Genomic DNA, 144,179 nt, shown 5'->3' with positions numbered 1-144,179 from the left:
CATAGAAAATGGTACCGATGATTTGATGTCCTTAGGGTTTAGGGCCCATATTTTACTCAAAGCCATATGTTGGGGTATTAACATGAGAAAATTAATTGTGGCCAACTTTGATAATATTTTATACCAAAATGATCAATTGAGTAGAAAACCCCCATCTCTCCTTATTTAGATATCCCTTATTATGTATGAGTATGCATTCATGATCTAAAACATTTTCAATCCAAATATAAAGAATTTAAAGCAATGAAGAGAAATTGTATTCAAAATTTGAAAACAAACATCCAAGATCAAAATCTCAAAGTCTCCAAGTCTCCAATTCTTCAAGATAGTTCAAGTCAAAGGAAATATTCTCCAGTTAAAGTAAGCTTATCTCCCATAATGGTAAAGTAGAGGAATTATCAATCAAGCAAAAATATCCATCCTTCCATCCACATTATATCCCATTCTTTGCAAGTGATTATCAATCATATCTATATTCAAGATCTAGGAATGATTTGTGTAGATTTTTGCATTAGTAAGGGCATCCTTGATTGTACACTACATTTCAAGTTCAAATATTTGCACTTCATGTACAATCAAGCATCTTCATAGGTGTGAGAGATTTATGCATTCATCCATGAGGGTTTATGCAAGGTGAATCCATTATTTTACCTTTTACATTCTTTCCTTTGTGTAATTTCATTTTATTTTCAAGGTTGATTCCTAAATATGGGTATGACTAAGTAAAACCCCTTCATAATTAAAATTCCCTATTATTTCTTGTAAAAATAGTTTATATAGTTGTCAAAACTTTTATCAAAAAATTGCGAACAATGGAATGATTTGTGTAAAACTCAGTAAAAAACATTAGGGACAAGTCATGATTGTCATCATGTCACTAATATATGTCAATATTTTCATCATGTCTCCTTTTATTTTTGAGCTCAAATTTTAGTGATAGGTTAGATCTTCTTGTTGCTCTTCATTTTTGTTCATTTAAACTCATTATTTGTCTATAATAGCTTGTTATTAACAAATAGTAAATAATTTTCCTAACTAGTCATTTGTATTACCTCATTTTATTATTTCCATTTTCGCAATCACATATTGTAGAGAAGGATCATTGTCACACTTAGTGATTGAGTCTTCTCTTTATCCTTGTGGGGTACCATTTTGAAATGTGTAATTAATGAAGTGATTTACCCCAACTATACATTACTTCCCTTTTCTTTATGTAAAACTGTAAGAGAATGTTAAAAATATTAATGTTTTAAAGGCTCTTCAAACTATTTTGTAAATGGAAGATGTGAATAAATATTATGCGGTGAATTGTGAATGAAATATATTCTCTAGAAACATCAAGGTAAAAGAAAATTCTTCATGTAAATACCTTTGACATAAAATGAAGAAATATGTAATAAGGTACAAAAATAATGAGTGAATATGGCAAAATCTTTGGTGAAAATATTAAGGGGAATTTCAAGTAAAAGTATAGCTGGTAATTTTATTTTCACATAGGTGAAAATAATTAATTAAGGTAAAATAAATTAAATAAACCATGACAACATTATTGTATTACTCAAAAGGAATTATGGATTGAGTTCATTTATGAAATTTAGTGAAACATTGCTTTAGAGTGATTCAAAATTTAAAATGGTGGAATATTTTGAAGAAGGTTACTTTTGAAATCTAGGCAACTTCGTGTTGCATATACTATGCATTGTCAAATGAAAGATATAACATAGGAAAGTTGAAGAAGAGTAATTATTATTTACAAATTGAAATAAAAGGTTAAATGATTAATTATATTTATCTTTTCAGGCACCAAATGAATAGTTCATGCTTAAAGGATGTAATGGTATGAAGCATTCTCTAAATTATATAAAGGGAAAATCATGATTGAGGGAGGATAAAGAATATGTGGTGTTATATTTTATTGATCATTGTCTTGTATTTCTAGGGTTTTAACTAAAAGCGTACATAAATTATTGTGTTTTAACATGTTAATTGTTCATTAATTATAATATAAAAATACCATTTAATCTACTTGCACACTTATATTTTCCTAATATAAACTAATATATCAAGGATACAATTGATTAATTGTGGAATTTTAATACTTATCTATATCTCATTTGGATGGTCTCTTCAAGTAGGAGTTAAATTATGTTAAACAAGTATAGTGATTTGGGACAATAAGCTAGATTAGTGATAAGGGTTTTATGATTGGCATACCTACACATTTATGAAAGGCATAAACAACATTATTCTAGTTTTTGCAAGGCATAAGTAAAAGCAATGTTAAATAGTTTGAGTTTTAAACAATTAGATATGAAAATAATTATTGTGACTTTTTTAGTCCAAGATAAGGCACTGATCAATACTTCATTCAAGAACATACACAATCAATTTATACATTTTATTTTAAGTTTCAATTATAAGCATAGGAGAAATACTAATTTAGTATTCAATTGTCTATTTTAAATACTCATACCTACTTTAGATAGATTGAAAGGAAATTAATTTGAAAAGGTGTAATTTTCTTAAGGCATCAAAATTTACACTTGCCTTGGTCTAGCAAAACCAAAAGTATAGGAGAAATCAACCCATTTAAATGCTTAATAGTGTTTATTGGCCAAGATCCATTGTTAAAACTAAGCATAAGACTTAGTATACCTTTAGAGTTAACAACGTGCAAATTTCAAAACCAACATGAGACACCATAAATTTGGCATCCAACACCTACTAAAAGCTTTTTAGATAGTAGTTTTCACTAAATTAGATTATTATATTGACATTGACTCGTGGAAGCTCACTTATATGATTTTCCCTAGTTATAGTCTACTTGCACAGTCTTGCAAGAATCAATATATGATTGAATTAATACAAAATAAGATTAAGTATCAAGGAACAACACTTGCTAGCAAGTAGGTTCTATGATTGACAAATTATGATAAAAATTGTCTACCACTTGATCATACTGCATTCTTTGTGTGTGATAACCAAAGTACAATTCACAATTCTTACAACCTACTGGTGCATAAGATAATGAATAAAATCAATATGCACATTCCTTGAAATTAATATATTATCCATAATGGTGATTTCTCCTAGGAATATTTGTATGCTTAGGAGCAGGTTATATACACCTTTAATTTTTTCCTTTAGGGTTCTCTATCTTTGTTTGTGCTGGAATTTTACTGTACAAGAATGATCAATCATCCTTGTCAATAGGACTAATTTTCAATAATTTATCTTAATCTATACATATCATTCAAGGGGGAAGTGCTAGTGTGAAAAGAAGGTTTACCTAGAGAAAAGAAGGTTTGCCTATCTAGTTCACTATTACGTAGTAGGCCTATTAAAATTATAATAAAACTCACTTAGAAGTTTTTTTTAATCTTTGTATACCTCATAGGGACTTTACACGTCTCAATTTTTTGGAGGGTTAGTTATCTAATCCCAGGTAAAAGCACAAACCTGTGTCACCCTTTTGTAAAGGAAAAGGCTAACAAAATTATAACTACTCACCTTTAATGACATAAAACTAGTATTATTACTTAGAATTTGAAAATGAAGCAAACTAATGAAATGTGTAGAAATGGATGAAGTTGAGGATTATAATTTTGAATAATTATTTGGAATAAGAAATTATATATTTTCCTAATTTTTATCGACAATCTTTTTGTTGGTGAAAAAATGTTGAAAATTAGGGGTTTAGTTCTCACCACAAAACTATATGGAAATAAACATATTTCCATTTGGACTCTGACTATGTTATAGATTATATATATAGCTAGAACAATCCAAAAAAAAAAAAACTTTAGACCTGTATTTTCTCTTTTATAATGATTCAAATTTCAACTCACCTGAAATCAATTGTTTTCATCTCCCACCACATTTTAAAAAAATATATATATTCTAACCAGAAGATAAATTATACATTCTAGAATAGGACTCTCTCCTCTAGAATGTCATATAATTTCTTAATTTTTTTGATATGATTTAATATTTTTTTCTTGCTCAAAATCAACATCTTTTCGAGTGTTAAAATGTGTGTTTGTAGAACTTTTGAATTAAAACATACTATATATAATTAAAACACTATAAACTCTATATGACAATATTCTTGACTTTGAGCTCTTTAAAATGGTTTTTATATGATACTAAAATAATATCATAAAAAATAGTACAAGTTATTGAAACATCAATTTTTTGAAATAATTTTATTTCTTTAGTAATTGGATACAAACTAGCATAAAACATGCATTTAATAGACATTTTCAATTGCAAAAGTGTGAGACCATATATAACTTAGCTATAATGAATTTACCTAGATCATTTGTTTGAACAAAATTGATTTTTAGATAGAAATACCCAAATTTAGTTGTTTTGATAATTTAGCCTGATAGGTGACACAACTTTGTACTTTTACCCAGACTACCTTCCCTTTTCTTTCCTTGTCTTAATATACAATAAGATCATTGCATTATATTGATTCACTTCTATGATTATTTTTCACACTGTCACACGTGCAAATTTATTTATTAAATATTTGAGTTTTTGCATTTATTTTATTACTAGTCTAACAATTAGAACATAATATTTGGATAAGGAATATGTAATGCCCCACTCAAGAACCCAAGAGAAATAAACCTAACATTTTACAATGTTTACTAAACTATTTTTTTTAAAAAAGTTTTCAAAATAACAATGCGAAAGCAATATACACATACATATAAAGTACACATAAGCAATTACAAATATAGTTTTTATTCCTCAAAGGTTCCTTCACTTTGTGTCACGTTTAAGAAGTTTATAATAATTCATTTTTGTCTCCAATACAGGTTCATGAATCATAAGGAAATAACATATACATTATCTTATAAGAAAAAGCATAAGTACAATCAATACATGAAAATATATCCAATGAATAACATCCACTGCATATGTCACAAGGTATGTGAGAATAAATACAAGTACATCAGAATACAAGATACATGATAACATACATACATCAAATGTGCTTAGCAAAAGAAGCTAAAAGGAGTCTCCAAGATAAGAATAAAAATGATATTGCTACAACTACATCCATGAACATCCAACATCTGTCAAATTGAGAGGGACCCAAATGGTAAGAAGACACTACCTCCTGACCGTGTGATCACCTAGTCAGGCTCTCAATCCCATCGTGCAAGGAAGACAATCAACGATCCACAAATGGATATCAAACCATAAAATCAATCCTAAGTAAGGAATCCTAATGGCCAATTCTACCTCAAAGGTAACACAAACTACTCAAGAAGAAGAGATAATTAAAATCGAAAGGACACACAATCCAATACCAACACCACATACCAAGTCAACATACAAATACCAAGTATAAATAAAGTATCAAAAATCAAGAGGTAACATCAATGAAAGATATCCACTCTAAGTCAAAAGTCACATGTCAAAAGTACAACAACCAACAGATCACCAATTTTCATCAATGAAAGTAAATCATCAACAATAAATACGTCCAACCATAAAACACCACCAAAGGCAAATATAAAGAAAATATTAAGGAGACTCGAGCTACATACTAGGGAGTGTCATCACATGGTCAAACTACTTGAGTTACCCTAGACTGGTCACTCTGAACCCCAGACCCCCAACATGACATATGCATTACCAAAATGCCCTCTCATGAAGATGAGGAAAAATGGTCATACCTCTCACTAGGTATCATCCCATTCCCATCCTTAGCCTATACAAGCACTCAAGACATGGGCAAGGCAATTTCTCTAACTTATCTTTTTAATGTGTGTCTAAATATTTTAAATTACTATGTTATCACTTGTAACACAACTTCCAATGAGTTACCTTGGCAACCACTTTGGGCCTCGACCCCTATTGCAAGCCACTCCTATAGACATGCACCTACACTACCTTCCTAAAACTCACAAACCACAATTGTGTTTCATACCACAAAAGTAATACTAATCAAATTTGGTTCCTTAATAGCCAACCCAAAAATAGCATTGGTTCTCAAAACCCAAGTTCTCATAAATGCTCATCAAAAGATATCTCATAAAATAAATCTCAATTTGAATCATAAAATACATCATTAAATCCATTCAAATAATCATGAAAGAAATCTCAAAAACACCTCTAGTGCACATTGTAACTTGGCCAGCTAAATAACCCACAAAGAAAACCATCACGAAAAATAAACATTATAATACTATAAATAGAATATTTAAGAAAATACATAGTTTTCAACCATATGATTTAATTTCATCAATTTCTCTTGTTTAGTTTGGGTCATAAGGATGTGTTTAAAATAAAGTAAGAATATATATGTTAACATAAATTATTATGCTAATATACTTATTTAAATCAATAAGTATGTAAATGTCAAATATCTTTGTGCATATAAAATATCATGTAACATTATCATGTTATAAATTTAAATAATCTTAAATCATAAATGATTTAATTAGTAACATAAATATATATTATTAGATTAAATCTTAATATCAATTTCATTTATAAAATATTAATTTTACTTCTATTTAAGTTTGATATTAATTCTACTTTGCCTTTAATTCATAATGCAATTAGAGATAACTCAAACTTGAAATTATAATTTTAATTAAGCTATGTACAATTTCTCTCATAATATTAAATATTCACAATTAGATGATTATATAGTGAACTCCACTATAACTTTTCTTAAAATATAACTAAATCACAATTATATATTCATTAATTTGTAACTCCATTTGCATTAATAAATATATAATAAGTTATATCCCGCTAAAAGTTTTAAAAGTAATTGATATTAAAAACTCACTTGTAAGAAAATAAATAAATGTAATTTTCAATTTATATATATAATTTTTTTAATTCAAAATTAATAATTAATCATATATTTTTGAAAAAATCTGAAAAATTGAATTATATTTTTATAAAATAAAAATAAACATGCAATTAGTATTTTCACATTCCTTTGATCTCTCAAATCATGCAACCATAATATACTTAGTTTTTTATCTTTAGTATATTTGTTTTCGCATGCATGTATAAGTTCAGTTACAACATGTTTTCCTCTCAATTATTCATTCATGTTTCCAATAAATTTTGTGACCAAATTATTTTAGATATAAGAATAATATTTATCTTTATTTATAAAATTCATGATAATTACATGGTTCTAATGAAAATTTTAAAGTTTTTCAATTTTCTATAATTAATTTTTTCCTATATTAGAAAGGGTTTTTAAAAGAATACAGTCATAATAATTTTCTAAATTTTTATACAATTTTCCTTAGCCAAGTTTTCTTCATCAATAAGTTTTCCTTTTCAAAATACACATCATGATTCTTTATTGAAAAATTAATACAATAAATTAATAAGCATTATGCAAACACTCTAGAAGACACAAAGGTGACACATCTTTCAATAAAATTTTACAATGAGTTTCCAAACCCTACCTCAAAGCCATAGATAAAATCTAAGACAATCTATTAACACATGATAATTCCAAACTCTCCAAAACTTTTAACAACTCTTTTGCTTTAATCCTAAATTTTGCTCCCCAAAACCCGTGTGTCCCTCAAATGAACTACATACCCTCTAATAAAGAACCATAACCCCAACTAGCTTTTCTATTCCACAATTACTAAAAGTCACTAACTTTATTAAAAATATTAATTTTTTAATCATTGCACACTTTAATAAAATTTTAATTAAAATATTTCTTTTCTTTTCTTTTCCTCGACTTTTATAATGCAACTTATTAAATTAGACTTTTAAATCAAATCTCTTAAATAGAAGCACATATTTAATTAATTTGTAATTAATTAAATATCATCATATTTAATTTCTCTTTAACCAAATTTTCAAATTAGACTTTAAAATTAAGTGTTGCACATATTTAATTAGTTTTCAATTAATTAAATATTCTCATATTTTAATATTTTTTTTTTTAATCAAATAATATTTAATAACTCTCAATATTATATTATTAACCCAAATATTATAATCAAATCATTTACCAAATAAATTACATAGTCAAATCCACATAAAAGCAACATTATCAAAATTAACCAAAACTCAAAATTAACTCATGGGTTTAAAAAGGGTGGAAAGTCAAATACATGCCCTCCTTCCCATGACAAGTAATTAGGCTATGTCTGGGATTGAACCTGAACATTATCTCCCCATTCTTACCATTGAGTTATTGTGATATGACATGCTCATCCTAGCAATTCAGGGAAGTCAATGCCCAATATCTGTAAATCTATATAAAAGATGAGCATGTACATGTGCATATATATCTAAGCTAAACAAGCAATAGCAAGGAGTGGTACATCGCATGTAGATCCCGACTAGTAGGTAACTATGACTCCCTCCCTCAACCATATCAAGCACGTCAAACATAAATGTAAAACACGCACACACACACACACACCATACACATGCAAGTATGAGGTGAGTATAACAATAAATCATAAATATAAATAACACCACATTCTAACATGAATATCTCATCATCGTGAGGACATTATAAACATATATCTAAGACACACCATATGACATCATCATAAAAATAATTTCAGTTCCTAACTAAAAGCAATTAGAGTCTCATTACTGCAAGTAGGAAATTGTTACAACCTGACATAATCAATTACTCAAGATATCAAAGTATTGCATTTCAAATAACAAAAAAGGGCTAATAAATCTATAGAAGAGTCATACAGATCTTTAACAACGAAGTCTACAATGATAGTAAAGTAGGGGTATTATAAAATATCATCACACAATCTTTGATGCAATAAAGTTTTTTCAATTTATGTCTCTTATTCTTCATAAAGAATTAGTTGAAAATATTACAATTATATCTCATTAAGAATGCTACCCATATTTTCTATTAGTTGTTCAATAAGAGAATTGAATTCCTCATCATCATAACACACCTTATCATAAAACCTAGGGATAATAAAGGATAAGTTAAGATTTCCAATGAAATATTCATTAAAACCCATATCTTTTCTTCCCTCCTTGTGATGTTTGTTTTCTTTTACCTTTCTATATTTGTTAAATTTGAGCTAAACTAGTAGTATAGAAATCTTGAGATTTTTTTTTTAAAATTCATCACTTAACATTGTTGGACTCTTTTGTATTTATCACTTTGTTCTTATTATTGATTTTCCTTTTTTTTAAAACTCGACGTCCAAAACCTCTCTAGGGCCTAAGGAATTAGAAACAGGAGATCATAACTCACTTTTCTCCCCACACTCATGTGGACCCTAGAAAATTCTCCCACACAACCATCTAAATGAATTTCTAATTAATTAGAGAAAACTTCTTAAGTCAACATAGTTTTGTTGTTGTTATAATATACATCTAGTTTTTTTCTTCAATGCCTTGGTCACCTTTATGTAATACATGTTTGCATTATACGATAAACATTACAATTATAGATGACTATGAATTGAAAATAAATATATTTATTATTTTGAAATTACTTTAATACTTATATAAAATATATTTCTAAAATTTGGTTAAAAAATATTGAAACATTTAGGAGTTTTTGTTACTTCACATCATTACAAATACTTATTGATATTGGTAAAATACATTGAAAATTACTTATTCTATATATTTTTCTGAATATATTAAATGATTGTCACCTATAAGATTATTTTCTATTTAGTAGTCTAATAAGGGGGTTGGCCCTTATAACAACACAATTAAGAGGTTTCCAAGAAAAAAAACACATCAATAAAGGTATTGCTAGTAACAAATCAAGGCCATAAGCGGCACACTTTGAACAAAGTGACAATAGTATCAGTAGGAGAATAATATGCCACAATTGACCACTAATAATGCAACTGTTAAAATAAGCCATTGAAAACACACTGCCAACAACCTATAGAGAGAGACATAAAGGATACAAAATCCATGTCAAAACTATCCTAATGAAAAAAATAACATCTCTGACACTAAAAAACCATCTCCCAACTACAAAAATCTTATACCTTAATATAGCAGAAGCCTAGCTCAATAGTAGTGGGAAAGGAAGAGACAGACTAAAAGGAGAGAACACAACAATTCCTTCCCACACCCAAACCTACACAAAGACGTGAAGCCCAAATTATGTTGCTAGCCTCCTTAATCATGAAGCATGTCTCCACCTCATAGAAGACACTTCCACCTTTATAGAAATTGTGAAAGAGGAAAAAAAAATGTGCCAAGCCCCCATAAAAACCAATAGAACTACACCAAAACTAGTTGTCAACTTTAACCAAACACCACATACTAGATCAAACCCTTAATAACTTTTTTAAAACTACTAACTATAAGAGAAAATAAAACCTTCTTTTTATCAACTAAAATGGGCAGTCTCATCGAGAATATAGAGGAACCCCCTTCACAAGAAATAACTTTGATAGATGGTCTTAACTTGTAGCTTCACCATACAAAATAACCAAGGCATAGCCAATGACACCCAACACAAAGAGAAAAGATTCCATTGCATTAGGATCCCAATACTGAGAACCTCATTCATAAACCATAATCACCACAATCTTGGAGAATGAATGAAACCAAACCCTGGGTTTTTTCCACCATACAAAATCCTTCTTACAACCTCATCATCCATGGCTATAAAAAATAGGGTAATAAATCCCTAGCCATAAACCCCACTAAACTAGAGGCTTCATCGACTCTCCAAAAGACTACTATAACAAGAAGGAGCCACTTAGAAAGGGGAAACCCCATTTTCATACAATGGTGATAGAGTGATGCAAGAACATCCTAGGTGTAAGGGCAATCTTGCATCACCCAAAAATATTTTATTTTCAATCTTTTCTATTTTAATAAGGACTTGTAAACAAGGTGGTTACTATTTATGGAAACTTGCTATTTTTAGTAAGTTTTTCATATGAGCTCAGAATGTTCTCATTTTCTATAAGAAGGTTCATTTTAGAGATATAAACCTACCATAAAAATCTCATTGCTCTAGCTTAAGTAGCAGAGAAGTTATTGTGGGTTTTCAATGGAAAAAATTGTAGGAAAATCTTCAGGCTCACTGTTGGAGACCTTAGAGTGCCTTGGATGAGGTCTGAAAACTCAATGGAAAGGTGTTGGCATTATTCTGAGCCTGTAGATTAGAAGCTAGCATTTTCAAAAAGTGGTTATAATAGCCAATCAGAGCAACGGTCCATGAGTTTGGCCTTCCGAAGTTGGGCTAACCAAAATTTCTAAAATAATTATCAAAGATGTATTTGGCCAATTTCATACGTTTTGTTAGGGTTTTTCGGCCCTAGGTATTAAGTTTGAGCATCTAGAACCTTCCCGGGCAGCATAAAACTACATATTTAAGAAAGGCCCGAACATTGTCTAGGACAACTCTAGGTGATAGTTTGCAACCTGTCTTGCAAATTATTGTACTAAAGCACCCATGTGGGTTAGCATATTGTACTTATGAATTCTGTAATTCCACATTTGCAGCGCAAATAAGAAGTTCATATTTTGTTCTTGCATTTATTGTTGTTTCTTTGTTTCTGTTAAGAGTTTATGGTATTAAGGGGAGCATCCTGCATCAAGTGGTATCAAAGCTAGAGTTCTTGAGAGTGTGTATAGATCACCAACTGTGAAGTAGTTCACACCAGGACTATGGTTTGGGCTGAACATGTAGTCAGATCACCAATTGTGAGGTAGTTTGCACTAGGGTTTCAATGGAAGCGCGAAAATGCCTCCACGAAGAGAGCGTGGTGGAAGAGCTGGAGGTGTTACACCTGAGGGTTTTTGTACCGTCCAAAGGAAAATGCAAGCATTGGAAGAACAAATACGAAGAGGAATAAATCTTCCTATAAGAGATGAAAGCGAGGATGAGGACTAAGTAGAATAAAATGCTGAAGAAGAGGCAATTCTAAACCTAGAAGAAGAGAAGCTTTTTAGGGCCATCTCCAAGATTGGAATAAGACCTAAGTTTGAAGTTCCCACATTTTTGGAAAATCTTAACCCTAGAGGAGCTGATCGATTGGATCAATGAACTAGAGGAGTACTTTGAGTATGAAGATATTGATGATCCTGATAGGGTCAAATTTGCAAAGGAAAAACTAAAGGGACATGTGAAGATCTAGTGGCAGGAGGTTCAATTGGAGCAAAATAGAAAGGGAAAGGACAAAATCACCATATGGGATCGGATGAAGGATAAAATGAAGCGACAATTCATTCTTGTGGATTATGAGCTTGATCTATTAAAGAAGATGCAAGGGTTGAAGCAAGTGAGAAAATATGTTCAAGAGTATACTGAAGAGTTCTACCGAGTTCTTATTAGAACCAGCCATGCTGAAGTTGATAAGGAGAAAGTCACCTGTTATCTTAATGGGTTAAGACCTAGCATTCAGGGTGAGCTAAGTTTAGTTCGAATGAGTAGTATTGAGGAGGCATACCAGTTTGCCCTAAGAGTCAAGAAGGCATTGTTCACTTTTTGTTGATTGGAAGCCTGACATTATAGTCTATCATTATTTTTGAGGATTTTATTTTTGAAAGTGAACCATGTATGTATGCCATATTTGGTCTACATTGTAATCAGTAATCTCAAATTAAATGAGGAAAATCCATATTTCAATATTGTTCACTCACGTTCACTAGGATGTTTATACTTTGTATGCAGTTAGGATGGTTTTAAATGTAAAAATCGTTAATTATTTTTGTTTTGTTCTTTAATGTTTTTTGCATTTTTTTGTTTCCTTATATTTTCCCAATGATAACTTGAGAGATTAAGAATATTGTTATCTTTTGGTTTGCTAAGATAGTCCTGAGATAGATATTTGTTTCTATTGTTAAAGAAGTTGGATAATATTTATGTTCCTAAATCAAAATTTATTGCTTGATTTCAATTGTTTATTCTTTGTTGATGCTAAAATTGTCTCATTTGCTAATTTGCATTTTGTTCCTTATATCATATTAGTCAGAGGTTTTGTTAAAGGTATGAAATACTCTTTGGTTATGCAAAATCTAAATGTGTGTACAAGCAACATAGGAAGGCCATCATCAGATTAGAACAAACAGCCAATGCAACCATGCAAAGAACACTTGTTTCCAATGGAGCATATGCAATGTTCTATGGGTGCTATTTATGATATTTTATGGTGGAAGATCTGGTGGACGATCTTATGGTGGTCATAATGATGATCAAAGGAACAAGGATGAGGCTAGAAGTAGCAGTCATAACCAAAGGGGAAACGATTCCAATTGTTTCCATGATCAGAACAATAGAGATCAAAGAGGAAGAGGTAGAGGACAAGGATCTGGAAGAGGAGGCTTCCATGGGAAATGTTTTCATTGTGGAGAAGAAGGGCATAGAGCATTTGAATGTACCCAAATCCAAGGAAGGACAGATCAAAGAATAGAACGCCAAGCCAGAGTTGCACATGTTGATAAAGATGCCAGATCCTCACATTCTAAAGATGCTAAAAGAGGAGAAGTCCTAGTTAACCGAAGAGTTGTGCTAAGTGGTGAGAATGAACCTAAACAAAGGAGCTTGTTTTGCACAAGGTGTAGATGTGAGGATAAGTGTTGTGATGTGATCATTGATGGTAGAAGTACTGACAATATGGTGTTAGAAATGATGATCACCAAGTCAAAGCTGAAGAGGCAGAAACACCCATGTCCATATCGTATTGCTTGGGTGCAAGATGACCACAAGGTCATGGTTAATGAGCAGTGCTCAGTAAAGTTCAAGATTGGCAGCTACCAAGATGAGGTACTATGTGATATCATACCTATGGACACATGTCATATGTTTTTGGGTAGGCCATGGTAGTTTGATAGACACGTTGTACATGATGGGTGAGCAAATACCTACACTCTAACTAAGGATGGAGTGAAACATAAGATGAAGATGTTGAAGGATAAAGAAGAAAAGGTATGTAGTGTTGCCAGAATATATTTTGTTGATGGAAAATAATTTCTTAAAGGCATGAAACATGAGCATATATGTTTTGCTATAATTCCTAAAGATAGTAAAGAAGAAGCAAAGGAGGTACATGCAGAAGTTGTAGATATGTTGGGAGTGTTTTCTAATATTGTATCAGATAATGTACCTGATGGGTTGCCCCTAGTGAGGAAGATCAATCACTAGATGGATTTGGTTCCAAGAACCAGTTTTCCAAACAAGGTAGCACACAGAATGACAACAGTAGAAAGTAAAGAGTTGAATAGGCAAGTTCATGAGTTGTTGTAGAAGGGGTTGATTCGAGAGAGTCTAAGTCCATGTGATGTACTGGTAATATTAACACCAAAGAAGAATGGAGAATGGAGGATGTGCACAAATTCTTGTGCTATCAACAAGATCACCATCAAGTATAGATTTCCTTTGCCAAGGATGGATGATATTATGGACTATTTGAGCGGAGCTAAGTATTTCACAAAGATGGATATGAAGAGTGAGTACCATCAGATTAGTATTAGAGAAGGTGATGAGTGGAAGACTACTTTCAAGACAAGGGAAGGACTGTATGAGTGGTTAGTCATGCCTTTTGGGCTAACCAATGCACCAAGCACTTTCATGAGGCTCATGAATGAGGTATTGAAGGAGTTTCTAGGTAAGTTTATCATTGTTTACCTAGATGATATATTGATCTTTAGTAAGACATTGGAGGAGCATTTGATTCATATTTCTAAGGTGTTTGGTACGTTGAGGGAAGAGAAGTTGTTGATAAACCCAAAGAAGTGTAGTTTTGTAAAGAAGGAGTTGGTGTACCTAAGATTTGTAGTCTCAAGAGAAGGTCTAAAATTGGACCTAGAGAAAATGAAGGCTATCCTTGAATGGCCTACTCCAAGGAGTGTGACTGAGGTAAGATCTTTTCATGGACTGACTACATTTTATAGAAAGTTCATAAGAAGTTTTAGTAGTATTTGTGGACCCTTGACTGAAACAATGAGAGGGATAGGAAAGAGTTTAAGTGGACTACGAGAGCAGATAAGAGTTTTAATCTGTTGAAACATAAAGTTACTGAGCAGCCTGTTTTAGCATTTCTTGATTTTAACAAGGTGTTTCAAGTAGACTGTGATGCCAGTGGTACTACAATAGGAGATGTTTTGAGCTAAGAAGGTAGACCTATTACTTATTTTAGTGAGAAGTTGAATAATGCAAAAAGAAAATATTCTATTTATGATCAAGAATTTTATGCTACAATTCAAGCATTAAAGAAGTGGAGACACTATCTTCTTCCTAAGGAGTTTGTTTTGTATACCGATCATCAAGCTTTGCAATATTTGAATAGTCAAGCAAAATTTAACCAAAGGCATTTAAAGTGGGTTGAGTTTTTGTAGAGTTATACATTTGTTTTGAAACACAAGAGTGGGAAGTCTAATGAAGTTGCAGATGCTCTTAGTAGAAGACAAATTTTGCTGTTAGAAATGCAGATATAGGTGGTTGGGTTCAAGGAACTTAGTACTTTTTATCCAAATGATCTTGATTTTGGTGACGCATGGAAGGCTTGTACAGAACTTGTTACACATGATAGGACAAAGTGGTTGGATTTAATGATCTAAGATAATATGTTGTTCAAAGGAAGCCAATTGTGCATTCTTAGAAGTTCAATGAGAGAGGATCTCATCAAGGAGAAGCATAGTGGAGGATTGGCTGGACATTTTGGCAGAGATAAAACCATAGCTTTGGTTGCTGAGAATTATTACTGGCCACAGTTGTAGCAAGATGTGAAGAAGTTTGTACAGAGTTGTAGAGTATGTTAGATGGTGAAAGGAGTGAAGTAAAATACGGGGTTGTATCAGCCATTACCTGTACCAAAGAAGCCATGGGAGGATGTTAGCATAGACTTTATTCTGGGGTTATCGAGGACACAACGTGGGTGTGATTCTATTTTTGTGATGCTTGATAGGTTTTCAAAAATGGCACATTTTATTCCTTGCAAGAAGACTAGTGATGCTATTCATGTGGTAGAATTGTTTTTTTTGGGGAGGTGGTGAGACTACATGGTCTACCAAAGAGTATAGTTTCAGATTGAGATACCAAATTTGTTGGGTATTTTTGGTGTACATTGTGAAAGAAGTTGAAGATAGATTTGAAGTTCAGCTCATCACATTATCCACAGACTGATGGACAAACAGAAGCTATGAATTGCAGTTTGGGAAACTTGCTGAGATGCTTGGTTGGAGATAAACCAAAAGGATGTGATATGATTTTACCACAGGTGGAATTTGCATATAATAATTCTGTCAATAGGAGTATTGGCAAATCATCATTCCAACTTGTATATGTGAGTAGTCCCAGAAATGCTTTTGAATTGAGGCAGTTGGATAAAGGAGAGATAAGTAGTGCTGAAGCAGAAGATTTTGCTGAACATTTGAAGAGCATCCATGAGGAGGTAAGGAAGCACATCATAAAGATGAATACATAGTATAAGCCTAAGGCAGATGTGAAAAGGAGATATAAGGAATTTCAGATTGGAGATGAAGTCATGGTTCATTTGAGAAAGGAGCATTTTCCAATAGATACATATAATAAGATGAAGATGAAGAAGTTTGGACCATGCAAGATAGTCAAGAGGCATGATACTGGAAATGTGTATGAAGTGGAGTTGCTTGTTGAATTGAATATTTCACCAATATTTAATATTTTAGATTTGACAAAGTATTATGAAGGAGGTGAAGGAGATGAAGTTGCAGAAGCATAGTGGAGCATTCCAGTAGCTAGTTCGGCTACGTAGAAGATTGAGGAGATATTGGATAGTCGTGTTGGCAAAAGTACTAGAAACAAAACTTATGAGGAATATTTGGTCAAATGGAAAGGGATACCAGTAGAGGATTTACCATGGCTAGCAAGGGAGGAGGTTAATTGTCTTGGTTTTCCTCTGAACACCTGAGACGTGATGGGGTCACTTCTCAAATTACCCTGGGTGCCTAATGCAGGAGCATCCTGGGTGTAAGGGCAATCTTGCATCACCCAAAAATATTTTAGTTTCAATCTTTTCTATTTTAATAAGGACTAGTAAATAGGGTGGTTACTATTTGGGAACTTGCTATTTTTAGTAAGTTTTTCATATGAGCTCAGAATGTTCTCATTTTCTATAGGAAGGTTCATTTTAGAGATATAAAGCTACATAAAAAGCTCATTGCTCCAGCTTATGTATCAAAGAAGTTATTGTAGATTTTCGATGGAAAAATTTGTAGAAAAATCTTCAGGCTTACCATTGGAGGCCTTAGAGTGCCCGGATGAGGTCCAAAAACTCAACGGAAGGGCGCTAGCATTGTTCCAAGCCTGTAGATCAAGAGTTGGCATTTTCAAAAAAGTGGTTATAATAGCCAATCGAAGCATCGGTTCGTGAGTTATGGCCTTCCGAAGTTGGGCTACCCAAAATTTCTAAAATAATTGTCAAAGATATATTTGGCTGACTCTATATGTTTTGTTAGGGTCTATTGGCCCTAAGTATTACGTTTGAGCATCTAGAACCTTCCTGAGTGGCATAAAATTGCCTATTTAAGAAAGGGCCAAACATTGTCTAGGATAGCTCTGGGTGATAGTTTGCAACTTGTCTTGCAAATTATTGTACTAAGGTGCCCATGTGGGTTAGCATATTGTACTTATGAATTCTATAATTCCGCATTTGAGGTGTAAATAAGAAGTCCATAATTTGTTCTTGCTTTTGTTGTTGTTTCTTTGTTTCTGTTAAGAGTTTATGGTATTAAGAGGAGCACCTTGCATCATAGAGCCATAGATATGAAAAAATAACAAAGGCCAACTTAAGATATGGTTCCAAATCTTCCCACACAAAAGGGATGTTATCAATAAGAACCTTTAGTAACAAAGAGCACTCCCTATTATCAACACCAATGAGCAAACTAGGCCAATGCATTTAACACAATATATCATAAGCAATCAAGACAAGCTCCACAAGAATCCAGTGTGGAGGGCCTAAGTCTTCCACAAATAATGCTTAGAGAGGGCTTAGAGCACACGACTAAGGGATGTTTGGGTATAAATTCCTAGAATATAAACATTATCACCATAGAGAGCAACATTGAACACAAGAACATTCATGAAGAAGGCCCCCAAAATCTAGGGAAAACTTTGTTGAGCAAGATAGTTACTTTGACATACTCCTAGATCCCATTCACCAAGGAAAAGCCTCTACTCAAGCGGAAAATACCTTGATGCTAGATGAATAAAACATCTCTAGTCATCATGACACATAAGGGTTCTAATTTTCATTAAACATAAATACATAGGAACATGCACTAAGCTATGCCAACAACAAAGGATATTTTTTAGTGACCTCCAATCACGAGAGATAAAAGTAATAAAATGGCTCTAAATCAATAAACCCAACCCCACAATCACAAGTAGATGCTACCACTACAAAAACACCACCCAAGTTCTCTTTGATCCAGTCAAATCATCCTGTACAACTCTAGAAACTGTAAGACCTCTATTCTTGCCTAAATACTCCATTATTTTGTTCACCTATATGATTGTTATAAACTACTAAAAGTACCTAGAAATCTTATTAAAAGATATTTGTATATATTAAATTCTATTATTAGATAAATAAAATTTGACAGTTATTCAATAATCCTTTTAAATACTTTTACTAACCAAATAGAAATCAAAATTTACAATTTTTTTTATATGTTGGATAAACTGATATACCTATATTTTACTAAATCTATTAAAGAAATCCAAGAAGTATCAAATTTGAAAATATGACGTGGAGTTTTCAATGAGCCCTTGGTCTATTGGTGAAGTTGAATGGTTGTCTTAACCTTCAACAAAATAAATAAATAATGTGGAGTTGTAAAAATAGAGGCAAACTAATTTGAATGTAAGTCTATTTGAATTTGCTTTAATGTTATAGTTTTATTTGTTAAAAAAACAAATTTATATCCCCTTTAAGAAGCTTCTGAGCTAAATTATTTAATTAAATGCAATTGATTCGATATGTTATTAAATGCAATCCCATGTGCATCACTGTAGGGTACACATTCTTACAACTTTATTTGGTATGAAAGGTAGCTTCGTAGACACTGGAGAATCTAGATGCAACCAAGAGAAGCGTACAAAAGGTAAGCGTAGTCCTTATAACTCGCACTCATTCTATCTTGCAAAGACCAAATAACCTAATGAAAAGATAACTGATATTTGATGAACCTGGTTTTAAACATACAAATCTCCCCTTTGACAATAAAATGTTAGGTAGCCTAATTTCCTCATTTCTTCAATATGCAAATTATTTTCAAACTCCATTTATTGTAAAGGACTTTCTCTACCTCAAATCTAGAATCCTCATCTTCAAATGCATACCAAGTTTTCATCCTACAAATCTGCTAACCTCCACAATAAACTTGAAGCTCTATTCATAATTATAGTGCATAATTTAAGTGTGAGAAGACCTAATAAATTGCAAGTTTCCTTAGTTCATACCATCTTGCTTGCTCTTGAATGTGTGTGTACTCAAGCACCCAATTGCAATATGTAGCTTTCAATTTATGATGCATAGAGTATATTTATGATCACTATTCTAATGTAGCGAGTATGCAATGTAGTACAAATATACAAGAAAAATCACATATTAGAAGAGAAGAAAAAATATCAACCAGTGCAAACATTTTTTTAATTCCAATTAAATATGACACAACTATCATTCCAAATGTAATTTAAATTTCCCATAACCTTAACAAGATTTGTAAACAATGATGATTATTATTAGTTCCTACCTTGGGCAGGTAACTATTGGAATCGTAAGATTCAATACATTTTTAGATAATCAATCACATTTCTAGATTTCCAAATTAAGTTGTACAATTTTAACATATTTTTCAGATTTTAATAATACGATTTATTAAGAATTCTATTCGCTATGTCTTAATAAGCAATGAAAAAATTAAAATTTTATTTGAAAAAATCAATAAAATTGAGTAATCATTTATGTGAGCAAATTAAAATATCATTAATATCATTATTAATTTAAAACAGCTATACTCCCATCTCATTCTTTATTCTTTGTTCCATGCATTTAGTATTAGTATATAAAAAGGACAAATTGCTTGCAAATTAAGCAAGCACCATAATAGTTTAAGTTCCACCAAACAATGTAAAGGACAAACAGACAAACCAATGAGTCAAACAATGTAAAGGACAAACAGACAAACCAACGAGTCATACTTGTAACTGCAGCAAAAGCGCACGAGACTGTATTATGTGCTTGTTTTCAATGGAATTTTTTTAGAACTAAATTATTTTTACAGCTTGGATAGGTGACAAGAAACATTATTTTTTTTCTATTCACCTCTGTATATTTATAGTATATTTAGTTTGGACTTTTTTTGAGTTTTTAGTTCTCTTAAATATATGGTTAATACATTAACATAGTTAATTATTGCTTTTGTTTTAAGTGTTTAGTTTTCAAATATATATACACATGTTCAAAATGATTTTGTAAATTAATGTTTGCACATAAATCAATGTGAGATTTTTTGATTTTATATTTTAATTAGATGATTTGATTTCAATCATAGGTGTCATCTTTAAGCTTCAAGATTAATTCATACATAATTATATTGCAATATTTCCTAATCTTTTCAAAAAAATTAATTTATGTATTTGTATCATATCTATAATGGAAGCATTTCCTATATCTCAATCTATAGTATGTTAATAGTATTAATGATGTCATGCTTGAATGAAGCAAAATTAAAGGGCTAAAATATTTTGTGTTAGATATGCCATATTGTTTTTTATTACAATTAGAAAATAAATGAACATCATTAACATCAACAACAACATTTTAATAAAAAAAATTTAATATGAAATTATATTTTTCAATTGATTTTAATAGTGTCTAATATCAATTACATTTACAATCATTCTTTAGATGTTAATAATAACAAAATCAACAATTATTTTATTTTATTCCATTATTTATTACTTATATTCTTATTATTAATTTTTTATTAAGATTTCAATTTTGTGTAAATTTATTAGTTAGCATTTTAAAGTAAAATTTAAACATTCAAATTTTTTCATATAGTGTGATTTTAATTTAAAATATTATAGTTAAAGTCAAATTTAATTTATAATCATTTATAATTTCTTTTTTAACATGTTTAAATTATTCATATTTTCCAAATAGTTGCCTGTACAAAAGTTAAATCACATATTAATGTATTTAATATCTGTATACTTATATTTGATTTTGCATTGACCTTTATTTAAGCAAAATCATAGGTAAAACTCAAAAAACAACCAAATTTAATCACATCAAAATTCTAATGCACAAAATCTTGATATAAACTTCAAATTTGAGTCATTTAGGCATCCCTACCATTTTTCATAAGTTAGTTCAACGGGTAAAAATGATGTATGGTTTGATTCAAGAGATCAATGCCTACTTATGGAAACTAAATTGATGTCATAAATGATCCTTATTCTATTATTGTAATGATATTTTCCATCTTCTTACTCTTTTGAAAAGCTTACTCGTTAGTTTGGATAGTGACAAAAAGTGTAGCGCAATATCTTCAAGATGATGCCATCCTTTCTTACTATATACTTGGCTTAAGTTTCTTAGAACTTATAAAAGTAAAATTTATATTATCTTAAATTCAGGTATATTCTTGACAACATCATTGTTGTCTGGGAAGGTATGGAATGGGCTCGTAAGTCCAAGCAGCAAGCTATCTTTTTAAAAATAGATTTTGCTAAAGCCTATGATCGCATTGAATGGCCTTTCATTTTGGCTATGCTTCAGGCTCTGGGTTTTGGTCCCAATTTTCTTCAGTCCGTGGAGATGCTCTTTGGTGACACTAATGCTTGCATCACCATCAATAATTCACAATCTAAAGCTTTTGGACTTTTTTGTTCCATCAGACAAGGTTGTCCGCTAGCTCCAGCGCTTTATGTCCTTGCTACTGAAGGTTTTGGTTATTTACTTGCTCACTTTGTGTCTTCAGGACTGGTCCATGGCATTTCCTTGCCTGATTCTTCCTCCCAGGTAGTCAATGGGCATTTTGCTGATGATTCTTTTCTTACTCTTCTTGAAGATGAAGAAAACATAAAAAATGCTTTAATTTGTCTAGACACTTTTTTGTCAAGCCTCTGGCTCTGCCATTCAATGGCATAAAATGCTCTGCTATCGACAGTCTTTTTTGCCAGCTCCACCTTGGTTCAGACAATTCCAATGGAAATGGGTTACTCATGGAGAAATCTTCCGCTTTCTTGGCATTCCCTTTGCTTTCCAGGCTTCCCCTGTGGAACTTTGGAATGTTGTGCTTACTAAGATTAACAAAAAGCTTGATTATTGGATCACTAAGCTGCTTTCTCTTGCTGGTAAATTCCAGATTTGTTCTAAGATTTTGGCTGCCACCCATGTGTATTATTCTTCTTGTTGGGCTCCCTCCAAAACTTCCTATCTCAAATTAGAATGTTTGCTCAGAGATTTTCTTTGGGCCTCTGGTTCTGACCATCATGGTTTTCACAGAGTTGCTTGGGATTTCTGTTGTCTCCCAAGGGAATCTGGGGGTCTCGGCTTGCTTTCCACTCGGAAGCAAGGCCTTGCCCTCTGTGCTAAATGGATTATTAGAGCTATTTCTGGAGATGAAGCCTGAAAAATTCTTGTTAGGCATTGCATCTCTTCAGGCTTCCCTGCTAACAGACCGACGTGGAAGGGGATTGGTTTTCAGACCCTTCTCACTATGTGTGAACCAGTGGTCATACAAGGCTCTTTTGTTATTAAGAGCATCTGGAAAGCCTGGGAAGCTGTTAAACCTTGGCTTCGTTGGGCTGGTGATGAGTTTCGTAATGGGCTGTCCTTAAATCAACAGAACATTTGGTGGTCTCCCCTATTTGCCTTCCAGGGTACTCCTCTTGCCAAGACTCAAGGTGCTAGTGCTCTGCGTTTCTTTAAACGTGGCATCCGCACTACCAAAGACATTTTTTCAAGAGTCACCATGAATTTCAGGTCATGGGAGGATATTCAAATTCAATACTGCCTTGTTCGTGCCAATCGCTAGACTTATGACCTTCTGTTGTCTTCCATCGCTGTGCACTTACTTCATAAAGTGGGGATTCAGTCTGTTCGTCCTTGGTGGTATGATTGGAAGTGGTTTCCTGCCACTCCATTTACCAATTATAAGCCCAATATGGGATACAGATGGCTTTCGCCCCACCTTTCGATGGTGGACACGCTTAATCAACGGTGGCATTTGCACTCTTCGCTTTCTCAATGGAGAAAACAATTCAACACCATTTGGAGTGCAATTATAGAACCTAAGATTGCACACTTTGCTTGGTGCCTTGCTTTCCAAGGTCTTCCCCTGGGGCCTCGACTCAAGCACATTGGGGTTCTTGATCCCAGATGCCCCTTCTGTGGCCAACCTGAGTCCTTTTTGCATATTTTTTGGTTTTGCAAGCGTGCTTAGAATTATTGGCACTGGATTCATGATTTTTTCAAGCCTTTTAGGCCCGAACCTTTTTCATGGCACATGATCCTGCTAGGTGATTCCCCTAGATTTCCTCAGAAGTTCTCCCAGATTTGGCATACTTTCAGGATGAAAATTTTGTTTTCTCTATGGAAAGATAGGAATGTAGTTTTATTCACTCACAATTTTTTGGATGTTAACATTGCAATGTACACTAAGGCATGCATTTGTAACAATGTCATTATGCAGATACAAGTGCAAGCTAATAAAGTTGCCCTGGAGGTTGCACACTTAAAGGAATTGTTAAATCATTGGGGCAATGCTCCTTGCACCATTGCCAGAGTGCCTCCGGATGCCTCGGGCGATGCCTCATCGTCTCGCGATCGCCGTTCTCGACACCAGTCCTCTGGCCGCCATTCACACAAGCTGCGCTCCCAGGGTCCCCGCCACCGCTCTCCCAGCGGTGGTCATGGCAGTTGGAGGCGCCGCTTCGCTTCCCCACCACGTGGTGGTTCTGGCTGGTCCCCGGCTCCCCCCCTGGGCGGGCTTCTGGCTGGTCTCCGGCTCCTCCCCCTGGACGGGCACACTTTGGCAAGTTTCCTCGGCTGGCCTTGGCAATTTCTCCTCCACGGCCAGACAAGAAGGATGTGGAGACTGCGACTACTCCATACCTTGCTGATGCTGCTGACGGCTGGACTGTTCCCAGTCCGCCTCACAATCCCACCGATGCATGGGGATTTCCTGATAAAGATGATCCTCCTCCCTCTGCTGGTACTGCCTTGACAGCTTAAACATTTTTTTTTTTGATGAATAGTTTATAGTTTCTAGCTGAAGCCATGTTGTTTATTCCGGCTTCGGCCGTTTGAACTCATTCGCGGGGTGATCCTATATCCCCCAGCCTTTTTTTTGTGAATTGTAATCTTAGTAAATTTTATTAATTGAAAAGGACTATTCATCAAAAAATTTATATTATCTTATTATGTACCTTATTCTTACCTTGAATCCCACCACACTAAAGGCGGGAACTTTAAAGTACTATTAAGTTCAATTGAGCTTAATTTTGGTTTTGGTTGAAACAGTTTGACCGAAGCTAATTTTAATGCTTAATTGAGCTTAATAGTCCTTCCAAAATAGAACAATATAAATAATAATAATAATTAATAATTAATAATTAATAATTAATAAAAAGCTTCGGAGCAGTGTCAACAACACCCGATCGGTTCCTCAAAGCCTACAACTTTCAGGTGCTCGACTGTAGGTCTCATCCGGAATTTCAAAAAATCCTATTATTTTACGGAATCTGTTATATAGATAACAAAAAAGATCGATTTTTTATATAATACAGAGCATGATATCCAGTATATAAATTACAGAGAGAGTAAAATGATTGTATCAGGATCTGCCATGATGAGGATTTCTTCTCACTGGCACCCATTAAGGCGATTGAGTAATGCTATACTTATCCATTCTCGTATAGACAGCGGGAAAGAACAATTTCAACCGAGCTTTTCATTTGTCAAAGCCCAGCCACAATGTTTCTTTTTAACAAAGCATTCATTTTCAACTGGTAATTTTCTAAATATTCATCAACTCTATCTATGTTTTTCTTTCTATATGTAGTTGGAAGCTAATTTTTATACCTTGAAACACCATTGGCAGACAGTGAATTTGTTCTGACACCAAGCCTCATAAATGTAATGGAGAAAAGGATGAGTGGAATTGAGACGCGCTATAACCATCTCGAGCAAACTCTTTTAAAGGTACCGAATTAATGCATCTATGTATTTACCCTTCATTTTTCTTGGAGCATGCCGTATGCATATTTGAACATTATCTCTCATTTTTCTGAAACACTATGCTCTTGATTCTACATCATATCTTGTAAACCCTAACGAAGCCGTGCATGCTGCACTTGTTCTTCTCTCAACTCTCACATGTTACTCGTAGTTGCGAATTTTACGGTTTATTATACATTTTATCTAAACCCTACACCCTAAATCCTGCATAAGCTAAAAGCTCTAAAATCCTGTATGCACCCTAAATTCTAATTAGGATTTTCCTTTTGTGAATTGGTGACTTCTTCTTGAATCGGAAAAAATTAGAGCAGAATTGTGGAAGTCAGTAGTTGGAATTCATTTGAAAAGGCTCAAAAAACAGATCAGATTTCAATAGATTGTCAAAATAAGGAACAATCAGTTCTGGGCACGTACTGTCTACATAATCACGCAACTAGAATACTTAATCTGCTATTCTTACTACATTAGTTTACACCTGCTTGCCAGCAAGCCAAACACCTTCCCTCGATATATAATTTTACGTCTCAAAGCATGATCCCAGTTCTACTAACACTGCTTGTTTACAAAACAATGTACTATAAAATCCTGAACTCAAAAATCACTCACCACATAATTAATATTTGACACCTGTCTTCCTTTGACCTAACACAAGACCCTCTGTCTAGTTGTTATGTAAATATGACGCTCTGCATAAAAGCCTCCCAGCAGAAAAGCATTGATCCCTCTTATTTTCATGTTCAACACAAAGAAGAGTTTGTTGGCAAATTTAACCTAACAATTCAGCACCAGTCTCTTCAATTTTGCTTCAGATATCTATGTGACCTTAGCTTATTGTTAGCTCTTTTATTTTACCCTCAACCATTCTCTAGACCGTGCCAAGATTGTAGTGCGATCCCCTTTACCTCCCACATTTTCTTGATATTTTCAGTAGCCTTTCTTGGGAACACTGTTCTCCAGCCTGGCAATTGCATTTGCTTGCCTGCTTCTTTTGTATCTGCACCTTTAATATCTTATATATCATCAACAGTGATTCCAAACTAGTCTGGAAGAAGCTACGAAACATAATGACATCTCTGGCAATAGTGGCTTGGTCCTGACATACGGGGATAGTTTAATGCACAGCAGCATCATCAAGTGGAATCAAGGGAGCTTCCTCATTCTTCCAGGACCCTCAGCCGGACACACGAGTTCATTCAATCTTGGAGGGACAAATGGTAATTTACCCACAAACACTCTGAGCTTATCACAAGCCAGCGGACCACCCACAGGAGGAAACTACATCTATGTGAATGCCAAACAATATAAAAGAATAATTAGGCGGAGAAAGATACGAAAGTTTAAAAATGCAAAAAGAGGGAAGTTAGCAGCTTTACTTCCGAAACCGATTCCACAAACCCCAGACAGTGCAAGGGAGGGAGAACAAAGTCTGAGGCCGACTGAAATCTCTAAAACAATTAAGTAGTTTGATAATATCAGAGATATTAACGGTAAAGGGAAGCCAGATAATTCTCAGGTGATAGACACAGTGGAGGATGGGCTACCAAATAATTACAGCCCCACAAGGACACCTATGACGTGGTATCCAGACATCTTTGTGAATGATTTAGTAGCTATGAAGGAAAGGGTGTGGGCACTTGAAGAGAGGAGCCAAATAGAAAGTATCACAATGAAAAGAGTTACTGAGGATAACTGGAAGCTGGCAGTGGAGGTCAAGTCACTTAGAGAACAAATTCAAAAATTGCAATTTAATACGGAAAAAGGAGAGTATGAATTAATATTGTTAAAGAAAGAAGTAGGGGAAAAGAGGACAGCAGCAAGTACTACGGGAGAAGGAGAGGCTACAGAAGCAGACAAAAACCCGCAAATGAAAAATATACAAGATGCCATGGCCAATATGGAAATAAAAAAGAATCAACTCAGAGAACAGATCGAAGAAGTTAGATCATGGGCTAACATAGTAAAGGGGCCAGCAAACACTCCTATTGACAACATAGAAAAACAAGTTCGGAGACAGATTAGAGAGGAAAAAGGAAGAAATGAGAAAGCAACAAATATCGTTGTCAAAGGGCTACGAGACTATGGAGAACAGGAGAAAACAACGGATTTAGTTAAAGACTTCTTTAAAGACCAATTAGACTGGCATGGAACAACCATACAAGCTCAAAGAATCGGAAAATGGATTAGAGGAGGCAAAGATAGACATGTTAGATTGACAATGAGGAATATAGGGGATAAAAATAACATTTTCAGCAAGAGGAAGTTTCTTAGAGGCACACACATATATCTTGATGATGACCTCACTGTAACTCAGCAAGAAGAAAGGAGGAAGGAATGGGAAAAAGTGAAAACAGCAAGAGGAAATGGCAAGTGGGCGTGGCTACAAAATGGCAAAACCCAAATCAGCGACAAAATCACACGCAATAAATAGGAACTCGGGTCCACCCAGGAACATTTATCTATAGTTAGCTGGAACTGTAGAGGTTATCCTTGGAGAAGAGGACCTAGGTTAGGGCCGATAGCTAAAGATAATGACATCATTATGCTTACCGAGACTCATGAACATGATGGATGTAGGGTTCCAGATTTTGAAGGGTATAAGAAGGTATCACTGTGGAATGAAAAGATAGATAATGGTAAGGGGCATGGAGGCATCACCATTCTAATAAAAGAAACTTGGAGCAGATTTGTAAACTTAGAGAAAGAAGATGTAAACAAGCAGTATATTTGGATAAAAATAACAGAGAATCAGATTTCTACAAGGGTGGCTATATGTTACTTCGCTCCAAAAGGCTCAAAAATATATAAAAATCATAGATTGGATCGAGAAGACCTGTTCGTTGCACTAAAAAAAGACATAGCAGCCTTTAGCTCTTTAGGGGAAATAATGATAATAGGGGATTTCAATGCTAGAACAGCAAACAACCAAACTCTCAATCTTAAGGAGAGTTACAATGAAAGCAGAGATCCAGTTTGGCTCGAAGAAGAAGGGACACAAAAATGGGAAAGATTTTCACAAGATGGCATGGGAAAGATTAATCATTTTGGTGTTGAATTACTAGGCTTATGCTGCCTATACAACATGGTTATATGCAATGGTATGAAAAAGTGGCCTAAATCAGGTGGAATCACATGCAAAAGATACAATGGACAAAGTGTTGTTGATTATGTTATATGCTCGCAAGACTATGTCGCAAAGATAATTAACTTTGAGATAGAAGATTGCCCCATAGAGTTAAAATCTGATCATAACCCCATCTTGATAAGGGTGGCCACTCACTTTAAAGATCAACATATTGTCCCAAAACCTTTACAGAAGAGGAAGATGATTCCGATTGGCAAAGTTTTAATGACACAAGAAAACCATGATACTTTTCAAGACTCTCTTTTGCGGCTGTCTAGGGTTTCGGGAAACCATCTTGAGTCTGAAAAACAACATTTCATGGACAAGGATAATCTTGTTCTTACTATCATTAAAGCATTGGAGGAGTGTAAAAGATCTAGGGCCACAAAAGAAGCCAAGAACACTTTTCCGGCCAATCCTTGGTTTGATGAGGAGTGCAAAATGGCAAAAAGGAATTGGAAAAAGAACATGAACAGAGAAAGTAGAAAGGAGTATGATCAACTGATTAAAAAGAGGAAACAAGAGTATGTGAACAAGAGAAGAATAGAGTTGATTAATCTTGGTAAAAACAACCTTAGAAAATTTTGGAAAGAGCTTTAGCAGAGAAAAACTCAGATAGAGAATAACATAACAGGAACCAAATGGCTGGAATATGCCAAGACTCTCTACGAATGTGATCTAGGAGAACGTAGTATCATGGAAACAGGGACTACAGGGGAGTTATTCAGCGGAAATGATATTATTCAAGGCATAAGGAGGTTAGCTGCTGGTAAAGCGCAAGATATAGATGGACTACAAGCGGAATACTTAAAATGGGGTGCTGAAATCCTCCCACCACACATCACTAGATTTTCAACAGTGTCAATAGAGAAGGTTTTCCTGTAAAATGGACTACAAGTGTGGTGATCCCACTCCACAAAAGTGGAGATATAAACAATCCTTCTAATTACCAAACAATCATGATCAATCCACTATTTGACAAGTTATTTGGCAGCTTGGTAGAGCAAAAAATCAGCAACTGGGCTGAAACAGAAGGCAAACGTGCAAAAGGGCAAGTAGGCTTTAGACCGAAACACTCTACTATAGATCACGGCATCACTCTCAGACATTTGATAGAGAAAGTTTGGGACACTCCGGGGAACGAGGCTTTTTGTTGTTTCGTGGACTTTAAAAAAGCTTTCGACACAGTGCCACATAATAAACTATGGGATAGAATGGTAGAGCTGGAAGTCCCTAAAGATCTTAGGTCAGCGGTTTACAGATTATATGAGCAGGTCAAAGCTAAAATCAGAATGACAGAAGGGATATCAGAAGATTTTGATAGCAACATCGGGGTTAAGCAAGGGTGTCCGCTTTCTCCAACATTATTCGGGCTCTATATTGACAAGTTAGAAGAGTGGATAAACAAGACCAATGGTGAGGGCGTGCAACTGGCCCACTTCGTGATAAGATTGCTCTTATATGCAGATGATCTCATAATTCTTGCTAGAACAGCTAAAGGTTTGAAAGAGCACTTGAAAGCACTAGAAATTTTTTGTCATGATGTAGGAATGCAAGTTAACACTAGCAAAACCAAAATTATGATCTTCTCACTAAAGAAGAATAGGGGCATACAAGACAAGTTTCTGTTTGAAAATAGCCCCCTTGAGATTGTGGAAGAGTACAAGTACTTGGGTATCGATTTTCATAACAAACTCAACTGGGATACTTGCAGATCGAAAAGGATCCAAGGGGGCTGGAAGGCGTTATACTCTTTACAAAACAAGTGCAGGAACGCAGAATTATGGGATTGGACGACCATGAAAACTCTGTTTGGTTTGTTGGTCACTCCGGTTATTCTACACGGATGTGAAGTGTGGGGCGGTAGTATGTCCAAACAGAAATGGCAGCAAGTAGAAAGAATTCAAAAACACTTCATCACATGCAATCTTAAAGTCAAGACCATAGTTCCGTATGAAATCCTTTTGGCAGAGGTAGGTTCCTTTCCATTAGAAGCCGTCGCATTGATCCGAATGCTAAGCTATTTAAAGAAAACCCAAGGTCTGGAAATACATCGTTGGCCCAAGTTGGTAATAGAGGAAAAACTTGTGAGGCAGAAAAGCACATGGATGAAACAAAATGACAAATGGATGCAAAAATGGGATATCAACATCCAAACTTGCCCGGATAACATTAAAGAAATAAAGAAGTTTGTCAATGAAAAATTTCGCAATATTCTGTGGACAAGACACATAGGGCGGAAAAAATCTTATTACATTAAAAAATTTAATCCCACTTCTAGTCATGATGAAAAGGCCTATATAAGGGCACCTATTAACTGGAAAGCAAAAATGTTGATGGCACAAATTAGAACTAGTTCACATCAGCTGCGATGTGAAACTGGTAGATGGCAAGTTCCAAAGGAAGAGTGGGCAGACAAAACATGTTTATTCTGCAATACGGGAACAGTTGAGACAGAGCAACACTTTGTCAAGGAATGCTTGGCTTACAACGACATCAGATCTGATTATACAAAAATTCTGCAAAACAAGGACTTCAACTATTTATTCGAGGAAGATCAAGTGAAGAGAACAGCGGATTTGATTATCAAAATTCAGAAAAGAAGAGACAAGTTAACCAAAACTTTGCAATTGACTAGTTTGGCTCTTGACTCGGGAGGGTGATTGCATGGGTCCCATAGACTACTTTAGTCTCGTGGACGTCATTAAAATCTATCATATCATATCATATCAATAGATAAGCATTGTCTTTCAACAGCTATTCACATGCTTTCTAAGAATCAACTGTATTCATTCTCTTATATTGCAAAGTGACAAGGACAAATGAGTGGAAAACTAGAGATCCAAATGATTAATGACATTATAATTGTTTGCTTCATGATCTATGCATTTTCAGCATGTTTAATTCATGAATACATTTCTGATGTATGCCTTGTATCTGGCATGAATGCTTCGCGTCTAATATGTTTTCAATGTGTTTACTCCGTGCAATGTTCCTTGCTAGGATCTTAAATAATTCATTATATTTCTTCATTAAGCTTTTTGCCAGCGAATTCTATATATATCTTTTTCTCTTCTGTCCCTTTGGGTTGATTAATATTTCTTTATATACCTTGATATGTGAAAAGATGTGTCTTTTCATTATATTATTTGTTAATATAATGTATATCACTAATAATAATATTATTAATATTAATATCATTTTATATATACACTTAATTTTGTATATTATGATTATGAATTTAAATATTATATTTTATCGTTTTATATATAATAATATTTAATTCTCGTACTTTAATATATCATGCAATATAATATGATTGTAATAAATGATAGCTATATCATTATTAATATTATATTATTATGATTATTTTATTTATTTATTATTTATTTATTCATTTATATTTTAATTATATAGGTCTTATTTTGATAGGGATATCATAGTCCTCCCTTCTCAAATTTTGCTTGTTTTCAAGCAAAAAATGATATATTCATAACTTTTCTTGTAGAGCATATAATTAAATGTAAGAAAGCTAAGTTGCTGGTTCGGATTCCGGTACGGATGCGGGCTCAAAATTTGTCTAAATTTTTTTGGGCTTGGGTTTGGATTCGTTTTGGGTTCATCCGTACAAAAACATATTTTAAAAAAAAAGATGTATATGAGTGTATATATATGCAACAAAAAATAAATTCATACTTGAATCTGCTAATAGTAAAGGAACATAGCAAAATACACTACCAAATCTATGTTTCAGTTCAATAGGACGTTAATTACATCATTTAGCACTACATACAACTTTGATACACTTGCTTGGTCACATGCATGGAACATATTTCCATATGATGGGGCCAGTTTGAGAATAAAAGGAATTGACAAAAGATAACTGCAGTTATCTGAATTTTTTATTTTGTATTGGTTAGAGCATTTCTAACCAGGCTATATCAAAAGGTGAGATACAAATTTGTAGTCCTGGATTCAAACATATCATATCTTTTTAAAGACATTCCTCTATAATCATCAATTTAGATATCACCTTTTGTCAATTTGGATTTACTATATAAGCAAGTTTTCATTTTCATACACAAATGCATAAATGACATATAAACATCTTTTTTGGTCTTTTTAGTGGTCACAATAGGGTTGAGACGTCAAAAAAACACTTTAAAAAGTCTAAAAAGAATGGTCCAGGTCTAGACAGCAGATTCTTCAAAATTCGCTGCAAATTTTGCCCGGGTTCCTCTGACAGAATTTGCAGCAAATTTGTAGCTCTGCAAGAGAATTTGACAAGGACCAGACTTTGAGGGCTGCTGGAGACAATCTGGTAACTTGGTAAGAAAGCATAAGGGATTCATGGAGTATGCATGAAAACACGAGGCATACACGAAGTAAACACGTATGTGCATGAAAACACAAAGTAGACACATTAATGCATGAAGACACGAAGTAGACACGATGCAGACATATAATGAATACATTTTTGATTAATGCCTTACAATTGCAATGAGCCAGGGTCAAGAAAAAAGTTACAAAATTTACTTCTTCAATAAAATCCAGCAACCACAAGTGATCATTACTATTAGCACATATGTGTATATATAAGTTTCAAGAAAATGTGAGTCATGATAAATTATTCCAAGCCAATCTCATACTAAGCCCAAGAGTGGAACTTTTGACTCCCTTGGCCTTGGTCGTAGGTGTTAAACATCCACGCTAGGTGACCTACTTAGCGAGATGCTTGTTTTATTTTCTTCTTATTATTGTTCTTAGTTGAGAAGAACACTTAGGATGTCAACAGATTGTTTTGGCATCAAAGTCAACGAATTATGGATACAAACCCTTAAGCCTTTCTTGGATGTGTACGCAAGGCGCTCGGGGACACTGATCTCTACCCTATCTTCGGACATGTTGGCTTGATTTACACTAGATTTTCCCTGAATACACCTTTGTTCTTCTCTTCAGACTACCCTATAGGTAAATTAGTAACAGACCATATTATCTTGGTTATTATTGTAGTCTATGAGAATTTTGAGATGCAATATGTTGCTTACAAACCAAACTCAACGGATTCCCTGAAGCTTTTACAGATCCAAGTGCTTTGCCTTTCTTGGACATGTCCGCAAGGCACTCGGGGTTGCTGATCCCTACCCTATCTTGGAATAAGCAATTGGCTGGATTTACACAAGCCTTTCCCTTATTGCTTTTCTGCTCATCTTCCCAACTTAGAAATAATAATCTGTTTCAGCATGTGTGTTAATTAAAGATAATGTTCCTATATTCTTTCTTACCAAATTTATTATTATCATCATGTTTAACTAAGAAGGTGGGCAATAATGTTCATACCGGCCACAGAGATGCAAAGCTGTGTTTTATGATCTGAATGTCTTCTCTGTTTTGCCCGATGATGCTAGCAGTGTATGAGATCTCACTGTATGTAATAAACAGTTCTGTAGACCAGATACTTATTAATTTTCTTTCTTATATTTCTCCTCCCTTTGGCTTCGCTGTTGACGTTTACTAACGCATGTCTGTTTTTCATTGATAACTATAGCCAATCATAGGTATATTTGTCATCACATTCTTGATTTATTATTATAGTATAGATAACTGCTTTCTTCCAAGACTAGTAATCATTGCAGACCTTAATTATATTGATTTGTATACTGGTCACTGAGTATCTCGAATCTGATAATGATAATATGCTCTTCTGAAACTTATAACTTTTATGCCAAGGAGGGGATTATATCGATAGACAACTGTTTCTGATATGAGTATATATTCTTGCAACTATGGTGCCGTCTCAGATTGATATGCAATTACTTTCAACGTTCTTTATGCATCAAGTTACATAGGACTTTTGAGTGTTAATTATTTTGAGAGTTCTAATTTTGCATTTCTATGGATATGTATATAAGAGTAGTATTTGTGGGAATGTGGCCGACTGATGCTTCTCTGTTTGCCCCAAAGGTGATATGTTGAGCCAAGATCAAAATAGCCACAATACTTCCTTTCGAGTGTAATCAGAAGGGCTCTTATGGAATTTTGCTGCATTGGTTGGAATTGTAATAGCAATGGGGTGGAAAAAATAGGTAAGTTGCAAGCTTGCATATAGGGTATTGCTATGGGATGTGATACATTTGTAGGGATCATGTTTCTCATTAACATTGTCTACTTAAGGTTTGAACTTGATGTTCAGCATGGTGCTTGAGATATTTGCCCAAGGCTTGGATGACCATTGGTTGAATTTCATTTCTCTACATTTGTGAACATTTCTTGGTCATCTTGTGGTTCATTGGGATCAATTTGGTTAATTTGGAAGGTTGTATTGGAAGCTTTAGTGTTGTGCCGGTTCATCTTGATTTGTGATAGTCTAATTTCTTGTGAATTGCATCTCCAACTATGCTCACATTTACAATTAATTTTCAACGTGGGTTAGGAATGCCAAGTTCTTAGTGAATTTTTGGGGAAATTAAGAGCCAATCCTCACAAAACCTAAAAGCTTTAAGATTTGGGAAGGATAATTGTTTGAAAGTTAATGATTATCATCCAACCATAGGGAGGGTTTGAGTTTTGTTCATCAAAATAAATATACATAGAAATGGATTTACTTATTTAGACTCTAAGATGAAAAAAGGTCGAGGGCCTTTCCTGGTGTAAAACTAAATACACAGTGAGCATTTGTTGGATCATTTTGGTTAGCTTGAAGGGTTTGACTAGAAGCTGTAATGTTGTGCTGGCCCATCTTGACTAGCAATCGTCTAGTTTTCTTGTTTACTAAAGCTCCAACCATGTTGACATCTACAATTGAGTTTGAAGTACTTGGTTTGGCCATGGGAAGTTATCTGTATGAAACCTGAAAGCTGTAAGATCTCGGAAGGGAAAATGTTTGAAAGATAAGGATTGTAACCAAGTTAGAGGGACAGTTTGAGTTTTATTTACCAAAATGTATATACTTAGAAAGGAAATTTACTTTTTAAGCTTCTAAGATGGAAAGCTAGTAGAGGGCCTCCCCTAGTATACACCCAAATACATGAGTATGATTATAAAATAAGGCAATAGGTATGAGAACGTGCAAATTTAGTGTGCAAAGTAAATTTAAAAATCCCCACGCATAAACATAAATGAATTGGAAGAGTGTATGGGTGATAGATACTTGCCCAAGGTGATTTCTTGGTGCATTTACTGCCTTTGATAGCATAAGTCAAAGTATGGAGAAGACATACTAGTCCATGGTAAGCGCTGCTGAAGACTTGGTATATGTTTTTGTTGTCCCTCTCCTATATATACATTAACAAGTATCAATTTCAAGCCTGTATTCCATCATGCTAGTGCAACAGGACAAGCTTCATCCTGGCTGAATATATTTGCCAAACTTTGATTGGGGTGGAGGATGTTCAGTGGATGCCCAACGAGGAGACATGGGTACCCATGAAAGTGGCTAAAGGTCCAAGGATGGTGGTGGGATGTCCTAAGGCATAATAGAAGGCAGGAAGGAAGGGAAACCTTGGTGCGACTTCTGTGAGATAATTATCCAAGTAGCCCACCTTAATTCCTCATGGGATGTTGATAGTAAAACATTTTTACAGTGTATATTACTATAGAGCACAGTAACACGGGGATGTGTCCCCCCCCCCCCCCCCCCCCTTGTGCCCCACGTCTCGGAGACTTGGACGCACTGGGGACTTGGCAGCTTCGTCCCCCTGTCCCCAGGAATGCCACCAGATTCCGCCACCTCCACCGAGGTGGGGGACGTCCCGATGTTGACTATTTGCTCATGTTGAATGTTCGATTTTCCAATTCAATCCAATGTTCAAGTATTTACTCTTTTGCATCTTTATATCTTATATTGCAATACATCTTTTCATAACTAGCATTTAAAGTACCATATAAATATATACACACCCCCTCCTGTCCCCCGCCACTATCCCTTCGCCGTCCCCCCACTGTCCCCAAATTAAGGCCCCTCTTTCCCCTCGTCTTGTTTAGTTGTCCCCCCATCCCCCAGGGTGATGTAACTATGCTATATATTAACATGACTTAGTTTTGACTTCAATTTTGACCTGCTAATCAAAGTTCTCATGGAAAACTTGTGCCAAGCACAAAAATTAGAAAATTAGGTAAAAGCTTGAATAACAATTTCTGTATAATAAATATTTAAATGAATAAAGAAACATGGCGTTGACTTGGATAAATTTGCTGAAACTTCAAAAAGACTTGTCTAGGATTGGCAATATTTCAGGGCACGAAAAATATAGAAAATGTAAATAGATTTGAACTAATCAAAAATATTACATGTGTAAATATATTACCAGCTGAATATGTCTACCGAACTCTGATTGGGGTGGAGGATGTTCAGTGGATGCCTAACGAGGAGACATGGGCACCCATGAAAGTGGCTAAAGGATGATGGTGGGATGTGCTAAGGCATAATGGAAGGGGAACCTTGGCGTGACTTCTGTGAGATAATTTTCCAAGTAGCCCCACCTTAATCCCTCATGGGATGGTGATAGTAAAACATTTTTAGAGTGTATATTACTATGTAGTAACATGACTTAATTTTGACTTGCTAATGAAAGTTCTCATGGAAAACTTGTGCCAAGCACAAAAATTAGAAAATCTGGTAAAATCTTGAATCACAATTTTTGTATAATAAAGATTTAAATGAATAAAATAACATGACGTTGACTTGGGATAAATTTGCTAAAACTTCAAAAAGACTTATCTAGGATTGGCAATATTTCACGGCATGAAAAATATGGAAAATCTAAATAGATTTGAACCTACGTACCTTGGGGACGCGTCCCTGCCAGGAAGGCCAAGGTTTCTGAGATGGGGACGTCACCCCGCCATCTCCAAGTAGGAAAAAAATGCAGTGGATGTCCCCGGTACTTGGGAACTTTTGGGAGAACAAAAGGGGAAAGTTGGCTGTCCCCGGTATGGACAGGGGACGTCTAGAAGTCCTCTGACCGTACCGGGGACGACCGACCTTCCCCGTTTTTGGTGAAGCTTAAAAAAAAAAATTTTAAAACAAAAAACCTTATTTTGTTTGTCCCTACTTCGTTGTCCAGTGGGCTTCGCCTCTCCAAATGCCCTATAAGGTCAAAAAAGACCACATTGTGGTTGTTTTGTCATTTGTTTGGTTTTGCCTGTGAAGTTGGAGTGTGTTGCAGCTGGCTGGGGTTTTCATTTTGCCGAAAGAGGAGGTGATTTTTTTGCCTATAAGAGCTCGAGCAGCAGTCAGCTTCATTTTTCTATATTTTGTTTTCTATGTTGAACTTGAACATGATGATGAAACGCTCTCTAGCCTTTGGGCATATTTAGATTTCCAGATTTTTATGATATTGTTCATTGCTAAACTTATATTTAAATATTTTTGTTCACATATTGATATGCATATTGACAATTAGTACTAAAATCAGTTATTATTTCCTAGATGGCATTCAAATGGTGTATTTTAAGGTTCTATAATGTTTAAATGACATGCTTTGTGCTTCGTTTCATATGAATGACATGTATATTTGCAAATTTCAGTGTATATTTTAAAATCTCCCTATATATAGCTGTCCCCGTTTTCTGTCCCCCCTCCCTCCCGTCCCCAAAATCGCCAAAAATATGTGACATCCTAGAAACCCATCCCGCCGTCCCCCGCCGTCCCCATCCCAAAAACTGGGGGGAACATAGATTTGAACTAATCAAATATGTTACATGTATAAATATATTATCAGCTGGAATTATGGGCATGTTTTCCTGAAGCCTGACCTAACAACTTTCTGCACTGCTAAGTCTCTGTCATGGGACTGTGGTTTATGGTATGCTTATGAATTGTTGTAGAAGTTATATCACAATAGTATGATTGAGAAAATGATATGTTAGGTCCAGTGATCTCAAATCTCCTCAGCTATGCTTTTAATCTCCACATTTCTTGCTCTTGTACTGAGCCCTTTTTGGTAGCATAATTGATATAACTGCTAAACTATATTTTGATTGGCTTTTTGGTAAAATAATTGCTAAACCAAAATTAGATTATGTTCGGTAGAATAAAATCAAAATCAGATTCTTGTTATGCAAAAGGTTTCTGCCATTATTTTTCAAGATAGTAGTTATTTGATTCTCCTTTTTAAACAGCTGTTTGTTTTTTGATATTTGGGAGTGATTTTACTGTCCTTTTTGTTATTGGGTATGTACTGTTGCTAACTTATGTGGGTACCCGTGACATCAGTTGCAACATTGAGCTTATGCTTAGATTTTGGTTATGTTCTGTAGAGTAATTGCTAAATCAGATTCTGGTTATGCATAAGTTTTCTGCCATTATTTTGTCAAGATAGCTATTGCTTGATGCTATCTTTTAAACAGCTATTTGTTTCTTTCATATTTGGTAGTGACTTTTCATTCTCTTTTTCTTTTTTGGGCATGTATTGTTGGTAGCACTTCCCATTGCATTTTTCTTTTTTGGGCATGTATTGTTGTTAGCTTAGATGGGTACCCATGCCATCAGTTGCAATCTTGTGCTTACGCTTCCTTAAATTGCAGGGAGCTGTTTTGATTATCCTTATTCTATTGTAGTTCCATTCATAGAATCATTTCAAATACTTGAAGACTACAACAATCAACCATATATCTTTTAAGCTAAGTTGAAACTGAGTGGCATAAATTTCTACATTTTTGATAAATATGTCATTTCAAATGCTACTGTGCCACTTACAAATAAAACAATTTTTGGGGCATACAACTTACAGAATGACTTGCATCTCAAATGACTTCGGACAACAGGATAAAATTGCAAATGGAATCAGTATAGTGATGCAATCTAATTGGTTCAACCATTTGTTTATAAAATTTCTTTTGGTTCAAGTTTTCAACAGCTGTTTGTAACTTCCGTTTTTAGATTTTACAACTTTTGGTCAGCTTGGTTATGGCATGTTACATTGTTATGCTGGCACGTTTCGATTTCTGGACCATATTTTCCATTTTACTTATCTCTAATATTTAAGGTTAAGTTGTAGATATAATCTTATACGTTCGGGCATTGGTATTCCTATTTGATTCAAACTACTATGCAAAGCTGTTTCTCAATACCTACTGCTTCTTTATTGGGCCATCCATATTAATAAAAGATTGGAAATTATGATATCTATATGCTTGTAAAGCCATTTATCCAACCAGATAGTTCATATTTTTTGCAATCATGAATTTGTCTGTGGTTTATCCTAAACATCTTTTGTTTCTTATCAAAGAAGATCATCTCCGCATGTAATGATTCTGATTGTTTCTTCTTTACTTGAAGACAGCCAGCAATAATGCCAGAAGAGTTTGCCAGAGTTAACAAAGAGTTCAAGAAGTTGGAAGATTGCATTTCTTTGATAAAAAATTTGAGGGTAAAGAAGAAGGTATTGGATTATATCACAATCTTCTGTAGTTGGATTTATACTTTGGGAACAATATTTCCAGATTTTTAAATTTAAACATGTAGCAGAGATAGCTTTTTTAATTTTACATTTTTGTAATACATTGTGTTAGAAACTGAAGCCTCTATTTTAGATTCCATACAAAAACAAAAGACAGCCCTATTGACTTCTATACAATCAGTTTTTTGACAAGAAAACCATGGTATTAAAAAATTTAATGTATTGTTCTTCACTTTTTGCTAGTTATCATAGAGTAATCATGGAAGAATCAGTTAGATGACCTGTTTTGTATTTGTTCTTACCACTTAGAAATTAAGCACTCTGAAATGCAGGAGAACACGATTATGTGGCGTTCATGATTCAAAGTGTAAAATTCCCAATTGATTTGCACTGTATCCCTCTGGTATTCTAACAAACAATCTGCAGGTTGAACAAGTTGAAACCCTGTTTGCTGTTTTTGTTTGTTTGTTTATATTTTAGTTTTGGAGTGCAGCAAGTTTAATGAACTTTGAGTGGCATACAACAATTAAAGACAGCAGGAACTAAATACACCACTGGAAAGATTACACTGTCATACACAAATCAGAAAGCTGACCTTTTATATGCTATCCAAATGATAAAGCATAGAGATTGCAGAGTCGATAGATTGACTTCCAGCAGTTGCAAAGACAATAGCACCCAACATGAGTGCCTGATGGTAATGAATCAAAGACTTTCAGCGAAGGCTGATCTCCTGCGGTGATGACATTGTGAATATTTCCAGTAATTGCAAAGATATAACTCCTGTGCTACTAACTTAATTAGTTTTGAAGATATATTTCGCCTGCCATCATCTTCATTAGTTGTAGAATAGACTACTGACTCTAGGATAGATATTAATGTTTTGAGGAGAAATAATCCCACACAAGTGCCAGTGAAAGTCAAATTTCAACTCATCAGTGGCTTCCAATTCCGAGTGACTGCTTCAAATAAAAAAAATTCCGTTCATGCATGAACTCTATTCATGCTATTGTGGTCAGAATCTTCTACAAGACTGTTGGCTTGGGGATGTCGTAAAATACTTCACCTTTTCTCAACATGGTTCGGAGCCTGGATTCAAGAAGTATTGTCTCTGTTTCCTGGTATCCAATTTCTGCCAAACTATAGATGCAGCTCAATATATGAGTATCTGACTCTCTTCGATATGATATTCATACTGCAGACTGAGTCTGGAATAAAACAGAGCATTCAGCACTCCACGATATGCTATTACAAACTGCCCAAAAAATAATGCCAATTGATTCGACCATAGTTTGCAGACTCAGATTCGGAGAGTACTTCACAGAAACTTAGGAACTTAGAAAGAACTAAAAACCAAAATCTCTTTAAGAAACATATATTTTTTTCGTAAAATTGAATTACAAAATGTATTAAATTAAAAATTGACATCTTGAAAGAGAAAATGAATGGTTTAATAGAAAAACAGCATGTGGAAAACACATTTTAATTAATGTATTACCTACAACATGTTCACCCATGGTTCTTTGTGTCTACAAAAATGAGAGTTAAACTGGTGAGTACTCAGCCAACAAAAAATGTAGAGAGTACTTGGCAACTCAGGGAGTACTCAGAGAGTTTGTAAACTATAGATTCGACTATATCTTGACTTCCCAGACTTCTGATATACTCCCTTATAAAACCAACCAAAGAATCTGAATGATTCTTCCTAAGCCACTTAAGACAGACTTCTCCTTGTCTGGAATGGTGTTTACCAGGCACAGATCCTGAGACAATGAATTTGAAAAACTCTCAAATTGATGTTGAAGAAAATCATTCACTATATATCTTTCAGCAATCCCAAGAACGATATTATGAATTTCTCCCACTGTTATAACTTATTAGCGACTTTAATGAATTCTAAAGTCACATTAATTAATTATTTAATATTACCTTTATAATTTTCACTTTAAGACATATTATTAAATAATTGATATTATTTCCCTCTTTAAACTTAGCTTGTGAGAAGGGACATTATAGTCCCCTTGCCGACTTTGTTGCTCCTCAAGAAACTGAATCCATAGAAGCAAGACTTGAACTCGGCAAGGGTGAATCAACTTGGAACTTGGGAGTTGACAAGACTTGGTGCGTGCGCACACACTCATTTTAGACAACTTGGGTTATATGTATAGATACATATATGCAAACATATACACTTGTGTTGCACCAATTACCAGGCAATACAAGACGTAATTCATTCTAGATAGCTTGGAGTGCTTGAACACCTTGATAGGGTTTTCTAAATGTTGTTGCAACAAGCCTAGTAGACATGTATGCAAAACAAGGAAGCATAGACAAGCCGCACGAATTGTTTGCAAAAGCACTAAAAAAGAAAGTAATCTCGTGGAATACATTAATTGGATGATGTGCATGAAATACATTCATTGATAAGGCTTTAGAAACTTTTGAGTATTAGAATATTATTATTTTATTACTTTAATGGTCAATTATGTAATTTATTGGAGAAAAGGTTGTTTCTTCAGTTTCTTATTACAAACTTTCTATATATCTCTTCTTGGAAATACTAAATTCTTTATAAGGATCTCTTGATCATTTCATTAATACATCAATTACTTAGCGTAATATGGTATCGGGCCTTCTTGAATTTTTTTGGAAAAATTTCTAATTTCTTTTGGAAATTTATTCGTTCTATTTTTTTTTCTCAGAACCTTCAGAAATTTGGCTGTGCAAATACCAGCTAGGGTTTGTATTGCCTTTTTTTTTGCAATTTTTTTGGTCGAAGGTTTTTGTACTCAGGTCAAAGTCTCTTTTGCATCGACGTCTTGGCATCTAAAAAAACAAACGACTTAACTACTAGTCGTTTTCTTTGCCTCAAGGCCTATGTTTATGTTTGCAGCTCATTTTAGAAGGATCATGGCCATTGATTCTGCAAATCGCATGGTTCCTTGTTTGCAAACCATGTCATCTTAGGCCTTTTTTTCCACAAATTTTAAGATTTTTCTGTAGCAATTTCCTCTGCATAGGTCAATCCTCCTCTAGCAATTTTGACCTCCGTCTAGGTCATTTATGAGAAAAACGACAACTATTTGTACCTGCAGCTTCGTTTTCAAAGCTTATTTGTAATTTTATGAGTTTTTTGTAGCCAGCTAGGGTTTTATTCAAAAATCTCTTTTTCTGTGCCAGTTTGGAAAACTAATTGCAGATTCTTGGTTTTTTTTGAAGATCACAATTGGGTTGTCAACAAATTTTTCTGAGTACCTCGGTTTTTGTGCCCCAAATTCCATATAAGTAAAATTCTATTCTAATTGTAGTTTCTTATTGGGATTTTTGGAATCTCTTGAGTCTTCAACAGATTTTTTTGGGCCAACCAATTTTTTTCTTGAAATCTATATAGTCGTACTTCATTATTTTTTGAAGTATGTACTTGCATTTTCCTCTATTTTCTGAATTGGGATTCTTTCCGAATCTGTGCTATCACCTCTTTGTTTCCCTTTTTATGCATTGGAAAACATGCAAGATGGTGTTATTGACGAACTTAATGTTGGAGGTCAATCAAAGATTCGACGACAAAAATTATAACAATCTTCAAATATTGCTGCCTTGATTCAATATTTTTTGGGCATAGAGACTTGTCCTACCACAACCTAAGCAGACCAAAACAAGTTTGATGACCGAAATTGAGAAGCTGTCATGCCTCGCAAGCTCTTTGTTATAGATGATCTGTTGCCTCAAATTCCTTCTGGCAAGCCTACAACAATATTTAGAAGCAACTGAAGGAGTTGCATGAGACATCCAACAAGAGTCGAGCGTTCTTTTTGAAGAACCACTTGTTTTCCATCATTATGGATGAATACATGTCCTTACAGGAGCATCTAACGAAGATTAAGGATTTTTGAGATCAGCTCGAAGCCATTGGTTGGAAAATGGAGGAAGAACATATGGTAGTCATCACCTTCAAGAGTCTTCCTAAATCGTATGAACACTTTGTAGAGATCCTCAACATTACTTCCACCATTGTTGATTTGAAATTTCCATAGTTGTGCACCATGTAAAAACCCCATTTGTTTACTGCTCTTTAATACACCAATTTTCTATGCAAATTTATTGACATTTTTTCAACATTCGGCAAGCAACACTAATACCAAATATTGATATATATTAAACAAAGTTGGGTTTATGAACATTCATTCATTAAATTTCAGTCTTGGTACGGATCGAACTATGATACCAATTAAAACGAGAGCAATATCATCTTATCATTCACTGTTTTAAAACATTGTGCAGATCACAATTTATTTAAAATAGAACATTGAATGTGATGATGCCGTGGCAGTCAATGAACCTAATGCCACCCCCTTTGAACCAAGTCGCAGAACTTCAGACTGTAAGTTGCTGGTTTGGATCCTTCCGTGGCCTTCTCTAATTCAGATTATCAACCAGCCCACTAAGATGTGCCACCTGCCTTAGTATGACTGCTAGCAGGGACGTGACCCAATATGTAATAAAATTGCAGGCCTGGAATCAGCTTGTGGACTTTAAAATGTAATCGTTGGGCATGTATAAAGTGGCAGCAAATTCTGACTCCAAACGCAGTTGAAATAATGGATGGTAAGTGCCTCTAATGCTGATGCCAAGCTTGAACTCCTTCACACAAGCCAAGGTATCAAACAATAAACCTGTCCACCATGAAATACGGCCTTCAAATTGGTGTGTTAGCTACTGCTATGATAATCGCAGGGAACCAAAGCTAGCCACAGCTAATTCAGATCTCCTTAAGACAGTAAGACAGCAGGAGAATCCTTTTACAACCTGTTATACCCCAGCAACAAGTTGTAACTCAAGCTTGATAATTCTTAGAAAACTCCACAGAAACCCTCAGCTTGATTCTCAATGAGTAAATATAATTTCCAATGTAATAATCAAGATTATTCTCCTTAGCCACAGGAATACAGTAGGAGAATGTTGGCCAATTGTATACTTAAGCACAATTTCCAAGAATTTCTCAGACGAGACTATTATACTTCAGCAATGGCTCACAGGTCAGAAAAACAAGAAAAGCCACAAAGGCACAAAAAGAAAATATATTTTCAAGCATGTCTTTCCCAATGAAATGAGCTCTTATTTATAAGCTTTCATTGGCCCAAAGTTTCCCAAAAACTCCACTTCAGAAATTGTGGAAGTTTCTAAAAAAAACCTCAACTCTAGAAACTTTCCAACTTGCTTTTTAATAAATATCTCTTAAAGTCATTATTATAATAATGCAATTCAATGATTAATAAATAAATAAGAACTCATGCAATTTATTACTTTATTAACTACAGGTGACGACCAACTGCTAAAGCCACTCACTGCACTGCCAAAAATAGACTTACTAAAAATAGCAAGTCCACAAATGAGACCCCCCAAAACACCTTGTCAGCTCACGAGAGTCGCTATGATGAGCTAACTTCATCCACTGTGTTGACCTACCAAAATCGGGGACATTACACACCAAACTTACAACAGGATTGTTGGAAACAAGAGTTTGGTAGCAGTGCCACCTTGTCCTCCTTAGAGCAAGCCTTTTCAGCCAAATCCTTTCACAAAGATAAAGGAAAAATCTCAACACTCTCAGTCATCTCAACAGAAGGGCTTCAATTAGTCTCAAGATGGTTCAAAGAAAAAGGTGCAGTGCAACTATTGTCACAAATGTGACCATTTGCTCAAGGGTTGTTGTAATCGGCTGGATTCTAAATCATAGAAGCATGGAGGATCTTTGCCTAAAGTCAATGTTATTGAGCACACAGAGTAGAAAGAGTCTTCTTATTACGCCTTTATGGCTAAAAGAATCCTTAAACAATGTTACTACGGAGTATCCTCAAAGAATAATGAAGTTTGCCCATGGAGTGCATTGGAAATTCCTCAAGTATCATCAAACGTTTTGTTCTCCATGAAGAGAATTTTCAAGGGAGAATTTGTTTAAGGAAAGTCCCTGATAAATAGTTTGCGTAATAAGCAAAAAAATTCCTAATTCCAATCCTTGGAAAGTTAAAACTTACTTAAAAATTCAAATTTTAAAATTTATCCAAAGAAGTCAAAAATCTTGGATTGAAGCACACTCAAAAGGAAAAAACATTCTAAGTTGAAGGAGGCTTAAAGATGATGAAATTTAAGAGTATTTTTCCAAAATCTCATATTCCCAAAATTGAAGAAGAAATGTTCAAAGCCTACTTCATCTAAAAAGATAAGTATGCTTAGGCAACAACCTTCTTTCTCCACCAATTAGATACTTTCGTGCCTATGGTGTCTAGGTTCATCGAATATGCTGGTAAAGAAAGGATAAGGAGTGCTTTCTTCTAGAAGATCTTTTCTACATGCTCATCGTTTATTGGCTTTCATTGGATAGTCATTGTAAACCATAATTAGGGTATAATTGTCTAAATCTTGGTCTTGTATTGGTATGTTTCTGGATTCGATTGTGTTAAGATTTTTACCATCAACGTTTTGAATCACACTACGTGATCCATCATCAGGATGAAGAGCAAGAGAAGCACAAAAAATATAGTATATTGATCGTAAATTGATTTTGGACCTTTATTTGCTTGACCACTCATATGTGAATTCCACTGCTCTCGTTTGTAAGAGGAGATTCATATAGATTGTTGCACAGTAACTTCTTTAGTAAATTCATTGTGCAAATGTTGCATGGTTTCTTATTCCTCACTTAGAGTAGATTTTATTTTCCAAGTTGTTAGATTGAATGAAGGATTTGATTGGAAACCTTTATGTGGAATAAATGTGTTCAGAGCTTTTATAGTTGAATGATTTTCAATTATTTTGCAAGGTTAGTCTAAATGCTTGAAATATACTTAACTTCAATTGTGAAAATCTTTGAAATACCTTAGAAGATAGCACCATCCTTGTAGAGTTGTTGAATTTGGCAAAGTAGGTATAGCTTTTGGATTCCACTTCTACAATCTTGTCTCCTGTTTTCATAAGATTAGTATAAATTAACTTAGAATTATCTTCTTAAACACTCATTTTTGTACATTGTTTTATAATTCTTTGTAAGTATTTAACCAATAAATTGAAAAAATAAGAAAAGGAAAATTCAAAAGTTGATAAAAATGAAATCTTGAATAAGTACGTAAGTCCCCTTGGAGGTTTTCAACAAATCATCCCATCCTGAGAGTCTATCTTGAACAACAAAAAATCACATGCATTTAGAACCTTGTAGTCATCTTTGTGATCACACAATTCGTCTATTTGCACATTGGAGGATTTTGTTCAAGAGAGGATAGATTACCCCTAGTATTTTATTCTGTTGCATAAAAACACACCAACAAATACCCTAAAAATTTGGAAATTTTGATTCTTTCTTTCAAAATCAAGCTCTGGTTCAAATTGTGTTCTTGGGTAAAACTGCCCTTGTGATTTCATCACGTGTTTCTTGTAGTGGGCCCTTTGTTTAATTTTTGAACCAAGTATTGGTGGTGCAAAAGTTCATAGAATTGTTGAGCACCCAACCATTCTATAGGACCAAGTCTTTATTGTTACTCATGTATGCCAAAGAAACCTTTATGTCCACAAGTTGGGGAGGTTTTGAACTTTTGTATCCCTTCATCTACTTGGTTCATAAGTTCTTGAAATCATCAATGTCTTGACTACTCTTCAAGTGTATATTGTAATTGGTCATCTGTATTAATGGAGTTTTCAAAGTTGGTTAGCCAAATGATTTCCGAATCCTTGTACTTCTAGCTTGCATAATCAAAAGTTCAAAGCATCATTAATTGTTGGACTTGATGGAGTTTCTCGCTATTTGAGACAATCTTTTCCAAAGATTTAAGAAGTACAATCTCCTAAATGACAAATTATATGGCGAAAGCATGTGAAGGTGTTGGCACGATTTTTGAAGATAAATGATAATACTCCTTGCCACAAAATTTAATGAGTTGGAGGCCTTATCCATAAATGAAAGGTGGCAATATTTTTGAACTCTAAAGAAAATGCAAATTGACAAATTGATGACTCTATTGGAGAAAGGGAAATTTGAAAATTCTAATAATTTTTATCTCAAAATTCCTCGAATCGATGCTTGACATGGATTATTTTCTTTCTTTTAGTTAGTACGTGCTTCCTCGGGAAGATTAGATTCACTTGGTTCAACCTAATTTGAATTGAATTCAAAGAGAGTAGGAAGACATTGTTTCCAAGTTGATTATAGTTGCATGAAGAGAAAAGACTGTCGAGTATAGGGGGGTAGCTTTTTTTCTAGACCAAGAGGAAGCACAAACAAATGTTCACAATCTTCTCCCGCAGAGGGAAATTGTTGTGGCAAGAAACCTTACACCTAGGGAGAATTGTAATATCCCCTTAGGATATTTTATCTAGATTTTTTACATCAAAATATTTCCTAGAAATTTAACAATAATTTGCATGCAATTGATTTCGATATATCTAATACAATGTACAAGAAATTATAAAATAACAAACTGAAATAGAGAATCTGACATGAGATATGAATCTTGTCTTTAAATTTTCAGTAGAGAAACTAAAATCTAATTGTAGTAACAAAACTTACAGTTAGATTGGATAACCAGAAATATGAAGCACAAAGTGAAACACTTGAGTGATATCTCCAATATACAGTGGTTTCCGTCCATTGTCTCCAAGCTTGAGGGTTTCCATCCTCAAAGCAGCTGAAAGCCAAAGTTCTCAAAATTCTCCAAGAGAGAAACAACCCAAAACATATTCCAAGCATATGTAAAATGAGCCTCTCAGTGATCTTTTATAATACATCCCTATGACTTCATTTGTCCCTTGTTGTCTCTTGGGATTCTTTTCTCCGTCTCTTTATTAGCCCACTTTAAATTAAAATGCCTTTATTGGTTATTCACTAAGCTATATTAAGTCATTTTAATACTTTTTTAAATAATTAATTAAGTTGTCATTGTTTTGATATATTTTGACAACTTAAAGTTTAATTATTTGATTGACTCCTGATGTCCCAAAAGGGGGCATGACAATCCTCCCTTCCCATAGATTGCTTGCCCTCAAGCAATCTACACCTGCATGCTGAAACCAAATGCTTCGATCCCATATCAACTTCAAGAATGTTTCTCTCCCAATCCACTGCACTATTCTCATATAAACAATGCCTAGAACTGTGAAGCCACTCATCAAAATCCCATTGAAGTAATGCACCATACATGCTAATGCTAGGATACCAAATTATTATGCTGTCATAATTGTCAAATATGAGGAGAAATAGTATATGAAAAAGCCACCAACACTAAACAATTCTCCAACTCTAAATAATCTTCCATGGAGGTGCATAACTCTCATCATAGGGACACAATAAAACATATTAGCCCATCCTAAGCTGCTGGTGTAGAAATCGAACTGCTTGAAGGCTGAAGTCAACACCAATGGTGTAGAAGAACTAATACAACATGAACCAATCTAAAATGCCACTGAATACATAGGAATAATGAGTAAGGAAGTGGTTGAAAAATCATCTTATGATCAAGTGAGACGTACTATCCACTCTTAACAAGGAACCACTTATTTTCTGAGCCAAAGAATCCATCCAGCTCATCTGTAGATCAGAATTTGAACTCATATGTAGGCTGATCGGTAAGTTAGCAGCAGTGCTAACTTTAGAAATTGTTCCACTATACCCATCCTATGAGCCAAACTCATCACTAGACATTGCATCTGGGACCCAAATTGTACAATCCATCCCATTCTCATCACTGTAATTAGAAAGAACTTCCTCATCCCACTCAAAAAGAGGATTATCAAGTGTCCAATCAGCATCTACCTCAAACAAAGAATTGTCACCCAACTGAATGTTATCCAACCCATGTTAAGATTTTGGCTGATCCAAAATATATTACTCGATCTTTTGGGACAGCTATCCAATAAGTCTGTTGTATGCTATCAAATTCCTTAATCACTTCACTGGAAAACTGTCGGTTAACAGTTTGTTTCCTTATCTTTTTGGTTTATACCTTGACTCATAACTTGCCCAATGGCCTATGGAGGATAAAGATGTTAACAACATAATGGGTCAGTGTAGTTATCTATCAAAGACCCTTGAATTGAAAGGTACAACTCCCTTTTGAATGGAAGATATGTAATAAATTTTGTTTTTCAGGCTTTGGGGGTATGCTCTTAACCAGAGAGCAGAAGAGGCAAATACCAAGTCGCTCAACATTTTAAACAACTTAGGCAATTGAAAGGGGGACTAACTCACAATATGCAATCTATTCTGACCTACAATACAATGGATGGAAACATGCATAAGCAACTATGACAGCAGGAAGAAAGGAAGAGATGGCAAAAAAGATAATTCTCAGATTACCCAATTAGCTGATGTTTTGACAATACCCGGATTGTCTATCTTTCAGCTTCTCCACACACCAGTTTCCGGCTTTCTTATGCAACTGACTATACTTAACACACCAACTAAGGTGTACAACACAAAGAACAAATGAGATGCTTATGCTGAAGAAAGTAAGACATACAAATTATTGAACGAAGGCAACTAAAACCAAGTTCATTTACATTCATTCAAACCTTAACATTAGCACATTCATTCCATACACTATACTGAAACTAAATGAACAACAAAACTTGAAATGGACTCAGAGTCACACACAGTAGTCCTAGCTACAGGGGTTTGCCCAAAGTAAATTTTTCCGATCTTATTAACTTCACAAAAGGTTACATTTATAAGCCTTCTCAAAATGGCCGATTACATTGGATGATTGCTTTGCAGAGCATCTTTGAACAAAATCAACTCAGAATAGGACAAGCTTGAATCATTATCCGTTACAAAGACTGACAAAATGCCATTAATGACTACAAAAGGAAAGAGAAGAGGGAGAATGACAGGTGCCCAACAAAGCATCAGAACATCATGTCTTCTTAGAAATAATTGCTTCGGCTCTATAAGCTTTCATGGCTTCGGTTACTTTGTCCAGCTCTTCAACATCTGGAATGATGATGTTGTCAGCTCAAACCATTTAGTAGTCGTGCATCTCTGTCAATTCATCTATTCTGGCCACCCTTGACTGGAACTTCTCCGATTCTCTCCTTATGATCGCGTCTGTTGTTGAGAGCTCCTGAATCTTGGACACGTGGAAGTTGAGTGGGTCAACGGATTCATCGACAGATGCGAAGAACTTTGATTTCATTCTCTCAATATCCACGAGCTTGCCATTAGTGGACACAAAGGACTTTGTGTGCAATATTTTCAAATATTGAAACAACTTTTCAATGACCTTTTGCACCAGGTCGTGCACATCCTTGAGCTCATTTGCATATCTCATGGAGCTTTCTATAACAAACTCCAAGGATTGTTTCTTGTGAAACAATGACTCCTTGCCTGTCTTAAGGATCCCATGAGCAATGGGCATGTCTATTACTTCTTATAGAAGGGCCAGTTGCTCTGTTAGCTTGTCTGCTGCCTTCTGTATGGTTGCCTAATGATTTGAAGCTGCTTCCTTGAGCTTGTGAGCATCCAATACTAAGCTTCCCAAGTTTTCAACTAGTGGGGGACCTTGAGCCTTCATCTGATCTACCCATGCTCATCCAACCTGCTTGAATTGCCTTTCTTGCTGTAGCTTTAGGAGTAAATTCTTGTTCTCCTCTGCATTCGGGTCAAATTGACTTGAAGAAGTGCTCCCGAGTGTAGACCTTATATATTCCACCAATTCTCTGTTCGAGGCCTTCAATATTTCCTTTTCTACTCTAAGCTCTTCTAGCTTACCTTTGATTTTCTCATTGGTAGATTTCCACATGTTCACCATGAGTCATGAATTGGATGCCAAGATCCACTATCTTGATCTGGAACTCATCCTTGGAAAGCTCATGAAATTTGCCTTCCTTCTGTGGCTCAACAATCTCAACTAGCATATGGCCAGTTGTCGAATTAGTAGCTAATGCAACAATTGTCTTCTGCTTTTATTGTCTTTTTGGATGGCTGAGAGGAAGTAACTTGTGTGATCAAGTCCTTCGATGGAGTTGCTTCCTCATATCTCCTCTTCTTATTATCAATGGTCTCTTTGAGCTGCGACTCTGTAGAGAAGACATTGATAGCGGACTGTGATGCAATGGGATCGAATAGCTTCATTGGGATTAAGGGAGTTGGCTTTCTCTAAGAAGCAATAGGGAAGGCACCGACCTTAGTTACCGAAAGGGGTAAGGTATCCCCTTGCTGAGATGCATCTTGTTCCTAGCCATCCATGGGGTTACTGTCGCCATCCAAGTTGATGACTTGGACAGGGGAAGATGGCTTGGCCACCGATTTTTCTTGTTCATTCCCCTTATCCTTGTCATCCCGCTTCTCCCCAACCTTCCCAGTGTTTGGAAGAGAGCCAACTCCGTAGGTAGGAGTGATTGGCACATTCTTTTCTGGAGGCTGGTCTCCACCTTGGCCAATGGACTATAATGGCTTTGTAGATGTTGATGTAGTAGTTGTGGTGGTTGTTGCTGTGGTTGACTGGGCGGCTCCAGCTGATACTCCACCTGTAGAACCAGTGCTTCCGGTCCTTTTCTTCCTCGCTCGAGTCCACTCCACCCATTTATCTGTTCTCTTGACTGTCCCTTGCATAAGAACCTCCATAGTGTCAATGACTAGATTTGCAGGTGGGGTAGACAAAATTGGGGTGCCTTTGATCTTCTCGTAGGATGTGAGTTGCATGTAGGCTCCATCATCTGCAAGGTCAGAATCATCAACAAAATCGTTATACAAGTTAATCCCGTTAGTGGTTAATTGTGACCAAAACCTCTCCCGAGTTTGGTACTCATTGAGACACCCGGACCATAAGTCCTCAATATCAAAAACATGCCTATAGGCATATCCCAACTTCAAGTGATCCTTTACATAGTTAATTGGATCATATTGAGGCCTGAGAACCTCATACTCTAACAATTTAATTTTGCCCTCAAAGCTCTTCACCAAATTTTGAGCATTTGATTTGGAAGCACATGAATACGGGCCAACCATTGTAGGGAAGGGAATCTCGACTATCTTCTTCACATTAGAACACAGGGTGTTCACGTCGAGGATTTGTTGACTCAGTTCGACTAGAACCACCTTGTCTTCTGGATATCTTGGCAACCTCTTAGGAAAGCCATCATAATCTCCTATACGCATATAAGAGAAACTCAGAAACTGGGTGAATGAGCATCCGAATTGGCTTATGGCCGAAATTGCCTTTGGTGAAAATCTCCTTTCAGGGCATCCTTGCAATTCCTGACATAGCCTCATTGTGAAGGCATCATTAATAGCCACATATTCCTCATAGCTTCTTTGTAGTTGCAGATGTGGGTAAAATTCATATACTTTGGTGCGTTCATCATAGTTCGGGATGTTAGGGAGGCCGGGCCACAAGTGGTGAGTTGCCAAGGCATAGATCATAAATGAGGACATGTAAAACTGGCCGAATCCTCTAGCCGAATTCAACCATGAGGCGAGCTCATCATAGATAATTTGTGCCCAGTCGATCTACATATCCTCAAGACATATTGCTTGTACTAGGAAGAAATGGTGCTCGATGTTTCCAAAATCTTCTCTTTTCCTTTTAGTCTGAGGAGTGCGAGGATATCCACTATTTCTCTTTTCAAATTTTTGCCGAATAGGGTCTTTGGCATTTTGCTCTTCTTTGAGCGAGCAGTCTGGAACCATGTCCTTTGCATATCTTCCTGTCTGAGGGTCTTCTTCTCATTGAACATGGACACGGAAGAGTCGAAATCAACATCACAATACTGCTCCTTTGTGGGAATGCTAAATGCAGATTGCATCAGTGCCTTGTTGATAGAGATGAGAATAGATTGGTTAGGAAACAAAATCTATTTTCTTTCTGGGTTGTATCTCTTGATGCATTCCTTCACTAGCTCAGGTGCATGAATTGCCATAGGGAAACCAACTGCTTCAACCAGTCTGCTTTCTTTAAGTTTCTAAGTGATTGGGTGAATGGGTTGAGAATTAAGTCTTCTACGAAGATCACCCAAATCGTAGAATTTGAAAGATTTCTCTGTAAGCTCTTTTAACTCACTCTCCAGGCCAATTAACTTATCATAACCAGTAGCTTTGATTTCCATTCACTATGATTGCACAAGATACAGTTCTCGATAAATAGCCGTTTAAATATACTTGAAGAAACCAATTGTAGGTGATTCCAATGCAATAGCTTTAGGAATTAGAATGTTGGCGCCACACGAACGAAATTAAGTTTGGCCAGCAATTATAACGGTAGGATTTGCATTTAATTTGATGAGTAACAACTATTTAAACTTTCCGTTCATTTGCATGTAAAATATTAAATTCCTGAAAGCTCTATTACTTAAAGTAAAGTGATATGACCAAGAATCACTTAACAACACAAATGCTTTAGCTTTACGGGAAGTGCTTACTTTGCTTCAAAATCCGGAATGCAGGTATACTTGATAATATTAACATATGTGAGAGAGAGAGAGAAACACTTAGCTTTTCCACAAACCCATTTTCCTTATATTCAGGATCGCAGCACGGGGAGTAATCCTTAGATGGCTTGCGCACTTCATCCTTTCACTTTCCGCCTAAAGCTTTTAACATTGCATTTCCTTTATAACGGGGCCACACTCCTACTACTAAATTTTTCGGAAGTATCTTTCAAGCATCTCCGAGGAATATTCGTACTTTAGAGTAACTTGATTTTCTATTTTCAAAGCCTTAGGAGGAGTGGCCTTTTCCATTGCCTTGGGACATAAAACCTCTTTCTTAGCAACATTTCCTAGACTGGAGCACAACTAACAACACTTAATTCTTTCACTTCAATCTAATGGCCTCAAAGCTAGATCTCGAGCATGCCTTACTGATTATGACCCCTTAAATGGTACTTTCAACATCGTGTTCACTCTCTTTGATCATTGGGACTGAGATTTGGCTCAAGTTTACACAGCATTGGAAGCAGAACAAAACAACTTCACTTCCATGAATACGCAACAAAAAAGCCATAGATCTGTGTTCCCTCGTAGCACTCCTCCACAAATTTGAATGAGATTCATTCTGGCTTCGATCCATAGCTTCATAGGCCTTTCCAATACGACATAATCATATTCTTAGCTTGTTAATCACTGTCACGGTTTCATCCTTTGGATTCGCAATATAGTTCATTTAAGGGGAAAAATAGATCGAAAGCTCGAAATCCATGGTTAGGGCAAGATAGCAGAAAATGAAATGCGGAAAAACATACTTCTCATCGGGAGGACACCAGAACACACCCCAACCATGCCTAGATCACCTAGACCCCATGTGCACCGGAAAAACAGGAAACCCGCTTTGAAAGATCAGGTAAAGGTAATGCAAAGGGAGACGTAGAAAACAAAGAAAGTAGAGCACTTCGGGAAAGGCAAAAAGTAAGTGATCTAAAAGATACGTAGACATCACACTTGGACAGACACTCACTTTCAAACCAATGACTTTAGGCTTTAAAAGGGGTAGGACTAAAACTTGGCAACAAAAACTTAGTCCTTCCTCTATTCTCTTTCTCCTTGCACTTATTAGTAACAAAAATCTGATGTTTTGCTTCCTTATGAGCAATTTGCGTGTTCTCCCATATCTCTTGTGTATCGTTAAGTTCCCCAATGAGCTTATTAACCTCATCTTCCTTTTTCTTCAATTTATCAACATATACTTAAGCAACCGTAAAATTTGATCCCTGTCTGAAAGTAAGCTCAATTAATAGGATTTCATTTATTCAAGAGCCACTTTGACCACCTCCAATTCTGCAAAATAAAAATCAAATTCAGTGAACTTTGCCTCCTTTTAATTTGAACCTTCATGAAGAGATCTTCAATGATCTTGTGAGTGTCATCATAATGTACTAAGGCAGCAACAACCATATCATTAGTAACTTTCAGCTGGTACTCCAAAATACCATTGTCATTTTGAAATGCCTTTTCTGATTGTTCATCTAAAACATGATCATCTGGAAATTCCTTCTTGAATTTGTCCTCTAAATCACTATCACACATAAGTAAGTTTATGTTATAAAGAACACATGTTTCATACCTTGTGTAGGTGTCGTCAATATCATTATAGGCCTCTATAGTCTCATTTGACTGATCTGCATGTACAATCAAGGTTGCCGCTATATCATCATTTTCAAGTAAATTCTCATCATGTGAAGACTCCAACACGCTCTATCCTTGAGTAAGAGGATCCTCACCAAGATGTTTGTCAATAACCACCTCCAAGTCACCAATATAGAGATTTGGATATCCCCTATGAATAACAAGTTAACAACAGCTGAATCCATCTCCCCATAAACATTTGATTTTGTTGAAACAATACGGTATTCATATCTTCTTCATTGTTGGTTAGAACCTCTTTGACTGCCTCTTCTTCATTACTAACTCCACAATTGTGACCAGATGTCCAAGTGTCCTTCGGTATGAAAAAAACATGCTCCTTTCTCATTTACTTCTTACTTTCTTGGAGGTACCTGCAACCTGCAAGCCTGTTGATATTAGTTCAAGTTTAGTAATGCGCTCCTTGAACTTATCAATTATTATGCTCAATCAACCCTTTTGAAAGCTCATACCATAGGTGAGATTTTATATTCCTTTGTCCAAATAGGCAACAAATGTAATTGCAATTGCTTAGATGTTGTCATCGTCATCTAAGATTAAGGATATAAAAGTGTGCATACAAGTCCTCACATTGTATGGATGATGTCTCTTGATTTCATTGAAACATTTTGAAGAGTCAAATCATCACATTCAAGATCAATCATAATGGCAAATGATCTGACTTTTGACATAGTTTCTAAAATTTTAGCCTTCTTAACAAAGGTAGGGCTTTAGTCATCATGTAACCTCTGAAAGCTCTTCACAATTAATTGCAAAACACTTCTTAGTACATCATCATTGTAGGGTGCTAAAGGAGCTGTTATTCATATGATCTCTCTAAGTCATGAAGCAACTGCAAGTCTAATATCTTTATGTGGATGTTCCATAAACTTCTGCTGAATTGAAAAGACCATTGAGGGCTGTAGAACCCAATTAAGAAGCCTCCAATCTTACTGCTCTACTCTTAACAAATGTGAATTTAATTCTTCCAACTTAGAGAGAACATCATCCAAAGATTTCATGCACTTCAGTTGTAATCTAATTACATACAACCAATTCCTTGTCCTTTTCTTTCTGCTAGCCTTGTAGCTGATAGCCTGATCAACATTAAATAGTTCATTATGTCGATTGAGAAAAGACCACTTTTGGGTTCTGCCATTGTCTTCATTTTGCTAATTGGACACTCTGTACTAGAGTAAGAACAACTCTTGTTTTGTCTGCCATTTCAGCTACGAGATGATTTATCAAAATTCCATTTGTTCGAATACAAAAGGGCTGAATCAGTGGTACAAATAAAAACTTGGAATAACTACAACAAGAATATCACAAGATAATAATTAGATAACGTGACAGACAAGGTAAACAACTTGAAACAAGTTAACACAAGGTTCAAGTGAAAGACCACTTTCAATCTTGTCTTTTATTAAACATTAAAGACAAATGTTCTCGAACTGCAACTGTGGCAAGCATCAATACCCTTTACATTTTAGGAGCACCTGCCCTAAAGAACACCCATCCCTTACAGATTCTGAAACACCTACTTCACGGAGCACCAACCCCATAAATATATAGAAGCACCCACTTCTCTTTACAAATACTAAATGATTTGAATCAGAGAGTTACACTGTTACAATTCAAAACACTAGATTCAACTTGAATTCACATATCACATATCAAAACCACTTGTACATGCTGTCTACATAGTTCTTGTACCAAGCACTGTTTCAACCAAGTGCTGTCTCAATCTGTGCAATAGAGTCATTAGTATTTTCAACACTGCATATATATTTCAACAACCTCAATTTTGAATCAAATAATCAACTTATGTTTCTGTCCATCAAATCTGCAACTTCACATCACAAAACCTTCTGATATTTATATGAAGAACAAAACATAAATCAAGACTGACAGTGCTTAGTTATTAAATCCCGATTCAACATAAATATGCATATTCCTTATAAACATCCGAAATTTACCAACAGTAATTGTAAATGTCAAAATACTTGCAGAATTAAATTAGAATACAAGAAAACATCTTATTGTCACTGTAATACAATCAGCAATCCCCTTTGTCATTTTCTCCTCACAAAACATTTAAAACTCTTTGTTCATCAAATGTCGCTTGCATTATAAGTTCACCATATAATAACTTTTATGAATGAATTAAACAAAAATTTCAGTCAGGAACTCATTTCACTAATTCTATATTCTCTTTGATCAATCACTCTTTCCTGTCCTTCATGTTCTTAACACTCTCTCTCTGTATCCTTTATCAAAATTAATATTTTAATATAGAAATGCCAATATACTGAAAAAACCTGTTATCAACAAATTGTCCATACTCCTTTATAACAAATCGGTTTCTAAACTTGTTAATTAATTTTTTGTAAGTCATTGAGACCACAACTTACAAAACTATGACTTTAGGCAACGGTTTAGTGAGATTAATCTCTCCTCTCAGCAGTAGGGGATGCTCCCTTCTTACCGTTGGCGGCTACTACAGAAATCTAATTGAAATTAACAAATTGGTGGTTCTCTGAATCTACTCGCCTTTTATCAAGAGTGATTGTATGTTAAAAACAACTACTTGCAATTTAACAAAAAGAACCTACTGGTACAATTATGTGAGTCGCTTGGTAGTTGATGTACGAACAACTCCTAACACAACAATTATAATTATATTTGGTTGATTAACAATAAGAACCCAAAGTTTCATACAATTAATTTGTATTGATGAGGAAATCACATAGATACCAAGACAGAAAGTCTCTTGCCAACTATCCAAGTTGAAATCATATACTCTAAATAAAAGTGCAAAGCTTTAGTTCCGAGTACTTGCGACCACTATAAAAGTATAACAGTTCTGTTTGTAGAAGCTCAAAGTCTTCAAGAAGCCAAATTGAATGCTCAAATGTTCCACGCAAATAAACTATAAACTGAATCAAAGATAAATTGACTAGTGCAACGTAAGAATACAAAGATCAACTTAAGCTTCACAACACAAAGTTTGAGAACACCCGCTTCTTTATTCAATTCTGAAATTTTGTATCTAGAAACACAAAGTCCAAGCAATTTCTGCATAGTCTCCTCGCATAAAATAAAAGATGATTATTTATAATGAACTCTCTCCTTTATATAGGAAAAGAAGAGAGAGAAGGTGGAGAAGAAAGGGGAAACCCTCTACCACTTTGACTTATTCTCTAACAATCTCTTAACTAACTTTGACTTATTCAAAGTTGCATGCCTAATGTAGTTGCAACATGATTACATGAAGTGTGTTTATAGGTGCATGATTCCTTTTTAAAAAAAATACATTGCTTCTACATGTAGTCTGCCATTAACTACACACCTAAAAGCATGAGAAAGAAGTGCTCAGGGGACTTAGAAGTGACTTCACAATGTGTCCATGAATTCTCCAAATTTATGCAATGGCTCTTGTAGAATTGCTGCATCTGGTTCTCCTGTGCTTCGTGTGACAACTGACAACTTATAGATAACATTTGCATTCTCTGAATAAACAGTGCCACATTCTTTTATTTTGTTCTGTAGATTACGAAGTGAAAATCTGTAGCTTGTGAGAGTATCAATCTCTCCAAAATCAAAGTTTTCCTCCCCAAGCTGTAGGCAAATCTGTAATGTTCTGATTATACACGGTAGCTACACATGTGCCAAGGAGGAATAGGGTTGTAAGCAGATTTGGATGGATGCTGGAAATACTGTACAGTAGTCTCTTGACGGCAATGGAGAGAGTGAATGATGTATGATAGACTAAGTTTGTACAACACTGTTTGAGCTTCCGTACGGCAGGCAAGCTGCACAATGGTGTATGGTATTTGGGATGTCCGCGGGATGAATGGCCATACGATGGGTGAGTGGTGTGCACTGAACAAGATGGCCGTACAATGGATGGGATCAGTGGATGGATTGTCAACTTCTCACAGAACATTCAAAACTCTTTTTTCATCAAATGGCACCTGCATTATAAGTTCATCAATCACTTTTAGAAATGGATCAAACACATTTTTTAGTCAAGAACCCATTTCAGTCATTCTATATTCTCTCTGATCAATCATTTTTTCCTATTCTTCATATTCTTCACACATTTCCACTGTACCCTATATCGACATTAATACTTTTATATAGCAATGCCAGTATAGTCAAGAAAACTGTTATCAACAAACTGCCCATGCTCCTTTTAACAAATCGGTTTCTAAACCGCTTCAATTTTTGAACAATTTGTTCTTACTAACATGAATTATCTGGTTATAAAAATCGATTACCACAAGGTCGATAATGATCAGGGACTTTACTGTTAACCATCCTTTGGTACATAATCATCTATAATGTGCTGTATGAACCAGTAAGAAGCAAATCAGTTATAACCAACTTCCATATTAAAAAGAATGCCTCCATCAAACTTTTTACAGTGAAAGCAGTTATGAACCAACCGACCACTGTTTTATGATTTGCTTTATATACAAAATCAGTTCTGATCAAGATGATTTCTTTTCCTTTAATCATCGATGCTTTTTTATTTCTTTCAAATTGGTATTAAACCGATATTACTTAACCATTGCACTTTGTAAATTGTTTTCTGGAACCAATGACATATATCGGTTTTGATATTATTTCTCCCAAATTTGGTATTAAGAAAAACATACACTTCTCTTAAATTGATACCATAACAGTAGTTAATCAATTCTCTTTAAAAGAGAGATGTTTTGTTAACTGCACAATTCTGTTTCTTATCAATACAATACTGATCGTATTTCAAATTGAGATCAAAGAGTTTTGTTAGTCAATTGATTATAGAAACTTGTTTTGTTGTTTAAGAACAATCCACTCACTGTTGTTTCAAATTTTAACTGAATGAACAAAAAATTAATTCTCTGAATCTCTGTAGGAATTGACTTTAAAACCAAATTGATATTGTCATTAACTCATTCATGTAATTTTTTGTTTTTAAAACAAAGTTCTGTTGATGTGTGTTTTATGACCCACCAAACTGTAGAACAAAATACCAAAATATCTTATCCTCACTTGAAGAAAGTCTTGTGTATCCTAAGATTGCTAGAATATCATACAATGACTCCAAGGTTCCTTCAATGTCAAGTCTTGATTGTGGATGTAATGTCCCCTGTCTCGATGACCTTAGAATTCTGAATATTAACCTAAATTTTATTTTCCTATTATGATATTTGATATTGCTTTAAGATAATGATGGAGATATAAATATGTTTTTTGGGTCACTTAGCAAGCAATTGCCTTGTTATTATAGTAGATATGAATTACTTGAATAAGAGAGTTGGATAATACTCCCGATTGAACAAAAGGGAGTTATGATGTTATGTGATTGTAATTCTATTTTGAATGTAGTCTTCCTTTAGTATAAGGGATTACGCTTTATTGTTATGAATATGATGACATGCATATATTATGTGGGATATAAGTTGCTATTGCCACATTGGTTGATTTAATCCTATCGTTGTTGGTGGTTCTTCCTTGGGTATCAATTTATGCTCCTAATAAATACTCAAGACTCATGTAATTGCGATCCCATGCATATAATCCTCAACATTCACTATAATACGATTTCTTTTTTATATCAACCGTGAGCTTCTATACGGACTTCAATATATATGTGATAAACAAAAATATCTTTTCTTTGATTTCGATTCAATCTTTCTTTCTAAAATGAATCATTGTTGTGAATGGTCTCTATCCCCTCCTATCATTGGTTGTGTGCTTCAATATTCCTCTTGCATGTCTGATATCGCAGATGATTCCTACATGTTGGGTGGATATTTTGCAACCGACAGTTTTGGGTAAAAATCCAGTCGCAAAATAGGATGACTAGCCACAGCGTGTGAGACAGAGTCTCTCCTACCTTAAAGGGAAGGCTCTCCCTTCTCATTGTTCCTTGGATCAACTCAAGGTAAGCAAAAGGTCGAGAGATTTTTATAAAATGGGTGTTACCAATATCCTTTCTTCTTATCTTTGAAGAGAGAATCCACTTACTCGTGGAGCGAGTAATGGGTAGGGTGAATCTCTAACTATAGTTCTATCAAGAGTTGGAAACAATGATATCGATAAACCTTCACTAACTCAAAGGCTAGCTAAAAATGTATCGGTTTGGCTCTAAGTCCGGTTGTATTTCTATATGGAAAAGTTTTACAATTAGGGCACAAGGACTCCTAAAAGTAAGAATAATTTAACTATTATGCAAATTTAAGAAAGAAGTATAAGCTACAGACAAAGCTACTAGCTATATATTTCCACAACCGCTCTCAGTCAAAGCTTCGGCTCCGATTGCTTCTTAAATCACTATGCTCTTTTATTGAACACACAATAATGACATGAATCAAGACAATAGGCACAAATTACAGTCAAAGCTTCTAATTTGCTCTATCACAATTGCTTCCAGTTAAAGCTTCAAATTCAATTGCTTTTTTTCTTTTTCACTTTTCTCCCAACTTTGTATTACATAATCAAAGTTATGTTTGCACAAATGTGGCAGAGCTTTCTTGCTTACAACAAGAGATGATTTTTACAATGAGGGGGCACTCCTTTATATAGGCATAGGAGTTGAGAAAAAGGTGGAGGAAAAAGTGGGAGCAACTCAACCAACTTTGACCTAGTCTAACTACAGGAGAAAATATAGGGTTACATGCAACTACATATGCAACTCGCATTACATGTAATTACACATCTTCATGTAATACAACCTCTTCAAAACATGAAAGAAGAAGAAGAAGAAAAAAGACAGAAGAGAATTGAAACAATCGTAGGGATTGTTTTGAAGGGCCTTGTACTTGGCGATGCAATCTCGGATGATCACAGGATCGGAAGTTCCTGTACTTTGTACTGTTGCATTCATCTTGATAACCATGATGTTGCGTCTTTTGATAACCTTTGACTTTGATGAATTGTCCATTGTCATTTGAAAATTTGATGTAATGCAAATTTTTTCGCTCAAGTTATCGTGAACTCTTCTTTGTAGATCAGCACAAATTGGAGTCTTTGACACTTTGAAAACCTTCTTGATGATGTCTGGATGTAAACTCGGAACAACTTTCCATCAGCACCTTTACCTCTTTTTTTTTTGACATAATGTGCTTGGCACATGGGAATGCGTGCAAATGGAGATTACTGATTTCCAAAATGTGACTTGGGCTTTCAAGATGTCATTGCACGAAAAAATGATTACATGTAAGTGCAACATGCAATGGGATAAGGTGCAAAGCATGGAAAGATTCAGAAACATATATTTGCTCATGGAGGCGCAAATGTATATGGAGGGATAGAAATAGAAAATGGAAGTGAGATAATGAGTTTTATAGTCACTTTTGGTGAAAAGAAGTCAAAGTACATGGGAAGTGAAAATGACATCTTTTTGACTTTTCAAAATGTGACTTTTAATCAAAATCAGACCTTTTGGATGCAATTACATGTAAGACATTTCGTGTAATCGCGTCTTGCGAATGAAAGCGAAAAGTGAGATGGGTGAAAGTGGAAATGGAAAATGGGATTACACGCATATGCGGATGGTGAATGAGATGGAAAACATGTAATCACATTTCGTTGAGTGAGAGATGAAGTGTTGTGACATGGAAATAGAATGTGGAATATGACGATGCTTTCACATGTAATGAAGCAAAAACAAGTTAAGTTGAGAAAACAAGCAAGCAAACACAGAACACAAAACACAACAGAAACAACGTACCTTCGAAAATAACTCAAAACATGCCAAGATGCAGTGCACTTCAAAGCTCAAATTCGAAATTGAGACTTGGGAAAGAACCAAAAACATGAAAATGAATAAAAACTTCATCTTTAAAAGAAAAATGCACTTTCCATGGCAAAGATTTTCACAAATGGCAGTCATCATATAAATTCATGCATAAAATCAACAAGATAAGCATGAATTAAATAGCAAGGAGGAAGAAGTCCACTTACATGAAGAGTAAGTGCCAAATATGAAGGAAAAAGATGCTCCAGTGTTTGAAAAATTCTTCAAAAATGGTAAGACCTTTTCCAACTTTGCAAATTCGAATGGGAGAGGGCGGCAAACAAGGAGAAATTGTTGGAAGATGCCAAAATGTGCCCTAAAAACTCTCCATATTCCAACTTTTTTGAAGATTTATGCTTGCAATGCATTTTTTGTAAAAAAACGTTTTTCTTCATGTTGCAAGATCAAAAAATTTTGATCATTAAACTTCAAAATGTGAACTCCAATGCCATGTAATCTCCAAAAGATGCCAAAACGATTTGGTTGGGAGGGAAAATATGTACTAAAAATGGATTTTTTTACATATTACTCCAAAAACGTGATCCATCATGAAAGTTTCAAAAACGTTTTTGAGGCAAATGAATCCATTTTAGAAGCAAGGAAACTCATTGCCATCCAAAAATGTTTCAAATGGAACAAATCCCATGCAAATGCATTGAGTAAAACTCAAGTTATGAGCAAAAATGAAGGAATTTGGAGTTTTTCTTCAAAAACGTGCCCTAGGATTGATCTCCAAAAACAATTTTCAGCATGCTAAATCCATTCTTGATGCAAAGAAAATCATTGCCAAGGAAAAACGTCTTGAATGGAGAAGATTTCATGTAATTCCACCAAGAAAATCTCAAGTTATGTGCAAAATCGGGTTCTTGGAGGCCAAATGCATGCTTTCTTTTCAAAATCGGACTTTTTGAGATGCATAACATATTATAAAATATGCTTTCCTTCAAAATCAGACCTTTTTAGGTGCAAGACATGTTTTAAAATATGCATCAAGTGAAAATAAGACCTTTTTAGATGTAATGCATATTTTAAAATATGCATCCAAGTGAAATCGGACCTTTTTGGGTCACTCGCATATTTTGAGTTACATCTCACTTTTAAGATGCAAAGACATGAAAACTTCACTTTTCATGTCATACCATCAAAAAGGCCCACTTATGATGAACTTTTGATGTAATGACATCAAAAAGATACACCAAAGTATACTTTATATGCAATGGCATGTAAAAAGTCCACTTTTGATGGATTTTACATGTTATTGCATATAAAATGTCCACTTATGAAGTCTTTAAGTCATTTAATACACTTAAAATTATAAAAATGTTCCAGAATGGGTCAAAAACAATATTTATTTATCATATTTTGAAATATAACATATAAACATCATTTTAAAGTAACATTTAAATAAGCATTTGATTTTTAAAATCAAAAATTAAAATGAAATTATATAGTTATAGTTACTTTAAGTGAAAAATTAAAAAGTAACTCAATTTAAAATTATAATATAAAATGCACTATAGTCACTTTAAGTTATAAATTTAAACTAAAAGTAATTTAAAAACATAACAAAATATAAATATAATGTTATATTTTTCAAAAAGTGAATGTCAAATTGAAAATATAACATCATATTTTTAATTCGTGCTGTTGCACCTAAAATGTCCACTTTTGAGGCACTAAAACAGGCATAACTCTTGATTGACAATTCTGATTGACCTCTAGTTTAGACCGAATTGAAGGGAAAAACGAATGGCATGACATGAGCGAAACCAAAGGACTAAAAACAAGCAAACACAAACTCAAAAAGCAAAGAAAATGACGATGGAGGCCTAAAAAATCAAGCATAGGCTCGACAAAAAGCAAAACGAAAAAGACTTGACGAAGGCCTTTAGTAAAACAATTTGATATTTGAATTGAAATGGATCAACCGATTCATATTAAAGTTTTAAACAATTAAATATCAAATTCAAGCTTAGAGAAACACGAAACTAGCTTGAAAAAGTTTTGTGCTATTACAAACATTTTGTGGTGACAAAATGCAGGACAACACTCCCCAATAACGTACGCAATAGAATTGTTCCGTGCCTTTGAATATATCATCCCTCCGGCCATCATGTATTTGTTTGGTTATGCTTTTATCTGTATCTTTCGCTAATGCTTCCATGAAGAATTCACTTTTGATGATGATTAGTATTTTGTGGCTTGTCCTTTCTTGGATCTCTTCTGTTCACTATAAATGTTTTACTGATTTGTTCTCCAATATATGCTTCAAAATGTGATTGTAAAATATGCTTCAATAGTGGAAGAAATAGAATATTTGTTCCTGTGCATTGATTGTCTTAATGTTTTTTTTCTTTTTTCCCTATAATATATGTTTGATATCTCTGAGATCAACTCACTCCTCCAGTCATATCACAATTTTCTTTGTTATCGGGTGGCTGTCCTATAATTTGGAAGTTCTCCAAAAATATTCATTAATACTAATTGCTTATATTCTTTGTTACCTGTCTGCCCATAATATCCTTGCTAGTATCTTTTTATATATTCGATGATAGAAGAGACACCCTTTAGAAAGGTCGTGTCTATTCATATGATCTATAATATAATTTTTGGGATACTACAATTTCATAAATTTGTATTTTGAATGATATTTTGTTATATATTTCAGATATATATTTCACACCAATATTTTCAATCTATCATGAAAAAATATTATTATTATTAAAACTGTAATTATCTATATTTTATTATAATATCAATTAGGATTATATTTTATTTGTTAATATGTTTATAAGATTAATAATAATAATTATTATGATAATGTTTTATTTTGTATAGTAGATCAATGATAAATTATTTTGGATATGTATTTATTCTATTCATTAAAAAATTATTATTTATTTAATATGATATTATTATTTTATTTTTATATTTTATTATAGAAATGGGGATATTATAGTCCATTCGTCCCATAATTGCTTGTCCTCAAGCAATTCAAATCTCTGCTGTGAGTGATTGCGTGTTATGTCGATATACACTTTGATGATCCTGAAATAATAATTTTAGCTAGAGGTTAGATCAACACAAATCTATCAAATTAAAGAAAACATAATATTACAAAAGTACTGAGAATAATTCAAAAAAGACAAACTTATCTTTGATGTATTAGGTACTTCCCGCTCTTCCTTTGGTCCATGACAAGTCTTGATGACTAACCCTTATAAGTTTTGGTAGAGGTTTTCTCTCTGAATCTCTATAGGAATTGACTTTAAAACTAAATTGATATTGTCATGAACTCATTATTTATGTAATTGTTTGTTTTTAAAACAAAGCTCTGTTGATGTGTGTTTTATGACCCACCAAATTGTAGAACAAAATACCAAAATATCTTATCCTCTCTTGAATAAAGTCTCGTGTATGCTAAGATTGCTAGAAGATCATACGATGACTCCAAGGTTCCTTCAATGTCAAGTCTTGACTACGGATAAGCTCGGTGGCTAATGTGATTTGCTGATAATTGTAACAAATGAGTTTTCCTGACCAATTTAAAACACCTAATGAACTAATAACTGATTCTATTTCACATGAAAAAGACTTCCATTAACTATTTTTAACTAGAAAGGAGTATCTGCTTCCTATTCAAATTACAAATTATAATCATCTATTGAAATTAAATAAATAAATGAATACGCTGCTAGCATTTTAATCTTTCTAATTGATATCATGATCAGCTGAAAGTAAAGTAACAACTAACTAATATCTTCAATCTAACTGATAACATGTTCAGCTGAAAGTAAAGTAACAACTATTTATCTATTCTTCTATGAATCTAATGGTAAGGATGCAAAAACGTATAGAAAGAATGGAGAAATCCTCTAGTCATGTTGTTCAAGCCTTGGCATTGGTGAGAGGAGAAGCATTGACATAGGCTTAACCTCCTAGCCGCAGACCATACATATTCCCACACATCCTAACTAAATAGAACGGCCCTCCCTACCTCGGGATCGGCTTGGGATGTTCTTAAGTTCAACCATCCGAGCTACCCGGTGGTTTGAGTGCCCCATTAGTTATTCCTAAAAAACTGAAGCTTATGGACAAACAAAAAGATCTCATGATTGGCACATATGCCTGTATCTACTTTGGCCAAGGATTTCATTTTGGGTTTGTAAAATCGATCTCCACCACTCGACTTGACAACAAATTTCATTATCAGGACATGCATGCGCTATTATGTGTTTTTATTACATAGTTATTTGATTCCATTCTTTGATTCTTGCAGGTTATCTTCACCTCTTCACCATTCATGGCTTCTTTGATGGTGAATCCTAGGTGCTTGAGAGTTTATAACCTTTCCATCTTATTTACACCTCTTCACCTCTAATGGCGTCTTTGCCGGTGAATTCCTTGGTGTTTGAACATCATGATATTAATTACATTTCAGCAAATGTATAAAAAGAAAAAGTAACATTATGGACAGGATCATTGGCTCATGAATTTTATTACAGTTTTCCATCGTCCATATAACTAAGACAATCTCATGATTATTTGGTAGTAAGTAAGTGACATGATATCGGTTTCTTGTAAAGTTCCAACTAAGGAAACTATGTCTTATTACATTCAGTCCAGTATTCTGATCCGATAACAGTATTAACACCAACAAGGATGGATGAACAAAACAGAGCTCAAACTTGGTGTAACATTGAGTATAGAAGGAAAGAGTCAAAGTAGGCAAGTAATGAAATGAATTTAGCATGACTCATGCGACTTGTAGTAAGGTAATTCTTCCTGTCGCAGCCGGATTAAATGGACTTCCACAACATCCCTTGCTTTGAACTGGTTGACGGATGATGAAGAAAAATAATGAATTCAATTCGAAATGGTAAGATGTGAATTCCGATGTCGAGCTGAGACTAACTCGGCTTGCTAAGCTTTAGGCAGATGTAAGGGTAAAGTTAATGCAGTATGAAGAGAAGTTGTGTCAAATACGATCCAAAATATTCTATTAATTGGCCGGCCTTGGCTCTTCGAATACCTTCGGTTATCAAGAAGGCCATTTGAATGCATCACAAATTCAAAATATAAAAGAAAGAAATAAAGAGGGAAAAAGAATAAGGAGGAGTTGAAGAGTTTTTAATTTTAATTTTATTATTATTATGCGCTCTTTTATACGTTCATGTGTATATATTGGTGAAATGACATCATTAGATTATTAAATTATAATTCATTGGTGTCACTTCATTTTTATATACATGTGTTCATATTTAAGAGTTTATAATAATGATTAAATAAGAAATTCCAATAATAAATCTTCAAAGGTATGAATTTTATATTTTTAATTTAGATTGTTTAAGTTTTTATTATATTGCTTTCCTATTAGCTCATGTGGTCCTGTAATGCAACCTATGGTCAAGTCTTCGTATCCTTTCCAAGGTAGTCTTAGGTCATACCTGTCGATCCTGATGGCTGAACCAAACAACCATCCCATTCAAATGATCGTGTTTAGCAATGCTTCCCCTCTCTTCAGCCTTCTCCTGCAATCACCCAAGCAACAATATTCTCGCCAACACTTTAATTCAAAAATATATTGATTGATAATTCAAATAATCATGTAACAAAAGTTATAGGTTACTGGTTATTTCATTGTCATCTATAATAACTAACTCATTTCACATGATCATGAAAGAAATAATTCGTTAACAGTTGATACAACGTATATAATTAACTAACTTGTTTCACATGATCAGGAAAAGAAATAATCTGTTAATAGTTGATACAACGTATATAATTAACTAACTTGTTTCACATGATCACGAAAAGAAATAATTCGTTAAACCAACAATTATGACCAAATTAAAAATTAGGGCAAAATTTGAGATGTAACATACCCACCCCCTTAGATTTTTCATCGTCCTCGATGAACATAATAACAAACTTAAGTAATATTTAGTTTATAGAGGAAGAAAGAAATATTCAGTTTTCAATTTCAGAGAAAAGATGGGGGTATCTTTGTAGAATGTCATGATAATCCTCCCAGGTGGCATTATCCTTAACATATTGGTCCCACTGGACCTTGCACTGTGTCACTTTCCGATTTCATAAGCCTAGCTTACGTACCTTGAGTATTCTGAGTGGCCTTACCTCTACCATCCCTAGTTCTCGCACTATGTTCATGGTGGGTAATATACTTTTTAAGATATGATACATGGAAGACGTCATGCATCCGGGCAAGGGCTAGTGGTAAAGCAATCCTATAAGCTACTGGGTTCACAACTTCCAAAACTTCAAAGGGTCCCACATATCTCGGGGCTAACTTAGCATTTTTGCCAAACTTGATATTTCTCTTCTGAGGTTTTACTCTTAGTAATACTTTGTCTCCTACTGAGAATTCTCTAGGTATTCTTTTGGGATCATCATAACTATTCTGTCTGTCGTTAGCATCCTTTAATCTTTGATGAATCTGGATTACTTGCTCTTCCATCTCTTGAAGCATTTTAGGTCCAACAATGATTCTATCTTCCAGCCGATTCCAACTTACTGGACTTTTGCATTTACGACCATACAAGGCTTCAAAGGGAGCCATTCTAATGATGGACTGATAGGAGTTGTTATATGCAAATTCTACCAAGGGTAAGCATGTTTCCCATTAGTACTGTCGATCCATACAGTATGCTCTTAGGAGATCTTCTAATACTTGATTTACCCATTCTGTTTGACCATCTGTCTCAGGATGATAGGCTGAACTAATGTTTAACTTAGTGCCCAAGGCTGTAAATAATGTTTGCTAGAATTTGGAAGTTATCTTAGCATCCCTTTCTGAAATAATTTTCTTCGGAATTCCACGCAACCCGAAGATCTCTTTTACGAATTTCTGGGCAATCTCGGATGCTCCATCAGTTAAATTTCCTGGTATGAAATGAGCAACCTTTGACAATCTATTAACCATGACCAAGATAGTGTTGTGTCGATTTCGTGTCATATGTAATCCTTGTACGAAATCCATGGATATTACTTGCCATTTCCATTCGGGTACTTCATTAGGGTGTAACAAACCTGTTGGGTACCGATGTTTTGCTTTTACTCTGGCATTCTAAGCAACTTGTGACAAACTCGGTTATCTCCCTTTTCATCCCTTTCTAGAAATATAGAGGTGTTATATTAGATTACATTTTTGTTACTCCTAGATGTCCTGAATATGGGGCCGAATGAAATTCACCTAAAATGAGTCTTTGGAGTTCAGGGTTGCTGGGTACATAAATCCTGTGGTGATATCTTAATAATCCATCCTCTTCTAAGCTAAATTCTGGGTACTTGGGATCTTGTGGGTCCCTGATAAGGGCTAGACTGATTTCTGCATAAAGTTCATCATGCTCCAAGAGTCGTAAAATTTGATCCCTTAACCTGAAGTTTATAGTAGTTATTGCCGAGATGTGTCTTCTCCGGCTTAGGGCATCTGCCACCTTGTTTTCCTTGCCTTTAATGTAACTTATATCGAACTCATAATCTGCTAAGAACTCCAACCACCTCCTCTATCTAGCGTTAAGATTTGGTTGCGTGAAAATATACTTCAAACCATGATGATTGGTTCTAAGTTCAAAAGGTTTTCTGATTAGGTAATGTCTCCACATTTGTAAGGCATGCACAATAGTTGTTAACTCGAGATCACGGGGTGCATAGTTCTGTTCATAGTTTTTCAGTTTCTTAGATTCATAAGCAATGTTAGTTCATCCTACATTAGCACTCCTCCTAATCCTTCTCCAGATTCATCTGTTATAACCACGAACTGCTTTTGTGGGTCAAGTACTCTTAGAATAGGTGCTGTAGTCAATTTTTCTTTCAAAAACTTGAAGGCTGTTTGACACTTTTTTGTCCAGACAAATTTCTTTTCTTTTCTCTGAAGTGAGGTGATCAGGTAGGCTATCCTTGAGAAATCTCTAACAAACTTCCTATAGAATCCTGCTAAGCCCATAAAGCTCCTAACTTCGGAAACATTTTTAGGTATGAGCCATTCCCTAATTGCTTTTATCTTTGATGGATCCACTGCTATACCTTGAGTTGATATAATGTGCCCTAGATACTGAATTTCCTTTTGGTAGAAAGTGCACTTAGATAATTTCCCATATAGCTTGTGTTCTCTTAATCTTTGCAGAACTATTTCTAAATGCCTTTGATGTTCTTCCTCGTTCTTTGAATATATTAAGATGTCATCTATAAAGTCCAACACAAACTTATCTAGACAATCCTGAAATATTCTATTCATTAAATTCATGAAAGCTACTGGGGCATTGGTTAATCCGAATGGCAACGCTGCAAACTCGTAATGTCCATACCTGGTTCTGAATGCGGTTTTATGTATATCCTCATCCTTTATTTGAAGCTGATGGTATCCTAACCTCATGTCAATTTTTGAAAATACTGTTGTACCCTTCATTTGGTCAAAGAGATCATCTATCCTTGGCAATGGGTAGTGGTTTTTGATGGTGACTTTATTGAGCATTCTATAATATGCATAATCTCATGGTTCCATCCTTCTTTCTTACAAACAGCACTGGGGCTCCCCATGGTGAGACAATAGGTCGAATCAACTTCTTATCTAGCATATCCTGAAGTTCGATCTGTAATTCCATTAATTCTGTAGTTGTCATCCTATATCGTGCTCGAGATATGTGTTCCACTCCTGGTATCAAGTCTATGGTGAAGTCAAATGCTCGAGAAGGGGGTAGTCCAAGAAGTTCTTCAGGAAACACGTCTTGATAATTCTTCAAATAAGGATTTTTTTTCTTGGACTCTTTTAACTTTTCTCTGATTTCCCCATCTTCATATATGTAGTCATCTCCATAAGTGGTGGTTTTGGGTTCCCTTGTGTCTTCAATCCTAACTGCAAAAATCTCATAGCCTTTCCTTCCATACCTTTTAAGTTGCATTGCAAAAATTTGTTTTGATCTAATTTCATGCTTAATCCTTGTAATGCTTGTGGGTCTACCCCGATCATCTACACAGCTTACTGTTTTGGCAAGACAGTCTACTTTGGCCTTATGTTCACTGAGCCAATTGATTCCTATGATAGTGTCGTATGACCCAAGAGGTGCTACATATAAGTTAAGTTCCGTTGAAATACTCGAGAAGTCAACTTGAGCTTCGAACAGGCACTGCTTTACCTTGGCCCTTGATTGGTTCGCATATTCGGCTGTCCATGGTTTTGCCATAAAACTAGATCTTTTCGGAAACTTACTTAACAGTTAGGTGATATAAAACATTCAGATGCTCCAGTATCAATTAAGATGAACATCGGGTTTTTGTAGATCTTACTCAGAGTTTCAATGGGGCCTATTTGTTGTTCTACTTGTCTATTATCCAAGGCTAGATGAATCATCTGTTGAAAGACTTGTTGCTATTGCGGTAAAGGTGGTCGCTGTGGCTGGCTGACTTGGTTTTACTGGGGCATTGGCTTGCATAGTGATCTCCTCCGCAATTAAGACATCCTCCTAGTGGTCCCTTCTTTTCATTATTCCTGTTGTTTTTTTTCGTATTAAAATTGCTTTTAACATCCTTAACTCCATTGCCCTTTAACTCTGGTTTGTTATTTTTGTAGTCTTTATATTGTTTTTTCAGGGACCCGAAATCAACACTCTCTGAATCCCAGGTTGTCTTTCTCTTGTTATCTCGGATGGAGTCATCCTTCTTGATCTTGTGTTCTTGCCGAACAGAGTTCTCTAGGGCTTTTGCCATGGTTCGAGGAGCGAGAACATCAATAGTTCCTTCTATCCTGTTGTTCAAACCCATGATGAATTTTCTCACCTTCAAATTGGTGTCTTGCTGGTATGGTGACACATATTTTAGCAATTGAGTGAACTTCTCCTAGTAGCTATGTACTGACATGTCTCCATGTTTTAGGTTTTGGAAGTCTAAAAGCTTCTGATCATAAAAGGTTTGCGGCAGCCAACGTTTTTGGAATATGTTTACGAATTTTTCCTAGGTGATCTCAGTGGTTCTAATGTTCTATTCAACCTTGGTGTTTCCTCACCAGGTTGTAGCTTCTTCGGTAAAATGATATATCCCCCAAATTGTCTTTGAGGTTTCAGAGAAATTCCTAATCTCCAAATATTGTTCCATCTCAGTTAACCAAGCTTCTGCTTCCTCCCTGGACTCAGAACCAAAAAACTTAGGTGGTTTTATTTTCTTAGTATTTGCTGATAAATCAGCCACTATCTCTTTCTTCTTTTGTTTCTCCGATTGCTTGGGAGAGGGAGTTTTGTTATGCTCAGAGACTTCTGTCTCCGCTCTAGGAGGTGGTGAGGTTTGAGTTTCCTTGCGGTTCTGCCCTATCTGGGCTGCCATTTCACTCATTCTTTTTTCCATGTTTTCTAACTTCAATTGCATTTCTTGCAAGATCTGAAATAGCAAATCATTTGAAGATTGGGTGTTCTCACGGATTATGTTTTGATTTACAATGTTCTCATTGCTGTTCATTTTTATGTTTATGGTTCCCACCTGTTAATTTACAGTTGTGTCAATTATATGGTAAAAGAAGAGATTTTTACAAAAAAAAGAGGTCTTGCAAACACATGATTTTCATATAACTTAATTTAACTTATTATTTCGTTGCTTCACTTAGAGCAACTTTATTTACAATTTTTCCTCTATTGAGGATGTTTACATCAACATATCATTCAATCTTGCTTTGCAACACTTAATTTTGGTTCAGATTGGTACATATCTTGCACCATCCAGTATCTATGAAACTGTAAAAGAGGATTGCTCTGCCGAGCGTTCCAGCTTTGAATCAGCTTGTTTGTATATGCTGCTTTGCTAGTAGGAGTCCACTTGACTCTTTCTTTCTTCATCCGCTAAATTGCTTGATTCACAGTTTCGTTGTCTCTGGGTATAGAACAACAGGTGTAGTCATATTTAGTTATGTTTTTAATGAGATAGGGAAAGATGGGGTGTTGAGTTTTCTTGTGGGGTGTCTTACGTACTTGCATTCTGTACAGTTAGTCCACAATCTTTTAGGTTTCAAGAAGGTAGGGTGCCCTAGGTTCAGTGTCGAATCTAGTGCTCTGATACCATATGTAACAAATGAATTTTCCTAACCAATTTAAAACACCTAATGAACTATTAACTGATTCTATTTCACATGAAAAAGACTTCCATTAACTATTTTTAACTAGAAAGGAGTATCTGCTTCCTATTCAAATTACAAATTATAATCATCTATTGAAATTAAATAAATAAATGAATACGCTGCTAGCATTTTAATCTTTCTAGTTGATATCATGATCAGCTGAAAGTAAAGTAACAACAAACTAATATCTTCAATCTAATTGATAACATGTTCAGCTGAAAGTAAAGTAACAACTATTTATCTATTCTTCTATGAATCTAATGGTAAGTATGCAAAAGAAAACGTACAGAAAGAATGGAGAAATCTTTTAGTCATGTTGTTCAAGCCTCGACATTGGTGAGAGGAGAAGCATTGACATAGGCTTAACCTCCCAACCGCGGACCATACTTATTCCCACACATCTTAACTAAATAGAATGACACTCCCTACCTCGGAATTAGCTTGGGATGTTCTTAAGTCCAGCCATCCGAGCTACCCGGTGGTTTGAGTGCCCCATCAATTATTCCTAAATAACTGAGGCTTACGGACAAATAAAAAGATCTCATGATTGGCACATATGCTTGTATCTACCTTGGCCAAGGATTTCAATTTGGGTTTGCAAACACAACCTCCACCACTTGACAACAAATTTCATTATCAGGACATGCATGAGCTATTATGTGTTTTTATTACATAGTTATCTAATTCCATTCTTTGATTCTTGCAGGTTATCTTCACCTCTTCACCATTCATGGCTTCTTTGTCGGTGAATCCTAGGTGCTTGAGAGTTTATAACATTTCCATCTTATTTACACCTCTTCACCTCTAATGGCGTCTTTGCTGATGAATTCCTTGGTGTTTGAACATCATGATATTAATTACATCTCAGCAAATGTATAAAAAGAAAAACTAACATTACAGATAGGATCATTGGCTCATGGATTTTATTACAGTTTTCCATCGTCCATATAACTAAGACAATCTCATGATTATTTGGTAGTAAGTAAGTGACATGATATCGGTTTCTTGTAAAGTTCCAACTAAGGAAACTATGTCTTATTACATTCAGTCCAGTATTCTGATCTGACAACAGTATTAACACCAACAAGGATAAATGAACAAAACAGAGCTCAGACTTGGTGTAACATTGAGTATAGAAGAAAAGAGTCAGAGTAGGCAAGTAACAAAATGAATTTAGCATGACTCACGTGACATTTAGGAAGGTAATTCTTCCTCTCGCTGCTGGATTAAATGAACTTCCACGGCCTCCTTGCTCTGAATTGGTTGACGGCTGATGAAGAAAAATAATGGATTCAATAAGAAATGGTAAGATGTGAATTCTGATGTCGAGCTGAGACTAACTCGGCTTGCTAAGCTTTAGGCAGATGTAAGGGTAAAGTTAATGCAGTATGAAGAGAAGTTGTGTCAAATACGATCCAAGATATTCTATTAATTGGCCGGCCTTGGCTCTTCGGCTACCTTCGGTTATCAAGAAGGCCATTCGAATGCATCACAAATTTAAAATATAAAAGAAAGAAATAAAGGGGGGAAAAGAATAAGGAGTTGAAGAGTTTTTAATTTTTATTTTATTATTATTATGCACTCTTTTATACGTTCATGTGTATATGTTGGTGAAAGGACATCATTAGATTATTAAATTATAATTCATTGGTGTCACTTCATTTTTATATACATGTGTTCGTATTTAAGAGTTTATAATAATGATTAAATAAGAAATTCCAATAATAAATCTTCAAAGGTATGAATTTTATATTTTTAATTTAGATTATTTAAGTTTTTATTATATTGCTTTCCTAATAGCTCATGTGGTCCCATAATGCAACTTGTGGTCAAGTCTTCATATCCTTTCCAAGGTAGTCTTAGGTCATACCTGTCGATCCTGATGGCTGAACCAAACGACCATCCCATTCCAATGATCCTGTTTAGCAATGCTTCCCCTCTCTTCAGTCTTCTCTTGCAATCACCCAAGCAACATTATTTTCGCCAAAACATTAAGTCAAAAATATATTGATTGATAATTCAAATAATCATCTAACAAAAGTTATAGGGTATTGGTTATTTCATCAACGTCTATAATAACTAACTCATTTCACATGATCATGAAAGAAATAATTCGTTAATAGTTGATACAACATATATAATTAACTAACTTGTTTCACATGATTAGGAAAAGAAATAATCTGTTAATAGTTGATACAACGTATATAATTAACTAACTTGTTTCACATGATCAAGAAAAGAAATAATTCGTTAAACCAACAGTTATGACCAAATTAAAAATTAGGGCAAAATTTGGGATCTAACAATGATCACAAGGGGCTTTATGTGTTGACTCGGATTCATTTCAAGTCATACTAGATGTGAGAGCTATCTAAAGGTTTTGCAATGAAGTACTTTTATGGATTCTCACAAAATATGCAGAAATGAAATAGGATAGGGTTTAGGAATTCTATTCTAATCCTAAGGGTAGTGATGACAATGAATGGTACTCTAGTAGATAAATTCCTCAATTTACTGAGCTTCGCTTCGCCAAGTTATACTACAACTACACATGAATTAGTACAATCTTCAAGGGTTATGCTTAAAGATTTTCAAAACCATGACATACACCATCATAAAGAACAATGCATATGAATGAGAGAAGTTAAACATATGCACGAAATGGGTTCAGGCTAACTTTGTACAATGATTTAGAATCACTAAAATGTCAAAAGTATGAACCAAATGAATTCATCAAAACACCTTCGCATTCTCCATTGCAATCACAACACTTTAACTAACTAAACTTAATCTAAGTGAGGGAAAATAAGAGAACTAGCAAGCACTAAGACAGATCAAGTATTCACCAAGCTTCAATGAAAACTCTATTATCTCAGTAGCTCATAGCAACAATCTCTGAAAATCCTCCTTTACAAGTGAGAGGTGAGGCCTTTATATAGGTCCTCGATTACAAAGGGCGGCTCGGATGATCACAATAATCGATGGTCAAGATTGTAACACATCAGGCCTAATTAGGGTTAGGGCAAAGAAAATGAATCTACATTAATGCAATAAGGAATCCACTACTGTAGTGGGTAATAAATGCCCATTATGCATGCTCGTTTAGGAAGGGAGTGGGGTGAAATAAATGACCACAAAGAACACCCACTATGCATTAAATGCATCTATCCTTGATTCCCCCACTTTAAGGCATCAAATCGATCCAACACTGTCTCCAACTCTTTTGTACTGATGCTTGGTGTCGACTCTTGTTTGAATTCTAGAACTACAATTGCTCTTTCTACTTTTCCCTAGCTTTCCTCCCAATTTGGTAGTAAGAACTGAGTGGTGTGCATTGTATTCGAGAAGATGGAGAAGCTCTCAAAATCATCTCTTTCATTGACATCCAGTCGAAAGAATTCCTCTAACTTGGCTTTCAAATTATTAGTTGTCATTTCATATTCCACCAATCTTTGTGACAACACGGATGCAATTGTATTGGATACCCTTTGTTTGTTGTTGTCAACCACCTTTTTCCATCAAGCGGACTCCTTGGTGAAGCTCTCAAACATTTCCTTAGCTGTGATCACTGCGCTATACCATCGAAGAAAATCATAGATATGCCCCTCACTGATAACTCGACCATCGATCAATGCTTGCTTTGGGGTCTCCATCAAATTCTGAATATTGGAAATCATTTCATCTTGGTAAATATGTTCATCCTCCCATGATTCCTCCATGCACTGGATTTTGAAGAGTATAGCTAACACCCTAGTATGTATTTGCACCAAATCAAATGCATGCTTGAATGCTTCCTCTTGAATTTCTTCAACCCAAACCTTCACACCTTGAGTAGTCCACTTGATCCTATCAATATCATCAACTACTTCAGCTGAAACACCTATCGGAGGGACAAATGGTGAACCTTCCTCTCTTACTGGACGAGGCAAGGTGTTGATGTACTGATACAAGACTTTGATTTCTCCTTTCTGTCTTTGGTATCCATCTTCTAGCTTCTTTAGTCTATTCTTCAAACCCTGCGTAGAGTCATCAAATTCTTCTAAGATTTGCTCCTGGGAGGCATGACCAAGATTGATTTCCGTGACATGGTACTCATTTGGAGCAATCTGATTTTTATCCTTGTCAATTGTAGGAGTTGCAATCTACAAAATCTTGAACCCCTATTCTCCTCTAACAACGTTAGTGAATCTTTCTTCTTTCCCTTGCTCTTCAGATTAATTTGCTCTGTCCAAAATTTCTTGTAATTCAATTGCCGGATCATCCTCCATTTGTTGAGTCTTCTAAATTCGTTGCTTCAACCATTCTGGAATAGGTATACTTTGGTCCCTTGGGATCACCAATTATTCTTACCTTTGGACTGCTTGAATGTCGATCTCCTCTTCACCTCTTGGACTATCCACCATTACTTCTGGAATTGCGACTTCAACATTTGGAATATGTATTGCTACTATAGGAGCCTCTTCCTCTAGTGGACCAACCTCGACCTCCATCATTTTTTGCTCTAAGATTGTAGCGAGACTTTCCTCTATAGCTATATCTTGATCTCTCCCTCTCTCTTGCACAAACGTGTCATAGGCATTTAAACTTAGTCTAACATGCACTGGCCTATCCAAATTTTCTTCTTGCTAAAATCTCCTTATGCTTGTTTCTACTTCCTGCCTTTCAAATGTTTCTATCTCTTGAATATTGGGAGTGCGACTGAGAGAAGAGGGAGCATTTCCATGTTTTTGCTTCTTCTGTTGAGGCTCTTGAATGACTTTCTCACTCCTAGGATGCTTCTCTCGAGATACATCTTTTTCCTTCTTGGTTCCTACATTCTTTGATGGAGTTCCTCTTTCTTCAACAGTCCCTTCAGATATTTGTCTTGGTCTTTCATTCCTTAGTGGTCGGTGACCAATAAATCAATATGTGAATCCATTTGTTGGTGCAACTAGTTTTTCAAGCTTACGCTCAATCGACCACTTTGTAAAATCCAAGACTGGCTTTGAAAAGACATCCATATCTATGACTTCTTTCCTTTTCTAATCATATGGTTAAACCATCATTTCTAGATCGAGTCCTTTTTGCATCACATTTGGATCTTCCTCCATCTGATCAGGAACCCGAAATATGTTGCATGCTCTGATAATGTTCACTGGTAATCTAGAATGCATCTTCTTTCTAATCTTGTTCTCATCCGCAACATTTGCCCAAAAATCCTCGAGGTGAACTTTATGTAGATACTTTGATCTTGCTACTGATGTGATCTTGTTATAGGGATCAAATTAGGCCTTTTCAGACAAAGCGGATGAATGAAGAAGTGGAGCTCATCTAATGATCTCTTTGTAGCCTTTAGACATGGGCATGCCTCAATTTTTCCTTCTCCTATGGAAATTGGGAGTTGCAATCCCAACTTCTTCTTCCCTTTTTGGATCTTGTCATAGGCTGTAAGTTGTCGAGTAAGCTCTAACAAGACCATCTTATCCGTTGGGTAGCTGGGAAGTTTGTATGGCTCTATGGAAAATCCTTGTTTAGATGCGTGAAAAGGTAGGAAATTGAATGAACCAATCACTGTAAACTTCAAACAACTTCATTGCACCAACTGACAATCTGATATGTAGTCTCTTTTGTAGTGTTCTCACTATGCACATGGAAAAGGCATCATTAACCCTTATGTAGTCATCCTTGGAATATAAATGCAATTGCGAGTAGCATTCATGAACTTTCAAGTGTTGGGTTTTGCTTCCAATTGGTCCTTTGCATTGTAGTCCATCATAATTCATCATCCGTGCTAGCATGTAAATGATGTAAGAGCTCATGTAAAATTTCCTTGTGTACTCTAGATTCATCAACTGTTCATTCAGGTTGTCACTAATGAGCCCAATCCAATCTATCCTATCACCTTCTGTCATCTACTCAATGAAGTACCACATCCAAGATTCAAATCTATAAGGATGAGGCATGCCAAATATGCGACTCAGCTTCATGATCATGTCTCTATACTCCCTCTGCAAGTTGACCTATACTATTTACTTAGGAATCTTGGAATGATGCGATCTATTCTTTTACAACCATCTTTTGTTGATTATTTCTTCAGAAGAATGGACTTCTGTGTTTTTGTGACTATCCTTGGGTGAGAAGGAATCCCTAAATGCTTCAAAAATGGATGTTGGAGAAAAATCTGCGAGAATATTTCATTCTAAATCATTGATGGTTCTGTCCCTAGGACTATAGTGTTTGGTACATTCCATGATCAACTCCAGATGTTGAAAGGAAGGAGGGAAACCAGTTGCAGCAACAAGTTGGCTTCTTACAATTTTGGTAGCTAGGGTCATTGTGTCCAAACATTCTCCGATTGAATTCTTTCAAATCAAGGTCTCTAAGGCTTGTATCTCTAATTTCAGCCCACTTCGACATGATTTTGGATTCAGGGTAGAATCCTCTCCTTTCGTTCTTTATAAATTGTCCGCGTGTCTCTCCTGTTCCTCGGGGTTATGCCATTCTTCCTTCTTGCAAAATAGAAAATGTCTATACGTAAGTGTTGAAGTTTGTAGCTGCAATAGAGATCTTTATCTGTGATTCTATAGAAATATGTTTGTTATGATTGTTATGGTCATCTTTAGCTAAAAGAGATATTTGTGATTATATTTAAGTTAATATCATTTAAAAAGACGTGTCATACGCCATGCAAAGAGGCATGTGTATAGAAATGTGAAGTGTTGAATATGTGGAAATATGAAGGGTCTTATTTTTGGGACTTAGAGACCTTTGTGTGAAAGATGAAAAGTCTTATGAAATCTATTTATGTGATTGCTTGGTATATTGTAAATCAATCAAGTGGAAAGTCATGTACTTGAATATTTCATGATTAATAAAAGAGATATTTTGCTGGTGTGGCTGGGTTTTTTTCCGTTCAAGTGGAAGGGATTTCCCAGGATAAATATGTTGTGTATTGTTTTTTCTCCTTGATTGTTGTTTATCTAATATTTGGGCTATAAACTTAACATGGTATCAGAGCCAGGTTTAGATAACAACAATGAAAGCTTTGGAACGTTTACCTGTGTATGCTAGATATTAGTTTGATGCCTTGGTTCAGTATTCATTGATACTCAAGGAGGTAGTCGGTTCACTCAGGACTCATCCCAAACCACTTAGAGGTATCATTCATTGCTTGTCGTTATATTTGAGTTGCAATCTTTTATATTGTAGCATGATTAGTCCTGAGGTGTATCTTTCTTGTGAGGGGTAAGAAGAATTTTTCGGATACACTTCAGTTTTCCTTTCTTTCTCGTGCTGTGAAGAGATCTTTTCAATCTGTCATTTGTTTGTCGGGATTGTTGCTTTCCTCTCCGAGAGTGTTTTGATTTGTTTTGCTAGAGTTAGCGATCGGTTATTGGGCAAGTATTCCTTGAGTTTGCGGCAGTTACATCTCCATTTCAGTTATGAGCTATAGCATATGAAGTGACATTCGTTCATGTCTTAGGAGGGTGCGTGCCATGATTTACACAAAAAAGGAAGATCCATAGGATATTTATATACGTAAGTGCTCTCCTTGTCTTTGAGAGCCTTAATGGAAATAAAGTAATTGATGGACGTAGAACAAAAACTTCATTGTGTTTAATCTCAAACGACAGAAGCAATCCTCGACCATGTGATAGTTCGCTCTAGTCTTTTCAAGAAAGGATGCAACTCACGCATGGGCAATAGTCGGGATAAGTTGACGAATCTTGTATTGCATATCTGTCAAGGATGATAAAAGTCTCGTGGCTTCATGTCGATAGGCCAAGCAGATGAATCATTTTTGAATGCATCATCGATATTCAATGCCTAGCATTAGTGCTTCTACCAAGGCATACAAAGTTGATGGAAATAGATTAGACAAAAGTAAATGATCTTGTAATGCCCAAAATTCATATCTCCTACGTGAGAATAAAAAATAAGAGTCCAAGAAGCACTTTGGACAATGTAATCATTCTAGTCAGGAGGAGAAATAAGAGTCAATTGAATTAGAGAATTCACACTTAGCTTTAACCCATCCCTTTGAGCTGCGAACAAAAGATTCATCCTTACTTATCTTCTATATGTTAAAAAGGGCGACTATTGGTGAGTTCGTGCTTGTAGCATAACTGTCATCTCATTTTTTTATGGCATACATATAGCGATATGAAGCATTGAGAGTTATCAAGTTGTGATATTTGGATATTCATATTTGTTTTATGACTGACATGTTCAACCTGATTTTTTTTTCGTTTTGATGATGCTCTTGATGTCATGATAATTTCATTTTTCTATGAAAGTACATTTTGAGGAGCTATGCAAGAAGGCCAATTCGTAAATGCCCAGATTTTATCAGGCATCCAAGTGTGAGGTAAATTTGACGTTAGTATATTATTATCGATAAGGTTTAGATTCATCGAACATTTCAAGGTTGATTATACATAGGGTTTGGTAAGTTTGTTCTTAATTCATCTCCTTTTGTTAATTTCTAGAGGATATATCAGGGTGGATTTTAACGAATTGTTAAGTTGAATGACTTTCAATTAGGACAAGTATGAGCTAAATATTCCCAATTTGATCATTTCTTTAAACTATTGTGATAATTTGATTCTTTTTCGAAGAATTTACATGATTTTTAGATTTATTGTATGTTTTATTAAAGTGAGGGTTTTGATGAAATTTTGATGATGTGTGGCAACTTTATCTCATTCTGATAAATATATTGAGTCTAATGAGTTTTGAGAAATAATTCCTTACATTTGAGGTAAACTGTGTGATCCTACTTTTGTTATCTGTGTTCATTGACTCTGATTCTCAAAATCATATACTTTGTATCATGTGTATGTTGAGTTGACATTGTGCAAAAGCCTATGATTAGACTGACAGGTTATTTTGGAAGATGGTGATTAATATTTTCTTTTATGGTAACATCTTCATTCATCAAGGTCTATGACTATCATATGAATACCGGTCTACTCTTATTCAAATATTGTGTATGTGTGTTGAGATCAGACTTCAAAGAGATAAGTATTCTATGATGTTTGTATATAGTTGGAGATAGAGTATATCATTGCATTGATCTCTATGAAAATGGATCTTATGAATCTCTCTTGGTTGCAAGGTGCAATGGGACAGTGAGAGATGTTGCATCATTGTTGCAGTCTAAATTGGTGGCACATTATCTTCATTAAAAGAAAGATCACGTTTAGACTGAGACTATTCAACTTTAGAGGGAGGTTATGTGACAAAGGGAGATGTTCAACCCTTTGCAAAGCTTGTGTGATGGTAAAACAGTTGGAATGAACTTCCTTTTTATGGTAATTAAAGTTGTCCCTGTTGAGAGGGTGTCTCTGTAAGAGAAAATTCTCAGTTATTAATGCATTCTTCTTTGGGAGAAGTTTGAGGTGATAGCCCTTGTTCCATCCTCTGTGAGGAGGTACTGTGGACCACCCACTGTGAGTAGGCATGGTGGAAATGCATTCTTATCTAGGATAAGTTTGAGGTGAAAGCCCTTGTTCCACTCTTTGCAAGTAGGTATGGTGGACCACCCTCCGCAAGTAGGCATGGTGGAAATGTCTCGTCCTTTGGGAGAAGTTTTGAGGTAAAAGTCTTTGTTCTACCCTCTGCAAGTAGGCATGGTGAAAGTCATGTGTGTGACTCCATTCTATGTGTTTATGAAGTAACTATGGTGGATTATGTTATACTGAGATAACATAGGTTATGTAAATTTATCATCTTTGGTTGCAGCTATGGGTGAATGCTTGACTAAAGGTCTCTCTCTTGTTAAGAGGGAGTGTTAAAGTTTGTAGCTGCAATAGAGATCTTTATGTTTGATTCAATAGAAATATGTTTGTTATGATCGTTATGGTCATCTTTAGCTGAAAGAGATATTTGTGATTATGTTTAAGTTAATATTATTTAAAAAGACGTGTCATATGCCATGCAAAGAGGCATGCGTAAATGTGAAGTGTTGAATATGTGGAAATATGAAGGTTTTTATTTTTGGGACTCAAAGAGACCTTCGTGTGAAAGATGAAAAGTCTTATACAATCTATTTATGCGATTTCTTGGTGTATTGTAAATCAATGAAGTGGAAAGTCATGTACTTGAATATTTCATGATCACTAAAAGAGATATTTTGCTGGTGTGGTTGGGGTTTTACCCTTCAAGGGGAAGGATTTTCCCAAGATAAATATGTTGTGTATTGTTCTTGCTCCTTGATTGTTGTTTATCTAATATTTGGGCTATAAAAATAATAGTAAGAATATGTAGAAAGCATAAAAAGGAGATATAACTTCTCCAAAAGACAGATTTTGGAACTTCGTCAAGATTTCCAAACTCTTCTCCTTGGTATTCACTTTTTAGGATTTTCTCAAGAAACATGCAACTTTCCACAACTCACATAATTTTTTTCTCTAATGAAATTCAAAATCGTCAATCATAAATTCTAAGAAAATTCCTATTCTCTCTCCTCAACGATCTCAAAAATTTCTTCAAAAATCTTCCTTCCAAACCCTCGCGATTTTTCTCTCTCTCAATTCACTCTTCAAATTTCTGTGTGAGAAGGAATGCATGAATGGTTTCCTTATATAAGTCATCTTTTAGAAAAGCTGCCTTTAAAGCTGTAGGATAATATTAGGCAGCTGCTTTACTTAGCCACCAACATTCCCATTTCTTTGTGCCACTTGTCGCTTTTCTCCTTGCTTTTTCTAAAAAGATTCCAATTTGATTCCATTGACTTCGTGATGTAGTTTATTTACCCAATCTATTTTTTTGGAAATTAATTAACTAAATATTAATTAAAAATCAATATGTAATCAATATTCTTGATTTAATTCAAGAAATCAAATTTCCTTTCAATTCTTTCCAATACTTTATTTTTTTGGATTAATTTTCAAAATAATTAAATCAAATATCAATAAATTAATATTTAATTTATTTTATGTAAATCCAAAAATCTCGTTGAAAGAAAAAATGCTTTTAAATCCGACTTTTCCATCCATGAAGAATTTTCTCCAACATTCTACTTTTTAAATTTTTTTCTTTTTCAATTTTCCAAACTTGATTTTCCACAAGATTTTATTTTTTCAATTTTCCAAATTTCAAGTTTTGGGATTTTTAGGAATCTTCCACCGTATGGAATTTTCAAATTTTTCTAAGTTTTGGATTTTTTGAATTTTTCCAAATTTCCTAACTTTTCAAACCTTCTCCAAAATTCTGAATTTTTCCATATTATCAAAAACATTGTAAATTCCAAAATTCCTCTCGGATTTTTTCAAATCTTCCAATTTTTCATTTTTTCCAAATCTTTTCACATTTGGATTCCTAAATTCTCACTCTTAGGAGTTTTTACGACGTTTTGGATTTTTTCCATGACCTTTCCCATTAGCTGAGAGTTTTCCAATTTTTTTAAGATATCCCCATCTTCCGAATTTTTCAATTTTTCGAAGTCTTGGGATTTATCCAAAATTCAAAAACAAATCAACTTTTCCATTTTGTCCCAAATTTTCTCACTATCGTGGATTCTCCCAAAATTCCAAATTGTCCAAGTTTCCTCCTATTTTTCAATTTTCTGGATTTTCCCGAGCTTTCAACTTCAACTTTTTGCCAATTTGGATTTTAGAATTTTCATCGATTTGAAATTTTTCGAAAAATTTCCAAATCTTTGGGATTTTTGAACTTTTCCCATTTCACACTGAATTTTCACGATTTCAAAATTGTTCAAATTTTTTCCAATTTGGATTTTTCCAAATTTTCCAAAATTTAAATTTCTTTTTTAAAAAAATTCAATTTTTCGGAATTTTTCAACTTGTCTTGAATTCTCCAAGTTTTTGATTTGTTAAAATTTGGAATTATCAAAATTTTGGACTTCCATTTTTTTTTGGATTTTTTCATTGGCACTCGGCAATTCGGAAGTGATTGGATATTTCACTATCAATGATTTTACTATCATGGAAGTTCCACGAAATGCATTGGTATGTGTGAGGCAAAACAGGGGCATATTTCGAAGGGTGTTCAAGATTTCTCTCAATTTGGACACTTTCCTCAAGGCATGCAAAAATGCATTCAAGTTTTGGAGAGAGTGGGGTTCTATGTGTGTCAAGGAATTCCATCCATGGGATGGTGAAAAATGTGCTTCATTCATTGAGGAAAGCGGGACTTTGATGCTGTTAAGGATAATCATCCAAGAGCATTATTTTGGCTATGCCAAGGATTTTATCCATGGCAAGTTAATTCCTTTATCATCTCAAAATTGTGCTCCAAGCTCTTGGGAGAGTGCGGTTCTAAGGATATCGTGGATTTCATCTGTGGGAGACTCAATCTTCCATTCATGAAAATTCCGCTCCAAGAACTTAGGAGAGCGCAATTTCCCTTTTGTCATGGATTATATTTGGTTTGACCAATCCCTGGGATGGGTTGACCTGTGCTCCGAAAAAGTAGGAATCCATGGTGGGTCATGTTGCCAGCCTGCTTCTTTATCTATGCAGAAAGAAGAAATGCAAAGGCATGGGGTCCCAGGCATGGGTGATGGGTGATTTTCAGTCACAACAAGTTCCTGATGCCCAAATGACAGGAAGTAACTTTAATTCCTATAGCAACCAGTAAGATGACTTGTTTAGTTCAATAACCATCGTTCACTTCATTTCATGTATGCCGATCAACTGTAAACTCAACTACATTAACATCAATGACAAAAAACAAAGGTTTAACACTATTCTCAGATGGCCAACGCCTTTGTGACTGAACTTCAGATAGCAAGAGGAGATGAATCGCTTCCTATTATGGTATAATAGAAGTTCCCTGACCTATATATAGGCAATTCTGAAAGTGCAGTATGCTTGCTTTTGAAACAAGTTAAAATTTGGAAACTGAAAATTCATTTGCACTCAGGAAATATAGAAAGGCCTTAGACTTAATCTACACCTTCCCGTTTGTTGCAGTATTATATAATGTTCATGTTAACGATAAGCTGTATTTGCAAATTAATTACTGATCTTGGTGCTATCTTGAATAAGATGCCTTTTGAATATTGAGCCAAAGTTATACCATAGATCTCTTTTTCATAGAATATACATTCCATCAAACAGTTGTTTGAGGATAGTATTCTGAAATAACCACTTGTATCACAGAGTTATAAAATCAAATACTTTGCACACTGAATACTTCACAGGACCAAAGTTCATAAAATAGCTTTCGAAAAACCCTTTATGAACTGTACCATGCAAGAACCATCCAGCTACTTTGGTGAAAGTTACTTGCCCTCATCATTTAAACATTTTCATAACAATTCTAAGTGATATTTATTTGTTTACAAGCTGGCTTAGAGATTGCTTCTGAGAACTTATGCAAGTGGCAATATGGCATAAATTTGAGAGATATAAATCAACACTTATAGTGGAACTAAGAATTCTGGAATTAATACTCCCAACCTTTCAAATTCATGAGTAACAACAAACTGTATTAATAAATCTGTGATATGGAAAGATTACACTGTGAGTTGTCACAATTCTTGAAACAACAGTCAGAAAGACAATTCCCAATGTGTACTCAGAAAACTCCTCCATTACTTAAACACAGAGCAACTCCAATGCCCTGTGTGATCCAATGAAGACTTTTGCAAAATACCTATTGCACCGTTGAATTTATGTTCTGCCTCTGGTGTGAAGAAATCTGCACCAAAAGAATTTTATTAACGCCAATATTTTCCCTTCTATGTTTCACACAAAATATTGTTAAGCCTGTTGCTGATGTTACAGTGGCTCATAAATCCTTCCTTATTTTGGCAGGCATACTACCCATTACGACTTCTTCACCAGCGATAGTCCAATTTGCCGCTGCTTAGCCAACCTTCCCACAGAAGATGTATTTGTTTCCTGCACCTCAAACTCGGAACTTGTTTCCAAGAAAAACAACTGCCGAGTTCTCTCCAACACCACTCTCAATATATAAATCTCAGGCACAATAAAACCAAGAACCATTACTTTCATTAGAATTTGTCCATGTTGGACCAACTCAAAATCTCTATATTGATTGTTTACAAAGAAAGAATAGTTTTACTGCCATATCATTCATAACAGCACTTAGATGTCTATATGTTAATTCTGTAACTTCGATCCCATACTGATCTGATTTTACAGATCGTACTGATCATGTAATGCATGTATATCCTCATTTGGATTTGCCTCTTTAATATGTCTTAGATTGTTAACCTTATTGGTGACCTTCCTAGGAGCATTTATTAATGTTTCTTTGCATGATTGTTGTTAGTATATTTACTAACAAATTATGTTAACTAGGAGACGCCGATCTTGGAGTATAATAATTAAGTTATATATAAGGGCCGACCTAGGAAGAGACATGTCCTTTCTAAGGACATGCCTCTTGGGTGCATTATAAATATAAGGTTAGAATGAGGTTAGAGAACACACAATACAAAATAAAGTCTGCTTCTCTACATTTCTGCCTTACACGAATTATTGCAGAGTAAGAACATTTCCAGAATTGAGATTATACCATTGAAGACACTTCATATAAGTCTGATATAGAAGATTATCTTCAGCAAGCAACTAAGAAGGTATTATTTCAGTCTGATTTATAGCAGAATTTGCAGAAATTTTACACTATATGTGTGGCCTGCATACACAGAATGACTGTTCAGACCCAATTCATATGCCAGCTGCCGTTTTTGTCAGGATTACAATCATGCTTGAATCATTCCAAAAATTGAATGAGCTGCTACTATAATGTTCTTCTGCACAAACTAATCCTCTGCCAAGAATAAAAGGCACTAGTGTGTAGAGCTAAATTTCTGTCCCCATGACTATAGAGTAAACCCGAGAATTTGTTTGAAATGTATCTTCAGGCCCGCCACACTTTGTTCGAAATATACAATATTTGTTTGAAGTATTATATGAAATAGTCTTTCACAACAAATATTTGGTTCGTGCTCATGAAATATTTAACCTTAGAGGGTAGGTTTGGTGCCTGCTATTACTGCTATTTCCCACTATTGATTCACTTTAGGCACCACGATGAAATTAGCATTTCAATTTTTTTGTTATGTGATCTAGAAGCCACTGTGGCAGATGTTAGGGATAGAAGAAAAAAGGTTAAAAAAACATACTATTTTACACCAGGGTCTCATTCTTTGGCTTCATAATTTTCACTTGGCTTGAGCCCCACCCTTTTCTGTTGTTAATAATTAGGATCTGCCTTATCCGCTTGGCAATGGTAGGGGTTGTTCTGCGACCCCCACTCCTCAACCTTCCCCCTCTTCCACACCCTTGGGAAACCCTAAAAAGGATGGGACCCAAAAAATGCAGATGTCGAAAAGGGAAGAAATAGAGACCTCATTGATTATGGGGATGAGAATGATTGGGTTAGAAGGAGATCTGAGAGGTTGGCTAAGAGTAGGGCTACGATGAAGTAGAAAGCTTGTAGGAAATTAGGAATTGGGAGTTGAATGAGGAGATGGAGTCCGAGCTAGTGAGAGAGAAGGGAACAAGGAGAAGAAAAGAATGGGGAAGGAGGAAGAAGAGGAGGGGATAGGGACTGAGGATATTAGCTCGACATCGAAGGGAATCAAAACTAATAAGAAAAAGAAGAAGAAAGTTAGCTAGGATACAACCCATGTGTCTGCAAGTTTCACCATGAATATGGTGGATTTCACCTCTGAAGTTGCCCCTTCTCCGGCGAAACAAAAATATAACTCACAGATGACAGCTACTTCCCCTGTGCGGGTGGAGAAAAATGATAAGAATATGGTTTCTACTAAACCCATGGTGATGCAGGGACAAGTGACAGAGCTTGTGAAAGGGAATTGTGCTGGTTGCCAGGAATTGTTCGGGCTGGTCAAGGGCATAAAACAGAACATGGTGGCCCTCAATGATCAATTCAATGCTTTGGATAAGAGTTCGCGACTCTATCCAAATTTTCTTTGAAGGTCACTCATGTTTCTGCCACCATGCTCCAGTTATTGCAATTAGAGAATGAGGACAGTCTTGGTGCAGAGGACTTGGCAAATCTCTTTGGGATACTGGCAGATGACTGGGCCAAAATCATGCTGGCCAAGAAAGGAAAAGAAGAGGCCAAAGTATACGTCTTGTGTTTTTTTATGGATTTTTGATGGACCTTTGCTGCTGGTTTTGTCTAGCTTTTACTTTTCTTTTTTCGCTGTTGGGCCTTAAAGACTGTTGTTATATTTGGTTTAAACTTTTCAGTAGACATACTAGTAGACCCTTGAGTAGAATAGTCTATATTGTTTGGAAGAACATTATGCAGTACGGTAGATACACTGCTACTTACAGTCCAGATTTTCTGCTATGTGCTGGTAATTTTGTGTTTGTTATTGGTAGATATGCTAATATGTATGTTAGCATTTGGTTTTGGTTTGCTGGGTTGGATACTCTGTTTTCTGATATTAAGGGAAGGGTGGTTAGAGTGCTGGTAGTGACTTGTTGTTAATGTCTTGTTGAATGGTTTATTCATGGTGATGTATGAGGGCCAGGCCCCTTGTTTTGGCTGCATTAAATATAAAAAACAATCAGGTAAAATAGCCTGATTAAATTCTTCAACTTGGAATTTAACCGTCTACTTGGAATTTAATAATCTGCTCCTTAAGAGATTCTTGACAATTCTAAATGTCCCACATTTAATAATGCTGAAAAGGGTTTTTCAGCACTTGGCACCAAAAATTACTAAACACCTTAGTATATAAATGGCAGTAACATTATCCTAATATTTAACTCAATATTCTAATATTGAACACATACATGCGGTAGGAGCATCTTAATTCAACTTCTAAATGAAATTTTATATCGCCCAAGCTCCTTTGGAAATTTAATATATGTCGGGCCCTGAGTGATGTCTCACTTGTAAGATAATTTTTAAAATCCTGGTAATAGATTAGGTGTTAAAATTTAATTCCAATAAATTTGGCGTTAATTAAAAGAACATCTCTAGAATAGATTATGGCAAACATGAGACACAAACTTTAATCAGTTGGAAATTGAAAAGTATTGAGCAAAGATATTTGCAGCAGAAGCTTTTCCACATAATACAATGCAACCCATATGCAAGTAAGAGGGGAAATCCAAGCAAGAAATCAACGATAGCTCTGCCTTTCTCTAGATTAGCGTTTCTTTACAAAAAAATTTAATTGGCAATCATAGAATATAAGTCTTGGAAGCAATATTATTTAATGCTCATTAACATTATATAAAAGCATACATGAATCTCTATAATTCCCTGTTGCCAAAGTTACGATACAATTCCAACGTATGTTTTCCTCAACGGTGACCAAAATATATCCTTTATTTCAAACAAATACAAAATATTTTCACATCACCATAATTGGAATGGAACTTTATAAATGTTGCTTTGAAACCCACTGTGAAATTCCTGGCACAAGTTGGCATTTTAACCAACTCTGGTACCACTATAATATCCTCCTAGGATATTTTCTTTATATTTTTATGCTAAAATATTTCCCAGAAATCTAACATTAATTAATATGCAATTGATTTCAATATATCCAGCACAATGTACAAGATATTATAAAATAACAAATTGAAATAGAGAATTTGAAATGAGATATGAATCTTGTCTTTAAATCTTCAGTAGAGCAACTGAAATCCAATTGTAGCCACAAAACTTACAATTAGATTGGATACACAGAGATGTAAAGCACAAAGTCATACGAGTGATATCTCTAATAGACAATGGGGTTTTGTCCACTACTTCCAAACTCGAGGGTTTATGTTCTCAATGTAGGTGGAAGCCAAAGCTCCCAGAATTGTGAAAGAGAGAGAAAATCCAAAAACATATACCAAGCAATATCTAAAGTGAGCCTTTCAATGATCTATTATAATCAGTGTTCCACGGGGAAGCCTCCCCCATGATTTTGGGGTTGTACCCATCTTGGGGATGTGGGGATAGATTTTTGCTGTCCCCAAAGCTGTCCCCTTTTGCTAAATTCAGAAATGTTCCGGAAATGACAATTTTTTTTGGGTAGGAAACTCGGGGATGGCTAGTAGTACCAGGTACGACTTTTCCATCCCTAAAACTTTTGGCCATCCCCAAAATTGCTGGTTGTCTCCTTCTTTCGGATAAAGGAAAAACACAGTCCCCTCCCCCGCCCCGCTGCCTAATTTTTGTAAGTTTAGCTTTTTGTGTGCCCCCTAGTTGTCTTAAAAACATAATAAAAATATGCAAACCATATTTGTTCTATTAAAACACTAAAAAATTAACTCTTCTAATCATTTTAAGATTTGAAGTACTTGTTAAGAGGAAGAAAAAAACATAGAGCAGCAGCAGCAGTGAGGAAAGTTTGCATATAGCATTTACTACTTACTATTTTCAAGGTTACGAAGAGACCTGTCTCCCCCCTAAAAGACACATCTTAGAGATGGAGACACGTCTTGAAACTTTTCGCGTCTACGGAGACCTCAAAAAAGGTTGGAGACTTCATGACAAAGTCTCTTGAAGTCTACTAGTCTCCTAATCTAAAAAGTGAAGTCTCCCCAAAGTCTCCTGATAAAAAATAAATGTAAAACATAATATTAACTTATTTTATGTATTTTAGCCCTCATTTTAATATTTTTTAATGCAAAAATTAAGACCAATGACAAGTTAAATAGATTTTGGGAGAGCATGATAGCTGAAGATCTTGAGATGGATGATCACAACCTTGTGGAGTTGATGATAGTACCATCAACATACTAGTACTAGATAGATTTCTGGTTTTTGTTTACTGTACTAAGTTTGTTCATTTTTGTGTGCATATCGGCAATTTAGCATCAAACCATATTTTTTTGAATTTTAAATTTGGATATGTAATGCTAATCTCAGCAATTATCAATCTGATATGATGATGATCATATACAATATTTGGAAAACAAGTATGACTATGAGATATAGTAACATGATTATGTGAGTTTTGAAATATTTGACTCTATATTAATGTGACATTACTATTATTATTTACTTAACTCTCTTAGTTTAACAGTATTGCTATTTTGTATTTAGTAGGCTCTTTAAACTATTAAAAAAAATTGCCGTCTCCAAGAACTGCTGTCTTCTATTTTTGAAAAATTGGCGTACTAGTACCAGTACCAGTACTAGAGACCTCCAAGTCTCCCTGTCTCTTGGCGACCTTGACTATTTTAGTTGGACTTCTCTTTATTTCACTCTGATTTCATGCATGATACTTGGAGCCTTTAGGCATTTTGATTTTTGCTAGTTATGTATGTGATATTGTTATAATGGAAGTACTTAGTACTTGTGATTTGATAACTTTCCATGTATTGATCTTCTAAAATGTCTATGTTGAATGGTTTATCAATGTTATGATATGCATACTTGAATTCTGTCTCAATATAAAAAAAAAATCCCCAATGTTTTTAAGCACTGTCCCTTGACATCCCGTCCCTTAAATTTTGGCTTTGACCTGTCCATGTACCGGAAACATGTCCCTGTCCCGGAAAATCTGTGGAGCATAGATTATAATACATCCCTGTGACTTCATTTTCCCCCTGCTTGTCTCTTGGGAGTTCTTTTATGTGTCTCTTTATTAACCCACTTTAAATTAAAATGACTTAATTAATTATTCACTAAGCTCCATTAAGTCATTTTAATATTTTATTTAGTAATTAAATTAAGTCATCATTATTTTGATATAGTATGACAACTTACGATTTAATTTTTTGATTGATTCCTAATATGTCCCCAAAAGGAGACATCGCAGCAATTGATTTAGTACATAGTAGAAGTTTGTGGCCAAGTAAGCGTACATATAACTGTTAATAACAATTGGTGTGAAGTAAGGTGGTTCTCCTAGGAGAAGGTAGTACTTGCAAAGTTCAGCCTGGTCTAGAATTAGTTGAAGACCCACATGAAAACATTCTTTCCGGATTGACAACTTTGGCTTGAAAATATAAAGGAATCTTTATAGAGTATATTCAAGTTATTTTAGTACTGGCAGAAGAAGAATGAAATGTGGAAACGCTGGATGCCCAGCTTCAGATGATGATTGTAGTGGTGAGAAACCATGTTCGTCTAACTAATTAATGTTGTTTTGCTTCATGTTCATGGTTAGTACAGGTAGTGTAAAATTTGGCTTTGGTGGGTCATTTTTGTTTTATTTTAACTTTAAATAACTGTTCCATTTTTCTTTAGAAATAATTTCTTTCAAAAGGCCCTTATTTTAAAGACAGTTATTAAATGCCATCTATATATGTCAGATGGATGACAATAAATAGGATCTTTTTGTTTGGCTGGTTTCCAAGGACTTGACTGTTTTTGATAGATATTAATGAAAGAAATCTGAGTGCAGTTTCATGGATTGTAAACTTTGAGTTATGGATGATGGATTGTTTATTTTTCTTATGTCGAATGCTCTAGTAATTGAATTATCCTTACTTGATAGCTGTTGGTGAAAATTATGTGTTGAAAATTTTGACTTTGGACAAATGGAATAGTGATGTTGTGGATGCTATAAATCTTAATATTTTGGCGTAGAATCTTTGTATTCTATAATTATAATTCTGTTATGATTTTTACCTTTTAAAGCTTTCTGGTTATAAACTCTACCTTATATGTTTTTCAGTTAAAAACATATGTGGAGTTTACTCTTTGTGTATATTAGAAGGTAACTGTGCCTTGTAAAATAAGCAGAGAGTAGGTGTAAAATATTATTACACCTGACTCAACTATTAGTTTCAGTTGTCACCTTTGTGGGCGAGAGAATATAGAGTTAGATGACAATTCTTGTAACCAACACTTTGTAAATAGTTTGTGAAGAAATTGTCCTTGAAAGTTGAATATATATAAAGATTCCAATTGATGAGTGAGTGCCATTTTTAGGTACATATTTCATGAAGAAATTGTGAAAGTAGTTTGAATCTGTGCAGCATATTTGTAACATTTCAAATATGAATTTTTTTGCATAAAATATTGTTGGGAACATTATACTTTGCTTAAGCAGATATATAGAAATTCCTTATTGTGTTGTATACAAATCATGATTAGTTAATAGTTCATCAATGCTGTAGCTACTAAATAGTACACTCAATTATGTGGTTTTTCATTATACTTGCCAAAAAATGTTATATAACTGACTCTTTGTATTCTCCATCCAGGAGCGTTAAATTGGCAAGCTACTAAAATATAGCATTTGGTTGATTTTTAACTTGTTTCTTGATGTTATCTAAGAATTTTGGTTTTCTTATGCAGGAGATCGATGGTTTGAGAGTAATGGCACATGACTCTCTTGAAGAAAGAGAAATGCGTGATCTGGCAGTAGCTGAGCTTCCAGTGATGTTAGAAGAGGAAAGAAATCTTCAGTATAAATTGCTTCAGTGTTTACTTCCAAAAGATGATGCAGATGCAAGAGATTGCATCCTGGAGGTCAGAGCAGGTAAGACTGATATCCATCCATGATCAGGTCAAGAACATTGATCAGGTCAAGAAGATTTGTTCTACTGAAAGAAACAATTCGAAGACATTCATATTGTTGCAAGTATCACTGATTTTAGGGTTTATTTTGTGCTCATATTTAACAGGCACAGGAGGGGAGGAAGCATCATTGTTTGCTATGGATTTATTTAAGATGTATGCATCTGTATATGTAATTGCTATTCATTGTTTTCTATAGTCATATTCTAGGTTTACTTAATTTTTTAGTAGCAGTCCATTTCTCATAGTTATTTTTGAGTTTGAATAATTCAAACGGTAATAAGGTTAAGAGATGCAGGTATGAACGATATGCGCAGAAAAGGCAATGGAAGTTCGAAGTTGTGAATGTGACTGAGTCAGATATTCGAGGATACAAGGTGAAGTTACTATTTGTATTTGTGTTGAACTTTTTGATGCATACAATCGTAAACTTAACGAATAGATCTGGGATAGAAAGTGGGATTTAACTTCAAATGGGAGATATGGAAAGCTTAAGGACATATTTAGAATGTATTACAATCATGTTCGTTTGGGCAACTGGCTTGTCGTCACAATGATGGCTTTAAGAATTTTTGCTTCATTTTCCTTATATACAAAATCCTTTACACTATTTCTAGCTCAGTATTTTCTGTTTAACAAACAGATATCTATATTTAGGATTCAGATATATGCATGATCAAGCCCAGCATAGTTTACGAAGAAAGATCATACTTACTAAGAACATAAGGTTTTCACCGCCCATGAAACTAAAAGAACATTTGCTTACATTAGTGTAGAACATTTTATACAGTAGCATTTTGGATTACTCTGTGGCCCATCATCAAGAACATGCTCATTCTTGTCTGTACCAGTTAATGTTGAGAACTGAATTCTACAATTTGGAACTTAGAAGAGGCTTGTGTGTGTTCACTTTATATGCTCATTTTGTTGTTACAGCCAAGTACAAAATTTTTACTGTTTATTGATGACTAAGAACTTGTAGCAACTGCTTTGCAACATTTTGTATTTCTGCAAAATTGAGCATACTGTGATTTTCTTGTGTAAATATCAGACCTCTAAGAAAAAAATGAAATTAGAATATTCTATATTACAGGAAGCATGTGCCGCAATTTCTGGGGCTGGAGTTTATGGAAAGCTCAAATTTGAAAGTGGAGTGCACCGTGTCCAGGTATGTGTGCATATATGTCTTGCCATTATGTTCAGTGAAGGATTCCTGATTTCACAGACATTGGTTTTGGCAGTATCCTCAAACTAATTCTATTTGTCATGATTAATTTTGCAGCGCGTTCCAGTGACAGAAAAAGCAGGTCGCATCCACACTAGTGCTGCATCAGTCGCAATTCTCCCTCAGGCTGATGACGTGCGTTTTGTTTAGTGAGACTCCAGTATTACTTACACTACTGCATTGAATGTACTGTATTACAAATTTCATCGAACAAATTGAAATGTGAATGGCCTTTCTCAAAATGAAATATTGAGTGATCAAATGCTTTGAGAGCAACTTCTCAAGAATGAAGTTGTTCTTAAAAGAATTTACACCTTCTATGGTTTTTCAAAGTGCGATGTATGTCATCCCGTAAAGCAAGCTTTGGCCAATCTTTAGGGTTTTTGGTAGGTTTCTAGTTTCATTGGGAGAGTTCCAATGTTCTTTGTGAGCCCAGTTCTCATTTGTAGTGCATTTTGACAATAGCAACTATTTATTGTAAGTGCTTGCATGACACCAATTTTCCTAGTTTTGTTCTCTTTGTTCCTCAAGGAGCACTGACATTTATAGTGAGTGCTTATATGACACCAAATTTCCTGTGGTTTTCAGGGTTTGTTCTTTTTGGTCCTTCGAGAATTGTGCTAATTATAGAAGTGCTTGCATGGCACCAATCTCTCTGGTTTGTTCTCTTTGGTCCTGAGAGAATAGTAGAATACGACTATTTATAGTAAGTGGTTCCATGTCACTGACCTTTTGAGGGAATTATCTGTTCATTCTCTTTGGTCCTTAGAGAACACTGCTATTTATACTATGAGTATGTGCTGGTACCATGATTATTTGTCACCATTAGTTGGTTCTCTTATTTTCGGTTCTCCTTTTCTGATACCTTGGTGAGTTCTGCAAGTTGATAGAAACTATTGTAATTTTTACTTAACATTTTAAAAGTGATTTTAGGTGCTGGAAATGTTTTAAATGTAAAATAAATCGCTTTTTGGACTTATAAGGCTTATGAAATTAATAAAGTGATTTATAATAGAGTTCCTGGAAAGTTCCATGTAAAGCTTATAAAAAAGGCGTTTGAGAAGTCATTTGGTATGTTGATGTTAACTATTTCTCTATTTGAAATTTTTTATGGTTTCAGAGTTTGTAGTTTTTTCATCTCAAACTTCCTGAGACCAAAAGTCCTCTTGGAGAAGATTGTCTTCAGTGATGAAAGATCTACTTTGGTGAATGATTTAGCAGAGTCTCTCAAATTTTGCAGTTATAATTAAAGTTGAGCTCTGGTGATTTGTGATACCTTCTTGATTGGGGACAAATTTCTATGACTTTGTTGTTCATCTTTGTATAAAGCAGGTCATATAAGTTTCATCTTGGGTGTAGGTAAGGAGGATTTTAATCTGTTCTTTGAGGGTTTTTGTGGGTTGAATAAAAGGTAATTGGATGCCATTATGAGTTTGTGTGGTGATGGATGAGTTTATGCTTGGAGAGGAATGAATACATGTTGAGCACAAATTCTGAAGAGAACAAGAAATCTTATTGCTGGTGCATTGAGATTTGCTTGAGAGAGTTGATCTCTTCTTGGACATCTTGCTTATTGGGTGCTACAAGTATTGCTGTTTGTTTGAATCTATCCTTGATGCCAATGCTTTGTAGCTCTGCTGTTGAAGAGTTGGGCACTAATCGTATGAGATCAAGTGCTGGACATGGCCTTAAAGAGCTGCCAATACTTCTGTTGGAGAATACTCATGAGATCTCCTTGGGTAGTTTTGGACAACATTTGTAAATTGTGGAATTTGGGACAATATTCCTCTCCTCTGGATGTTGGGTTGAAATGTTTATCACCTGCATATTGGAGGAATTTGGGTTTCTCTCAATCTTTGAAGCTGGACGATCTTTTTCTTACATTGCAGAGTCAAATTATATTATTTGAGGGTATTTACAGTGACTTTACTTGCTGTTTGCCGCTGGACATGGATCTGATGATGCCTGCCATAGTTTTTACCACTATTCTGAGTTCTTCTGCTGTTGAAAGTTTCTGTGTACTGTGATTACTTGTTTCAGATTAGATTATGCATTTTAGTGCTGCTGTTATGGATCTCTAGTGCTGCAATTATGTTGCAGTTGGTTTCAAGCAGTATCAGACTAGTTCTGAGAAGTTTATTTCTTGATTGCCGTTCACAATTTATATGATACCACTGCTCCTCATTAGTGTTGGTTTACCTGAGGATCGCTGCAAACGTAATTGCATTGTTGTTAAAGTATATGTTTTCCAATGGCAGCGATATCACTCTTATTTATATTAAGGAAGAGACATGTCTCCTCATGAGGCATGTCTATCCATTATTATCTAATTAATATAATAAAAAATGATTATTTAATAATATAATATCTCTTATATATATATATATATCTGCACTTTAGTCTCACTGTTTATCCAACTGAAGCTACCAAACATCAACACTCCCTCTTAGCTAACGAGGATAAACACATGACCATATATTACCTCAATGTAATATAAATATATTGGGAGTAATGGCCTCCAGAATGTCAACTTATTTGACATTCACCACGTATTGTTTGAGCAATGGCCTCCTGAATGTTGAGTTGCACAATATTCACCAAAACTATGAGTAATGGCCTCCTGAATGTCAACTCATTTGATATTCGCCAAGTACTTTGTGTAATGGCCTCCTGAACATTAATATGCATAACATTCACCATGTACTCAAAATGTTCATAAGGTATGTGCATGCGCATTCTCGTAATGTTTACCATATGAACATCCACCATGAAAAGTATAATCTATCATGATCTTCGTAGACATCGTAAGATATCCATCATAATAGAAAATTAAGTTATTGTAAGGTCGCCACCTTTCAATAACTTCTGTAAATACAAGTGATAATCATTTGGAAGTCGTCACTTCCTCATGATGTACACAGGGGGTAGGCCCACTAAAATCCCATAGTCATGAGTTATGAAGCTACAATTTATTGATCAGTGAAGAATCCATCTTAACATGATTTACTTCCTCTCACTCAATATGTCCGAGATCACCGAAGGTTGATTGAATCATGTCCTCTATCTACTTCCTCTCTTTCAAGGTTGCCTATAATGAAATTTCAGGCTCCTTCAGAATCTCAATCTCCCTCTTCCTTCAAAAGCATACTTAGAGGAAACAATCACGGCAAATAAAGTTCTTGTCTATATAACGTAATCCTCTCAAAATTTATAGTTAGAAATCAATCACCATTTTAAAGATTCCATAATGTATATATCAAATAGATTATTTTAAAAATTCTTACATACCTTTGTTGGGTATGTGGGGTTGATTGTTTTAAGTATTGGCTAGGGTCCACACTTCTTACTTTGGTCATACTTCTTTAATGCAGGCACCTTAATAATTGTACCCTTATTACACAGAATCAGTTATTGGTTTGTATCGTTGCTTCCCTTGACACAAAGTCTGATGACCCGTAGTTGATCCATCAAAGCCGGTGCTTTCAGTCCATTTGAAATATGACTTGTCTTGATCACCTATAGATTGTGCATTTTCTTCAACCATGGTGCAACCTTTGTCATTATTTGTAATGTTATAAAGGGAATAGTTAATAAATTTGCGTTGCCACCTTTGACGGTGTGAGACTTCCACATATTATGCTTTGGCCGTACAGGTTTCTAGAGGACTTCATCCCGATTCCCTACTGTCGTAAACATGATAGAGACTTTTGGAAAATCCATTTTTATTGATGAAATACATGTGCCAACCCCTTCTAGTGATTATGGGTGTTGTTTCAGGCCCTATGCATTTTCAAGAACCTCATGTTTTCCCATCAAATGCATTTGTTCCAATTTAATTCGACTTGGTCACCATGTTAATGTGTATCCTCTTGACTTGGTTACTCAAAGTGTTGGCATGCCACCAATGTTGCCTGAATTGACTCCAATTTGGTTTAAAACCTGCATGTGATTTGGCTTAATCCCTGAGTTGTTAACTGTCCAATATAAGATTGTTCCTCGAAGAATAGTCACAGATCTGTCAGTGTCGGTAACACAAAGCCAACGTCCTCGATCCACATCCATAGAATAATGGTAATTTTAATATAAAAATTAGCAATGCCAACTGCTAAAGTTATTATTCTTTGAATGTGGTCCACCACTGTGTGACACTGAAAGTATGTCATATTTTCTATTGACGAGTCTTATTCTTTCGCATTTGCAGCCTTGCTCTAATGCCATGTTGGTATACCTGAGGGTCGCTGCAAATTTAATTGCATTGTTGTTAAAGTATATGTTTTCCAATGGCAGCGATATCACTCTTATATATATATGCACTTTAGTCTCATTGTTTATCCAACTGAAGCTAACAAACATCAACAATTAGAAGCATTTCTTGTATTTACGTATTACCATTGCAATTCACAAAAACAAAGATAGAAATCAATGTAAACATGTAATTCTTTTATTCATAAAGTTGCAAACTGTTTGACTATATCACTTAGAGGATAAAAGGGAAAATAACTGGGCAAGATTATATAAGGATCTTACCCAAAGGAATTCAGAATTAATGCTTCACATTGATCAATGCTATTTTGGCAAAGAACATATCAGAACTTTCAGACTTGCACCTTGGTTTAATTGATAGAGCAACCAGGGCTCCTCTCACAAATAGGGGCTTGGAAGATAAATTCAAGTTTAACAAATATAAATGAAGGATTTTGGCTAAAAGATGTGGTAGGAAAGGCCTCTAGGAAAAATATTTATTTATTATTTACTAATGACCAAAAGAATGTTAAAAGAGTGTTATAAAAGAATTAGTGTAATGCATTGGAACTGACAATTGGAATTCCAAACTGTAGTAATGTAACTACAATAAAAACATAATATCTGGACAAGGAAACAAAATCAAAACACCAATCACAGAAAACATTCGTTAAGGGGTAAAATAGCTTAAGAGATCATCATTGCTCTCCAACGATAGTCTAAGTTAAAAAAATGTTGATAGTACTGTTAAATTTTCAGAACATGGTAAGAAAAACTTGTTTTTATAAATTTAAACCCTAACTTGAAAGTAGCTAAACGAAACCTCTAATAAGAACAACAGATTTGAGTATTTTAAAGTTGAACCTATGAACACAAACCGCTGAAAATATGAACAGTAAATATTTGTAGATCTGAACTTGCAAAACTGCTTTTACCTTTTAGTAAAACTGAGTAGAGAATGACATGGCTCGCACTCAAATATGTTCTCCATATATATTTCAGTGGTGTCCCCTAGGTCTTTCTTATAGAATAAGAGAACCCCAGGGTTCAGAATGAATAAATCTGCATCTCAATGTAGTGCCTAAGCTTGGAGAGAGAAACACAAGTTAACAGTAATGAAGTAAAAGAAAGAGACACTTTGTTTTAAAATGAGAACAACAGCTAATTGACATAATGAAATCTAAGCTACATAAAGAAAATAACATGCTTTTACAAAGAAACAACTACAGAAAATTCACACTTCATTGAGAAGTGTTCTCCTTCAAACATATTCTCTCCCCGAGTGTCTCAAACTTCCCTGTTGCTGATGGCTTTGTCAAAATATCGGCAACCTGGGGAATCAAAGGGAATGTACTTAAGAACCACTACTCCTTTACAAACTTTGTCTTTGAGATTATGGTACTGAACTTTTATATGCTAGGAGCAATTGTGAAACACCAGATTCTTAGAGAGCTTGATATAACTTTGATAATTGCATACAACTGGACTCAGATACTTGCATCAAATGATTTTTAATATTTCAAAAACGTGATAAGAATTTTTATAATTTTAAATTGTATTGTTCCCTCCAAAATCTATACAAAGAGGTATTGGGGCTCATTTTGAAGATAATTTTGAGAATGATATTGTTGTGCTACTGGAATGAACCCAGTTCTTCCAAAATCTTTTTGAGGTCGAGGGTAAAACCCCTTAGCTAGATTGTTGTGATTTCATCTCAAAATTTTACCAAAGCTACTGATTGAAAGCTTTAATGCTTTAGTGATGATGGGTGTTTTTGATGTCTTCTAAAGTTGCAGATTTGCATAGGGTTTATTATGTTTTGTTAAAATTTTGGTTGAGGTAAATGGTGACTTGATGAATAATCCTTCCTAGCAGTTCCAAATAGGCTTGGCAGGCCGCACAACCCCATTGAGCAGGACACCTTGCTTGGAAGTGCCAACTACTTTGCAGGAATAATAGGTTTTCTTGGCATTTCAATATTGCTCTCAGATGCCATTGTTTTAAAATTGCAGATCACATTTGTTTGAGAACGCAAGCAAGATTTTGTTGGTTGTACAGCAGATATAGGCCGTACTTTCCCAGGATGACATGATCAACCACTACCCAAGCGCCTTTTGTCTTTGGTGCTGAATCTTCTTTGATTGATGGCACCTATAGTCTCCAACGACTCGTCAAGCAATTTCAGAGTGAATTTTATGTTTTTTCTTTGAGTTTTGAGCCCTCTGTTTCCTGTCTTCCCCATTGATCAGCACTTCAGTATGTTGTTTCAGATCTGTAGCAGCTGTTGTTTTCATTTCAGTTCATCTTGATTAGCGATACTTTGAAGTGTATTTGCTGGTAATTAAATTGTCTTCTCCACGTATGTTTGTATGCACTTATATTTAGTTTCTATAGCCTTATTGGCAGTGAGCCCGATCCTTATCAATACAGCAGACAGCAAGTGTAAACAGACCTGCGCCAAGGTATTCCATCATTCATCAAGGTATTTCTTCTTGTTTTTAAGTTAGGTGAATTTGTGCATGTTACTTGACATCATTTTATTGTGTGACAAAATTGTTTTGTCAACAATTATTCCTCTTATTATGATGTTACTGATGCAAATGTTCTAACATTGTAACGCTTCAGATGATCATATTGCCGAAAGCTATATTTTCATGCATTCTAAATTGTAATACTAATTGAGGTTATGATGGTATCACCACTGAGTTGCTATTGTTGTTTGCTGATACCCCACAAAATAAGTGGTTTATTGTAATCACTCAACATTGGATATGTTGAAGAAGTTGTGTTTATTTTCAGTGTTGTAAATCTTTCCCACTGAATAAGTGAATGCGCCTTTGTAATTTTTGCTGGATAAGTTGGTGTTTACTCTTTAACTCATTGCATATGCATCCCATTGAATGAGTGATTTGGCTTGCTTGCATGGTGCTTTACTTTCAGTTGTGTTTTGTAATCTTGAAAGTTGACACTATATGTGCTCATCTTGCCCACTTTGGGATCTTGGTGGTTATAAAGCGGAAAGGAAGTTGTTATACTTCTCATTACAATTGAAGCTATAATTTTCAAATTTGTTTTAGAGGTAATATGTTACACCGTTTGGTTGTTGACTCTTGGCGGTGAGTCTTCCCTCTTGATGACTTGTGGGTTGTGTGGGTCCCACTCCTAGTCTCAATGGAAACGGCTTGTGTGGAGTCCTTTGTTGCTAGAATAGTGCTCTTGGAGCCACACTTCTAGTTGTACAATCTTGGACAATTTTCTAGGTTAGTGGTCTCCAATGTCAACAATTTAAAGGAAGAACATAATGTCTATTGTAATAGTTATGTCAAAATTCAACTGTGTAGTTTTTTAGTTAAATTTACTGACCCATTTTCATGAGTTGTCAAATGTTTCCAATATTAAATGTGATAATTTGGTTGAAAAATTCAAATATCAAGGCCCTTTTGATGGTTGTTTGCGATGAATCTAGTTCAAGTGCTTTTAAGTAAAAGGGGGTTTGGAGGTCTTTTAACCCTTCTAGATTGTGTGTGATGAGTCTATTTTTTTTGAAATATTACAAAGATGATTACAATGAATATCATGATATCAAAATAATGTAATTGCAAAATTATTGAAGAAGGCATCTAGTCATCCCTAAATTCGTCATTACAAGAACTATTGGACTCCTCATGGTTAAGCATCATGAACATCGATTCTAATACTGACCAGACTTGCATCTAGACTTATAAAAACCCAATCAAAATTTTCTGGCTCCTCTGGCTCTACATCTCAATGTATTACTAGACTCTCTTTGTACACAATTGTCTTGCAGTCAAGAGGTGCAAATTACTATGTACAACCACAAGCTTCTCTGCTCTCCTAGAGGCAATTTTTGTCCTCTTAAGAAAGTGGATTAAGCTATAGGGAGACAATTTTTCTCAGTAGCTTAAGAACTAGAAACTTGAAATAGCAACTAAATGGCTAGCTGCTAGAGTGGTAGTAAAAGATTTTGGTGCATTTCAATTCCATCACAAAAATGGGTCCTCATGAGCCATATTCTCTATATCTATCTTGGCCACCTCAAATAACCCCTAAGAATGGAAAGTTTGGTCCACTTAATGAAATTGTGTGGCATCTATAGGATCTTACATCTTCTCAATGACCCTAGAGAACTTTGCCTTCATCTCAATACACTGCATTGATGTAACTCTACTAGCCTTAGTCTTTTACCCCTTAGGATTCAATGCAGAGGCAACTATGTGCAAGGGAGTATTGAATTTCTCCCATCTCGGATTAATGATTGGCTGAATGTGTTCATTGTAGAATGCTAATGTGGGGTCCTTTCACATGATGCCCTCATTTGGTCAATCATAGAATCAATGCTCTTATACACCTCTTGAAGGTTAGGTGCATCTCTATTTCCATATTTGATGACCTGAATAATTGGAGCAATGATGGGGACTACATATTTTGCATCAATCCAAAACACATCAGTCTTCATTGTATACTTCACCCACCTCACCTAATTTGCCTTGGAATCGGCCCACTAATTCCTATATGCTGTCATAACCATGAGTTATGGTGAGTCTTGCAAGTCAAATCATTATACATAGGGCTTAGTGAGGAGTGCAGTTTTCAGATTGAAATTAGGGTTGAGGCTTCATTAGATGTATCAAATGAGGGGTTAGTTAGCTTCTTCAACCTACTTTTTAAATATTCACAAGGTTTATGGCGAGTTTAGTGGTTCTGGTATTTTACTTTAATGTGCAAAAGCTTCTGAAGGAAATGTCTACTTGAAATTCAACACTTTTTCCTTCAATTCATCATGGAGAGCATCCACGTCATGCTATTGTTGGTCATCTAAAACATCTTGTGGCATGCCTTATTCACGCAAGAACCTAACTTGTGGCAGTCCAATACTGGTATGTTCTGGTTTATTGGTGAAGATGAGCATTCTACGTCTGCACCATAAGTGAGAGGCATAGTGGCGTGGTTTGTTTCCTTGGTTCCTTTAACTTACATACTTTGGATTAAGCTTTTGATGAGCTGTTACCCTCTATCATTATAAGATTTCATCACATAGAAAAATTCCAGTTCTTTTTCATCGTCTGACATTTTCTACTTTTCTTTCTGCTGCTACCTTGTCCCTTTTGTCACCTTTGCACACATAGTATTGATGCCCGATTCTTTTGTTTTTGGCTTAAAGAATTTTAGAAGGAATTCTATATTTGTTTTTCACAGGATAGCAATATCACAGCTTGAATACAACTGTAACAACCTATAGTGAATGTGTATAAAACAAACCTGTCAGCATTTAAGCAATAATAAAACAAACCAAGAAACACCACAACAGTAAATATTTCTGTACTTTTTATTTAAACAAGTTTAAGTAAGCAAGTTTAATATCTCTGTCTATTTGATATTAGCATGAGTATGCAATTTTATTCTGTCTAGTTGATTTTATTTAACGACTATGGGACATTGTTAATTTGTTAAAGTGACCCTTCTAAATCACATTCTGATTTTCACATGTTTTTATGTTGTGGCCCTGATATTTTGTTTTCAATGTATTATACCATATTTACATTTTTGGTTCAGGGTTCAAACTTCAAAAAATAATAACTTTTGATCTTTCAACTACCACTGTATAGCTTTCATGCCTCTCTCTTATCAGTGGGACACAGCTTTCTAGTTAGGGTTTATTCAGTCTTTTCTGTAGCTACTAAAATATCAAATGTTCCAAATTTTCAATTACGATATAATGATGCCTTGTTGTACCGTGTCAATTTGACTTAACCAATAAAATAAATGATTGTTAATAGGCCATTGGCCGTGATATAATATTACTTCAAACATTCACAGCTGAACTTGATAGAGGAAATGGAAAAAACAGTGTTTAGGCTATAGGAAAACTTGTGGAAAACATCAGTTGTATTTAACAACCCAGGAGTTTGAGATGCCTCTACTCCATTGATTTGTATACAATGACCTGTGGACTTATCCTAATAGTAAACTGAAGTATCTGATTTTGTCATTGACAGAATTGGTCAAAGCTCATTTTCCCTAATACCCTTCAATCAGTGTTAATTGCTAGTTTAAATACAGGATGGTACTAAGTGAAGTTTCACTGAGTTTGGCACAGTGGAGCTTTGGTTCCTGGACAGATTACACAGACTTATTTGGACTTCATACTGGGTTTCGTTGAGAGAATCAAACTTACCGTTACAAACTTAACAAAACCTTCTTGAACCACCGATGCATTTAGAGTTGATGTATCTTATTTATCTTGGTTTTAATATTGTACAATTGCTTGATATTTTTAAGCTTCTTTGATCAGGTACTTTGGGATTCATTTAATTATTTGTCAACAAAGCTCAGTTGTTGATTTCTTGGATGAACAGGTGGATGTAAGATTGCGCAATGAGGACTTGAGAATTGATACATTCCGATCATGTGGGGCAGGGGGCCAAAGTGTAAATACAACAAGCAGTGCTGTTCGGGTGACTCACATTCCTACAGGTATTGTGATAAGTATTCAAGATGAGCGGTCTCAACACCAGGTAATTACTTATCTATCCCATCTGCTCACAAGTAGTATGCCTATTTCAGTTCAGGTTACAGATCTTTTATAAGATTCTTCAACCTCCATTCATATTGATAACCCGGCAGAGAGAAAGGATAAAAAGACTAATATCTTTATTGTAATCTGTGAGGTCAGAATGAATAAACTGTTTCAAATAATCTGGCTACAGGGCTTACCTCATATTGCTACTCTCTAGCTTGCATCTTTTGTTCATGAAAAACAAAAAAATTAAGGGAAATTGCATTTGTCAGAATTACCCCTACAGCTTCAGCTGGCATGTGGCTGAGGATTTATGTTCATTTATCTTGATCTATTGAAGTATATTCTTCTTATCTTATATGATGTTTCTATCCTATTTTTAAACCAAGAAATAAACTTAATTTTCTAAGTTACCGTTCTCCATTTGTACACTAGGATAAAACTATTTTTAACCTTTTGTTTGAAGGAAATGTTTTGCTAATGTTCTATTTAGACAGAACCAAACAACGCTAGAACCATTTTAGAATGTTTTAACATGCAAACATCTTTTATCAAGCTAAAATATAGAGTTGGATTGGAGAATGCTCAAATATAGAAACTGAACTATACAATTGAAAATTGAGTTTAGAATTGGAGAAGTAGAAAGGTCAGAACCTGTGAGCAAAAGATGGAGCTATTTGTCTAGGACGTTACATTTATCTTGTGCTGTTGTCCAAAAGAATTGGAAATTGGGAGTATGTTACAACCAAAAACAAAGACAAGGACCAAAAAATGAGAGAGAATGAGATCATATAGAAATGAAAGTCAACTAATTGAAATGAATGAAATAGTGAAATCATAATGAAGAGGGAAAGAGAGTAAAATCTTTGTGCAATTCTCTCAAGTACACATAGGTGGAGAAAGGGAAGGATGGTTGGGACTGTTTGGAAGCATGCCAAGAATGGTTTGGTCTACCAATCTTCATAGGCGGTTGATTAGAGAATAGGAAAATAGAGTGTTTTCTCTTAGTTTTTAAGTTATAGTTCCCAAACTCAGACTCGGCTCAGACTTGGCAAGGACGGCTCAACTCGTGGCTCGGCTACAACTTGACAAATTGGAAAAACCTTTGAAATTTGGAGATTCTTAACAATTTAAAACTTGTTTCATGCACCCATTATTGAATAACACTTAATGACACTATAACATCATTAGATAGAAGCTAACTTGTCATCACATACATAAACAAGGAACATAAATGATAAATCCATCACATACATAAAATGTAAATTGTAGTTGAAGGAAATAGAAAACATAGAATCATATGACATAGATGTATAGAATCATAAATGTTGTCAAATGTATGTAAAATCTATCAAACACATGACATCAAATGTTCCATGAAACACGTATTTTTAACTGCAATGTATAAACACTGTAAACAAAAAACAAGTCTATCGAAGGAGGCTCTAGCTCAAGCCTTATCCTCATCCCCGGCCTCGGCTTCAATGTAATGATCAAATTTAACAACAGGATATAAGAGATGGACTCTTACAACAGTCTTAAAGGGAACAGGATGGTAGGAACATATATTGGAGAATGAAGTAACAACATATAGCAGAAAAATATCAACCAGTAGATAAAGAGTTCACAGGAGATCATCGTCATACAAGGAAAACAAAGTTTGTAATAGAGATTGCAGCTTATATACATATGATCACAATAACAACAGATGTCAGAGAATAGATATATAAAAGAGAGAAAGGGAAGGATGGATAAGGAATATAAGCAAAAGGAATAAACAATCAATAAAAGGCAGCAAAGAGTTTTCAATAAAATGGATATGTAGCAGCCAAATAATACATAAGACAGAGAATGCAGTTCATTAAACCAATAATAAATAGAAAAGCTTCAACAGCAAATAAGGGACAAATTATATCAAAACAATAAAGAGCACAAAGCAGTTAGAATAGAAATTCTAATAATTAAATAAAAATATCCCTACAGACTGCAGCGGTAAAAATTTTAACTTCATTTTTTGCTGTACATAGTCAGCAAACATATAAATATTATAACTTTCTACAAAGCTGAGAATAGATGTTCCAGTTTCATTACTCCCACTAGAGGTGGAGACATTACATAGACCTCAGCATATTATTTAATACTCTCAGATGCAAATAAATTTTCAAATCATATTCCAAATCAGAAGTATAGATATACAGATCATTCTCGCATAAGTCAAATAAACATAGCAGTGACCTTATTTTTGGGGTATTAATAATATCAATTCTATATTGACTATTACATCATTTACGGTCATAACATATAAATAAAGAAATTTCAAATAATTTGGAATTGGTAGACAATTGTCTCCTACTATCTAATACAGTGAAGGAAGGGGACATTATAGTGAACCCAAGCTCTAGCTATCATCTCCCTACTTCCATCAAAGTGAGTCATAGTCATCTTGTTGGTTGCCTGCTTCAATTCATTCTGTCAAGGCCTCTGTCTCATATTAGGTCCAGGCCTACCCCTACAATACTCTCTTTTTGGGTCAAAAACCTATTGAAGTTCAAATTCTGTATTATTGCCTTCAGTAATGTATGCCACTATGCAAAATGGGCTACCACATCATCAACAAATGGTGCAGCCTCAGTCTCAGTATTCACCACATCTGACTTAGGCCTTAGGAAAGTAGGTCGCTGTGGGCTGTCATGTGTACTTGTAGGGTCTATCCTGTCATCTTCTCTAGACCTGTGAGAGCTGACTGATACACTCCTCGTACCCCTGTCTCTACTGCGGCCTCTAGGTAGATCAGTGCACTACAAGGTATCAGAGAGTTGCTGCAGGACATCAACAGCCTAATGCCGACCATGTGCAAGCTCCCTGATCGTATCCCTAGCCTCTCTGTCAATATCATTACCTGAAGCAGTATCTCTGTCATTACCTGAAATTCTAACATCTCTGTCACCCATAGTGCCAAACTGTATCTCCTGTTCACCTTCACCTGGTGGAGAAGTTCCACCCATGTGAGTATAATGTACTCCTGGTATAAATCTCTATGCCATAAATGAACTCAGCTCCCTAAGGCTGGAAAGCAATGGCTGTGATACCACTGTGATGAGCCCTGCCGGCTCACTCCTTACTATGTTGTAGAAGTAATATTGTTTCCTTCCTTTTTTGAAAGTTTGTGATTTTTTGTATTTTCTTGGATTGTATGCTTTTTAGTCTTTTTAGAATTTGAGAAGGAATATAAACAATGCCTAGAAATAAATGGCAATCCACTCTCTTATCTATAATTTTGCACATATATATGATGAATTGCAGTTGTATGAAATGTACATTTATTAAATAACTGAAATGCAAAGAACCTAGTATGCATGCTGGATCTCAATAATAGAAGGTATTGATAAAAAATAATCCCCAATATTTGTGTGGGCCTTTAGGAATGTAATTGCAGACCTGTAAAGGTGTACCGCTGGCCAAATGTGCAGTAACAATGTCTCAAAAATATATCTTAGCCATAGAAATCTGAGCGTTGCTCCTCAATGTAGAATCACAGCCCCAGATGCTTGACGCCAATCACTTGTATTGCCCCAACAAATGCTATTTCTGCCTTTGCATTACCAAGAACTCTAACCATCCCAACGTCCTTTGTGTAGAATTGATCTTCAACACAAACTACTGACCCCCAGTAATAAATTTGAATTTTCTATGCTAAAAACTTCAACACTAATTCCAAACCGATTGAGTGATGAAATAATCAGACCTAGCACAATTCCTTGGCATTAAAGGCCCAACTCAAAGTGCTAAAAGTTTAAAGAAATTCTCAATTACTTTACTTCAACTGCCAAATCCATGAAAACTCACAAATTCCACAAAACACATGCATATTGAGATAATTCAATCCTTGCAAGGCATTGCATATATAACATTTTAATGTAAATACTTCTTTATGACACTCAACGCCTTGAAACTTCTTGAGCACACTTTTCACTAAAGAGCCTTCTTCAACACATCATTTAATTAGACAATAAACTCATAAAGTTATTTAATTAAGTCAAACTTAATAAATAACCTCCATTATGCATCTTATTATCAAAGCTCAATAGAAATATGCTATGTTCGCCCGGGTTTCCGGGACGGTGACGATAGGGGACAACAGGACGGGTTTCTGAGACGATAAGATTTTTTGCCGATTTTGGGGACGGGGGGGATGACAAAAGTGACATTTTTGTTTATAAAAAATGGGGATGGATGCAAGTCCCCAATGAAGTCCCCGTCCCCGAAACACTAGCTTTTTTTGGGGGGACGCGTCCTTGGGGAACATAGAAAATATGTGATAGCATGACTCAAGACGTCACCATAGTGCACTGCTAGAAATAGGAACCCACTCTCTTAACTTACTATAAATAGTAAGTTGACCAATAGAGACCCTCAAATCCAAGTGTTAGCTCACAAGGGTTGTGATGATGAGTTAGCATATTCCTACTCCTGAAACCTACTAAATTGGGGACATCACACTTAGCCTTAGCCTCAGAGTAGTCTGTTTGCCTTCCACAAATGCATCTAAGGTAGGTCCCGGAGGATTGAGAAGCCATAGTCCGTGCCTGTGAGGTGCCATGATCAACATGAACAATGTGTGTGTACTAGAACGTGCTCTATCCTCCTCCTTTGCCATAGCCACAACCTTAGCCTTTATGTTTGCCTTCAAGCCACTCATGGTCCTCCTTAGTAAAGACTTGCTCGGTAGCCTCACTGATTCTAGATCAATCTCCTCTAGAGTGATTAGAAAGGAGACAATGTCCAAAATTTGTTTGGTCCTAAGACGGAGGTTGTAATAAACAAAGACAAGATCATTCAACCTCTCCACAGACAATCTATCATGCCCCTTTGAGTGGATGTGCCTGAACATGGGCCAATTTTGCTCACATCCAAAAGCGCTGCCTACATGACTCAAAATACGTATGACAATTTTTGAAGATTTGGGGTTGAGAACCCAAACATGTTCCACCATCTATCTAAAATTAGGAAAAGAAAAGAAAAGTCTCATTTACAACTTACAAGTACAACTTTAAGGCTAAATTACAAAATAAAAAATTAAAATGCATAACTAATAAGCCATAAACTTAAGAATATATTTTTACCTTGCTAGAATTCTATCCAAGCATTTGTACCCATCTTGCTTGAGAAAATTGTCACTTCATTATTATATTTATCCATCTCAATGGTTGTAGTTGAGGCTATGCAATCACTACACATCTTTTGCACCACGTATATAGGCCACTATGAACCTCCTCATTGGCCTTCAAGTCATGATGTAATTAAAATGTCGGGTTGAGGTAATAAGTTGCTACAAAGATGGGCTTGTGAAGTTGGTTTTGCTATCTCCTATCAATGATCTCCCAAATGGGGCCAGACTTATCCTCCACTCCTACGTACTTGGATCTAATGGCCTCCTTGGCCCTATCCATGCCCTCATAAATGTAGCCTCTAGAGGCCTTCTCCCGATCGACAACTCATAGAAGAACGACAAGGGGATCAATGACTTGAATATAATGTTAAGAAAAACCAGTTAAATCACAAATCAAATTAAAAAAAAATATAAAAAAAGTAAAGTAAAATTATTAAACAAGTAAATACTAAATGTTAAATAGTAATAAATTTTCCTCCAAAATTTCTTCAGAAGGGGTTTAAAAACCTGCCTAATCCAAAATGCAATTTCCCACATCTATCCCTATAGTGATTGTAGCATAGGATGAGGAAATCCACTCTTTCCTAGCAAATATGTACTTCAAAGTTGCCTTTGATATCAAAAAGGATTCAATGTGAGAAAATTTGGGGCAAACCTCATGATACCAAGACAAGCCAACTCATTTTGCCCTTGGTTTATGCTAAAGACCACTGCATAATTGTAGATAGAATTACTTATATGCATGGCCCTTTCAACGCATAATTTGATCCATTCAAGCTTACCAATATCCTCCAACATGAGGTTAAGGCAATGAGCCACATATGGAGACCAACAATTTTTGGGTTGCCTCTCCATCAAAAGTTTACCTGCAAAAATTTAAATTATTTAGAAATTTAGATATGTTAAGAAAATTTCAAATATATTTATAGATGTCTCCATCAAATTTCAAAACTTGAGAAGTTAAAACTTTAAAGTTTACCTGCAACAACATAACTTGTTGCATTTTCTGTCACCACCTGCACTACATTTTCTTCCCCCACCTTTTGTATGACTTCCTCAACAGCCTCACATAAGGATATTGCGTATTTCACATGTGAGGATGCATCAATAGACTTCAAGAACATGGTAGATCCTAAAAAATTAAAATAGAACAAGATAATTACCAATTATTATGGATCAATCAACAAATCAAAATTGAAATTATTCAATGCATTTAGGGAAGTAGAATGATCAATCACCTTTGTAGGAAACAAGAAAATTTAGGAGTTTTATATTCCTCCTATTCGTCCAACCATCTATCATGATGGTGCAACTTTTGGCTCCAAAGCTAGTGGTGGTCCTCCAGCTCAAGTTTCATATCATCAACCATTTCTAACAAAAGGGGGCCACTTTACTCAGCATTAGTAGGGGCTTTAAACCCTGCACCACAAATGGCCATGACATCTAGCCTTGCCAATAAGGAGACCTGTTACAAATAGATTATAATTAGATGATAGATCATTATGATTAGACAAAGTAGACTTCAACTTCAAAGTTCCAAATTCAAACTATAAATTTTAAAATTTACTTTAACTTAAATCAATCAAATAAAAAGAATCACCTGGCTGCAATAAATGGATTGTTGCAAAAGTACCAAAATTTTCATGTTTGTTTGTTTACAGAATCATGAATCTACTCGTTCCAAACCCATGCTCTTACGCAAGGGTTGTTCCTAGGAACACAACGCAACTCAAAACAACTATCAAATCTTGATTTCTGCTCTCTAGGATGAAAGGTAATAGTGCCACTAGCAGGAAAAGATGCACTAGCACTAGGACTGACATTAGCACTAGCACTAACATTAGCACTAAGATGAAGGGGAGGCCTAATTGAACCCTCTCTAACACTACCTGCGGTTGCCGATCCAGATGTGAGTGCATGGGAGCCAATAGCTCTTAACTCATCCAATTGCCTCTTCTTAGTTAACTTTTCTTGTGCATGTGTTTCCAACAAAACATAACAAAAACGTTTTGCCTTGAGAGTTTTTTTGCATATCTCAATATCATGCCCATGTATGCCAACCTGATAATTGAATCTACTGATACCCACTAGAATTGATTTTTGTACAAAAGAAAAACATTTTGTTTGATTACTTTTTCTGTCAAAAAAATCCTCGGTATATTTTCAAGCCGAATTCTTTGGAGGCATTTTGAAAAATGAATGTTAAGGCTGCTGCAATAATTTTTTTTACAAAGCTATAAACTGATAAAAAAAATCTGCAAACATTACATTTCCTGGAAAAAAGTTGTAAATACATGTTTACAATTGTTTTCTAAAAAATTGTAGGGTTTTTGCTTTGCACTTTGTTATTATTCTGCCTGTCTTATGCAATTCAATTTTAAAAAATCAAGATATATAACTTTAAACTGAAAAAATATAACAAACAATTAAAAATACATAAACATACCAAATAAGATCAACAAAATTTATGAAGTTTAATACTTACCTCTTGCAAATGAATTGAAAACTGTTGCTATTGACTCTTAATGTTCCCAGTGCAAGCTTGTGGCCTCTCCAAAGTGATTTGTGGTCTCCTTGATGCTATTCTTCCCTGCTAGTTGCAAACCTATGGCTTCTCTCTTTTCTTCCTCTCTCTCACTTTTCCTCTCTTCTTCCATACCAAGCAATTAGAAGACCATTGAGGGTTAAAACAAAAAGGAATGCAAAAACTATATATTTTTTGTTTTGTTTTTGAAGTGTCAAGTTTGGCATTGTTGTCAACCACGTCGAGCAACTCGGGCAACTTGCCGAGTTGGGCGAGTTTTGCCCAAAACTTGGCAAGCCGAGTTGCCAAGCTAGTACAGCTTGGCCATGTTGATCAGCTTGTCGACTTGGACAACTCGCCCGATTCATGGTGAGTTTGAGATCTCTAGTCTAAGTGCATCTAGGACTAAGATCTCAATATTAAAATGAAATCTATTAAAATATGCATGTATCACTCATAGAAATGGAAGCATAGGTAGTTATCAACAAATAGAATGGGGCAACATAGAGGGTTGCAATAATGGAAAACCAAATAAATTAATGTGTTTTACAATATACTAGCTAAGAGGAAATGAGGAAGTCAAGAGCATTTAAATAGTGCACAAAACATGTAATATTTCCATTTTTGGGTTCTCTTGCATTGTTGTTGGCATTGAACTTGAGGTTTTTTTAGTCTTATCATATGTGCATTTAATCTTACCAATGAGCGTAGATGATCTAGAGTGAATGCTTTTAGATGTTATTGCAGGCTTTTGTTGTATTCTCCAAGTTTCTTAGAGACAGTGTACTCTTAAGAGTAATTAGACTATTAAATTTCTATGCAAGTATTGTACCACCATTAATAACAATGATCTCCCAAAGTTAAATTATGTGTCACATAGTGAGGAGGAATATAATAGGAAATAAATGTTTTTTAGAAATGAAAGGACAAAGGTACCACTTATTGTCACTTGTTATTTGAATGGTATCAGGATTAATAAGTTATGAATTTTACACTCCATAGCTTAACATTCAATTGTGGCATGGCCATGCATTTGATGATACATACAAAAAGAAGTTTTATCTTGATTGTTTTTGTTTTTTCCTTTGTTTTAGCCAAGGGAGAGTAATTAAGTTGGCTTGAAGAAGTTCTAACAAAATAGTCTATTGTTTAAATGAAAAGTTAGAAGGCATAAATGTATAGTACAATGGTGGAGGGGATTCTGACAAATGAGGTTGGATCTTGATGTTAAAGTTGTAGCTTTAGTCGGATTAATTCAATCTGAGATGCATTGTTCTTATTGGTAAATCATCATTTCCTATATGTACTTTTTCGTGTTATATAAACTATATATATATATATATATATATATATATATACGTAATACATATATATTTTATACACATATATATTGTGTATATATATATATATTATACAATTTTTTTTAATATATTAATTAAATGATGATTAACCTTTAGAGACATGTCTCTTATATTTATATGAGATTCAAATTTGCATTTGGAACATATCAATTACAACGTCCATGTTAGATTTGCAGAAAGCGATCCATGTTACTCACCATGGTATCAAAGCCAAACTGCAAATGGAAAAATGGTAATATAAGAAAGAATAAATTTATCGAATCATAGATAATCGGGAGAGAAGATGATGACAACTTTGCAAAACCAAAAGCATCAGCATTGGTAAGGAGGAGTCCATGGTAACAAGAATCCAATCAGCAGTAATTAAAAGAAATCACAGGTTTGTTATAAAGTGAAAGACCTCGGGAGGATACAAATGATGAAATCAAAGGAATACAGGGGTACATATAGTAATCGATAATCTATTAAGGTAAATTCTCCTTGACAATGGCTCTTACTTAATAACACTTTGCCATCTGAGAGTGCATAGACATTACAAAGGGCCATCGATGATACAATATAAGAGATCTTTGAAATCTGGCATCCGTGAGACATGTTCTAGTAAAAATGTCATTCCATGCACAATATTCATTGATACTTTAGACAAGACAATAATTGATACCAAATGAATCTAGTAAAATGGTAAGATCCTAAGTTGCAGCTGGGTAAATTTTAAAGAATATATACCTATCAAGATTATAGGAAGGCATTTTTTTGGTGAAGACTATACACTTAGGTTGCAAACTGAAAGCCTGACACATACAAAGGCAATCTCAAAAACATTAAATGGAAAAACAATATTACACCATTATCTGCTCCTTCCACATGTCTAGGTTTGTATCACCATACCAAGATAGGAGCTAGATATAGGCAGTCAATATTTGAACATTGACCAAATTTATCTATTGGGTCTTCTCATCAAAATAACAAAGACATACAATGGTAGGATGTGATTGCTTCTCTAAAAATGTTATAAGAGGATGCGAGTCCAAGGTAGCCTGGGCGAGTCTTACCGCGGTATTTTGCTTCAGCAATGAAATATGGTGGGGGCATGTGAAACATCAAAAACCAAGAGTATTAACTTCGTATACAAGGATTTCTTTATTTTTTCAAGGAGCACTGTTGCATTTTTCAGTCCACCAGTTTCATTTTCTAAATTTGCCGCATGGTTATTATGACACCAAGTCATATTGTTTATAGTGCCTAGTTATCCACAACAATAGTACATCCATTTCCAGCGGTGCTAGGCATATACATGATGGTCATAACCATGATGCTAAGACATAAGATGCATTGTGCCAAGTCATACTGCCTCAGCGGTGAAGAGTGATGTACTCGTCAGTGTTTGAGTTGGCAAAGCCCCATAGTGAAGTACAAACAATTAACTGAGGCGTCATTTCACTTATCACGAATAATGCTCCTAGGGTAAGAGAATAAAATGAAGAGATAAGGAGTAGGAAATAAGAAACAAAAGGCCTCCGATTATGAAGCGGTGGCATCAGGGTTTTATATAGTAATCACATTGAAATTGGGGAAAGAATTATATTAAAGGAGGCAGCGCAATGCACATTTCAGAGTTCCCACCTAACCTTGCGATGCATGACATGTCGGCTTTCAAATGGAGAGATAATATGAAAGGAGATAAATACGAAGGTTGTCATGAGAACCGAGCCCATTCATAAGATGCTATCAGTAGATAATGTACCAAGTTAGCCGATTGACTTTCTATGACCCCACACATATTATGGAGTAAGGCTTATAATAAGTTCGAGTACCAAAGGTACGTATTTTAATTAGTAATTAACAAATATAATTAAAAAAGTACGTAGAGGAAGGTACGATCCTTTATGTTATCATTGTTATTATTATTTCTAATGTTATTAGAAATGACAATAGAAGTAAATCATTCACGTTGGAGAAAGAGAGCTCCACATAGATCGTGTCCAAACTCGAGCAACTTTAAATTTACTATCCACGACATGATCTGATACTTGGGGATTATGGACATGATTTAGAGCTATTAATAGAATTTAGTGATGATACTTACAAATTGGTTTAAATATGGTTAATTATGTCAAGATTTGTCTTCTAAAGAATCTGATATTCTTTTTGAGCCGACTTAGTAAAAGGGGCATCCTTGAGATTGCAATACTCAATTATTTGGGATCCCCATGAGGGAGAAGTGTAATTTCATGCCTACTATAATTTGCATTAAATGCTAAGAGAAACTACAAATCAGACTCTCATATACATCGTAAAGGATACCATTAGGATGAAGTTTGCCATATTTAATGTGATGAAAAATTGTTTGATGATAAAAGATTAGGAACTTCACATTGTTGGGGGGAATGATAAACAATGTTTCATTCCTACTTGAACCATCTTTAAAGGGGAGATGTTCCATTCACGTGCAAATAAATATTTCTTATCTTTGAGTATTACATTTATTTACTCTCTATTTCATTCTATTATTTGTAAATTTAGAGTTAATTGCCCTGATCTTTTCCTTTGTCTTTGAAGTTTTTCTTGTAGGAAAAAAAGGTTGGTACTTTAGACATGCTACCAAATATTTGTGCAGACTCAATCTTATGACAATATCTTTGAAGAAGTTGTGATCTAGAATTCATTAGTCCTTGGATGATCGGGCTGGATAAAGTGAGACTCTTGAAGCAAATATCCGCCATGACTCAGATTATGAGTATCCTTCTATATTAAGAGGAAGTCTGACACTTCTTCAAAGGCAATTTAGGAGCTCAAAAGATTGATAATCAGTGGGAGTCTAAAAATACGTGTATGATTGCATGATTTCGATGGGCCTACCTCTATGTACATAATGAGGAAGTAATGACTTATCACTAGAAAGTTAGATCAATATTAGACTCAGAGAGAGGTCGACAAGCATCCTTAGGAGAAGAGAGCTCTAAGGGAGTAACTAGAGGACTTGACTTTCCAGGATTGTTGTTCAAAGGGAGAAATTTGAAATGTGATCTTTTCTCTATAAGGGAAAAGTTCAAAGCGAAATTCCTTGTAATACATTCTTTTCTGTGACAGAGAATTGAGGTGAAAGCCCTTGTACCATCCGTTGACTTGGTTCATGGTGGTCACTATTTTGGATATGATATGTAATGAAAGGTGATGATCTTTCATTGACATATATAGACAGAAGGTAACCATTGTAAGGTGACAATCTTATAAATGGTAGATCTGTTATCATGACATACTTCATTAAGTTGTTGTCTGAGAGTGCTGGAGCCTGGAAGTCATGATAATGAACGTATCATGATCAAACTTCATTAAGTTGTTGTCCTTGAGTGTTGAAAATTAGATAACTCATATCCTACTAGGATATAACATATTCTTTTGGTAGGCATCAAAGCTTTGGTGCCAGTGCACATCCCAAAAGAATATAAGTATGACAAACATCACTTAACATTTCTTGTTGAATCATACTGAGGATTATATTGAAAGATAACATTTAAATTGATGGATATATGTTGATATGCCATTCCAAAAATATCATATTGAGATGATATCTCTACATATGCTTGAGAGCATAATGTGTTCTATAAATCCTCCCTAGCTAAGAGGGAGTGTAAAGTTGTAGCTTTAGTCGGATTAATTCAATTTGAGATACATTGTTCTTATTGGTAAATTATCATTTCCTATATATACTTATTCATGTTATATAAACTCTATATATATATATATTATACAAATTATTATTTTTAATATATTAATTAAATGATGATTAAACCTTAGAGACATTTCTCCTCTCATATTTATATGAGATTGAAATTTGCATTTGGAACATATCAATTACAATGGCCATGTTAGTACATTTGTAGAAAACGATCCATGTCACTCAACACATGAGACTCTATACTTTGTTCCATACATCCTAAATCATGTCTATGTCTAGAAAGGATTTGAAAATCAACTTCATAATGCTTTTCCAAATTAAATGTAGGACCTTTAGTGGGTGTTAAAATGTCAAGCAGGTAGGTCTACACTTAGTATCAATTGGATTGAAGTCTAAAGAGGCCCATTCATTAGCAAGGCGTGTTAAAAGAAGAAGAGGTAGATTAGGGAAATGAGACACAAGGCTCCTTCAAGGCTTCATCCTAAAGTTCGGGGACTTTGTATTCTTTGTTAAAGGAGGGTGTAAAGTCTAATGGACCCCAATTTCTCTCTAAGAAAGCATCATTCTTTGGAGACTTTGTTGTAGAAGGAATCATATTGTTGAAGAAAGATATATATCCTACTTTCTCTTGGACACCATTTTTATGGTTTAGGGTCAACCTAGATTTTGTAGATCTTTTTCACATTTTTGAATTTATATATTCAATCATAGGTGGAAGGGACTGCTTGCATAGGATGGATTCATGGTCTACGGTTTAGGGTCAGCCTTGATTTTGTAGATCTCTTTCACATGTTTGAATTTATTTATGCAATCCTGGGTGGAAGGGGCTGCTTGCATAGCATGAATTCATGGTCTACCTAGAAGATGATTGTATGTGAGGGTATTGGGCATGACATGGATAGGCATGGATAAGGTACTGGGTTCTACTGTAATGTTAGTATACCTAATGATTGCCTACCAACAATACCAAAGACACAAATGGTTAGAGAATTTGGTTTAATTAGGGAGGTCTCCCATTTGCTCTTATTCAACAAGTCAATGCTAGAAACATTAAGACCTGGTCCATTAGCAATTAAGTTACGGTTCATGCTAAATAATAATCATGAGGGGATCGTGTTGATTCTGAACATTCAAAGAAGACAATTAATCTTGCGAGAATATAATATTCATGTTTGTTTCATGCATACAATCAAACAAGGCTGGTACATCATGTGGTCTAGCAGAAGGGGAGGCAGCTACATATTGTAAGGCTTCTTGGATCAACCCGTGGTATGTAGGTGAAGTTTGAATTTAATTTCAGAAGTTAAATCTTAGCTAGAGTACAAATGAAGTTGCTCAACAAGATCATGCTTCCTATCAACATGTTGTGAAAGATTAGTGGGTGGAGGAAAAATAGGCTGAGTAGGAAGGACATTGTTAGTATTATATGTGTGGGCAATTGCATGGTAGCTAGGTTGTGACATTTTTTGATTCATCACATCTCTTTAATTGAGTTGTTTTATCTAACTTAATATGGAGTTGGGAGGTAACCTAGTTGTGACATTTCGAAACAAACACAGGTTTTCTCAAAGGTTGAGGGGGATCTTGTCTTGTCAAAGATGAGCAACAATGTTAGGCTTCACATGTTTATTTATATGACTGGAATCATTAGTTGTATTGACTTGGCTCTGATTGGGTGCCTTGTTTTTCCTAGAATTCATCTCTAGAAGGGAGAGCATTAAGGAAAATGCTAATGATATCATCCTCTTGCTCCAAGGTACCCTTTTGAGTTGGACAAATATTGCAAGAATAATTAACAATATCTATCAGTTGTTCATCCCTAAGAGAGATGTCTTTTAGGTGCATGGAAGGTAAAGTGGCATTAAATAAAGTGTTTGTAAGATCATCATCTTGCACTATATGCTCATAAGTAAGTTCAACAAGCATGATCATTGATTTATCAATAAGTTCAACAAGCATGATCATTGATTTATCAATGCTTCATTTTTAGAAGTGAGAGCATTGAGAATGGTGCTAGTGATATCATTTTCCTGCTCCAAAATGTCTTTATGCATAGGTGGATCTTTAGATAGGATAGAGTGATATAGGGGAGGCTAGGTCACTATCACAACTATGAAATATATTCATCATGGACAAAGTAATTGAACATAAAATGTATCAAATTTGCCTTTTCAAATGATAGAACCATCACACAACAATAACACTGCAATTTTGTGACCATTTAACCAATGCAAGAACTATACAATAGTTTTCAGAATTGAATGCATTTAACTCTGCAAATTTCATGTAAAAAATGGATCTGAAACTGAGAATCAGAAAATATCCAAGTGTAAGACACGTTGGGTTCACCAAAATGAAATGTTGACCTATCTCTCTAATAGCATGCAAATTAAGTGCATAAATGATATAATTCAGAAATGATTGCAAATATGAATCAATTAGTTGCATATAAGTTAGGCCTGAAAAAAAAATCTAAATTTGCAAAATGCACTAGAGGAATTAGTCACCAAGATCCGATTTCAGTCCTACAGTAGAGCTGGATGTTGTTTATGATTATATCCTCTTTTTGGCATTCAATGTGATTTGATGTGAATATTTGATGAGTAGGTAAAATGATGCAAAATTGACAATATTCAGCATAAACAAATAGTTACAGAACTAAAAGTCAACTCAGAAGTACATATCTGGAAATAAGGTGCAAGGAAAAACTTTTTACTCAAACATGGAGCTAAAAGTGCCAGACAAGTGTGCTAGGCGCTATAGACTTTAAGGCACTTCCTTTAGCTAAAATTTCAGATTCCGTGTCAGGATACTCTGTAGACTGATATAGACAAGTGGTTTTCGCCTGTTAGCAATCAGGAACAGTTTATCTCTGTCTACTTTCGTGAAGCTAAAACTTTGGGCTGTGAGATCTGTAACTTGCACACATAGAATAGGGAAAAATGGTTGTGCTGTATAGGGGCCTGCCTAAGTCAAACTCATTGGTGTTTCCATCTCCATTACAATGATGATGAAAAAGAGAGCTTACCCTTGGTAGGGCAGAGGCCAAATCTGAAATAAGATGATATTAAATTGGGATAGATAATTGTAATGATCGCTTTTTAGATACTTGACCTATTATCATAATGATTGCCAATTAGGGATATTTGTGTTATGGAATCATTAAACGTATTATCAAATTCGAATTATAATCAATTGAATTTATTGATTTAATTTAATTTTTTATATGAAAACCCCATTACTTTCTCTAATACTAAGGTCATTCTTAGATGGTTGATTTGCTGTGCGAAGGTTGCGGGAAACAGATTACATTCAATGTCCCTCAAGGCCTAACCCTAGTATTGGGAGAATCTGCCATGTGCCCAAAATGACTCCGTCTTTACCTTCCACAAACTCCGTATCTTAAAATACCATAGTACGGAGTAGGAGATGGAAACATTTAAATGTAATTTCAATTTTTTTAATACATTTACAAGTTTAAGAATTTTATGAAATATAATTTCCAATGTTATTCCTAGAATGGTAGAATTACAATGTGAAGGTCGCGTGAAATAGACTAAATGCAGTGGTCCCTCAAGGCCTAACCCTAGTATTGGGTGAATCTGTCATGTGCACGGAATTACTTCACCTCTCCCTTCCACAAAATACCTTTCGTAATATATAGGAGATGGGTTCTCATTGTTGGAAATAATGATAGGCTAAGTTATTGAGAGGGGAGGGGTGAATCAGTAACTTATAAAACTTAATCTTTATTTACCAATTAATCCTTCATGTGAATTCTAATCTAATTCCATGCATAAGAAACTAAAAACATTAAAACATGCATAACACTTTGACACACAATGTGGTGACCCAGAAACCTTCCAAATAGAAAGTAAAACTGGGGTGGGGATGATACCCACAACCTTTAGTACTGCAGTATAAAGTTGGCCTGTTAAGGCTTACAATGATCACTTTTGATGATCTACCCTGTTAGGAGCAATAAGGACTGCTAGGTCCACCTTGCAAAAGTATTTACAAACATACAATGAAGTATGCACTCGGTAAAAAGATTTATAGAAGACTATTAAGTCTGCCTTGTGAAAGGATTTAATTGATCCACCAGTTAGGATGAAACAGTGGCTGATCTCTGCTCTGCAACTTGGTACTCCTTATACTGCTGTAGCCTTTGTATTTTGCACTTTTGTTTTCCTCTGCTTGTTACATACTTACATTCATTCTATAATTTGGATGTGATACAATACATTGCATATATACCAATCCAATTTACAAATCATCAAAGTTGGCTACAATACAAGTTTACGCAAAATGCACAAAGTCGGCCTAACTGTAGGAACTTGGGTTTTGAAAACTAGTTCGGTGAGGTTTTGGTACTCAGCATACTCATGCACTCGGTAGACATAGAAGCTCGGTCCATACTAATCACTTCCAAGTAGTTTGAACTTGGTCTGCATTGGTGACTTGGTGAATACTACGAAACTCAACAAATAAATTGAATCACTTGGTTAACACTGCATAGCTTGGTCAATGCTATCACAACGGGCTCAATATAAACTGACTCACTTGGTTAACACTGAGTGGCTTGGTCAACACTAGATTCACATCACTGTAACTGTGAACTCGGTAAGCACTTAGGAACTCGATAAACCTTATGAAGCTCGGTTTACACTGCTAATCACCATTAGGTAAAAACTGCTCGGCGCAAACTAAATACTGTTCCTTGAACTTGGTAGCAACTGTAGAACTCAATAAAGCTTGAAATGCTTGGTTAACACTATTAACTGTATAATAAGCTCGGTAGATACTATCTGTCTGAATAAGTGCATGTCACTAATAACAAACTTGATTGTAATGTCAACAATCTCCCCTTTGGCATTAGTGACAAAAACACTTATCGAACAAAACTGATTTCTCAGAAAGTTCAAAACACCTTTTATTCTCCATCTCGTGTCTCCAATTCACTACAGTACTCTGTTTTTGAGATTTTTCAAAATTTCTTTTGTAAGAGATGTTTCTCTGAGTATCTATACATATGTATAATATGATGCTGCTCCCCCATACATATATATACAATATACTTTACATCTTTTCATATCTTCTCCCCTTTTACATATGCTATACACATTTTCTTCCCCTTTTTGTATACTACCTCTTATATTATATCTTCTCCCCCTTTTTGACATTAATGCCAAAGGTGTATGCTATATACTATACAGTAATGCCAAAATGTGACAAGAAATCTGAATGTACCTTTAGAATCAGTGCCAATGTCTTGTCCCAATTTTCTTGCAACACCTTGCATGTGTGCAATGCAACTTGAACTTCTGCTGAAAGTTCTATCATGTGGTCTGTAATAGAGAAATTGTTATAATGGATGAGCGTTTTAGCATGTGCAATATGTTTCTGCGATGCATCCATGTTCGGGAGAATCATGCCCTATATGTCTATCAGTGTAGCTCTTATCTTGGCTTCTTCTGTTAGTAATTCTGCTTGCATATCAGTTAAGAATCTGATTTTTGTGTAGTGGCTAGAGTTGTAACTCCTGTCAAGTTGCAACTGTTGTGCACTTGCCTTTAGATCTCCATCAATCGTTGAAAATTTATCTTTAATTTCTTTGGTGAAATTTGAAGTATCACAGAGTTTACCAAATAATGGAGTCACATTGTTGCAAGAGGTCTCCAATGAGCTTAGAATAGTAGACAAGTCTACTTGATGAATTGCAATCTTTTGTGCAATTAGCTCCAAGACTTTATTATCAAATTTCTTTTCTGCTCTCTGTAACAATTTCTCCTATGCATTCAAATCTTTGTTGAATTTCTAGACTACCTTTGCTAACTAAGCCAAAATTAGTTGAGAAGTGTCAACCTCTGTGCTGAGTGCCTCTGCTAGAATATTCTTTGCATCTTCAATCACTTGAAATTCTTTATTTCTTTCTTCTATAAGGCTCTGCTGCTTAGCTTTCTTTTGAAGTAGTTCTCCAAATATATGCATCTGATCAAGATTAAGATTTGAGATATCCCAATTGGGGATGACTATCTCCTCATCAAGATCAATTTCTTCATCCTTCTCTTTGCCTTTACTCAAAAATTTTGTACTCGGTTGAGGCTTGGTCTCAACTATCCTTGTTCTTATTATTTGCGTGCTAGGAATAGAAACAATAGTGGAAATAGTAGCATTGGCAGGAAAAATAGATATTGCACTTATTGAAGAATTACCTTGTGTGACCAAAACTGATGGAGGAAAAAGTGCTGTTTGCTCAGTAGATGAAGTGCTTGTTACTTTTGTCAATGAAATACTGAGTTGAACAAGTGCAAAAATTGATTGAGTGCTTGTACTTGCAGTGTTTGACACAATCAATTGTGCAGTAGCTTTCTCTGAGCTTGATGTTTTCAATGCTTCGCTCGGAGAATGAGGAAGTGAGGCTATGACTGTTGCTACAATCTTCTTTGGGTCGGTCTCCTCAATGTTATGAACTTCAAGTAGATCTTCCTCGGTAGCTTCCTGTTCCCATTCCTCATCATCTATATTGTCATAATGTGTTACCTCTTCATCATTAGTTTCCTCTTCCTTGTCATGTTCACCATCATCTTCATCCTTGTCACTGACATGAACCACAAAATCACTCTGTTTGTGAAGATTGAAAATGTTCTTCCATGTGTTGGTGGCATTTCTTACCACATGTTCAATGTCATTCATCAATATTAGACAAGTGTTGAATCTCAAAGTAAGTTTTTCTTCATTCTTCTTAATGGATTCTTTCACCTCCTTCTTGTTCAAGCTTAGCATGAGTTGCCTTAGGGTCTGCTCATATATGTCTTTAGCAGTTTTCATAGCATACTCCCATCTTGGCTTGATTTTCTCCATTAAATCACTCGGAATCTGCTGAGCATGCTGGTCTGGAGAAAACTTCTATTTACCCATCTTAGACATTATCATGTCTTCTACTTGCTTATGCTCCTTTGCAGTTCTTATCTCATACCTTAGTGATCTGAAGTTTGTTATGCCGGCTCCTAAATCTATTTCTTTTAATCTTTCTTGAAAGGTGGGTGGAGGCCGTTTAAAGATCACATCTCCTCCTTTATCAAGTTTCTTCCTGGATGCCCTCCTTGTGAACACTGCAGCAGATGTTTTTGCAGGTTTGATTATAATAACCTTACCTTTCTTCTTTACTGGCTCTTCTTACTTTGACTTTTCTTCATCTTCTGCTTCATCTTCCTCAATGTCATCACCTTTTCCTTTAGTCAACAGAAGAGTGGAGCTAGATTGTTTCAATTTTGCTATCCTCTTCTTCCCTTTGTTGACCGCCTGAGGGAGTTTTATTTCAAGTTCTATTCTTCCTTTTGCTTTATCATAAGTGCCGAAATATGCAGCTTTTGTGTCAACAGGCTCATTTAACAGTGCCTCAATAATGTTCTTAGTTTCATCAATGTTAACCTCATAACCTAGAGGCTTGACCCATACGATTCTCAATCTTACTGCTTGTATATACACTTTATCACTATCAACCATGAAACAAATATCATCTTTGTAGTCATTAACAAGTTTCTTGGGTATCTTGAATCTGTTATTCATCTTTTCCTTAAATGCATCAAAGTAATTGTCCATAATGCTAACATAGTTTTCTCCCATTTCTGATATATATTCATTAATTTGGTAAAGAACAGGTAGATCCTTCCTCCATATGACTATACCTTTGGATGGGAAGAATTTTTGCACATAGAAAAATAGATAAGTTAAGAGTGAACCGAACTTACAAGGATTGTTCTTTGAAGTTCGTATGCTCTCCATATTTTTGTTGAACTGATTCAGCATCAACTCGGCAAGGTCAAGTGAAATATTATTCTTGACCACTTTGTATGCAAGATCCACAACTTCACATGATACACTGTTGAGTCTGCTCGAGTTGTATATTTTATGTGCAATGATATGCATTTTGAACTTCAATTCCATATCTGTAACACAGCTGATCTTCATTCCCCTTCCATCCCACTTGGCTAGGGTTTTCTTTTCTAGCTCGACTCGACCTAGGGTTTTGGTCGTCTTTGCCTTGGTTAGCATTGGGAGACCTGTGATCTGATGAATCATTTTCTTCATTATCACAATAGGTTGCTCCAACCACAACTGACCATTATGCACATGGTTTAGAATAAATATTATCCATTTAATTTGGAAGTCTCGTGGCATGTGAGGAATGGGAGTCAAACCTTTCACTTCAAGGTGTTGATGTTCCGGTTTTAACACGCCATTCACACGTAGCTTGTCCAAGGTTTCATCCATTTCCAGGGTTCCAATATCTTGAATAGCACATTGAAAATGCGAACGAATATCATTAATCAATAGTACCTTGGATGGAATTTGAGATTGTGCTCTGCTTGGATCTAGGGTTTTCATGACAGCCGGACTTAGCTTGAAGTCTGGTGCCTTCCATTCCACGCCTCAAACTAACATCTCTGACCCTTTCTCAGTCTTGCTACTAGAGGATGCCATTGCTCGGTAGGGTTTGCAAAGACTTGAAAATCTTTAATAGTAATTCGATTGGATCACTTGGATGCACTAAAAATCACTCTGAACAGATAGCTTTTAAAAATTCGCAGTGACAAATGAATTGATTTCGCCTTTTTATCAAATTTCTCCTTTCGATCGCCATAAATGGTTGGTACGATCGTTCGCTCAAATGACAAACTGTCTTCCACTCGGCCTGCATTGAATGCTCGATAGGAACATCCACGACTCGGTTTCTACAGAATAATGAGTTACTCCCGACCTTGCTCGGTAGGATTTGTAATCCGACCTTACTTGGTAATGACTGAGATCTTCTTGAATGCTCGGTGATCTCTTTGCATCTTGAATGCTGATATGGATCTTTCATTCTGCTGATTGGAATTGATGTGAAATGTTTTCTTCAGAATCCTAGTTCCAGTTCTCCTTGCGGGAGATCAAGTGGAAATGCTTGAGTCACCCTATTCTTGAGTGACAATTGCTTCATTGCTCGAACTTGCATTTTCAGAAGATTTTGGAATCCATTGCTGTCTCATCTGCTTTCTGATGTTATCAGCCTTGGCTTTCTTTTCATCTTCAATTCTTCCAGTATTCATACAGTTCTTGGCAAGATGACCAAGTTCTGTACAAATAAAACATCTTCTGATGGTGTCCCTTGTCCTCATGTGATGTTTTACACAATTCATTCCAATGTGTCCAAATTCTCCACAGTAATGACATTTGCACCAAGTGTTATAGTCCCAACCAAATATAGCTTTTACAATCTGTTCTGTTGAGTTCAATATCTTAGTTTTGCATTCAGAAGATTTGTGCCCATGCTTCTAACATTTGTGACATTTGCCTTCAATTTTAGGTTTCTCTTTGCATTCATTAGCTCTATGACTATACTGATTGCAATTGTAGCATTTTCCATTGAGTTTAGCCTTCCCATTGCTCCAACATTTGTTTGATGTATGACCTATCTTACCACAGTGACTGCAAGTAGGTCTTCGATTCTTTTGAGCTCCTTGCTTCGATGATTCACCTTCTTCTGTATATCCAATTCCTACTTTTCCTTTTTGACTGTATTGGATTTGTTCTTTTAGTTGATCCATGTCTATTTGAGATTTCATCATCCTTTCATTAGTTTCCCTTTTTGTGTTTTGGTCATTTTGCAATCTTTCATTTTCTGATCTTAGATTCACGATATCTTCATTTGCGTTGGTGAGCTGATCAATGAAGTTTGTCTGTTGAAGGGATAGGTGCTGAATTTTATTGTTCTTTCCTTCTGTCTCTTCTTTTATCTTATTTTTCTCTTCCATGATTTCACACAATCTTACTGACTGAATTTCTTGTTCTCTTCTCAACTTTCTTCTTCTTGAAGTGTACCATTCTTTTTCAATAGTTCTTTGATTGCCTCATTAGCTTCATTTGAATTGCTTTTTGAATGGATGTCTTCAATTCTTTCTTCAATGTAGAGTGTGTCATTAATCTTGATTGCAAGATTTTTTCTTGTTTTCAAGGATTGAGAGAGTTGCTCCTTTGCTTTCTTGAGTTGTCCAAAAGCCAATTCCAAATCCAACTTTTCATTTTCAACAGCCTTGTCAAGTCTGAATAGCTCCATAGCCTCTGATCTTTGCTCAAACTGTTAAACTTCTTTCTTGAGAACCACAAAGCTCTAATATCAATTGTTGGAAATATATATGATAGGCTAAGTTACCGAGAGGGGAGGGGTGAATTAGTAACTTATAAAACTTAATCTTTATTTACCAATTAATCCTTCATGTGAATTCTGATCTAATTCCATGCATAAGAAACTGAAAGCATTAAAACATGCATAACACTTTGACACACAATATGGTGACCCAAAAACCTTCCAAATAGAAAGTAAAACTAGGGTGGGGATGATACCCACAAGATTTAGTACTGCAGTATAAAGTTGGCCTATTAAGACTTACAATGATCACTTCTGATGATTTGCCCTGTTAGGAGCAATAAGGACTGCTAGGTCCACCTTACAAAGGAATTTACAAATATACAATGAAGTATGCACACGGTAAAGAGATTTACAAAAGACTGTTAAGTGTACCTTGTGCAAGGATTTAATTGATCCACATGTTAGGATGAAACAGTGGCTGATCTCTGATCTACAACTTGGTTTGTTGAATGAGATTCCTTTGAGTGTGATGATCACCTTGCTGTGATAGATAAATCTTTGCTGCTCCTTATACTGTTGTAGCCTTTGTATTTCGCACTTTTGCTTTTCTTTGGTTGTTACATACTTACATTCGTTCCATAATTTGGATGTGATACAATACATTACATATATACCAATCCAATTTACAAATCATCAAAGTCGGCTACAATACAAGTTTACGCAAAATACACAAAGTCAGCCCAATTGTAGGAACTCGGGTTCTGAAGACTAGCTCGGTGGGGTTCTGGTACTTGGCATCCATTGTCAATGCTTGACATCATCATGCACTCGGTAGATGTAGAAGCTCGGCCCATATTAATCACTTCCAAGTAGTCTGAACTTGGTTTGCACTGGTGACTTGGTGAATACTATGAAACTCGACATATAAACTGAATCACTTGGTTAACATTGCATAGCTCGATCAATGCTATCACAACGAGCTTGGTATAGATTGAACCACTTGGTTAACACTAAGTGGCTTGGTCAACACTGGATTCACATCACTGTAACTACGAACTCGGTAAGCAATACACAACTTGGTTTGCACTAAGGAACTCAGTAAACCTAATTAAGCTTGGTTTACACTGCTAATCACCATTATGGTAGAAACTGCTCGGCGCAAACTGACTACTGTTCCTTGAACTCGGTAAAGCCTGAAATGTTTGGTTAACATTGTTAACTGTACAATAAGCTCGGTAGATACTATGTGTTTGAATAAGTGTGTCACTAATAACAAACTTGCGTGTAATGTCAACACTCATGTCTATTCAAATGTGATTTCAATAGATTTACAAGTTTTAGAATTTGATGATATATATATATATATATATATATATATATATATATATATATATATATATATATTCATTACACCCATCCATATATTTGATTTTATTATCTTTCAATTTGTATATACAAATTATAATGATAAAGACCTATTTGTTCAAAAAAATATTCTAAAGAAAATTTCCCAATTATATATATATAACTTGTAACTATAAATGTAAATATTAAAACATTACTATATGCATAAGTACATATTTCTTACAATTATTATTATCGTTTATTAAATTCTGTATATTAAAGTGAGTAACTCCCTTTTATAATGTTACTTATGTTGCTTTATGAAATTAATCCTTAAGAACATTATTTCTCTTTTAAACATATTCATGTGGAAGTCTTATAAAGAGAGAGGCTAGAAAATATGTACCTCTAATCGTATTTGAATCTTTTTCCACCTATGCACCATGTATCCCATAGAAGGACTAAATTCTTGTCTTTTCTTGCTGCCACCTTTTCACCCATACTTGGCTCAATGTAAATTCTGTTTGGGTTTTTGATATTCTTCCCATGTCTGTGGGTTTTAACTAGTTTATGAACTTTTTGCTTTTCACTTAATTTTCAATGTCCCTTCCTTGCTTTGCCTTTTTAAATATTTATATATATATTTATTGTGTCCGTTGGGGAAATGGGTTGTAACCCCTTACATAGTTTAGTTTAAATTAAAGTTTGGATAATTCCATTCTATCGATGGGTTAATTTAAATATTACTTGTTACTAAATTATTATTGGTAATAATTTCTATTATTATTAATTCACGTTTTTAATTATTTTAGTAATATACTTGGTTATAATTATTTATTAATTAATTAAAAAATTGTTTCATATAATATATTATCAGATAATTGTTGTTTCTCATATTAGTAGTTTATTTGGATAACTGATTATGTCTAAATAAATTATTTTGGGCAACTTAGAATAATAAATTTGTATGTGCACTAATTACACGACATTTAAATAAGTGTACTGGTATTAATTCTTTCTATAACATCAATTAAGGGTTTGTGACAATAATGGTGACAGTGTGATGTTCATTAGGTAAGTTAGATAAGTGTATCATCATGAAAGCATACTTGAAGATAAGTTGTTGCTTGATGCTCCTTGTACTTAGATCTGCTCTTGAAGGAGGAATTAGGGCTCTAAATTGGAATGATAGCTTGAGTATTCTTAGATTGCAAATGATGAACGATTGCCTTATGTAGGCTTTTCAGGGTATTTTATACATTTAGGCTGACTTCCAATGACCACAAAATGTGGATATTGATACTCTAAAATGTTCAAAATTGGGCATAGGCTCACTATGACCCAAAGGAGGCCAAACTAGAATGCTGCCTTCAAAATCTAGAGATACATACATTGCAGCCTTAGGACATCTTAGGAAGTTTGAAATTCATATTAAGATATAAACATATAAAATAAAGTTGGCTGATAAAGCTAAAGGTTAAAGACTTCTAGCTGGCATTGGTTACATCATTTCTATTTGCAAGTGTCTATAACACTTGACCACAAAAGGCAAAGTATAAAAGCAGAAAAGCACATCATCATCCATACCTTTCAAACAAGTAACATATTACCCCCCATATACCCTATCTGTTTTAACAAAAAATCATTTAGTAGTTTATAATAAATTAAACAATATATTGGAAAAATATGAAGCCTCGTACATGAGAAATTCATCATATTTTGCATATGATGAAACGAGGAGATAGACCCACTTTCAAACTACTACATTTTGAAGAGGTTGTTACATAATGTCCAACACAATCTCTAGAAATCTATCCATTGAATCTCAAACAGTCTGTTGGATGAAACAAGCATATATAAACATATGTAGTGCCCAAAAATATTACAATGCATTCTAATACATCAAAACAGAGACATAATAAATACAGAGAATCATAATAGTCTGTTAATACATCAACTCATATGAGAGTGTACGAGTATCAGAAAACACTGACCATTATACCATTTTTGTTTACTAGTTTATCTACCTCATCTGCGATTGAAACAAACAAAATATCCTGTGTAGGCTCATGGCATAAGGAATCATCTCTAATTTGGTGTATGTTACATTCCCTCCGATTCCCAATTCTACTTTAAGTTTTGGTCATCCTATTGGATCTAAGGATGACAGAGACTGCCCATTTTGATGAGAGAAAGGAACAAAAATAGGTGTTGTAGCAGTAGTATGTACTACAAATTTTCAGCAACAAAAACAATCTTTTCATCAACAATGTTCTGACCAACTTCATTCAAAGGGATGGGATCAGATGTCAGACGAGCCCTCACATCATTTTGGGGTCAAGTGAATCAGAAGGCCACATGTGATGGCTTGTAACCTAAGCCTGTGGAGCATGTAAGCCCTAAAAAGGTTTGTTGAACCACCCTTGTTTATCATCATCTATAAACTTACTGAATCAAGATTGATGGACTCTGAAATGAATTAACACTCAATTTGACTCCAACAATTTGTACAAGCTAGTTGATAAGGACATTGATTAGAGATCAATTTATTTGACTATCAAAGAGAGGAAAGACCATTCCTACCTTGGTTATTTGAATTTCTATTTTTATCACTTGTGCAAGATCATCTTTGCCATGTTTGGCTAGCTTGCAATTGCTTTGTTGAGGTCGATCTTAACTGAAATCTTTGCTAGCCATGTCAAGGATAAAGCAACGAGCATATATGATTGTTTTTTTTTTTCCAAAACCCTTGAGCAAGCAAAAATTCTAATTAAATGCATTATTTGGCCTATGATGAGCTTTAGGAAGCTTTCTTTTTGGTTAAGACAAAACTTTAAATTAAGGCAGAAAACTGAAAATTACAACATCAATTCTTTTTTCAGTTTCTTTTCACATTTTATATAAACAAATCTATTCTACATAACAGGTTTTAGCTGAGGCTGAATAGCGTCTATTTTAATTTTTAACTCTGTATGCATATAGGAAAGTTATGTATCTAATGCATACGGGAAACTTACGTATCTAATGCATGTTATTGCAGGACCAGGGGCCCAAGTACTGATACTCTTTTTTTGTCATGATCTTGTCAGAACAAAGCTAAAGCATTGAAAGTTCTACGTGCAAAGTTATATGAACTGGAAAGACAGAGACTTCATGCAAGCCGGTCTAAGCTGCGATCAGATCAAGTAAGCTGACTTATTTTAATTATATGGCTTTTAAATTCAATGTGCTTTATTCTGGGTTTTTTTCTTCCTTTAACAAGGTCATTGTCATCCGCATTTATTTTGAAATCATTCATGTCAACAGATTGGTAGTGGCGACAGGTCAGAAAGGATTCGAACATATAATTTTCCTCAGGGCCGTGTAACAGATCACCGAGTTGGGATAACTCATCATTCTATTGAAGATATAATGCAGGGTGAAGGCTTGGATAATTTTGTTGATGCTCTTGTTTTAAAACAGGAAATGGATGCAATTGCATCTTTTACTGATACGTCTTGACACTTGGTAAATTCTTCTCAGAAATATCATCACCAGGCTACAATTTTCAATAGATCCAGCAATTTCTTGAGGATCAAATCAATTGCTTGGCATTAGCTTGTACAATTCCCCATTTTAAAGTTTCTGTAGCATTTATTGTATCACTAAATATTTACTCTTTAATCAGTTACCTTTTGATGTTATGTTAATAAAGGCATCAACTATAGTCTTATCATTTCTATTTCTGTCCTTGGAGACTCAGAAATTGAGGATGTGGAAATAGTCTTTAATATATAGGAAAATATAGTAAATAAATCTCCTGGAAACCCATTTGATGTCTTCAAGCACACAAATAATTTGATACGTTCACTTCTGTCAGTAAATCGCCTATATCTGTAGATAGTAATGAGAAAAACAAAATCGAGGGCCCCAAACAGACACTTCCCTCATTCAGAGGCAGATCTATGTGACCAGATTCTCTATAAGCCCTTTAGAAGAGGAAACATTTAGTTTCAACCATGGAACTAGACTAGGGAATGTATGGTGAGACAGGGCTGGACCGAAAAAACCAACAATCCATAGAATCAGAATACTACAAAGCAAGCACCTCCAAGCATGAAGAAATCTGATGTAGTTGTTCAAGGTTATTGGCACTTGCAATAAATGCTTTTCTATGAAATTTTAAACATGGAGAAGGTTGATAGGGCATTCTTTTGCGGACCACAAGGGGCATCCTTCCCACTTAAATTTAAATGGTGGGGGATTATGGCAGTAAACATATGATAGTCCTCAATACAGGAAAAAAGCCCTGATCCAGTAGTATCCAGCCAGGCATATCACTATAACTTCAGCTTTTAGGGGATGACTACAAAGTTATTACATAGAAAGTTCTAAGAATATATATATATATAAAATGTATATATTTCTTCCTTGAAACATAACTAGCATAGAGAACTCCTCAACTACAAATATGCCAAACAATAATCTAGATTGCAAAATCATCATATGTGGGGAGTGTTTTGATTAAGTAAAAATAGGTTTTGAAAGGACTTGGAACCTTGTACAAAGAGACAAGAAAGATATATCAATGAAGTATCTTAATACAACTGTGGAACACCACCCGACAAACTAGAGACACACTATATTTTCCCCACAAGAGGCCTAAAAACCAGCTCAGAAAAAACAAAAGACCATCAAGATTTGCATTTTGGTTCAATCTTTTGAGAATGTAAAGACATATCAAAGGAAGGTTTGGAGGATTTGGCTTTTTTTCCCCCCTTTAACTGATGTCCATCCATCATCCACCTTTTCAGCAACCATCTGCCAATCTAGAGATAAACCTGAAGAATTAGGGTAGACCGCAAGAGTATCCAAAAGGGGAAAGGGGTAGCACCACTGCTAACCCCCAAAATCCTCGTAGAAGTAGGAGAAAAGATAGCTGAATCAGCACCAACAACAATGTTTTGGATAGAGTCAGCAGCAAAAGAAGGGACAACATTAACATTCTGAACCAAAACCTCCTTAGAGACAACATCCGTAGCATCAAAGACAACAATAGAATCATCTGCCAAAGAAGGATCATTTTGAGATGAGCTATCCACCCCATCCCCTTCCTTGGAAACTTTCTGAACCGTATAGTGATGGTCCGAAACCACCAACCACCAAGAAGGTGATTTCTTCGATCTAACCTTATCAGAGGAACACCGTGCAACAAGATGACCGGTCTTATGCCATTTCTTGCACTTGAAAGGAATACCCGCATAATCAAGAATCTGGGTCCAAGAACCATTTGGAGAAGCCAAAGTAATCTATTCAAGGAGACCCTTGGAAACATCAATCTCCACAAGAATGCAAGCATATGTCATCTTATACACATTAGAAGACTCTAAATGAACCATCTAGAAATCCCCAATGGCCTCCCCCATAGCCTCTAAGACTGAATCTAGCCAAAAGTGAAGGGGAAGATTCAACAATCTTACCCATAAAGGTATCTTATTAAAGGATTCAGTAGTTGGATCAAATTCTTGATACCAAGGTTTGGCCATAAGGGGGAACCTCTCCTCCCATGAGAAACAACTACATAGAATGGTTTTCCTATTTGCAACATTTGCAAATTTCACAATAAAGATTCCCTTGGCACATGGTAAATATGAACTAAATTAGTAATGATTGATTCCCAATGTTTAGAAATCCAAGCATGTAAATCTGGAAGAGAGGGCCAGAAACCACTAAAACGAAAAATAATAGCAGTAGAAGAGTAATCCTTCACATATTTGGAAATCTCATCAATAGTTTTTGAATCTACAAAAATCACAATGGGGCTGCTTACAGAGACAGGCACAGCCGAACGGAGTCCCTCTCGCCCAACCAAAGGACCACCAAGGCCTGCCTCAAAAGCAACCACATTTGCATAAGATATTGTAGATCTCCCTGCAGCAACCCGAGACCCACAGAGGGTCATCTAAGTCGTCTGAGTAGACCCACTAGGAGATGCAAGATAAAACCTCTCACAAGTAGTAGCAGGAGCATGGTGAGCAATCGCAGTAGCAGTAGGCAAACGGTGGGCGGGATCATCCGCATTTTGAATGGGAGTAGTGAGAGCCATACACATTGTTGAATGTAGGGAGTGTTGATGTTGTTTTATGACCATATTAACCATAGAATAAAATATTGGAGTATCTTATCCTCTCTTGATCAAAATTCCATGCAAGATCACACAAGTAATTTCCAATGTTTCTTCTAGGTTGCATAGGCTCAATGGTAAATGTGATATGTTGTATCCATAGTTACACGCAGATGTGCCCTCCCACCCTCCCCCGTTCACCCCACATTTTGGAGACAAGGATGCACCAGGGACTTGGGGACTCCATTCCCCTGCCCCTAGCGACACCACCAAATTCCACCACTTCTGCTGAGGATGGGGGGACCTCCTGATGTTGACTATTTTTTTATTTGACTTTTTATGTTCAATGTTTGATGTTCCAATTCTATGCATTGTTCAAGTATTTACTCTTTTACATCTTTATATCTTATATTGTAATACATATTTTCATAACAAACATTGTATCATATGTATAGTATATACAACCCCTCTTGTCCTCCACCACTGTCCCCTTACTATACTAGAATTAAGGCCCCTCTGTTCCCTTGTTTTTTCGTCCTCCTGTTCTCCAAGGCATTGTGACTATGTAGGCTGTATCTAGAGGGGACGATATATTCCTCCAGTTGAGCTAGAACAATATAGCTGTGGGAGGTTTCAAATGATATTGCAATGAGAGTACTTTTTGATCTTTTCGTAATATGCAGAAGGTAAATGAGAGTAGGGTTTGGGACTAATCCTAAGAACTTGAATGATGAATATTGCTAAGAAGAATTCTACAAAACTTTGTTTTGTAAATTCAACAACTACACAAAGCTACCACAATCTTTAAGGGTTGTGCAAATGATTTTCATATTCCATTGAACACTGTCAAAATGTATAATTTGCATCAAAGATAGAAGTAAAACATCCACATACTGGCTTAGATCCAACCTTACACTACACTTAAGAACAAAAGTATGAGCAAGATATTTTCACCATAACACTATTATCTATCACATACCTCTAAGTACTTGAAAACAAATCTATTCTGAGGGAGCAAGGGAAACATGCCAGCACCAAAATACATCAAGAAATCACCAAACTTCAATGACAACTTTATTATCCTGGTACATAAGCAACAATCTCCAAACTTCGTCTTTTACAAATGTTGCTAAGTAAGGCCTTTATATAGGTCTCAAATTACAACAAGAAGCTTGGATCAAAATAAAATGAACAATCTGAATTTTGTCACCCTAGTGTTAATTAGGGTTATGGCTAAGAAAGAGAATCTACAATTAGTGAGAGAATCCACACGTACAAATCAAAAGAAAGCCACTCTCTTAGTTGGGTAATAAATGCCCATTGTGCAAACTAATTAAACAAGAGAGTGGGATGAAATAAATGCCTACTATACTTTTAAATGCTCCATCTTCCCAAAATAGCCTATGCCTAATTTTTGTCCTAAATGCTTGGAAGTTGGACAGCACTATCTCCAATTCATTTGTGCTGGCATTTGGCACTACTTGTTTGAATTCCAGAATGGTCAGTCTCTTTCACATCTACTAAAATCGTTCTCCGACTCAAGCATTGAATGCTGGGCAGTGTGCATGCCATTTGAGAATATGGAAAAGTTGTCAAAGTCATCCCTTGAGAAGTAGTTAGGTTGAAAGAACTCCTCTAACTTTCCCTTGAGCTTATTTGTAGTCTTGTCATCCTTTGCGTAAATTAAGCCACCACTGTGTTGAAGATTCCTTTTGAATGTCTCCAACCACTTTTCTCAACCAAACAAATTCCTCTTTGGACTTTTAATTTTCATGACTAACACACTGTAATTGCAGGCAAAATCATATGGTCGTCCTTCCCTTACTACACTATAAGCCAACATATGCCTAGGAGTCTCCATCAAGGCTTGCAATTGTTAGATTATCTCATCTTGGTCAAGAAATTTGTCTACAATTGACTCATTTATTCATTGCATCTCTGAGAGGGTAGCTAATGCCCTTTTATTCATCCACGCAAAGTCTTCAACAAACTTTTCTGCCTCCTCCTGAATGCCTTCCACCCAAACCTTTGCACCTTAGGTGACTCTCCTCATCTCCATAATGCCCTTTACTGACTCTATTGGAAGAACTAAAGGAGAGATGAATGTCTCACTTTTATCCCTTAGATGTGATAAACTATTTAGATACCCACACAAATCCTTGCTTTCAGTTTTTACCTTTTGATATTTTTCTTCCAACTTTCTCATCTTCTCCTTCATTGCATGGGTAGAGTCCTCAGATTCTTTAATGACCTACTCCTTGGTGGCCTTTCCTAGATCAAATGTTGTCACATTGTACTCTTTTGGGGTGATCTAGTCCTTGGCCTTATCCATTGTGGGTATACCAATTTGCAGAGTCGACCCGAATCTTCCTTGATGATCATTGACAATTTCGTTGCCTTTCGCTTTCTTCTAGCTTGTTGACTTGGTTTAAAATTTTGTGCAACTCTAGTACAACATCATCTTCTTTCTCATGACTTCTCTACATTACTTCCCTTAAAAAACTTGGAATGATAGCACATGGTGATCATAAAGTTACTATTGTTCTTATCCTTGTATCATTGCTTCATTAATTTTCTCTTCCATGGTGGGACTTTCAACCTCTGTGATAGGGAGTTCTTTTTCTGTAGTGGGAACTCTTGTTTGTGTGGTAGGGGGCTCTACCTCTTTGGTGGGGACTTTTGCCTCTACCATTACTTCATCTAATATGGTCTCAAGCCCTTCCTAAATCATTTTTCCTTGCCCTTGAATATGTAGATTGACAGATTTGTGAAAAACATTAATGATTTCTCTTTCTCGTGATCTCCTTGTGACATCTTTCTCCACTAGTTTCCACTTATTCTCTTGTCAAAGGATCACAACTAAGCAATTTCATCACTTGGAACAAGAGAAACAAGGACTGAAGATGGAACTACCAAGAACCAAAGCTAAAAAAGGGAAAGTGAATGAAGGGAGGTCCCCATTTGCAATGGTGTAATGTGTGAAAAGGTAACAAGAGGGAGTTTAATACCATTGAAAACCCAAAGGAAAAACCAAAGGACATATGTTTAATCTTATAGAGGCTTGTTATTTGATTGATTTAATTTCTTTAGTGCAACCAATTAGCATTGAGTTCACTTTGATAATTATAAAATAGAGCAACAAGCATAGAGAAAAATGAGATATACTTGCCATTGTAGTTAAGTGACAAAAAACACAATCTATGATTGAAGCCTAAAGTTAGTGATGTTAGCCTTCCAGACAAAGAATAGTTTAGATTGGAAAATAGTAGACTAAAATCCTAACTTCCTACTAAAATTTGAGCAATGGTAGACACATGGTATTAGGGCATGAAATGCATCTATTGATAGGTTAAATCTCCCATTTGAAATCCAAATTGAAAGCGTAGCACTAATAGTGTGGGGCATTTCTTCTCTTAAATCTAAAACAACCATGGTAATGATGATGGTTTCATCCATGTGCCAACAAATCAATCACAATAAACCATCTATGGTAATGATGAGGGCTTCATCCATGAGCTAGCTCACCAATGACAACAAACCATCTTAGCACTTGTTGCAATACTATCAGAAGCTTGCAAGCACCAATAGGTATCTCCCAAGAGATGTTGAATTCTAGTTTTTCCGTAAAATGACAAATTGGAAGAATATCAATCCTGACCAAAATATTTAAAACAACACATTTCTCACTATCAAGTTCTTTGAGGAACCTCAAACCATTTATTAAAATCACTAGCTACATAACTCCCTTTGCATAACATGCCCAACCTCAAAGGAAGCTAATATTATTTGCCCAATAAATTTCATGGTGCCCAAATTGTGATATAAATTGTGATATCCTTCCATAGAGAGAGATCAAGAACCTAATGGCTTCTCATAAATTGTTGCCTTCATCAACACTTTCAGGTTTCACTTGAGGAAGATACAATTTCTGTTATGGAAAATCAAAGAATAGAAAAAGAAGAAGATTAAATTTAAAATGAGATGCGACTGTTAAATATTGCCATACATGTTGTGATGTCCCATCCCTAGTTTGTCGTCACATTTGCATATTCCAATAGCTTCATCCTAATGGGAGAAAGCGTAATAGACTTGTTCAGTGAAATCAAAGTATAGTGAAATCCCACAAGCTATAAGTTCTAACAATGAAAATATACTAATAATGTATGAGCTTTTCGTTTTTAGATGATGTCATTGTTTCCCCTAATTTTTTGTCATAAAACATAGACATCTTGATAAATTGCTCAACCTTTACCAACCAGCCTCAGTGTAGATCATTTCCAGTCAAAGAATCCATTATGTTACCCATCCTTGGAAAGGGAAACCTATACTTGATAGTAATTTTATTGATAATTCAATAATATTACACATAATCCATTCTACATTTATCTTTGGTGCTAGTATTGTAAATACCACACATAGAATCAAATTCTCTTGAATTAACTCCTTCTATAACAACTTTTGTACTTGTCTATTCAAATATTCACTCTCTATTGGAGTTAGTTAATGGATTGGCCTATTTGGAAAATTGGCTCTAGGAATCAGGTGCGTTTGATGACTAAGCTTTGCTATTGGTGGCAATCCATCATACACATTATTAGATACAATATTAAATCTATAACTTCCACATGTACATCTTCTACTTTCTCTTATAAACTATTGAAATTAAAGAAAAATACACTTTTTCATGCTTCACGCCTTCTAAAAACTTACTTCCATAAACTAGATATACTCCATTTCTATATATACCTTTCCTCTATTTCCTTAGAGAGCTTGAGTATTTGTCAAACTTCATCCATTTGTCAAAGAATATGTATTTGCACGCTTATCATGTATTGCTTGGTGATCAAATTGTTAAGGTCTTCATAACAATAGATGAAAAATAAGGATATGCATAATATCACATAATGTCTTATTATGATAGTTTCCAATTTTGAACTTTGCTAGACGTTGTTCAATGACCAAAGCCTTGTGATCCTTCCGCAATGAAGCAATATGCTAGGGGTTTGGATTTTTCCTTCTTTGCAACTTCAATTTATTAATCATTTCTTTAACTACCACCATCTATATTGACATTGCACACGTTATCATTACACTTACATATTATGCTAAACATTTTTTTTTTTCTTTCCCATGTTCCTTCTCATCATTTAGCAAGGCTCTTCTTGTAACAAAGACCTCACCTCTTTGAACATCTTCATCTACAAGTGCAACTCATGCATTTTTATCTATCCTACTATTTGTTCCCCCTTGACATTTTGGAGACATTTATATGTTAATATATTCAAGGTCCAATATTAATGAAGAGTGGATAGGGGGTGAATAAAAAATCTACAGACCTCTAACTTCAATTACAACTTTAGAGAGTTGATTAACTGATACCAAATCTAGCATCTAATCATTCATCCATTCATTCCATGTTTATTTGTGAAACTAACCATAAAACAACTAGCAAAAGCATCCACATAATAACATAGAGATTTTTTTATAATCTTGGAAACCCTTGGTCAGAGGGGAAAACCAGATTGAGAATTGATATTGACATGTATTTTTTACTCTCTTGAAATGCACCTCATTAAAGTTGTGGCCCTATTACAAGCTTACAATGATGCTTAGTTAGGAGTATAACCTATTAGGAGTCACCTAGTCAAGGGATTTGCCTTAAATCTGTTAAAATCTTTACTCTATT

The 144,179-nt window shown here is 35.1% G+C and overlaps 1 protein-coding gene across 3 annotated transcripts; it reads left to right on the top strand.

The window, feature by feature from the left end:
- The first annotated feature begins 24,628 nt into the window (after positions 1-24,628).
- Positions 24,629-136,109, top strand: LOC149561708 (Peptide chain release factor 1). 3 transcript variants are annotated; one of them, XM_089825252.1, is made up of 11 exons: positions 24,629-24,985; positions 25,078-25,178; positions 39,621-39,719; positions 95,951-96,134; positions 96,280-96,328; positions 96,471-96,549; positions 97,266-97,340; positions 97,455-97,532; positions 108,017-108,175; positions 135,480-135,575; positions 135,697-136,109. In XM_089825252.1, the coding sequence occupies exons 1-11, from the start codon at positions 24,802-24,804 to the stop codon at positions 135,889-135,891; spliced, it is 1,299 nt and encodes a 432-aa protein (XP_089681378.1). In that variant the 5' UTR covers positions 24,629-24,801; the 3' UTR covers positions 135,892-136,109. The 3 variants fall into 3 exon arrangements, 2 of the variants coding, with proteins under 2 accessions (XP_089681378.1, XP_089681379.1); XM_089825253.1 differs by having other exon boundaries at positions 39,617-39,719; XR_016363849.1 differs by having other exon boundaries at positions 24,655-24,985; positions 135,431-135,575; positions 135,697-135,750.
- The last annotated feature ends 8,070 nt before the right edge of the window (positions 136,110-144,179 follow it).

The sequence above is a fragment of the Cupressus sempervirens genome, chromosome 4, assembly GCF_028749045.1.
Source record: "Cupressus sempervirens isolate cs-2001-9-10 chromosome 4, ASM2874904v1, whole genome shotgun sequence".
Taxonomy (NCBI): domain Eukaryota; kingdom Viridiplantae; phylum Streptophyta; class Pinopsida; order Cupressales; family Cupressaceae; genus Cupressus; species Cupressus sempervirens.
Note: the sequence above shows the minus strand (reverse complement) of the source record. Positions and strands in the feature narration are given on the sequence as shown.

Excerpts from the sequence above, each read along its gene's own strand:
- LOC149561708 (XM_089825252.1), top strand. The coding sequence starts at position 24,802 with ATGATTGTATCAGGATCTGCCATGATGAGGATTTCTTCTCACTGGCAC. Across the intron at positions 39,720-95,950 it reads ATTTGAGGGTAAAGAAGAAG|GAGATCGATGGTTTGAGAGT; the intron begins GTATTGGATTAT and ends TTTCTTATGCAG. Across the intron at positions 108,176-135,479 it reads ATGAGCGGTCTCAACACCAG|AACAAAGCTAAAGCATTGAA; the intron begins GTAATTACTTAT and ends TGATCTTGTCAG.